This window comes from Mastigoproctus giganteus, chromosome 13 (genome assembly GCF_048544385.1).
Source record: "Mastigoproctus giganteus isolate SK-2022 chromosome 13, ASM4854438v1, whole genome shotgun sequence".
Taxonomy (NCBI): domain Eukaryota; kingdom Metazoa; phylum Arthropoda; class Arachnida; order Uropygi; family Thelyphonidae; genus Mastigoproctus; species Mastigoproctus giganteus.
The window spans coordinates 118,772,144-118,887,617 of NC_143587.1; the positions used below are offsets into that span (position 1 = coordinate 118,772,144).

At 35.2% G+C, this 115,474-nt stretch overlaps 2 protein-coding genes and 1 pseudogene across 2 annotated transcripts; 2 read left to right on the forward strand and 1 right to left on the reverse strand.

Annotated features, from left to right (window-relative positions):
- Positions 1-46,359: 46,359 nt before the first annotated feature.
- On the reverse strand, positions 46,360-81,443 carry LOC150076395 (phospholipase A2 Scol/Pla-like). Its single transcript, XM_090387349.1, has 4 exons — positions 81,401-81,443; positions 59,210-59,357; positions 52,024-52,139; positions 46,360-46,490 (listed from the first exon to the last, which is right to left on the reverse strand). Exons 1-4 carry the CDS (start codon positions 81,441-81,443, stop codon positions 46,360-46,362), a joined length of 438 nt encoding a protein of 145 aa, XP_090243475.1.
- A 9,443-nt stretch (positions 81,444-90,886) lies between these two features.
- On the forward strand, positions 90,887-91,302 carry LOC150076396 (large ribosomal subunit protein eL30 pseudogene; annotated as a pseudogene).
- Positions 91,303-97,285: 5,983 nt separating this feature from the next.
- On the forward strand, positions 97,286-113,470 carry LOC150076397 (uncharacterized). The gene is made up of 6 exons (XM_090387350.1): positions 97,286-97,741; positions 98,471-98,623; positions 106,009-106,173; positions 110,329-110,464; positions 112,342-112,445; positions 113,345-113,470. The coding sequence occupies exons 1-6, from the start codon at positions 97,286-97,288 to the stop codon at positions 113,468-113,470; spliced, it is 1,140 nt and encodes a 379-aa protein (XP_090243476.1).
- The last annotated feature ends 2,004 nt before the right edge of the window (positions 113,471-115,474 follow it).

Genomic DNA, 115,474 nt, shown 5'->3' on the forward strand with positions numbered 1-115,474 from the left:
GTGTCCGTATGAAAATACTTTGTTATCCTGTAGGTTTTTTTCAGATTTTATGATTATTAGTTATTTTTATTTTAGAGGCTGAGAGTCTAACAACATACTGTGAGTGGCCAATTCTAACTTTGAATAAAGTGGTAAAGTCTTATCTTAATATAATTAATGTATTTGCACTCCCTATCACAGTCTATTTTACATTCCATCTGTCATTATTTTGTAACAATTCAAATACCATCCCTCTTCACACTTTTTATGTAACTTCCTTTATGCCTTCCTTCACAATTAAAAGGGTGGCTCCAAAACATTCCTAATACTTTTTTTTTTTCTTTTTTTTTTTGTATCTTTGCTTTTAAGTAAACCCAGGAGCTTACTTGTATTTAAAATTTCTCACATATTTGAAATTCTAAAATGTGATATTTAAGCAATCACTGGTTTACACAGTTATTTTCTTCCCTATTAACTTTAGATATGCCTTCTGAAAATTATAAGGCATATCTGTAGTTAATCTTGTAATATATCTTCCATCATATGATATAAAATAATGGCATATATTGCAATAAACTTCATAATGTGTTTACACTTATTAACATATTATAAACTGTTTATTTACATAATTTACAATTATTGAAACCACTTTTTTGAATGTAATTAAACAATATTTTGTGAGTTCTCTACTTTTCTATCACAGTAAAGTGCAAATACTCATACTTGAACTTATTTAAAATAGTCTTGATTGTGATTTAATCAGCTTTATATATGAGAATTATCAGTTTCCTTCTGCTTTTCATGTAATTTGCTGTAAGTATCAATTGATTAAACTTAAAACTATACAAGTCCACTATCTATGCAGGAAATTATAAAACACTTATATAAATTATTTTTTTACAGCTAGCAATAACTTTCAGTTACTTTCTTTATTGTTTTTACTATACATTGATAAAATTCATTTCCAGCTTTGCTGATACCCTGATGCCATACTATATCATTCCTAATTCTTGTAATTAATTTATATTGATGATTAATTTCAGAAAAATATAGCACTTTACTTGGCAACACTAAATCATAATCTTATCTTTGAATGTACTAAGTATTATTTCACAATGACAGTGCATTCAAATACTTTGGAAAGTGTCACAGTACAATTCTCTTCTTGGATAAATCTTTGATTCAGCAGAAGTAACAAATAGCCAAATGTTTATTTTAGCATTCTTTGCTATGGCACACTCCTACAATATTTTGTTAAAATTAAATTGGTGGTGGTGGTGAATGGGAGGGGGAACTCTACTGATAGTTCTCAGTGTGATATCAGTTTTCCATTCATATGCTATTTGAACATCTAAACTCAGATTCGTTATGAGATACATAAATTGAAACTAATGTCATAATTAAAAAAGATTAATGCAACATTATATGAAACTCTCTTGAATGCATTGAAAAACCTTATATCATTATTAATGCAACATTATATGAAACTCTCTTGAATGAATTTGGAAAACCTTGTATCATTCAAGACTAACATGTTGTCACTCTGTTCAGAAATGTAAAAATATTAACAACAGTATTTCTGTTACATGAAAATTTAGTATATAGGCAGAATGAGTTTGCAAAGTTTTCGTTTCTCATAGTCTTAGCTGCTGCATCCAAATTATTAATAGTCTGTTATTTCAATTATAAACCTTGTATATAAGTACAATGCAAAGTATACACTTATATACAATAGAATTCTGAGTGAATAGTATGTCTTAGAACTACTCTTCAACCACATTTTCTACCCAAATGCAAATTAAAACACTTTTCAAGGAAAGTGTGATTTGTTACTGTATTTTAAATTCTGTATATTAGAAATTACAGTTGAAGTAGCAGATCAGTATTTAGGAACCTAATGAAACTTTTTGAGAATCAAGTCTTTTTTTCCATTTTTTTTCTATTCAGAATTGGTTCATGGTTTTGGAAAAAGATGTTTGCATTTGAAGTCTTTTTCTGGGTCCTAAAAAAAAAAATTTTTTTTTATTGCAGTTCTATAGGGTGTAAAGAATTTCAGTTCCATATATATATTTGATATTTATATAAGTCATTTTATGATAATAGGCACCAAATTAATCATAAGCAAGAACAAAAAATTAGGTTTTATATCATACTACATTTTTAAAATGAATTTTATTTATTTACTGAATAAATAATATTATAACAAATTTTTTGAAAACAGCACATAATTTCAGGATCTTTCGGTCATCTACATTTGACCATAAAAAAATTCAGTGAGAATTGTTTATTTGTGGCTGCATTAATAAGCTTTTAAAGTTGGGATGAAAAATGACTCCTTAGGCTATGAAAATTTTTTTAAGTAAATTCTATCATGTTGAATAAATGTAGTTCGTTTTTACATTGCTTAGAGTGACCAAGAAAAAACTAATGGGAAATATTCTTGTGGTTTCATTAGTGAATTTTTAATGATAGTTACGATGTAAAATATGCATATCTATATATAGATTAAATCGGGTAAATTTTATTTATTTTTTTATGTTTTTAGTTATGTATTGTGTACCTGAACTTTACAATAAGTTATCCTTGTTTCTGTCATATATCTTCCTTTTTTATTTTCTTTCATAGAACATTACAATAATCTATAATAATCTACAAATAGTGAAATGTCCTGCAATTCAGTGGTTACATTTTATAGATATATATATATATATATATATAATGTTTTAATATATATGTGTTTTTGTTTCTAAGATCAAAAACACATACATAAAAAAAGTTAAACATAGGAATCTCAAAAGCACTGACCAAACTGATATAAAGATTAAAACTGTGTTTACAATAAAATAAAAATGTATATGTAAAGGATAAATAAACGTATAATATACAGTGAGTGGATAGTTTATTGAGTACTCTAACCTAATAGTGGCTAACCACTCCTTTATCCCTCAGATTGTCGGGGCATGAATTCCATGAGGTTCCAAAAATGGGGTTCCACAGGGATGCTAGCCCACTCAACCTCAATCTCATTTCTTTAGTCTCAAATTAGATAACAGCAAATCCCTGTTGCAAATAGCTCATTTTGTCTCATCTAATAGATGTTCAGTTGGATCGAGGTCCACTTACTGAGCAGGTCATTGAAGTATATTAAAGTCACCTTTGTGTTCCTGGAACCTTTCCTGAATGATCAATAGCTTTTGACATTGTGCTTTATCTTGCTGGAAATAACCATAATCAGATGTGAACCGAAAGCATGAAGGGTTTCACCTAATGAGTAACAATGTTCAAGTAGGCTGTGGCATTCTGACATTGGTTCACATATCAAAGGACCTAACATATGCCAAGAAAGCACTACTGGCCTGCAGTGTTGACACCTGGCATGATGGGTCCAATGATTTCTGCTGTTAGTAATGACTAAATGGTAAATCAGTGTTTAAAACAATTTTTTTTTTTTTTAGAATAAAGTGTCTTTATATAGTTTTTTTCCTATTCAAAATTGTTTGATGTTGTATTTGAAGTCTTTTTATGAGTCCTGTGAGAATTTACTTTTTTATTATTATTATTATTATTATTATTGCAGCTGTATAGGGTATGAGGAGTTTCAGTCCCAGTGAGTTTCAGTGAGGAATTGTATATGTGTGAACACATGTTCACACATACACAATTCCTCAATATCTACTACCTGTTTTATATAGCCTGGTATGTACATATGGCACTGTGTCTGACAGTGCCATGTGTACAAACCAGGTCAATTCCTTTCACAGGGGTTGTACCTAATAAACTTGCCATTCAATATACATGTAAAGCATCAAAATATAAAATTTAAAATATAGGGTTGTTGGAATAAAAATATGTACAACTGAAATCTGTGAATGAATAGACTAAAAGTGCACACAGACATTTTTTCTAGCAGCTAAGAGAGAGATAGATGCCTTTTTTTTTTTTCCTTTTTTTTTTTTTCAAATTTAGATTATTATTTTAATGGTACCAGAGCTTGTTGTCCCTCTGTATCATCTATTTATTTGTAGAAGTGTGTGTTGCCTAATTTGCATTTTCCTGGAATAACCCATAGGAGGAATCAAACTCCCTTCACCTGCTAACTATGGCTTCAACTGATGTTGACTTCAGCAATTCTTCCATTCATCAATGGGAATCAAACCCAGACCTCTCCAAATCAGTGGCAGGCAGTGATGTATTATGCAATCTAAACTGCGGCAGAGGCATAAGCACAGGAACATTCATCTGAAGTGTGCTCACCACAGTCTCGGCTGAATACAGCGGTGAGCACACTCTCAGTCAAGTCTGTATTTAGCTAATAACCTCCATGAGTTATTCCAGGGCAATGCAAATTTGACCATGAACACATGCTCCTACGAATAATGTGATACAGAGGGGCAAGCTACAGTTCCATTAAAATAATAAACTGAATATGAAAAAAAAATAGCATCTCACTCTCTCAGAAATCATGTGACTTTTTTGTCTCATAGGAATGGCTTTAATGTTATAAAGAGGTGGGTGGCCCTATCAGAGATTCATGGTTGAGAACAATGGCATGTAGCCTTTGAAAGCTACCAGTAGATTTTATGTTCATATGCACTTTTTCTCTACTTTATATGTATGTAATTATGTATTTTTATTATTTACACGCACGCACACACGGGCACACACACACACACACACAGTTTAAAATTTTATATAAATAAAAAAAGGTGTGTTTTTTTATGTAAAAAAAATAAAACAGTGCTTTTTTATTTTATTATAAATAAAACTTTAGTCATCATTTCAGTTTTCTCAGTGCAGTTGAAATTTCTTTGTGTTTTTGATTTCCAGTTTGAGGACTTTTCTCATAAAAAATAATTAAAGATAGGCAACTAGTAGACAAAGCAAATACTATGGAAATACTGCAGTAGAAATAAAGGGATGTAATCATTTCCATTCTAAACAAAAAATTTAATGGTCTTATTTCTATCACACTGAGTGTTGAGAGTAAAAATTGTACATATTTAAAATGTAATATTAATAGTTTATCAAAGTAAATTAATGAAACCCAAATTTAAAATGGAATAATTTTATTGAACTGTTACCTTAAAACGTTTTCTGCTTTTCATTTATTTCAATTTTTTAATTATTTAAAAAAAATTATGCTATGGTTATAACTTGATATTATTTTATGTATTAAACAATTTTTGTTTTGTTCTTTGAACTGACACAGACAGGTTTAATGATACTACTAGTTGTGAACAGTACACAGTAGGGCTTACAATACCGGGATCGTGGTAATTTTTTTTTTGGTATTGATACAAAAAATACCAGTTTTTCAGTATTGATACAAAAAATACTGGTTTTTCAGTACTAATTTTAAAAAAATAATTGCTTATAATTTCATTGCATAAAGGTTATAAAATCACCTTTATGTGATTATGATGTCGTTATCTCTACTAGCAAATGTTCGATAAATCATCGATAGGACACCATGCAACATTGCAACCTGTCCACAATTTTCAGACAACTTCATGCTGACCGTATCATAACTCCCAAGTCCCGTTCCTCCATTACTGACTTTAGTTCAACTCCACCAAGTGTATAAGTTATTTTGGGGTTGCTGGTCCCCAGGTATAAGACCTTGCATTTTGCTGAATTAAAGCATATAGCTGCCACTTTTCTGACCATCCCAGAAGTCTATCTAGGTCACTCTGAAGAAGCTCTGCTTGGCGGTGATCATTAACTACTCTACTGATCTTTACATCATCTGCAAGTTTAGACCTCACGCCCTCCATCCCTTCATAGATGTCATTTACGATGATCAAAAACAACAGTGGTCCCAATACTGATCCTTGGGGAACCCCACTTCTTATATTAACCCAATCTGAGGAATAACCATTTATCACAACTCTCTGCCTGGTGCTCTCAAGCTATTGTGCTATCCATCTAAGGATTTTCCCTATGCTTCCAGCCTGCTCCAACTTATAAAGTAACAACTCATGAGTCAAATGCTTTGCTAAAATCCAAATAAACAATGTCGAAATTATTCCCAAAGTCCAGCTCTTGTGTGACCTGTCAAAATAGCTAACCAGATTAATTAAACATGATTTCCCCTTTACAAAACCATGTTATGTATCCGACCATGCTACAGAATTCCATTTTCATCTAAATGATCCTGAATTCCACCCTTGATCATTGCCTCCATGGTTTTCCCTACTACTGAAGTTAGACTGGCTGGTCTGTAATTTCCTGTTACACTCCTAGAACCACCTTTATGTTCCAATTTACACAAATCCAACGGAATCTCTCCTGATGCTCTCATAACTAGCATTAATGGTTCAATGCACTCACTTTCCGCCGCCTTTAAGATTATAGGGTATATGCCATCAACCACAAGAGCCTTACTTGCCTGTAGGCATGAAAGTGCTCATTAAATAATCATTTGAATATTTCAACATCATTAATTACATTTTTTTCAACTTCACTTTCATAATATCTCATTGACACAAAGGGGTTTTTTTTATGTAAATATCGATGCAAAGTAACTGTTAAGTTCATCTGCAACTTCAGCTGTGGTATCTAATAGTGTTCCATGTCCATTACATAAGGGTCCAATCTGATTTGTCCTGTTCTTTGCATTTATATATGAGAAGAATTCCTTAACTGCACTCTTTGCTCTCTTCTTTATTCCTTATCCCCAGTCTTTGCTCTCTCCTAGACTCTAAGATACTATAGTGAAAATTATACTTCGCTTAATAAAACGTCTTTCTCCTTCAGAAAATGATGAACATAATTCAACCATGGAAGACCAACATGGAACAGAACATCGGTGTTCCGCAAATTATTTCCAAAATAAGAAATTGCCTGACTCCAATGAGATTTTAAAAGATGAACTTGAGTCGGAAATTAACGAAATACTTTTAACTATTTTTGCTAAAAAAGTTCCAAGCCTAGAAAATATGAACTGAGATCGTCTACGATTGTACAATAGTACCAGAATAGAATCCGAAAGGGCGTTTTCTACCGCTAATCAAATATGTACCAAAATTAGATCCATTTTAAATGATCATACTATTGATTGCTTATGTTTCTTAAGAGCTCACTTTATTCAGACAGATAGTGTGGATGCTTAAACATAACTAAACTTTGCAGTAACAATATGTATTTTTTTGTTTTTAGAATAACTGTATTTTTAATGATTTTTTTCAGAATATTTATTATTGCTTTTGTTTCAACAAGTATACATTGTTCCTAGTCTAATCTAATCTAGTATGTATCTAATCTAATATATGTATATTTTCCTATTATTAAACTTGTTACAATCTATTTTTGTATCCGTTTCACTCTGAGCAACAGTAATTTAATATTAATTTATTATTGCAATAAAAGTTTATTTAAAACATGAATTCAAGTATTTACAGTACTTGGTTTTTTCCTTACTTTATTGCACCTAATTGTCATCAAAATTTATTGAGAAAAACGTTTGTTTTTGGAATACCAGTATCCTGGTTTCATAAATTAAAAATACTGAAATACCAGTATTAAGATTTTTAACGGTATTGTAAGCCCTAGTACACAGGTACTAAAAAATTGATCCAATATTGTACAGGACTGTAATTTTTTTTTTTTTTTATTGATAAAAATGTTTCTGCAGGAGAAGAATAATATAGGTCCAAATAGCATAAAAATATATGCTACTTTTTTTAGACATTTTTTGTTGAATTAATCACTTTAAATTAGGAAATAATCTTTATTTCATAATTTCATAATTTGGAAAATAGTATTTCATAATTTTAAATTATGAAATACTATTTTCCAAAAACTTTTTTTTTTTCGTCTTCTTTTAACGTTTTCGTGCCATTGTAATATGTCAAAATAAAGAGAAAGTTTGTGTCAAAATTATCCTGCAACCATTTAGGTTACAAAGTCGTCATTTTTTTTTTTTTAATAAACACTTCCATTATGAATATGATACTTTAGTTTTAAATTGGAGTTTATAATATTACTATCCAGTGTTTATAATATTACTAATCAGGAAAAAAAATATTCAGAAATATTCATAAAATGTCTGAAACTATTAAAATTCTAATTATCATATAACAATTATTATAGTATAGAAATGAAACATTCTAAAGAAATCAGTGAAAATTTAGTTAGATAACTTTCATGACACCACCATTAGTGCTCCTGCCTTTTTCAGCTCCTAGGTGTTTTACGAGGAGGCCAAACTGTCACTGATATGATAAATTCAGAGAATAAACTGTTCAAATAAGAACACTTCTTGGCATTCTTAGCTTAAACTTTAATTTTGGAAATAGACATCTATGTCAATTACCTGAAATTAATTTACACTTTAAATTAAATACAGAGCCTATTTTATTAGGATGTTCTTCCAACCCTTCCTTAGTGGCTCACAATTAATTAAATATCGCAAATTTCCATGCTAAGCACAAGAAGCATACTATACTTCCACTCCCCTTGGAAAAATTTTACTTCCACATTAGCAACATAGATGCAAACATTAACTTTATTCTTGAATTAGAGAACAGCCACGCCATCTGTTCCTTGATATGCTTACAGGCATTTGAGGAAATATCTTTATTACCTCAGCATACAAAAAAGCCAAGGACATTAGGTCTGTCTGGGTTATCAGATATCCCATTTTATAGCTAACCACTATCAGAAGGATTACGCACCATAAAGCAGATTCTGCAAAAACAGCTACCCCTTAGGAAAGGATTTTATCCAATGGCATTGCCATGTTCTGCATTCCCCCCTCCTCATCCTCCTCTTCGAGAAGAAGGGCTGAGGTAGAATGGAGCCAGATTAGCATCTGATCCATCATTTACCAAAAAACAAGAAAAAAAAAAGTTTAATAGTGACAGGTCTCCAAGAGGTATGCACATCATGAGTACTACTACACCGTTGAAGTAGATAGCATATGTACCAATCAGGAACCCTCCCCCTCCCCACAGCCTTTGGTATTCTCCAGAAAAGCTTGCAACAAAATGGTTAGGACTTTGAGGGGGGTCTCCACTCCATTATGTGCTTATTTTCAGTTAAATATCTGTATCATTAGTTTTTTTATATAAATTCTTGTTATTTGGTTAATTATGAGCCACTAAAGGTTGGTTGGTTGGCTGTATATTTATTTTTATTGGTCAGTATGGTTGGCTATATATTTATTCTTAAGTTTATTTTTAAATCATTGATGATAGTTATTTATTTTCAGAATTAAACAAGTTTATGCCAAGAACAAAGAAGTGTCCTTATTTGAATACTCAGTTTATGTAATTTTATTTCAGTTATACACATTGTTAGCCATAACTATTTATTTTTATGGATATTTTACTTAGATATTTAATTGTATGTTTTATTATGATTAGGTAAAAGAGGTTAGTGATTACAATTATAAGTTGAGTGCATACACACTAATTGAAGAAAAAAAGTAATTTGAAGTAATTATTCCTAATGTTCAAATGTATCTTAAAGTTACATGGTTATGTTTGTTTAGAATTCAAAGTAAATTTTTTTTTATTTTACATTTTATAATCTAATAAGAAATTGAAACAGTACCTGACACATTTTACCTTAAAAAAAAAAAGTTACTTATTTTCAGTTCATTATCTCACAAAAGTTACAACAGTTTGAAATTGCATTTTTTTTATTTGTCTTCAATAAGCAGCTTAAGTTTTCTTAAATTTGTTATTTGAAATGATAGAAAACTGAAACTTTCGTGAAATATTTTTGTATGTAACAAAATATCTTGATGGTTTAAATATTTTAAGGTTTTAAAATATTTAAAATGCATGCCTATATATATATATATAATTACAGTACATATTCTAGATGCATATATAACCCACATATAGATAAGTGTGCCCTATAATGTATATAGGGTGATTCACTACCAGTGCGAAAAACTTGCAGGAGGTGTAATGGCACAAAGATGAATCGGAATCACATAGCATTGCAGGGTCCGAAATGCCTTCGTCATGCAGTAGAGGACGTTGAACGGGAAGTCGCGTGAACAGCGATCCCGCTAGAAATCAGCATTTGCGAACCGGTTCCCAAGGCAGTAGGATGGACTAGTATTCAAACATTGAACTGGCCGACATGCACCTCGCGTATGGAGCTGCGGACTGTAACGGGCGCACCGCTCTGCGCTTGTACCAGGAATGTTTCCCGCACAGGCGTGCTCCTCATCACATGATTTTTGCACGTGTGCACAGAAGGTTACGTGAGACTGGTTGTTTCACGAGAGGTACCATGAATCGAGAGCGAACGACGAGGACACCAGACAACGAGGAGAATGTCCTACGTCTTGCAGAAGGCAATCTGAGTACGAGTACTCGAGTGATAGGCCAACGATTGGGTATTTCCCAATCCACTGTATGGAGGATACTGTCAACAAACCAAATGAATTCATACCATCTGCAACACGTCCAATCATTGGAGCCTGCGGATTATCCACTCCGGAGGATCGCTGTTCACGCGACCTCCCATTCAACGTCCTCTACCGCATGACGAAGGCATTTCGGACCCTGCAATGCTATGTGATTCCGATTCGTCTTCATGCCCCCTACATCTCCTGCAAGTTTGTCGCACTGGTAGTGAATCACCCTGTATATTTGCTTCTATAGGAGAGGTTGGTTATTTGACAGAATACTGAAAAATGAAAGAGGGAAAAGTTATTGCAAATCAATGGATTTTCAGCATGAAGTGTTGGAATTTTTTTTTATCTAGGATAAGCAATTTACAGTACTATGCTCTTAGCATATCAGTAGCAAAAAGTACCAAGATTTTTCCATTTTGTCATGATAGCAAAAGAGGGATGCATTTCTAGAGTTGGGAGACCATCATGTTTTAATGAACTTTTGCAGAACTGTTTCATTGCAGCTAACAATAGTGTACAGCACTATACAAACCTGTGTGATTTCCATTTTCATGTAAAAAATAAGTATCGTTTTATTAATTTTCAACACTTTTTAGCTGTTGGCCTTGCTGAACCGCTTTTTACTATAGTTAATCACCAAGAGGATAATGACTCATCCTAGATGGAAAAAAAAAAAAAAATCCCATCAGTTCAAATCGAAAATGTGTGATTTTCAACTTTTCCCTCTTTCACTTTTCTGTATTTTGTCAATTAACTGACTGCTCCTATGGAACTGGACTTATGAAGCACACTGTGTTTGTGTGTGCGCGTGTAGATATATTAGTCACATAAAAATCACAACTAGGTTGTCAACTTCTTGTAATTTGGAATTTAATTTAAAATTTTATAATATAAAAAAGCTACAATTAATAATTTAAGCATTTTATAGATGAAAAGAAAGCTGAAAATCTGCATTTTTTTTTTAAAAGGTAAATTAGCAAGAACAAGTGAAAGCTTGTTCAATTAAGGCAATACTAATACATGACCTAGCACATCCCCAAAGAAGTATAATGGGTACCATCTCACCTCTCGGAGCAATATGGCCTTAGTTGCTAATGCTCCTAAAAACCAAATAACAAACAAACAACAAACATCTCACCTCTATGTGGGAGGCAGGCATCATCAGTATAGTATACCTAGCAACCTAGTTGTGATTTAACTCAATTATGAGACATGCCAAAATTTTGTTACATCTGCTACAATTGTGAGTTAAATCACAACTAAGTTATCAGGTTTGTTCTTGGAAATTTTGTTTGAGCACACTGATTATTACTCATACACTGAAAATCTAGAAGGCAGTACATTATATTCCTCTTTGGTTACGTTCTATTACTTATTTGTAGTGTAACCACAAGGCAACTCACGGCGAGAGCCTCACATTCTAAGAGATCAATACCTTTTGCTTGTTATTGCTTATATATATGTATATATATCTTTGTAGCAAGCACATGTAAATGCAACATTTCTACTCTGCATTTTGTTTTCAGAGATAGACATTGAGAATGTAGGGCTTATGCTCTAAATTTAACTCACAACTAGATTGTTAGGCGTTGCACTAATGGTGCCTGCTTCCTATGATGAGATGCTAATAAATACAAAACAGCCTGTCCTGGGGCAGGGGATATCATAATATTACACTTGGGTAACATTTTACTTCTCTTTAGGGAACTGTTATTTATTTCTAGTGTTAACACTGAAGCAACTCATTGTAATAGTCAGATAATATGAGAGATTAATGCCATGTATTAAGACTTCTCTTATTCAACAAGCATTTGCTTGTTTCTTTACTTGCCTAACTAAAATAATAATAAAAAAAGGCATTCAGACTAAATTTATAATAAGGCTACTTAGTACTTCATGCAAAATAATAATTACTTTATGTAAATCTTAAATTAATTCCACTTTTATGATTATTTACATTTCAAATAGGAATGAGTCTTTTTTTTTTTTTTTTTATCATGTATATAATTTTTGGGCAGGAGGAAGTAATCCACACATGATAAATTTTTGTTTTGTGTATAGTTTCAAGCCTCCTCAATGCCAATAAATTTTGAGAAAAACATATTTCAACATTTTATTATGTATCCAAGGATATCCTTGGATTTCTTCCTAACAGTAATAATCTAAGTATTAGGTTATATGTCAAATTTATATTCACAGTATGCACATTTTGGTCACTCTGTATTTCTTTCTTTCTTATTTCTCTGTTTTTCTGTTTTGCACATTTATAGCTACTATATAAATATTTCATTTCATTTTTATATCAGCTGGACAGGAATTTTCCTTCAAAACCATGAAAACCAGTTAATCATTTTCAGTAATTATATTTTATATAAACAGTAAAATTTATGTTTTTGATTATTTTGTGACTTCTGTTTTCTAATTTAAAGGGTTATTTTTACGTATTATTTTTTTATTTTATTTATTCATTTGAATATGTAAAATATTCTAGAAGAGAAAATTCCATTTTTCATTTCCCTATGATAAAATCTTAATGCAGTTATGAAAGAGAGAAAATTGTCTCTCTTAAATATTTTATTGGAGTATACATTGGAAAAACAGAGCTATGTATTTTCCTTTGCATATGCCATCAGATTATAAGTATACTATATGTATACTCATCTTTATTTCAGATATTTAAGTTTTTCATTTGTGGAGCATTGTAACTTTGTGTATTCAGTTATTATTCTTAATTTCATTGGGTTTGTACATGTTTTATTCTTATATTTTGCTCTTTCTACTTTTCTAGAAAGGAAGGGTATTATTTCACTGAAAAAAAAAAAAAATTATTGTTGAAAACCACATTTAAAATAAAATCATGAACCAGATATAATATATATTTAGAAAACAAATTGCAATTTATATAATAAATGATTCCTAGACCTGTAAAATATTAAAATCTTTTCTCATTGAGAATCTCAAATCTTGCTTTAAATAAGAAATAAATTCATTAAGAAATAAATTGAACATTCTGTAATTTAATTCATTTCAGAATCTAGAATCCATATTGGTTACTTTTAATGGTCACCTCCATAGACTATTTTAAATACAGTGCTGTATGTATTATTTTGTAGTGGTTTAAAGCACTGCTTTATGAACTTTCATTTATCCATTTAAACTCTGTTATTAGCATATATTCTTGTCATTGGCAGAGTTTTTCTTTCTGACTTTTATTAATTTTGTTGGCTGCATTGCCACTGTAGAGGCAAAAAATTCTTCTCTTGTCAGAAAGTGCCATGATGATCCAGGCAACACTCCAAAACCCAGGTTTTTTTTTAATTAATTGAAATTCACAGCTAATATTCAACACTGGTTGGAATGATACTATTTTTTCTTTTCTGTATTTATTTTGTGTTACTGAAAAAATGTTTTACTTTCCTCGTATTCTAATAATTTGAAAGAGGCTATGGTGGTCGAGTGTCTTTATCTAGTGATATAGAATACAGTCAGTTAGTTATACAAATATTAAACTCACTGTTTGAAATAAACAGTTTCTTTTTAATTTATATATTTGCTCTATTTCTTATATGAAGAAGTATGACTTGTTTTAAAGTAACACAAAAATGAAAGTTACTTATTTTATTTGCAGAGATTGCTTTAATACTTTCGTTTTTTATTGTCTTGAGGTATTTATAACCTTTGTCAGTAATTCTGTAAGTACCTTGAGAATTCATCACACATATAAATTAACTGTAAAGGGTTATCAGCAAAATTTACATCATTTTCAAAAGATACAACAAGGTTATTAGGTTTTGTAAATCAAGACTCTGAAATGAGAGCCAACCGATAAAAGAAAACCCCAAAGAAATCTATATGATTATGATATCACATTAAATTATCAGTAATGTGAAAATCAGTTATCTTCTTTCTATCAGTCAAAATTACTCATCTAAGAGGAACATGCAGCATTTTCACAGATTGGGTCATATTTAGGAAATCTTAAATTTTATCTGTCTTAAGACCATAAGAGCATGCTGCACACATACGCATACAAATAATAAGGAAATTTGTTTCTCTTGTGTTAAACTACAAAAACCTAGTTATTTCAAACACTTAAGTATTAACAGTATTTTAAGTATTATTTTAAACAGTTTTAAGTATATCATTTTAATGATATGCATAAAACTGGTTTGTCTACCTTAACTGTTGCATTTTTTTTAAATGAAGTTTTCACAACTGAAGCTTCATATCAAGTACATTGATAATACATATACAAAAAAAAACTGATTGTTATCCAAATATACAGAATGCCACAAAATCATGTTGAAGGCTGCTTGACTGCATATGCCTTTTTCAGAGATTGCAGTAAGTATGCTTTGTATGAGTCTCTAGTCTTGAATGGATTCTAAAATATAATTTTCTTTACCTTGAAAAATGAAAGATACTTATATTTAAATAAATATAAATTTAATTTGAGGGTGTAGGATTTATCGACACATCAGCACCACAGGCTATAAAATCTATCATGAACATTTGTGAGTGCTATAGTTATAACATACCAAAAAAAAAACTGTGCCAATGATTATAGAATAACTATTAAAAATAAGTCTTCATCATATAGATGGTAAATAAGCATTATTCTTTTCATTAAATTTTGGGGTTTGGAGACAACACATTTCTTCTTGAATTTAGAAAAAATTGGAGGATGATTTTTCCAGTAGTTCATTGCCATACTAATAATGATGACTGGAACTGAACGGTTGTACATAGATTTCTTTCTCTAACCTTTGCCACAAGTGAACTATGGAAATTTCTCTAATCTTTTCTTGTTTTTGATTTTAAATTTTCCTTTTCATTTACTAAGGTGATTTCTGTGAAAATGTTGTAAAATTTCATAATAGTATTTCATTACTTCTCTATTAATGGCCTAGGACCAACTAACCCAGTAATGTCTTTTTTTGCTTTTTTCCTTATATTCATGTTTTAATAAAATATAACCAGATAATATTTTAATAAATGTCTCAATGCCTTAAAATAGTTTATTTTAATATAGCTAAAAGAAATTTTCTGAATAGTGCTTTATTTATGCATTAGTAATTGTAAAATTTCTTTTTCAGTTTTTTATTACTATTCATTTATCCAAATACTTGGTCAAGGTGTATAGCCTAATGCACAGTTTGTGTTCTTTCTGTTGAGTGGTTTTTTTTTTTTTTTTTTTTTTTTTTTTTTGACTGATTTTCAATTATTGAAACATAACTATTTTTAATAAATATAAATATAGCTACACATGTTTTCTATTGTGTAATGAGCAATGCCTTAAACTTCAGGAATACTTAATGAAAGAACCTAAATACTGAACACAAATCATTTAACATTTGAATGATGAGAACAGAAGTACCATAATCAACTTGTTTGGCTATTAAGGCAAAAAAACTGTAGTTGTTATGATACTTCTTTAAACTATTATACTTGAAGATTGATATTATCCGTAATGAAAAATGTATAGCATTATTTTTTTTTTTCTGCTGTTGATAGTCATACTACATTACCATGCATAATAAACTAGTAAGAGTCTTGAAATTGACATTATTATGGTACTTTTATTTTTTGCATGCACATATAAAATTGACACACACACACGCATATGCACTTTTATTTTTTTTTGTTAGTTGTTGGTGCATCAGCTTCTGTGGCCATATTGCACCTCCCAAGGTTTTTGCATTTTCTACTCTGATCCAAGCCCGAGGCGGGATTCGAACCCATGACCTTTGAGTTGCCAGGCAGGCACTTTACCCACCTGGCTAGCCCGGTCGGCATGCACATGCACACACGCATGCAAATAAACATAATTTGCATATATATATGGAATGTTTTAAGGATATATAATCATACAATGAAATGTCACTATAACACAAATTCATGCAGGCAAACACAATATTCACTGCAATGAAATTTTCGTTATGGTGAAATGTGGTAAACAAAAAAGTCAGAACTATAAGTTACATATTACAAAATAATTACGACAAAACTTACTTATTAAAAAGCAATTTTATATTTTTTAGTAAAATATTCAATACATTAAAAATTTTGGATATTTATACTTGTAATTTTCAGTAAAATTAATGATTTGTTAATTCTGCCTGTGAAAAAAACATTATAAACTTGAAACTATTGTCTCTTCCATTTTCAAATTTATAAAACCATAATAAGAACAACTTTAAGATGATATAATGTAAACAAAACAACTGTACTTCTTCACACAAAACTGTAAACAAACAATTTTAACACTGGCACCTCACCTACCAGAATGGTTCACTAAATATGTAATTCTACATAAACAACCCCTGTCACTTCCAAGTAAGACTTTAGGAAGGTAGAAAGATCAAAAGCCGGTAATCTTGACAGACAATTTACTGCCCAGTTAGTAAATCACTACAGCATTGCCAGATGCTAAAGGCCAAAGATCAAAAGGTGTATGTCATATCAGGGGCGTATTCAGGGGTGGGCAGAGGGGGAATGTGCTCCCCCCAACCAAAAATTTGAAATTAAAGAGAAAGAATGGAGGAGGCATTCTAAAAAAAAAACTCAAAAGCCTGGTCATTGAGTCCCACCCCTACAATGATACCTGGACCTTTGCCATGCCCTCCCTTACGAAGAAACCTGGATACGCCACTGTGTCATATTGCTCAAGGATTTTCTTTCTACAAAATTTCTTAATCATTCTAACAATTTAATCCTTATAGTGATTTTCTTAGCAGTATGAATTTTTCTTGCTAAACTGATATATTCATCAAAATAAAACATTTTTACATAAAGATATCTAGTAAACTGTCAGGAGATGGGAAGTAATTTTGTTGTTCTGGTGTTAATTATACTAACATTTTACTGTAATAGAATTTTAATGATTTCCCTGCATGTTTTACTTTTATATATTCTTGTTTTAGTTTAAAAAAAAATACAAGTTATTAGCATTTGCTTGATAATATTGATTATGTATGTTTGTTATGAAAGATCAAATGAAAAATTTTAAATCATTTTTATCTTTTTTGAAATTTTTTTAACAAATAATGTGATAGCTTATCTTTCTTTGTAACATGGAGTTATATAGTAACTTTTAAAGGGTTGTAAGCCCTATATGAAGCATAAACATATCAAACGTGAGGCTGAAATGTATTATTAAATCAGGACAGAGAGTAAATGATAAATTAAGCACATTAAAACCAGTGGTAACTATAGCACTGCACAATCTTGTAATGCTTGTGGGGGGGATTCAACTAGTGAAAGGAAGATTCAAAGGTACATTTTAATTTTATATACATTTTAAAATGTTATTCATCTAATTTGTACTGATCTTAACTGATTAGTACAAATCAAATGAATTAGAAGAATATGAATAATATTATTAATATGAATTAGAAGAATAAAGATTAGAAAATGTGTTAAAAAATTGAAAACATTACTCAAGAAATCAAAAAAGAAACGATAAATAAGAGCTGTTTACATATATCAGATCCAGTACTTTACATGTGGAAAATGGGAAATTCACAAACTGTATAGGCTTTGCATAGGAATGTTTTCAAGGAAATATATTTTGGCTAAACTAGTATTAAGATTTGCATTTGGTAATTGCCATGGTAAGATGAAAACTTTGCATACCATTGCAGATGGCAGGGGGGACTTTAGTCATAAAATTACAGTATTAGTGTTCAAAATCATAATATCAGTTTATTAGTATTATCTTAAAGGCATATATTCCCTTTCTTATGCTAACATGGTAATAGTTATGTTTCTTTACCCATTAGTTTTATATGAAATTCAATTGGGCACCAAATTAATATAATCAAATGATTTTTCAAATTTTGAACTTTTGTTATTGTTTGTTTTTATATTTACATGAGCACAAAAATCCATATGTTTATTCATTATTGTACATTAATTAAATATATATCAAATACATTTCTGCTGTACTAAACTGTAAATAAATATAAAATCATATTTTAATTAAAACTTTGCTTTTGCTTCCTTGTATTCTTACTGAAGCTAAAATGATTAGTTCAGTTAGGAATATTAGAATAATAAATATAAGTTGCCAATTTTGAATAATGTGGAGCAAATTATATATATAATGAAATATTTTTCTGTATTTTGTTGATTTGTTTTGTGATATTGTAATACAAAATCATTCCTGTTCCTCTCACTCTGTATCATAAAGGTGAGAGAAAATGATTAATTTTGTAAGTTGTTAATTCCTAGTCAATACAGAATTTTCATTCATTTATCATAGATAAATTGACTATAACATAGACTTTCATAAATAAGAATGTGTGTATGAATATTCGTGTTTATTTATTTTATTCCTAAAACAATATTCATTTTGAAATGTTACATATGGATTTGATTTTCTTCATGTGGTTTATTGAAAATTATTACCACAAGAAAATATATTATGCAGTTCTAGTGATATAGATAGCATTGTAAATGTACAAAGAATTGTTCATGTAATTTTAATTTTTACATTTAGTTTCTGTTAAGAATTTTTCTTTAGAATATAAATGGATATTTTAATATAAAATGAAAGCAATATATCTTGATTTAGTGATTAGAAAAGGTTGTTAACATTTAAAAAGTGTAAATATATTTTTTTTCAGTTATATAAGCATATCACATGTCAGATCATTGCATGTTATATTTTATCTTGTAAAAATATGTTGAAAAAAAAAATTATTTATGTGTGCTTCACAGGAAGAGACCACTGCTTGTATATGCATAACTTACCCTTATATTTTTTTAATTGCATTGTCAAAGTATCCCATAAACATGCTTTTATATATATAAAATGTAAATGTTTTTTACAAGATGTATTTAAATGTCTTATTCATAATAATTGCACAATCCTACACCAACCATTATTAAATAAAATAAATAGTGTTGTGTTGTATTAAAATAATAATGATACAAATAAATGAAATAAATAGAATGATATAATTACACTGGATAAAACTGATAAAAAGGTAACTGTCTGTACAATAAAATATGAAATTTTAAACTGCAATGAATAAATTACAATAAACAATGTAGATAAAACACATGATAATAAAACTGATAAAAGCACTAAAACACCATAGCTTTCAGAGGCATCCGCCTCCTTTTCAACAGTGAGGTTTATTGTACAGCACGTGTTTCTACAGGAGCATGAGCAGTATTCTCCCCATGTGCACTGGAACCGGAAATGGCTCGGAAGCATGGCAGGTGGAACCACTCATCCCATCCAAGAACCACAGCCTCGAAGAGGGGATGAATGCAGATTCTCCTGTCTCTATTAATGGTATTGCTCTCAGAGGAGCAAATCCACAAGCTCTCGAGCCATTTGTGGTCCCAAAATCTATGTGCCTGGTCGACGATAACAGCTTCGTCTGGGGAGATTTGATGCTGCTCCTCCCAAAAATGTTCTGCTGTGGCAGAACATTTTTGGGGACCGCAAATGGCTCCAGAGCTTGTGGATTTGCTCCTCTGAGAGCAATACCAATGATAGAGACAGGGGAATCTGCGTTCATCCCCTCTTCAAGACAGTGGTTCTTGGACAGGATGAGTGGTTCCGCCTGGCATGCTCCCAAGCCATTTCCAGTTTCAGTGCACATGAGGAGAATACTGCCCATGCTCCTGTAGAAACATGTGCTGTGAACTGTGAGCCTGCTGATATTTAAGGATGTGCCATACGATCAACCTCACTGTTGATAAAGGAGGCAGATGCCTCTGAAAGCTACAGTGTTTTAGCGCTTTTATTATCCTGTGTTTTATCTACATTGTTTATTTTAATTTATTCATTGCAGTTTAAAATTTCATATTTAATTGTACAGACAGTTACCGTTTTATCCGGTGTAATTATATCATTCTATTTATTTCATTTATTTGTATCATTATTATTTTAATATAACACAATGCTATTTATTTATTTTATTTAATAACGGTTAGTGTAGGATTGTACAGTTATTATGAATATGAATATTCCCAACCCCAGAGGGCTATTTGAAGATTTAAATATGTCTTCACAAAAGCAATATTTTGTGTAATATGATGCAATACCAGCAATATTTAGTGTCTGGACAAAAGTACTTGTACACAGCTTATGTGTAACATAATGCCAATCAAAGGGAATGTAAAATTGGACTAAGTGTTACCATTTAGATTGTACGATTTCTAAATTTAAATCTTGTCTAATCAGTTTTTTTTTTTTTTGTTTTTTTTTTTGTTTTTTTTCCTCAATGGAAAAGCTGTTTGCCATCCTCAGTTGTCTAAAAATTGTCTTTGTTATACTTCTGAAATGAGTGCAAACTTGACTTAATTTGAAGGAAAAAAAACAAAACAACACAACAATTTTATGTAATGTTAACTCTTCAGCGCACGTGTATAGCTGGCTGTTTATGGGCAATTTATATTGCATCTACTCACTTTGTAATAGGCGCCTCTGTAGCCAGGTGGGAAGGAGCAGTAGTGCGTAGCACACGCTTCTTGATTAAACCGGGGTTCGAGCCCGTCACCACCAAATATGGAGGATGCGGAAAGGTCAGGGAATGACCACCGCATATCCCCGGAGCAATATGGCCTTAGTTGCTAATGCTCCTAAAAACCAAATAACAAACATAACAAACAAACTCACTTTGTAGTTGCTGTTTTTTTTTTGTTTTTTTTTAATTTTTGTTCAAATAAAATTGGTTTAGTTAGTTTCAGAAAGTACATCAATAGTGTGTTTAAACTAAACTGAAGGTAAGGAACAGCTTTCCCATTTAGAAATAAGCAGTTAATTAGGCAAAATTTAAATTTAGAAATTATAAAATCTAAATGGTAATACTTAGTCCAATTTTAACATAAATCTGAAACTTCAACCCAAATATGACAAAAAAAAAAAAATCCAGATGATAAATAGCATAAACTCAAAAGCAAGATAGACCCTAGTGCCTTTTAATTCACATACTGTGTGTCTTTTTTGTTTTGTCTTTCTCTCCCAAATTACCCATAGTACTGTTAATTAACTAATAAAGTATTTTTATCTTTAAAAAGAGTATACATACATATACATATATATATGTATCTTCTCTGAATGAAAAAAGTGTATGTTCAGCAACTATATTTCAGATGATCCTGAAATTGTGTTTTGTTATGCAGTGATAGTCATCATTATTAGAATCGGGCAGTGTTCTCATAACTTATCATGCTATCTGAAAGTAAATGGGATTCATCTTTAGGTCACTTCTATTTCTGGTATTTTTTTTATGCTTAATTCATTGATATTAATGTACTATAGTAGTAAGAGTGTGATATGGTGGTTAGTTTATTTTTGTTTTTTCATTTTGGTTAGTAAGTTGTTTAGTTTTGGGTTGGTAATTTTTGATTAGTTCATTGATATTATTATTTGGTGGTAGTACAAGTGTAATTTTTGGTTGGTTTCCTAGAGTCTGCTTTATACAGTAATGGCAAACACACATGCGTGCACACACAGCTTTAATTTATGCATATGCATCATATCCACCAGTGAAAAATGTACAATAGAACATTACTGGCAGAAGTGTGCCAAGGTATTTTTGAAAAATATAAATTTGGCCATCAGCTACACTTATAATACAGCCACTGTAACATTTGCTCACATTGCCTATGCTTTTGTCCACCCTTGCTTACTGGAATATATTTAAGTGCTCCGGCATTTGTCTGCATTGTCTGGTTTAAAATAATTAAACAGGGAAGAGAAATTATCACTTCAGTTGCTTTTATCCTAAATTTTAGATAGCAGACTATTTTTAATTCAGAAAAATGTAAATTTAAAAAAATTCAAAAAGTATTGACTGATTAAAGTTTTTGTTTTAATAAGTTTTAAAATAAATACTTGCTATCAGCATAACTAGTGTACATCTGCTTTTTTCCAGGCACTGAATATGATTCTGAGATGCAAAAAATTTGTGTTTTCCTTCTTAGTGGCATATTTAAAATTTAGACTCCTTAGAAAAATGTACTGAACAATTTGCTTTAAACATTCCAAATCAGGAGGAAATTCTGGTATGGATTTACCTACAAGTAGTTTCCTCTAAAATAATCCTGAGATACTGAAGGACTATATGTGTGTACAATATTCTGCTTTCATAGTCTGTTTTTTTCCCCAACTCGTTTTCATTAGAAAAGATATCAGATATCAGTTAATAGTGCCAGGAAAGCATAAATATGTAAACCTTCATATAATTTTTATGATAATACTATTTATTTGCTAGAAGAATTGCCACACACAGTCAAAAAGTGCCAAAGAAGGCAATAATAAAGTGATTAATTTGAATGAATTGTTAATAATTGATATTCTTATTGCATTATTCATGTAAAATCTTTTGTCACATTTTCTGAAAGTGGGCATCTGCTAAGGTGCTCTAACCATTGCATCCAATAATAGTACATGACTTGCTGCTGAAAAAAAGCAGCAAGTCATGTACTATTAACAAACACCACACAAGGTGTGGTGTTTGTTAATGTTGTTTGGTGCTTAACAAACATCACACGAGCAAAAGAATTTCTTTCTTGTACTCAACTCTCATGGTGTCTGTGTGATGTTGGTAAGAGTTGTCTAATTACCAGAAAGCTTTGGTTTCACCAGCTAAACATAAAGTGTCAATTTGGTGGATGAATGACTGAAAATTCTAAGAAATATGATAAAATAATTTATTATTATTGGTTTTTATTTTTGTTCCATATTTTGTAATTAATTTTAGAAAACCATAATTAATGAAATACCATTTTCAATTCAGTAAAAAAGCTAAAAATTCATTTTTAATAATTAAAACAAAAATGCTGTCCCACAGATGCCATGCATGCATATTTGTACAATTTAGAAAGATGAGTGGTGGAGGGTTAAATTTGGAAGGTAAGAGAATAAACACAGTGGCTATGAGGAAAAGGGTGCTATTGCAGAAAAGGGTGGCTTTGTACAGTGCCCTCTAGCTTCTCAGTTTAGTACAAAGAAACTTAGAGATACCTTTTCTAATTTTTATAGTTTTATTTGTTCAATTTCAAATTTAAATATTAAAGAGAAATTAACAGAAGAGATTTGAATGCATTTGGTGCAAAGATAGTTCAGTAACTAGTATTATATTTTGATTTCTCAATTAAAGTGCTGTACCCTGAATAGTTATTCAGGGTACAGCACTTTATTTGAATAGTTTAAGTAATATTTCAAATATAATGAAATATTCATGAATGATTTGCATTGCTGAAATACTCAAGAATAATTTGCATTGCTTTTGAGTCAGTTGAGTTATTAAACAAATTAAGCTGTAGTTTAGAGAACTGTACAGATTCATCCTTTTCTGCCTGCCTAATAACAACAGACAAAAGAAAAATAAAGTGTAACTAAAATGTGTGGGGAGAAGAGGAAAGTTGAAGGTAGTTGGTTTGTTGCCAGTTATGTTGACATAAATTTCCAGTGTCAGATGTATTAAACAAAAAACACAAAAGATAGTCTCCTCCCTCCATCAATCAGGTTGGCTTCTCCCATTTAGAATTTCTCTGTATCAAAATAAAAATTGAAATGCTTTTTGCAGAAAGAAATAAATTACTCTCACTTTATCTCCAAATTGGCAAATATATAAGACTGTGTGCTGCAATAAAAGAAAATTGTGTAGATCAAAAAAATGATTTTCACATCCATAAAATTTTCTCATGAAAGTTTTATCTTTCACTCTGCTCTATTTTGGATCTGTTACTGGATATTTGATATCTTAATGATGGAATATAAGGTTGACCCTTTGAGGGATAAAAATTTTGGTGATTATTTTTTTGCCAAGGTGGATAAATCCATTCCACCTGGTCAGAATAACCACATGTAGTGGATATTCAGAATTCTAAATTAAAGTTTTTAACATATTTTTGAAGCAAAATTTTCATTATAATTGGTAATATAGAAATTATATATTCATTTTTAAAAAGTGCACTTTATTGTAAATCTTTCCAGAAATAATCCCCTAATTATTAGTCATTTTCAAATTGGATAATACAAAAATACTTTAATATTTGTACAAATATACGGTAATAAACATAATTGATCTCTCACTGGATAGGAAATTTGTGATAATCAAGACTATTTTACTGTGGTTGTGAATATTTTATTATAGAATGGAAGATAAGATTGCCAATATTTTGCATCATTAGTTTACTATCTTGTTATATAATGTGTTAGCTAATTTAGAATGTTTATTGATGTTGATGGTTTTATTTCGTTATTCAAGAAGCAAACGGCAGGGCTGTGTTGTTGAAATGTTATGGTATAGAGGAGGCACTAATGTAAATGGTGAATATATATTCTTGAGAACTTACTGCATAATGCAGTTAATTTTCTTTACTCAAGAGTCTCAGCTTTATGTATTTATATATACAGTCTATTATGTATGTACATATGCATGTACTAAAAGTTAGCATTAATGCTTGTAAAAAATGAGGTTATGATTGTATATTAGAAAATAGTAACCATGTTTCTGTGGTTACTTATAATCCCACACACACACACACACATACAAGCTGCCAAATAAATATGCCTTTTTTAAACAAACAACTGCTGTTGGTCTTTCTTATCTATTATTAAAAACTCAATAACTACAATTCAGCTTAAAAAATGAAGATAAACTTAAATTTTAGCAGTTTGGATGTGTTCTTTTTCTCTTTCCACACTTGTCAGAAATATTTATGCAAAGTGTGATTTTATTTAAATTCTGTCAATCCTAAATGTAACTGCACTGTTGTAAAGAATATAAACCTATGATATTAATCAGGTGATAATTACAAATATAAGTTTTCTCAACACTTTTCAAGGAATTCAGTCTCCTCAGATTTTTGTAACCTTGCTAGATGCCCTTACTGCAGGCTAGTACATTGCCACACCAACATCAAATTTGTGTTGCAGTTTGGCAGTTAAGTATTAGAAGTGCAGTTCTCAATTCTTTCTCTGCATTCTTTGTATTTTTTTTTTTTTATCTCACTAGACATTAAGCCAATTAAAGAAGATGTGGGACTTGAACTCCCCACAGAAATTTCTGAAGGCTTTGTTTAAAAATTCTACAGGTGGAAAGGATAATGTTCACTCTAGACTGGACAACCTACCTTCACCAAAAACACACTTTCAAAATGTATTACAGGGTAAAGTACCTATATTAAGTATTAGCAAAAATTTGGGGCATTGGGAAACATTATTCAAAAATAGCATGTTTAAACCTCCGCTGCTAATATGGCATGTGATAGACCACTTTTTTATAATTTGCTGTTCCTCCCCCCCCTTTGGAAATGACATCAGATTCTGCTGTGTACCTTCCCCATCAGTATTCTCTAAATGATTATACAGTATCAGTATTTTCTATTTTGATATATATGCATTACAAGAAATAGATTTTTTTTTGTTTGGTGTTTAACAGGCACTAGGCAAACAAAAGCATCTTTATTTCTTGTACTCAACTCCCATTCCTCAGAGATGAGTGAATCACAAATCTATCCTTCCTAACAGCACTCATCTGTAGAAACGCCAATAGATGAGTGCTATTTGGAAGGATAACACTCGTCTATAAGAATGCTAATACCTTCATCATCCCAGGAAACGAGAGGATCACAAAGCTATTCTGCATAACAGCATTTATCTACAGGAACATCAATACCTTCATCCCGGGAAGTGAGTGGACTATGAAGCTACCACTGCACTGTCTCCTCTTCTGGCGCAGTAACAACAGATAAGTGGAATGAGGTAAAAAACACCAATGATTCCAACTCTGGTGGTAACATAATCCTTCAAGCTTTTTTAAATTCATAGTTCTACTAATGTGTTTTTATTTTTTTTTTAATTTACTGTTTCTTAATAGTATATCAATAAATACTTACTTAAATATTATTATACTTAAAAATACAAGGAGCGGTAAAAAATTAATGCCTCCTATTTTTTCCTCAGAAAATTTAATTCCTATAAATATGCCTTTTATATCAATTAATCCTCAATCATTAATAAACACTTATTTTTTCATAAAGTTACTATCATTTTCTATGCGCTTCGCTATCTTTGTGTCAGATGCTGTATTCCAATCCTGTAAAAGTCCTTACTCTTGCTCCAGAGGGCCTCGCAAACAATGTGCTTGAGCTAGTCGTTGTCCACAGAGTGTATCCTTCAGCGGTCGGAAGAGATGATAGTCAGAAGGTGCAAGATCTGGGCTATGAGAAGGGTGAGAAAGAAAACTGCACCCCAGTTTTGCAATGGCTTCCATCATGCACAGACTGTGTGTCAGGTTGTGCATGGAGAAGAAGCTCATTAAAATTTTTGTCCGGTCAAACTCTATGGATGCAGGCTTTCAACTTTTTCAATATTTCCATATATCGATCTGAGTGGATTTTGCCATGCTCCAAGAAGTCCAAAAGAAAGACCCCATCTTTGTCCCAAAACACTGTCGCCATGACTTTACCAACAAAAGGCTGTCTTTTGAACTTCTTGCGCAGTGAATTTTGATGGTGTCACTCCATCGACTGTCTCTTTGTTTCAGGGTTACAATGGTGAACCCTGGTTTTGCCACCTGTGACTATGCATGAAAGAAGAACTCTCCTTCACTCTCAAGTGCTGGAGAAGTTCTGTACAGATGACTTTCCGGGCTTCTTTGTGCACCATGTATCAGCATTTTTGGGACCCACTGGGCACAAACCTTGTTGTAGCCTAGTTCCTTTATGTTATCACAGCAGGCTTCTCCATCACACAATTCATGCATTGTGATGCATGAACTGTGCGATCAGAGGACCACAATTCGTTGTCCTCTGATCACTGCATCAATCCAGTTCTTGTCTGTTGTCACTGATCGGCTGCTTCGAAGCTTGCCAACAATGTCACTTTCCTCATTCATAAAGTGCCTTACCCAATGTCTAATTGTACTCACATCTACAGTATTGTCACCATAAACATTTTTGAGATGCATATGGATTTTGACAGGCATTACTTCTTCCTTGGTAAGAAATTCAATCACTGTTCTTTTCTTGATACTTATATCTGTAACATCCACCACTTTGAAGTATCCGCCACTTGGTAAGGTGAAACTAGAGACCTCTTGTGAAATGATCTACAGTGCCACATTTGAAAGCAAAAGTTTAGGAAGCATTACTTTCGTATTGGTCCTTGTACTAACATTTAATAATTTACTATTGTATTTTACATTTAATTGCACATTATTATTATTAATTTATTTTACATACCTTTACTTCCTGTTCAAGTATTTCAGCCAGGGCATCACATATTTTCAGTATGATGAGAGAAATAGCTTGTTTTGATATACAGTATTAAATAAGTAAATCATGGAGTGGTAGGAATCCCCTGTAGCCAAGAACATTAATGTGATCAGCAAGCACTGATTGGCAGATATAGCATGTCTCCAGTTTGTATCTTGAGATAATTGGCTAAATTTGGTTTAGCAATGTTTCCAAATTGGAGCTTGACATTTGGAGGAAGTTTTTCAAGTGGCCACCAACTGCTAATTGATCATTAAATTTCGAATTGGTCATGAGCTGCGTCTCTCCTTGATGAATCCTTATTTTTTAAGGAAGGTCATACATACCCTGCAGTTCCGCTTCTTCCTTTTGTTGCCTTTACTAATAACAACAAAAGGCCGCAGTAGCTATTATTACTTCCTTTTTGCACTACATGTTCACTAAATGCACTGTCCAGATGTCAACTAATCAGCAGATGCACAAATTTTTGTTATGGACACCAGTTTTGAGAAATATGGGGCAGCTAGTTGCTGGATGCTGCTTTGTGCCAGCAACATGTTTCTCCTGTGTGGACACATTTCCTTTTGTTGCTACATGTTTCATGTTTATGAAAACTTCTTTCGACATAGGTCAACATAAATGGTGACACCTGTTGCCTCTGTGTGGCTTAAGATCAAACATGAAGTGACATATCAAGAAGTGAAAAAACAAATTTTACTAGTCACATCAAAGAAAATATAGAAAATATGTGCAGTTGCCACTAAAACACATCAATTGGTAGCAAGTCAAACAGATGCTTCAATCTTGCTGAACATATCTCTAGCTGACTGGGCCTGATCTCAAATCTGACACAAGAACAAAATTCAGCTGACCAAATTAATAATGCCCTTGTTTCCATTCCCTAGTGCAGCATTTCCCAAACTGTGTTCTGTGGAACACTAGTGTTCCATGAGATGTGAACAAGTGTTCCATGAAAAATCATAATTAATAATTAAAAAAATAAAATAAATAGATTTTGCATATTTGTAGCATTACCACTTTTGTATCATTATAATTCTTAACTTTGTTTTATTTTATTTTTTCGGTTATTAATAACACTACCCAACATGATTTTTACCTCCAGCAAATCAGTGGTTGTTTCTGGTCAAGTTTTATGTATAGAATTTAAAATCAATCATAGCAATTTCCTATCATGTCTCAGTTTTAAGATATAGATAGATAACTGGATTCTGTACAAAGATATCATTACTGTTTGAAATACAATTTTTAAACTCTGTTCTTGCAATATAGTATATTTTGATTTTGATGCAATTTTCCAGACAAGTCAGTATTTTTATTAATTTTATTACACCATTCAACTGTTCAATATATAGTGTATGATAAACTAAGCTACAAGAATTCACCTTCTGTTCAAATTTACCAATTGCTTTTACTGTTTTTAGGTTAGTGCATTCTTAAAGTGGAGAAGGCAAAGAACAGAACTTGCATCAATCACCCAGACAACTTCTGCTATGTTTGTGGACACTTAACCCCAAAAACTCAGTGGAAGAAAAATATACAATGTCACAAAAGTTGCATATTCATTGTACTTCAGCTGCAAGATCAGTGACCAAGAAAAAAATTGGGCTCCACATAACTGTTGTATTACTTGTACAACAAACTTAAGACTGTGGTTATATGGCAAGATGAGAGCATTGCCTTTTTCCGTCCCTACGGTGTGGCACAAACCCAAGAATCTTTTCGAAGACCGCGATTTCCGCATGACAAAAATAAAAGGTATTTCCAAAAAGAGCAAGCGCTGCATCAAATATCCAAATATCCCATCAGCAATTAGCCTAGTAACACACGGTAAAGAACTGCCAGTACCTGTGCCACCAAAATCTTGGGGTATTGGAAGTAGTATGAAGGTAAGTAAAAAATTCAGAGCTACAGGGCTCTGAATTTTTTAGAGATTATCTCAAAAAAATTGAGGTAATCTCTTACTTTTTAAAGTACAGAAAAAATCGTTTTACCAGATGTCGCAGAACCATGTACTTCACTTGATTTGGACTACAAGCCAAAAAAAGAAAAGGCCCCACACTACATCGAACAAGAAGAATTAAACAACTTGATCAGAGACTAAGGCTTACACAAAGAGAAGGCTGAATTACTCGAATCCAGACTACAACAGTGGAACTTACTCGCCAAAGGTACAAACATTACAATATGTCGTAAGCGAAATGAAGCATTTTCAAGATATTTTGCAATGGAAAACAACATGTGTGTCTGCAAAGACATCATTGATCACAATACCTCTGAATGGCGTTTGTTCATTGATACATCAAAGCTAAGTTTGAAAGCAGTATTGCTTCATAATGGAAATACTTTACCATCAATTCCTCTTGTTCATGCTGTTGGCCTGAAAAAAACTTACAAGATAGCATGTCCCAGATTCTTGCTGTTATACGTTACAATGACTATGATTGGAATATCTGTGGTGATCTCAAAGTGATTGGACTGCTTGTTGGGTTGCAAGGTGGTTTCACTAAATACTGTTGTTTCCTGTGTTTGTGGGTTAGTCATGCAACAGCCAAACACTACGTCATACAACACTGGGACAAGAGAGATGAATATATTCCCGGCAAAAGCAATGTAAAGTGTTCCATTGATCCACAAAAGGTTTTTCTTCCCCTTTACACATCAAGCTTGGACTGATTAAGAATTTTACTAATGCACCGGATAAAGGAAGCAGTGGATTCGCATATTTACTGAAAATGTTTCCAAATTTATCTTGTGCAAAGCTGAAAGAATGAATTTTCATAGGTCCTCAAATAAGAAAGCTCCTAAAAGATGAAGAATTTTAAAGAAACCTGAATGATGTTGAACTGGCTGCATGGAGATCTTTCAATGCTGTGGTACATGGATTCCTTGGAAAGAGAAAAGAAGAGAACTATGAGCAACTGGTGACAAAAGGCTCAAACTAATGGAAGTGATGTGGCTCAGGGGAGAACTGAGTGGGGGGGGCGGCTGTCCTCTGAATCACAGTCTGTTGAAATGCACTGCTTGTTTGATGTTTGTGGAGCAATCAGGAATGGGACATGATATTGCCAAGGGGAATGTCTTTGTGCGTGTGCGATGTAAGGAGTGTGAGGAAATCAGATGCCAACTCAGCATTGTTATGGGCTTATATGAGAGCTTGAAGGACAGTTTGGATTCTCTTGAAGGATTTAAATTGAGGGCCCATCAAACTCTCAACTGCCCACATCAATTCCAGAGCTTTCACTTGAAATCACATAACACAGCAGCAACCGCCAAGGCAGAATGCTCTGGTCCAAAAGGAACTAGTTGTTGTAGGTGACTCTATTGTCAGGGGAACAGGAAACATATTGTGCAAAAAGGATAGATGGAACAGGACCAAGTTATGTCTGCCAGGGGCAAAGGTTGATGATGTAGAGCAGATATCATCTTTTAAGGGCACAAAGGGTGTGTTGTACAATTGGTACTAATGATATTAAGAGTAGGAGACTGGCAGAATTACAAGTACAAGCACAATGCTGAAAAAAAAGCCATGAGTTAGGTTAAATTTGAAAGTGTCTGCAATTCTGCCCAGACACGATAGGAGGGAGTATATGATGAGAGCCTTGTCGATCAATTCGGCCCTGGAAAGACTGTGCAAGGCTCAAGGGATAGAATTTTTCTCAGCCTGATCTGTACTTGTTAACAGGAGAGACTGCTTCTACAGGGATGGGATACACTTAATTAGAAAGGGTGCAAGAATATTTGCTGATGCTATCGAGGCAGAGTTAGGTGGGTCAGAAAACTGCTAGCTTGGGGTGGATACACGGACTAATAGATTAACAGTAGCCACTGGCAGAGGTGAATTCTTGCGCTGCTTCTATTGAAATGCAATTGAGCAGCAGCCTGGAAATCAAGGCAATGGGGATTTCCAGGGCTGCTGGGAGTCATAGTAGAACAAGTAAATACATGGGCTTTTAGGGTAACTAAGACTAGAAACAGGTGCATGTATACTTGCATGTACACCAATGCTAGGAGTATAGTTAATAAATTCGATGAGCTTGAAGTGCTAGTCAAGATATCAAAGGCAGATATTGTTGGGATATCAGAGACGTGGTGTCATACAGACATAAGCAGGCAGAATTGGAATTTGAGGAGTAGATAGGGAAGATAGAAGGGGTGGTGTAGTCAAGCTTCTTATCAAAAGCAGCTGAGTGTGAAAAAAAGCTTTTGCTGAGTCAGAAGTTACCTCTGCCAGCATTGAATCTATGTGGTGTGAGTTAGTTGGAAGCAAAGGTATAGTGGGAGTAATCTATAGACCAGAAGATTGTTGAAGTGTATGACGAGAGTCTGTACATGCAGATGGAATGGACAAGCTAGTGTGAATGTCTTATTATGGGCTACTTCAATCTGCCACTAATTAATTGGAATAAGTGGGAGGGAAACTTTCCACAGGGGACAGAATTTTTAAATAAACTGGATATTGTTATTTGTGCCAGCATGCTAGAGTAAGTATTCTTACTAGGAGTAAGAATATTCTGGATCTCATAATTACTCATGGTGCCTCCATAGCCAGGTGGGCAGGAGCAGCAGTGTGTAGCACACTGCTGCTCCTGCCCACCTTTCTTGATTAGACTGCGGTTCAAGCCCGTGACCACCAAATATGGAGGATGCAGAAAGGTCAGGGAATGACCACCACATATCCCCGGAGCAATATGGCCTTAGTTGCTAATGCTCCTAACAACAACAACTCTCTCTGATAATTACTCATGAATTGGTTGACTTCATAATATCTGGGTCTAATCAGAAGAATCAGATGAGACCCTTGTGCACTGGGTGTGGGAAAGACGTAGATATCCCCAACTGATGTTGCTGATGAATTGAATAGTATTTTGCATTGGTTTTTACTGAAAAAACATCATTCATGATGAAGAGAGACTATGCAAGTGAGGCTGAGCCATATGAAATTAGTGATTTCAAAATTGGAGATCACTGTTTATTTGAAAAACTTTTGGGTCTAAAGGTAAGTAAGGCTCCTGGAGTTGATGGTATATATACCCAGTAAATTTGAGGGGAGCTACCAGTGTATTGAACCACTGAGGTTAATTATGCGAGCATCTTTAGACTCGGAAGAGATTCCTTTGGATTGGAGAAGTGCTAATGTATTACCTATACATAAAGGCAGTTCTAAAAGTGAAGTCACGGGTCACTTCAGGGTAACTAATGGATAACTTCAGACCAGTTAGTATGACTTCAGTGGTAGGGAAAATCTTAAAGGCAGTGATCAATAGGGCAATCCAGAGATGTTTAGATATGAATGGCATTCTGAAGGAACATGGTTTTGTTAAGCAGAAAGCATATTTAATCTGGGAAGATTTTTTGACAGCTACTCATGAGCTAGATGTAGGAAACAATTTCAACATAATTTATTTGGATTTAGCAGTACATTTGACTCAGTCCCTCATGAGAGTTTATTGTATAAGCTGGAGCATTAATAATAGCAAATGATGCAAGAAAGAAAGCTTATATAGCATCAACAAAAAAAAAACAGAAACTTTCCATTTCACCTCTTCATTCTCTCCAGTAGTTTGTCTAATTATTTCTTCCTTGACTTTATTTAAGCTATCAACTTCCACAATAACAGATTGAAGTTCGTTCCAGCAATCAACCACCCACTGGCTAAAGGCAAACTTCTGCAAGTCTTTCCTCGGTTTGAATTTGTGCCCCCTTCGTGTGTAGTCTGAGCAAGAATCCATTCAAAATTCAAAGCCTTAAACACCTTCAATCATATCACTTCGCAGGTGCATAGTCTAAAGATGCTGCAATTTTCAGAACTGGAGTCTTTCTTGGTAAAGGCACCCCTTTGTTCTCCTCACCAATCTCGTTCCCCTTCTCTGTACTCATTCTACATCCTTCCTAAAATGAGGCCTACAGACCTGCTGTATGCAGGAGTCAAGATTATGGCCTGACCATTGCTCTATAGAGTGGGATAATCTCTTCCTTATTCCCGCTACCAAAATTCCTGTATATCATTGACAAAACACCATGAACTTTCCTGGCAGCCTTGCTCAAAGAACTTCATATCTGACTACACAACTACTCCCAAGTCTTTTTTCATCTTTCACTACCCTGAGTGTATTACCACACAATTGGTACGTTACTCTGGGATTGCTGTTACCCATATTAGCATTAGCAAAGACATAAAAAAAAAAAAGGTAAACTGCAGGATGGAAGCCTCCTCGGTGTTTTGTATTGACAGAAATGGACCACGCTGGTCCAGTGCGGGTTGGCAGATCGACCATATTTAGCAGTCAGGAACTTGAACCCTGGTCTACTCAAAGAGTGTGTGCTACTGCACTCCCGCTCCTGACCACTCGGCTCTCCATAGGCCCTACGGAGCAGAGGCATATGATGCAACAAAGCAAGCTTATACAGCATCAGCCAAAAAAAAAAAAAAAAAAAAAAAGCAACAACAACTTCCCATTTCACCCATCCATTCGCTTCAAAACTTTGTCCACTTCTTCCTTGAATTTATACCATCAACTTCCACAACAGCAGTTGGAAATTTGTTCCGACAATCAACCACCTGCTGGCTAAAAGCAAATTTCCATACATCTGTTCTACAACTGTCTTTCCTAAACTTGAATCTGTGCCCCTTTAGGTTGCACAATCTGAGCATAAGGAAGAATCCCATCAGCATTGTGCATACTCAAGCCATTCAAGGCCTTATACACCTCAATCAGATCACCCTGCAGGGGCCTAGTCTCCAGACATTGCATTGCAAAACTTCCATCATTCTTCATAAGAGCAACCTTTTGTTCCCCTCACCAATCTCATTGCTCTTTTCTGTACTTGTTCCTTCATCCTTCCTAAAATAAGTACTCCACACCTTGAGTACTGCATATAGGTCTACAGACCAATATTCAGTACTCAAGGTGTGGCCAGACTATTGCTTATACAAGGGGATAATCACCTCCTTATCCCTGCTAGCAAAATTCCTGTATATCAATGACAAGCAGTGCATCTTGAGCAGTTCAGACAGACTGCTCTGGCAGCCTGCCTGCACTGCTCAAAAACTTCCTCTCTGACTGCACAATTACCCCCAAATCCTTTTCATTCTCCACTACCTTGAATGTAGTACCACACAGTTGGTAGGTTACTGCTACCCATATGCAGTACTTAGCATTTATCAATGTCAACTTCAGTTGCCACCTCTCAGCCCAACTTTTCTAGATCCTGTTGCAGTAGTGCTGTCATTACTGTCCATTAACAACCCTGCCAACCTTCGTGTCATCTTTGTATTGTAAACTTGGACATTAAGCCTGATACACCTTCTTCAATATCATTGATAAATACAGAAAACAAAAATGGGTCCGACACCAAACCCTGGGTGGGCTCCACTAATAATATTAGTCCACAAAAAGCAGTGTCCACTGAATTACCACTTCTCAACCATCCTTTTATCCATTGCAGCAACTTGCCCATGCTATGCTCCAATTTGTACAGTAGTCTTTCATGTGCAACAGTATCAAAAGCTTTCCTGAAATCCAAGTATATGATAACCAAATTATTTTTTGCATAGTTCCTTTGTGATCACATTATAGTATCCAATCAAATTGGTTAGACAAGCAAACAAACCTTAACAAACCCATGCTGTGTCTGAATTATTACTGCAGCCTTGTCTAGATGATCCTGCAATGATTCTTTAACCAGTGACTCTCCGGAACAGAAGTTAAAAACTAACAGGTCTGTAATTACTCGTGTCACCCTATTAACCCTCTTTGTGAATAGGGATACATTTGCACATCTCCAGTCTATAGGATTGCCCCTGAATCCAAGGATGCTCTCATAATTATGGCTAAGGGTTTTTTATTTATTTTTTTTACTACCTCCTTTAATATAACTGGATAGATCCCATTCACCCCAGGTGCCTTTCTTACATTTAACTTCATCAATTCTCCTCCACTTTGCTCTAAGTTATTACAAAATCCTTTAGCTCCCTGCTAATTTGATAAACTTTTAACATTCCCCTCCTTGCATCTACATGTGTGAAGGTAGATGCAAAATACTCATTCAATTTGTCTGCTACCTGAGAAGGATCACCATTGATATCAAGTGGACCAACCTGATTCATCCCCTTCCTTCTAGTTTATTACAAACACATGGCATTCTCCACAAATGCCTACTATTACATGAACCAGTACATAGGTATATATGGAACACCTAAAACTGAGATCTAATTTTTTACAGACATCTTAAATTCCAACAAGGTTTTTGCTGTTTTTCTTTGCATCATTTGCCAGATATTTCTCGTAATCTGCCTTCACTTGCCTAACCTTTGTGAGTTGATTACAGACTAGTTTATATATACCATAAGCTTCTGGGTCAGTCACCTGATACTTTATGCATCCCATGCATTTTTCTTCTCTGCCACAAGTCTTGTTAATTCATACATCCATTTAAGCCTAAACCTTGAACAGTATTTCTTAGTTGGTATGAATAGCCTAGTAGCTTTGAAGATTAATTCCTTGAATGCTTACCATTTAGAATTTGTTGGTAATATCATCAGTTGGTCCCAATATATAGAATTTAAAAACTGTCTGAGACCACTGTAGTCACTTTTACAAAAGCAAAAACCCTTCCCTTCCCTTGACCCCTGATAGTAGTTACATCTTTAAGTAAATCCCACATCAGTACACTGTGATCACTGCTGATAATCAGATCAAAAGTATTACTCCCTCTAGTTGCCTCTCGAACATGCTGCTATATAAAACAATTATCCAATAAATCCACAAAAGGCTTGCTAGTGTGCGAGTGACCAACCCACAAGTTCCAGTCAGTATCTGGGAAGTTAAAATCCCTCATTATAAGATATTGTGATTTACTGGCCCACTCTATTTCTCTGTACAGTTGTTCACTGTACTCATCAGAGTCATTAGGCCTGTAACAACACTCTTACTGTTATTTTATCTTTCTCAGGGCTTATGTCACACCAAACTGACAACATTGCACTGGCCACCCATGTCAGTTGGATGCACTGCCTTAGATTTTATGCTAATTAACTAAGAGCATAATCCCTCCTATTCTGTCTATCTTTTCTATATACATTGTACTCCCCGTGTTCAAATTTTGCATCACTTATATCTGAGTGACACCATGTCTGAAATACCAACAATTTCTGCATCTGATGTCTTGCCCAGCACTTCAAATTCATCAAATTAATTTATTATACTCCCTAGTATTGGTGTACATGCAAGTATACATGCACCTGTTCTTACTTTTAGTTACCCTAATACAGCCCGTGTATTTACTTGTTTTATGATGACTCACAGAAGTTTTTGAAATCCCCAGCTCCTTCTGGGGATCACATCCCCAGTCTGTGAATTTCCCCAAGTTAGCAGTGTTCCAACCCACCAAACACTGCCCTTGATAGATGCTTATCTTTCTTCCTGGTGCCATTCTTTCATTATTGCCTTACCAAAGCCAAGCAAAGGCAATTCCTCTCTTAAAAATTATAGACCAATATCTGTTACAAGCTGCATGGGTAATTTTTGAAAGGTTGGTTCATGCGCTCATGGATCCTAGACTCACAGAATCTTTTGACAGATCATCATTATAGCTTTTGGAAGAACAGATCGATCATGGAGGTATGCATCAAAGCTGAATCTCATATCCGCAATGCCTTTGTCATGAAACAACATCTATTCATGGTCAACTTAGTGAAAAGGCATTTGACACTACTTGGCCTCATGGTATTATTATGGATCTTTACTATCTAGGGCTAAAGTGTCATTTACCCAAAATAATTCAAAATTTCTTGTCTGTGTTCTTTTGAGGTCCGATATCAAAACATACTGTCTACATCTCATATTCAAGGAGTACCACAGGGATCTATACTTAGTGCAACTTTTTTGCTCGATGATAATAAAGCACTCAAAACACATGTTGGTATTATGTTTATTCGGTCACAAGAACAAGTTCTTGTGACCGAATAAACATAGGTTCAAGATCACTTCGGTCACAAGAACTTGTTCTTGTGACCGAAGTGATCTTCTGTTACTGTGATATTGCAAAGACATCTGTCACTGAAGAAGTGATAAGAAAATACAACGAAATGTTTGACCTCAATATGTACATATTTCCAATTCAGAAATAAATGTAGGAATACTAATGTAGGTTTTGAGTGCTTTATCTTCAAACAGTTTACCTATGCATCATGCTGATCAAGGAATACCTTAGTGTAACTTTATTTGCAATTCGAGTTAGCAACATGACACGAGATATTCCCAAAACTGTTGATGCCTACATGTATGCAGATGGCCTTACCATTGCCTGTCAGTCTCAAAGTAAGAACACTATCAAATGGCAACTGCAACTTGCCATAACCAAAATAAAATCTTGGACCTCATGCAGTAGGTATCGATTAGCAGAAAAAAAAATCATTGCCACACACTTTTGCAAGCAATGGATTCCCCACTCTGATCCTGAACTACGAATAAACAATACTCCAATCCCACTTGTTAATACCATAAGATTTCTTGCACTGATATTAGACAGCAAGCCAAATTTCCAAGCACACATTTATGCTTCTGCTTCTTACAATATACACTTTCAGCAGTGAGGGAAGGATGTTATAGCTCCTTGCAATATCAGATAATTGCACTCAGCTCACACTACTCTGAAGTGCCATGCTTGTAAAATACTGATGGATCAAAAACTGACAGTATGGTAGCTGCTGTGGTAGTATTTCCTTCATTTTCAGTTACAGCCTCATTACTGGTAGCATACAGTGTCTTCAACGCTGAACTATATGCCATCAAGCTCAGCACTTTTTTATGGCAGGTGAGATGGAAAGATTATTGATCTTTCTATCTCACCTGCCATAATTTACACAGACTCTCTCTCAGTGCAGTCTCTGCCATAAGGAAGGATTATGCATTGTACATTGAAATGCATTTATTCTCAGTTACTCTCCTGAGCAGGTTCAATCAGTCAATAACATTTTTCTGGATCCCAGGCCATTCTGGAATTCTAGGAAATGAAAGTGCTGACCCTGCTGCTAAACATTGTCAACCCAATCTCTCACAACACCCTCAAGTTCCTTACACTGACTATAAGCTTATCATTCACAAAGCCTGTTATGATAACTGGTCAGATGTGGAAAAATAATACCAACAATAAACTTTACCAGATAAAGCAAGATCTGAAGCTGTGACCCTCTGGCCTCCGAGGAAACAGATGAGAGGAAGTAGTATTGGCAAGGCTGAGAATTGGGCACACCTGTCATATACATCTCTTCCTATTATTGGGAGAAAGCACTCCCCAGTGCTCATTCTGTCATACTCAACTTAAGGTCCGTCATTTACTGGTTGATTGTCCCCTATATTCAACCATCCACTCAAACACATTTTTCAGTCATTCTCCAGGTTGAACATTGCACAGAATTTATCCCATTTTCTAGGAAGTGATGCAAATATAGAATTTTTACTCTATTTGAAATATATTGACCTGTATGAAAGCATATAATTCAACATCTATAATGACATGCTGCCTGGAAATAAATTATGAACAGACACAATTTGACCTCAGTACCCTTAAATCCAATACCAACAACTTGGTTCAGTCCGAATTTCATTGTGAGCCATGTTACTACATGCTGTATATTTCTGAGATAAAATGCCTGGGCAGTCCTGCGTATATGTGTAACCACATGCATGCTGGACTACCTTGGCACTTCATATCAAAAATTCAAGGAATTTCTAAGATAAAATTGTGCATGTGCACACACACAGAAATATACACACACAAGCAGCAGATTGGTTCAATTTCAAAGTTCTACTTGGGGTAGACAGAAAATTTTCCAATTTCGGGAGTTTTAGAGTATTTCCACACCTTATCTCTGGCGAGTATTCATGCATCGACCTATATTATGATAGTCTTTCTATATTTATCATAAAGTTTTGGACACACACACATAATATAATACAATAAAATGCTGTGTAATAAACTTCTCAGGTGTGCATGGATCATTTCATTTACTGATATTTCATTCTGATGAACCTTGCTGAAAATTATTTAAAAAAAAAAAAAAAAAAAAAAAAAAACATTATTTGTACAATTATATTCTGCTACTCATTTCTAGTATATAAAATTAGAAATCTATGCTTTTTTATTTAAATATTGACTTTAAAATCAATAATAAATAAAATGTAATTTTATTTATTTATTTTAAAGATTGACTGAAATTGATTTTTAATGATTAATAAATAGGTACTACAAAAGTAAAAATATTTGTACAGTGATTACTATTTTGAAAGAAGATTTCATTTTTAAGAAATACTCTTATCATATAAAAATTAATATAAGGCACACATTCCAAAATATGTGATTTTTTTTATGTTTTTTTTTTCTTTTTTACATGTTAATATGAATATGTAAACTTTGGTGCAATCAAAACTGTATGAGTTTGGGTTGCATTAAGTTGAATTAGATTATTACTAATTTTAATGCTTCTTTTTTTTTTCTCTCTAAAAAAGTGAATTGCTTACAGAAATTTTCTTAGAGAAAATATCGAAAAAATGGAAATCTCATTTGTTATGGTCCTATATCTACTTTTCATATGCTTTCAGAGGGTAAAAAAAAAAAGGAACTACTGGTATGCAAATTCGTTACACATGATCCATTTCTTTATGATAAAAGTGTGTTTCTACATTGTATCATTTGTGCAGTACAGGAAAATGATGAATTTGAGCATGATTGTTTGCTGCATCCTTTTTTTTTTTCCTTATTTGCAGATATAGGATTAGAATTTTTTTTTTTATAATCCTATATCTGCATTTTACAGTATGAGGTACACTGTGTCAATTTTCAGTTTTCAATGAATTTTATGCACAGGTGGATTTTTAAAATAACTGTAATGAATTTTTTGCAAAACTATTTCATTCCAACAAGACTTACAAAGCACTACTAATAAGGAAAGTTGTCTGGGATCTGGAAATATTTTTAGAATATCAAAATTTAAGATACTGTTGTGCTATAGGAGTTGAAATGCAAATCTTTCACATGACACTGGAAGGTGTGAAAGAAAGAAAGAACACTACCCTGTGTTGAATTTCAAAAAAAAATTTATTGAATGGCAAGTACTACTCTTTAAAGTAAAACAAGTGAATAGTAGCATGAAACTATATACATATGTAGGATAATGCAAGGAGATAAGCAAATTGAACTGAAATAAAGTAAACAAGAAAATAAGTGAGGGGAAGATTACTGTATATTACATTTCAGCCAGTGCTACAGTCTTAAAAAGTGGATTTTAAGTTTTAGAGGTGAGGAAGGACTACATAGAATGTAGGCTTTCTGTGAGTGATTAGGTCCAATGGCTCTACTACTTTGTTTATTGTCACTATCAACCAAATCAAGTCATTCACAGATGAATGTCCCATGTGATCCTTCCTCAGATATTAACTGAAAAATACACAGTAACGTTAATGATGACATGAAGGCTGTAACAGTTTGGTTTTAATGTACAGTAATAGATTAAGCAGATTAAACAATAATTACAATTAATATTTTTATAGATTAATGCCATGTAAATTTTTCAATATACTACACGGCAAATTGATTTCATTACAAAATGAAATTGTGATTTCTTTGTTACATAATTTTAACAAAATAATCAGGTAAAAGTAAAACCATAAATCGGTTTATTTTAACAATAAAAACAAATTTAACTTGCACAAATTTTATGAGAATGTGGGAGATTTTCTGTTATTTATCATACTAATAAATAACAGAAACTGCAGTCAATACTTTTTTCAGTTATTAAAAAAAATATATATATATATATATATTCATTACCAATCTGTAAAGAACATCCTAAAGCATACCACTTTGTAAAACCCCAGCTAACTTTGATATTAAGTCAATACATTTAAAATTTTCAAAATTCCCAGATTACTACAAAGAGTTCCACCAAACCTTTTCTCTGAATCTTTCTGTAAATTCTGAAGCTTTCTGCTCCATAAATAAGCACTTATTTACTTGCATCTGATACTGCTCTTCCAAAGAAACACTCAATAATAGCCCTTCAGTACTGGGCCTTTAATCCACTCCTATTTCTAATCAGTTGAACATTACATGAAGTGAGTGCAATTTTTGAAAATTCTTTAATTTTAATGGAATCATCAATGAGATTCACAGTATTTTTGTTAAAAGCAAATGAATCTCTGCAACAACAATACATTTGCCAGCTTTAAAATATCAAATGAATTATCACTTAATTTCATTTCAAAGTTATTGTTCTTTTTTTTATCCAGGAGTTTCAGAAGGAGAGGCATTATTTGGTCAACTCTAGGAAACCGATATCGAAGACAAAGCGAGGGGAAAAATTGTGCAACAACACAAAAATTTGGTCAACCAGAATAACATGGAATCTGATTACCATGACTGATACCACTCATTATGTTGAAGTAATGTAATAACATTGAAAAATATTTCCAACTGAAATGACATAACTTTGAAACAATAGTGATGTTAATCAAGGCTTGAATATAATTTCTAAATGATGTCGCTTCAAACTGACATTAACTGAGGTCTCCATACACGAGTGATATCCATGTGTATGGAAACCTCACCTTTTACACATGAATGATACTCGTGTGTAAAAGTTAAGGAAGTTACATGCTTTCCAGTTTCAAACAAAATGTAAAAGTGGAGAAATGTATGTCATATATAAATTTTCATATGAGCGTTCAGAAAATTTAAATAATTTTCAGAAGAATAAAAGTGCAGAATACCATTTAAACATGCAAATTTCACACTTCCTTCTAGAAATAGGTTTAAATGATATTTTTCACTTTTATTTCTGCTTGGCAAAAGAATGAATCTGATCAGTTTTTTTTTACAGTACTATACAACATGACAAGGAAATACCATCTGTATTATTGTCAGCAATGGGAAGTCACTTGAAGAATGGAGATAGCCCAGCCATACATGGACAATAAGTTTCTTCAACGTATCTAAAAGTGTAATCTCAAAAGTGTGGAAACAATTCTAAGGAGATAAAAACATGTAACTGAAGGAAAGATGAAGGCTGTCCATGGGCAACAACACTGAAAGATGACCAATACCTGGCCTTAAAAGCCAAATGCAATGGAGAAATATTTGCAAATCAGTTTGCACTGGAGCTTTCATCAGCTACAAGTCATACTGTATGAAGTATATATAGTATTTTGTAGACTTAAATAAAGGGAGATTCAAGAAACTCCCTTTGTACACTAGGAAACTTGCAATTTATATTCCTTTAACCCTAACCCAACTTTACAAGATGACTCATTTATCATGGAACACAGAGCATCGTGGTTGGGACACTGAACAATGAGTCATTTTTCTCTTATAAGCTGAGAAAAACCCTGAATACCTGAATAGCACTGTTAAAAGTGTTATGTCTGGATTAAATGTGGTGCATGATATGAGTTCTCCAACATGGGAAAAGAACAATTTTGATGATTGGAAGTAGTGGGGTGGGGGTAGGTTTCACTGACACATCCATACTGATACTCAATTCCTTTTTATAGATGATGTGAATTTGTGGGAAAAAAAAAATATCCAAAAAAATATAACAAGGATAATGGAGTGACCTGCCAGACCACCATGACCAAACTAGGTAAATATTTGGGATGCTTTGGGGAGACAAACTGAGTCACCATTCCCAAAAAGTCCTACATTAGCTAAAACCTGACCTCAAAGAGGAATGGGATTTATTTATTACTGCCTACTGACTTCCAGAATTAATCCTCTTTATTATTGGCAGCATAAAGGCTTGATGTCAAAGTTGTATATTGGCAAGAGGTAATCATATCTATTAATCCGCTTACAACATAATTTATCATTAATCTCTTTAATCAAAGTATGAACGTTTTATGATGTTCCACAGTTGATTATTCTTTCATGACATGCATATTCATTATGTTTCTGTTGGGTTTTATAAGTATTATAATATCAATTTATATATGTTTATACAAAATTTTATTGAAATCTCAGTAGGTAGTACTGAGATATTTATATTTAAAAATGTGTAACTTCCTTAATTTTGCACATAATACAAATAGTTAAATGGTAATACATAAAAATGGAAAACCAGTAAAATAAAATACAAATGAATAATTATTTATTGCATTAGTAATAGCATGAAGAGCTTCACAATGTCTTGTGTGAAGAAAGGTTTGTGCAATAGTAACACGGATGTAAAAAGTTGATCTGGTATTTTAGGGCTCAGTGCAGGTGAAACTGTTGCATTGGCTCAGCTAATCATAAAGCCTTTATTCAGGAGTGCAAGTTGTCACAGAAGAAATATGACCAATGGCCCAAAAGGATATCCAGAATTTAAGGCAAAAGTTAAAAGGTTTCTTAAAATTCCTTCATGCGATTAACTTTTATTCCTTTATGTTGATCAAAATTTGGCATATTGTCAGCAAGGAGAATAAAACTGGCTCTCCTTGTTGATGGAGGTAATTCTTAATCTGTGACAATCTGTGCATGAACATCAGCTAGATTTCATCAGCTCTAGGATTAATCAAGAGCCAAGTAGAAGACATTCCACATTTAGAAATTAAATAAATAAATATATATATATATATATATATATATATTAAGCTTTTTCATAAGTTTCAAATAAATGCATGGCATGCATTAATAATTTATATTTGTGACATATATTTCTTTACATATGAAATTATTTGATGGCAAGGAAGTGTAAATAACAAGTCACCAGATATAATGAACACTTAATGAGAAACACAGTTCCCACTGTTAGTTATGGCATTATATTTTCCAATTTTACTTTTTAACCATTACTGAAGTCCTTAGAACCCTATAAAGAGAATTATCATGAAGGAGTAAAGCGACAATTAAAGAGTTTTTTTTAAAGATCAAAAACCACATAAAGAATTTTAATCTGAGTATGATACTACTGAAACTTCAGGCTCAATTAATACATGCATTTCAGGATCAGCTTTTCATCTATGCTCAGTATTTCTAAAAATGTATATACAAATTGATATCAACCATAAACCTTCTTCGCTTAAATGTATTGCAAAGAAAAGTACTAAGTAACCATAACACACATTGGTATATGAAATGTAACATATAATTCTGGATTCTTAAATGGGCCTTTCAGCTACTGTATGTCACATTAGGTGGCAGTGGGAGTTAGTGAAAGCAGAATTCCGACTAGTTACTAGCTGATGTGGCTGACAAAAGTTTTAAAACTACTAATTTAGTGAGGATATAGCAATCTAGTTAAAAGTGAATTTTTAAACAAATTTAATAATGCAGTTAGGTAAGAAGGGTATTGAATTTTTAAGATTTTGCAGTGTATGTTTCAATACTGCTATCTAGAGAAGTGATGTTTACTTATACTTGTATAAATAATATATTTTTGGCAAAATCATACTGACCTTGACTGAAATCTTAATCAAAATTAAAATCACCACTTCATGCATATTTCATAAGTAATGTGTTGAATAAAACATTATTTGAAATTTATACACCTCAAACTTTTTGCGACTATATTCTCTTATTTGGAATATAAAAGAGAAGAGTAACTATGCGTTCTGTCTTAATTTTAAGCAGCCCTGATCTTACATTCAGATGGTTTATTTATTTTCAGAAAAGGTTCCCATCAGTGGTGGTACTGGTACCTTTTCTAAAAGGAACCTCAGCAAAATAACTATAGTGTGTTAATCACTATTTTGAGATAGTAGCTACTGCTCTGTCTATCTTTCCAAATACAGTCTTGATATATATATATATTTTTTTTTTTTTTTTTTATTAATATATTTTAAATATACAAAGCGGAAATATGTGCACATGCATAATGCTGAATTTTTGTGCACTCATGGTTTTATAAACTCAAAAATAGAAGAGAGATAAAACTGTTTAATGTTTATTTTTTATGTTTATAGCTTTTATTTCAGCAAAATTAATAAAACCTGTTTAATTAAAAGTAAAAAACAACATTTTTTTTTTAATGAAAAATTTAAAAAATTGCATTTAATAAGTATTACAATCTATTATCAAAAGTCAGAGATTAGTACAATGCAAGCAGAATATAAAAAAAAAAAATTTAAGAAAAAAAAAAGAAAAGTTGGTGTCTATCAGACAGGCACTACATGTGTTTCAAAATCCAAAGTGCCCCATTAGTAGGTTAAAAGTTAAGTTTTTAGGTGTAACATGTATAGCTTTCTCTAATAACCATAACTTAGAATTTGTGAGAAAATTAATAGTAGGATTAATTTTCTCACAAATTAATCCTATTTTTTGCTCTTCTACCTTAATTTTTAATTACTGGATATGATGCTTTACTAATTACAGCTTAAAAAATTAAGAACCACTTGCTGCTCTGTAATTGTGTTAATATTCTAACTAAATAAATAGTAAAAAACCCTTTCTTCTAATTATATCTCTTCAGTTAAAGTTTGTGATAACTCCAACATGAATATAAATAAATCCTCAAAATCCTTCTCCTTTTGGAGTTCAAATTATTGCATTTAGGATATATATACTGTAGATAAGAAATAAAGTATTATTACTTTGGGGTTTTGCAATGTATCATATTTGGAATTCACTGTCTTTTGTTTTGGTGATTATCAACAATCTGACAGACATAAAAGGTCCAAAATCACACTCCATATAACATAAATACCATATGAAGGGAATATTAATTTGAAGGCACAAGTCCAAATTCTGAATTGTAAATTCAATCTTCTTGGATCTAACATGAACTATTTACCTCGGATCCGCCTGACAAATGCAACATGTTTTGAATTATAGGATTCAATATTTGCTGACAAACATTTCACTACCCCACTGTCACACTCACATACATTAGATGCACAATCACTGTTGTTGGAACCTATAAAGAAAAAAAAAAAAAAAAAAAAAAAACTACTAATGAATTCATTTCAACATAATTTAAATATACTGCTATACTGTCATTTAAAAACACAGAACTTTTGTACTTAGATGACCTGTTAAAATGTTTTATACAGGTTAAGGTTATATTGGCTTGAAGGTTTTATTTTAATGTATAATTTGAAATTTTGACACCCTATCAAGTATTAAAAATATTAAAGTTTATTGTTGTCCTGGGCGTCCCTATGTTTGCAGTGCTTGAGTACACTGAGGGCTCAAGCACTACAAACATAGGGCTTGAGCACACGCCCGGAGCCAGTCCTGTCTTGTATGCTTTAGAATGATATTACAATATGCAATATACTCATAAGTCTTAGTATTTATAGAGTTCATTCCAAAATTAATGAACCTGCAAACATACATAACAGTCAAAGAATAATTAATGCAGAAAGTAATAATTGTTGGTTACAAGCCCCTCCTCAACAGAATAACTTGTTACTCGTTTTTAGAGGTCCAGATTTGAATCCCATTGGAGGCTGCAACAATTCTAAAATACACATTTGCTTGATATAATATATAACAAACTGTAGCAATTAAACTACCACTGAAATGGAACACAATGGCTAGAGTAGATACATGCCAAAAATTCCTAAGAAAAAGGAGAACAAGGTAAATTGCATTTTACAATTTTGAAAAAAAATAAATAAATAGCACAAACAAAAGGTTATTCTATGCCCACTGAGACTATTTTGAGTCTTCTGAACATTCACAAACAGTTGGAGAGTGCAAATTTGAAATAGCCAATCAACCTGCTGAAACTTTTATCCCTTTTGTCAATTATGTTAGAAACACTCAGCACATGCTAAGTTCAATATTAAATGCTGATCCTGAAAACTAAATGCAAACCATAAAATACATTAAAGTAACAGAATTCTGTCTGCTGCCACTACATCTCATCAGGGTGCCACAAGGCCTCAGCAAACAAACAAAAAAGCATTATGTATGAAGACAAATTTTTGAAGATAGTAATTTCCTCAAAAGTTTGTATAATTATGCAGATATAGTCTAACATAAAAGCTTCTCAATTCAGGCCAATGGTAAGGTTTTAGGAGTTACAAATACCATATCCTTTTTTATTTGCAGAGAAAATAAAAATCCTGATGAAACAGAGCCCCAGTGAGAGATATTTTGTTATTTTAGCATATTTATGTTTGGTTTGCATTTAGGTATTTAGTTAAGTGTTACACATAATCAAGTATTTCTGAAGTAAATGTCAAAGGACAAAGGAATCTTCAAAGAAAAGCAGGTTTACTGGCTATTTCATTAGTATTTTTTCGACTTATTTCACAAATTTTGTATTTTCCAACTGTTCATAAGTTAGCAGATGATACAAGATAGTTTCAGCAGATATATATAATGAATTTTTGTTAGTACTTCTAATATCCTTTTAAAATTGCAAAACAGTGTAGTGCTATAACAATAAGAGTAGTCAATTTAGCTATATTTCATTACCACAGAGTTTCTTAAATAGCATGTTTTGATTGGTATGATATTTTAGCCATCTCAATGACTAGGAGAATTGGATCAGTAAAATGGCACTATCAAATGCTGGTTTTTCTTTGTTGTGTTGCAGTGTTCAAATTAAATTAATGTACTGGCAAGAAAAATATGAGAACTGTACTACAGACATAAAATCCTAAAATTATTTTATTTTTACCACATAACATACTGACAGTATCTGATGTCTGAATTATACTGTACATTTATAGAATGAAGAAAGCATAAGAATAATCCTGGTAATGTCAGAGCCTGCCTGATTATGAACACTGATTACAGCAAAGATGATCCATTCTCTTGTGGAGTGATGAATCATACTACACACTCCAGCTATCATCTAGGTGTGGCATATGCTTAAAGAATGATTTTTTTTACAAGAGCTTGTAACTTACATTTTTATTTTTGAAACTTTCTAGTTTTGAAAACCATTAGCTATAATTGTTATCATAGGTACTGTTTTTAAATTTAAAACTAAACTTTATTCATAAAGCTGCTATAATCACATAATTCTGCACTTGTTTTGTCCATGCAAAGACAAAACAAAATGCAATGTCTATAACAAAGTATTCATTGAACTAATAAGTTGCAGATAGCTTGCCTGGGTTGCAAAACTATGTGGCTTTGATGATATTGTATTCTTGTATTGCTAAACATATATGGAAAGACCAGTGAATGTAGGTCTCCAAGCCCAGTTTGCAACACCAACAATGTAAGCTCAGAAAATTACATTATTGCATACACATATCAGTGTGTTTTACAGGATAGAAATAAATAGTATTTCTTTTGATGAGTTAATTTTATAAAATGCGTTAAAAGTATATACTAACTTCATTTAATAAAAAAAAAAGAAAAAAAAAAAAAAAAAACTGGTGGTTATGCAAACCTTCAACCTGGCCATGAGCTACCAGTGGTTTCATTCAGATTTTATTGCACCAACAATGAAGTTCAGGGGCAGTACAAGGTTTAGACTTGGTCACTGGTGGTCATCAACGAAACCATGAACACAGCTATCCATTGTGGCACTCTGCACAATTCTTCCTTAACGGCACTGCAGAAATTCTTCAGGATGATGAAATTCTGTGTCAAAAAACACAATCAGTACAAGAGTGGTATTGAGGAAAATAAAATGTGTTGAATCTGCTATTTCCAACCCAGATCTAAATCCAATAGCCTTGGGTTGTTTTGGAACAGATGACAGCCAAAACAAGGTGGCCTAATTCAAGCAAAGAACTAGCTGCAGCCTTATAGAGAGGAGTAGAACAAGATTCCAGTCTTCCCATACTTATAAAAAGTGTCCCCTCCTTACCCCCTGCAAAGAATGTCAGTTGTGCCATTAAAGCCCATGGAGAATCATACTTAATATAAAAAATTTATTTTTTCTAAACAAATGTTAGTTTCATTTAGTGTTCCAGTACACACTGGAGGAGTCCAAATGTCAAGCAATTTCTAGTAACCAAATTAGTTACTAGAAATTCCATCAAATGATTACAATGCAATACATATTAAGCTTCTATATCAATCCAGATGGGAATTATAATCTCTCTCTCTGTGTGTGTGTGTGTGTGTGTGTAATAGCCTGAAGGAAACATAATCAAAGGCTTAGAAAGAAACCACACTTTTTTTAATTTTTATTCTGTATTTTTTTTTGGCTGATTTTATATAAGCTTGCTTCCTTGCATCATTTGCCACTACTAAAACTAACCACTAACTCATTAACTTCCTGCTGCTTATTCATTTAAGTGGCCTTGCTCCTGCCTCGTCATGATCTCATCACTGTACTTCCAGGCATATCCTCAACAAATCCACCACATTTCTTTTAGATACAGACTGCTTTGAAAAATGGGGAAATAATGCTCTCCTGAGTCAAAACACTGTACAGTTACATGCAGCTCATTCAGCTGAATTCTTTTATTACAGCCAAATGTATAATGATGGTTCAAAGACAGACACTAAAGTGGGTGCAGCAGTTGATCCATTTAATTCCATCATTTCACAACTTCCACTGGACTGCAGAGTTATATGTTATTCTCTCAATTTTGGAACATATTGAGCCTTCATTATTTCCACAAAACTCAATTTATACTGATTCTCTAAGTGCTCTTCAATATAAACTTCCAACACACTCAATCATAAAAAACACACTTTACTTTAATACAACAGTTAGATTTTACACATCATTGTTAGGATCTCGGGCAAGAACAAGTAAATAATAAATTCTCCATATAAAACCAGTTCTAAGCAATGGGCATTCTGTCTACACAAAAACAGAAAGAAACTGTTCATGCCATAACAGCCACACTCACTTAACACATGCCTATATCTGCTCCCCAAAGATGACTTCCCCCTATGCACTAGTTGCCAATACCAGCTTACAGTAGAACACTTAATCATGAACTGTCCAATATACTCTAAAGAATGACAAACAGTATTTCTCTAACTTGCACACACCTATATGAAGTCTCATCCTAGAAGATAGGAAGGCGCCTCCGTGGGCAGGAGCAGCAGTGCGTAGCACATGCTTCTTGATTAGACCGGGGTTCGAGCCCATGCCCACCAAATACAGAGGATGCAGAAAGGTCAGGGAATGACCACTGCATATTCCCAGAGCAATATGGCCTTAGTTGCTAATGTTCTAAAAACCAAACAACAAACAGAAAATAGGAAAAGCATTGAAGAATGCTTAAATTAAAGCCACCTTTCTTAAATTAATATTTAAGTAATAGAAAACAGGCCTCGAGTGTCTGGCTGCATATCACTATATAATTTCTAGTAATGATTGACAGAGTGCTGGCGGTAATCACATAAATAGTCAACAGTTTGAAACCATCGACTATTCACATGATTACCACCGGCACTCCACACTAAGTTGTAACCGTACTATAAATTGTAATAGGGGAGTTCACATATACCCAGTGCTGTAGTCGTAAAATTAGCAGAAGGTAAACCCTATGAATTTTAAGAAAAGCAAAGAGTATACTGTGCACATCAGGCTTATTAATTGAATTCCAGAGGGTATACCCATGTATATATACGGCATATTTACTTACTTGCATATATATTAAAAATAAAACTATAAGTATTGCCTAAGAATCAAATTCTAATAAATTTAATTTTTTTAAATTTCCAATAAATATTTTAATAATATCTGTTTTTTTTTTCAAGTCTTTCAAAAACCAAAAGGTATACACTATTCACCTAAAAAAAATCCAGAGGGTATATGGTGTATACCCTCCACCACAGCCCTGCATATACACCATTATGGAGTCTACTATACTACAGTGCGATGAGTGCTACTGTTCCTTACGCATGCATAATACTGCGTTACCAGAGTTGTGATCCTGCCCAGTCGTCCTCTGTTATTTTACCCAATATATATATATATACACACACACACACACACACACACACACACACACTGTACACTGACTAGCTGATGAAGGGACACATCGCCTGAAAGCTTTCATGTGTATATCTGTTAATTTTAATAAAGTTTAACTTAAACCAGTCTGTTGGTTGTTACTAGAAATTATATAGTAATATTTAAGTATGACTGCATTTAGGTCTACTGATCTCAAAAATAAAAAAAATCTTACTTGAATGATTTTTGATGTAACGTGTTTTATTTTTGAAGTCTGTATGGCCTCATAGCTTTTGCATCATTAACTCAACAACAACTTGTTGGAAGACAGTATTTATACATAAATGTAATGAATATTTTCAACAGTTGAGTAATAACAATATTGTTATTACTCAACTACTAGCTTCAGACTATAAAGATTTTTTCATCCAGAGAAGTATATAGAATTATAAGAATATCCATATGCAGCAAAAATTAAGTTTTCTGGGATTTTCCCACCTCTCTTTGAGAAGTATCAGTTACTAAACTACTAAATAAAGATAATATGAATTACTGTTATAAAGAAAACTGACCAGCACTGGAGGAAAGTTAACAACAAATAACATAGTCTAATACTTACCACATATTATTTCTCCGTCTTGATACTTCCAGCTGTAGCGAACTATATGTGGTCTCTTGCCTCGACAAGTGTTTTCTTTTGCTTCATCAAAACACTTGTCGTGAAGCATACAGCATCTAACAATATCAAATAAGAAATTAAAACTTTATTTTAATTTTGAAATTAAAACTTTAGATCTGTCAGTGAGCAAAGTGCAAATTTTAAACTGCATGCTTCAATGAACATATACAATTAGATGCCAGCCTGTCAGTAACAAGGGCACTCACTGCATGAAATTTGAAGCATGCATGTCAACATTTTGATTCCAGATGATGCATTACTGTTAAAAAGTCAGAGAGCATTACCAACTGGAGGAAAGCACATGGCAGTAAAGCCAGCATGCTATCAATAACTGTACATGAGAGATGCCAATCAACATGTGCATATAATTAGGTTTAACATAATGGCATAAGATGTGTGAATTTTTTTAATTGTGCAATAATTAACAGAGGTTTCTGGAATGTTCAATAGAGAAATCAACGAAAACATTCAAAAACTCATGAGTTTGGCTATGTGGACAGAGTAAGTGAAGCATGAATATATTGTTTGGGGGTCTCATTGACCCTGTGCACCTGACTCAGGGTTAAACGAGAGTCATTTGAAAAGTTCATGGCCTGAGTATGAAGCGGTTTATTTGAGGAGTTTGGTAACATGGTCCTTTTCGATAGTGTATTGACTCCCTTTGGAGTCAATACACTATTTCCACTGATTCTGCAATGCTGTGAGGGGGCATTCCTTGGGCCTCCAGGAATGCATCCACTACAGCAATGATGTTATCGTTGGTGGCAAATGGATGTCAACCATATTTTTTCAAATTAGGAAACAGGTGAATGTCTGATAGTGCTGGATCTGGTGAATATGAGGAATTGTCCAAGATTTCAAAGCTGTGCTCATGCAATGCAACCATCAAAATGACAGACTCATGAGCAGGTGTATTGTCCTGGTGGAACAAGGCCCCTTTGCTGAGTTTTCCTTGGCATCTTTCTTTGATATTTTTATGCAAACATCTCACAAGGTCTAGGTTACTACCTGTCAAGTTTTCTGCAGCTGTGGCGAATGCTAAATTTTCAATTTATATTTAGTCTTTTTATTGACTTAATTGTTATACTAAATTATTTTCTATAAGTAGCTTTATAGTTCTAGTCAAGCCCCATGGTTTATTTGGAATTTAGATAGCAATTTTGAAAGTTAATACTTAGTGTCCATGGCGCCTCCGTAGCCAGGTGGAAAGGAGCAGCAGTGCGTAGCACACCTTCTTGATTAGACCGGGGTTCGAGCCCGTCACCTCCAAATACGGAGGATGCGGAAAGGTCAGGGAATGACCACCGCATATCCCGGAGCAATATGGCCTTAGTTGCTAATGCTCCTAAAAACCAAATAACAAACTAACAAACTTAGTGTCCATAGATTTTATGTTCGTAACTTACTGCCATTGTTATATGATACGGAATACTGTTAAGGTTTAATATAAAACTAGATAGCGAAATACGTAGCAGTGTATTAGAAATCTGTTAAATTAGTATAGTATTATCAATAAAATTTATTAATCTTATTAAATTTCATTGTTAATTAAATTATACTTAAACAGAATCATGACCAGACTAGAACAGCATTCACAGAATAGCCAGTGCTGTGGATTGCAGGAAAACCAAAGGGGACGATTCTCCCACGCATCACGGTCTAAAACAATGTGCAAAATGTGAAATTTGCAGACCTGTCTAGAACAGGATATGATCTAGCCAAGGAGGATGCTAGGTGCAGAGACTGAAGAAATTAAGTGCCAACTCAGTGTTCTGATGGGCGTCTATGAGAGTTTGAGATATAGAGTAAATGCCCTCGAAGAAATTAATGAGGGGCCTATCAAGCTCTCAGCTGCCCAACTCGATGCCAGAGCTCACTCCTATGCATCAGGCAACACAGAGGCAATCTCAAAGGCAGAATGCGCTGTTCCTACGGGAACTAGTTATTGTCGGTGACTCTATTGTCAGGGAAACAGGGAATATAGTATGCAAAAATGATAAGTGGAACAGTTGTTGTTGTTATTTGGTTTTTAGGAGCATTAGCAACTAAGGCCATATTGCTCCAGGATATGCGGTGGTCATTCCCTGACCTTTCCGCATTTGGTGGTGACGGGCTCAAACCCTGGTCTAATCAAGAAGCACGTGCTACGCACTGCTGCTCCTTCCCACCTGGCTACGGAGGTGCCTTAAGTGGAACAGGACCAGGGTATGTCTGCCAGGGGCAAACGTTGATGATATTGTAGAGCAGATATCATCTTTTAAGGGCACAAAAGGTAAGATTGTTGTACACGATGGCACTAATAACCTTACGATTAAGAGATCTGCAAATTTACTTAACAAGTACAGGTCAATGCTGAAAAAAAGTTGCGAGTTAGGGTTAAATTTGTCTGCAATTCTGCCCAGACGTGATTGGAGGGAATACATGATGAGAGCCTTGTCAATCGATTCGACCCTGGAGAGATTATGTAAGGCTCATGGGGTAGAATTTTTTTTCAGCGTGGTCTGTGCTGGCTAACAGGAGAGACTGCTTCTACAGGAATGGGATACACTTAAATAGAAAGGGCGCAAGAATATTTGCCGATGCTATCGAGGCAGTGTTAAGCGGGTCGGAAAACTGCTAGTTTGGGGGGATTCACAGACTAAAAGATTAATGGTAGCCACAGGCAGAAGCTTGCACTGCTTCTACTGTAATGAGCAGCGGTCTAGAGAGCAAGTTGCTGGGGATTTCAAGAGCTGCTGGGAGTCATCATGGAACAAGTAAATACATGGGCTGTGTTAGGGTAACTAAGAGTAAGAACAAGTGCATGTATACTTGCATGTACACTAATTCTAGAACTATATAATATCGCTGTAGATACACCATAGTTTACCCATAAATTTAAACTATGTATGTAGAATAAAAGGCATCATTTTAATTGTATCTCATATTGTGGGTGCCTTCACAACAAGATAGCTGGTATTGCACTACTTCAAATAAATAACGCTTCTCTAGTAGAGAAGACTACTATTATTTATTTTCAGTGGATACCACCACACAGATGATCGTTTCGAAGCTAGTTGGCTTCGTCATCAGTGGGTGGGTGGGCAGGTACCCTGGTACTGCAACATGCCATCACAGTTGCGAAGTTATTTCCACAATATGAGAGATGCCAAATGGTGTATAAATAATAATAATGTATTAGAAGACGAAATGCACAAGGCATAATAATTTCTTATGGGTTTAGGTAATTAACTCTATAATATCTGTGTAGATACACCATAGTTTCCCATAAATTTGAACTACAAATGTAGTATAAAAGGAGAAGCGTTATTTATTTGGAGTAGTGCAATACCAGCTACCTCATTGTGAAGGCACCCATAATATGAGATACAATTAAAACGATGCCTTTTATATTACATACGTAGTTATGTAATATGCTAGAAGTATAGTAAATAAAATTGATGAATTTGAAGTGCTGATCATGACATTAAAGACACATATTGTTGGGATATCACAGACATATACAGATATAAGCAGTGCAGAAATGGAATTTGGGGAGTACAATGTGTACAGAAAGGACAGACAGAGTAGGAAGGGAGGAGGGGTTATGTTAGTTAAGAAACAAATTTTTTAGTTTCTTAACTAAGAGTTAGTTAAGAAACACAAAATCTAAGGAAGTGCATCCAGTTGACATGGGTGGACGGTGCAATGTTGAGTCTGTTTGGTGTGATACAAACACTGGGAAAGGGAAAATGAGAGTAGGAGTATGTTATAGGCCTAATGACGCTGATGAGTAAAATAAACAGTTGTGCAGAGAAACAGAATAGGCCAGTAAATCAGAATGTCTTGTAATGGGGGATTTTAACTTTCCAGATATCGACTGGAACTTGTGGGTTGGTCACTTGCACACTAGCAAGACTTTTGTGGATTTATTGGAGGATTGTTTTCTACAGCAACATGTTCGAGGAGCAACCAGAGGGAGTTATACCTTTGATCTGATTATCAGCAGTGGTGATGCATGCATTAGAAATTTGCAGATAAAGGAACCACTAGGTGACAGTGATCACAGTGTACTGATGTGGGATTTACTTAAAGATGTAACTATGATCAAGGATAAAGGGTAGGGTTTTTGTTTTCGTAAAGGTGACTACAGAGGTCTCAGACGGTTTTTAAATTCTATAGAGTGGATCAACTGATGATATTACCAATGGTGAATTCTAAATGGGAAGCCTTTCGGGACTTAGGCTTTTCATACCAACTAAGAAATACTGTTCAAGGTTCAGGCCTAAATGGATGTCAGATGAATTAATAAGACTCATGGCAGAGAAAAAAAATGCATGGGATGCATATAAATTATCAGGCGACACAGAAGTCTATGACAGATATAAGCTAGTCTGTAATCAAGTCACAAAGAAGGCTAGGCAGGCAAAGGCAGATTATGAGAAATCTTTGGCAAAGGATGCAAACAAAACCAACAAACAGTTCTTTACTTATGTAAAGTCTAGAAGGAAAGGGATGAATCAGATTGGACCATAGATGGTTTGACTATTGATGATCCTGATCAAGTAGCTGATAAACTGAATGAGTATTTTGCAGCTACATTCACACATAAGGAGTTATTCAAGGAGGGAAATGCCAGAAGTTTATTAAAATCTAACTGTGAGCTATTGTTGAAGTTAAACATAAAAAAGGCACCCGGAGCAACTGGAATCTGTCCAGTTATAACAAAGGAGGCAGCAAGGGAAGTAAGCAAACCCATAGCAATAATTATGAGAGCATCCTTAGAGTCAGGGGAGGTTCCAGGGAAAATAATGGAGTCACTGGTTAAAGAGGTGATACAGGATCACCTAGACAAGACAGCAGCAATAGTTCAGACACAGCATGGGTTTGTTAAGGGGAAGTCTTGTCTGACCAATTTGATTGGATACTACAATGTGGTCATAAAGGAACTGGATGCTAAAAATAATTTTGATATCATATACAGCACTTGGATTTCAGGAAACCTTTTGATACTGTTGCACATGGAAGAATGCTGTACAAATTTGAGCGGTATGGCATTAAGGGCAAGTTACTGCAATGGATAAAGGGATGGTTGAGTGGGAGATGGCAGAGAGTGGTAAAAAATGGACACTGCTCTATGTGGACAAATGTTATTAGCGGAGTCCCCCAGGGTTCGGTGGGCCCATTGTTGTTTTGTGTATTTATCAATGATATTGATAAAGTTATATCAGGCTTAATGTCCAAGTTTGCAGATGAGACAAAGGTTGGCAGAGTTGTTAATGACACTAAAGGCAGTATGCTACTACAACAGGATCTAGAAAAATTAGGCACATGGGCTGAGAAGTGGCAACTGAAGTTTAACATTGACAAATGCAAAGTGCTGCATATGGGTAGCAGTAACCCAAGAGAAACATACCAACTCTGTGGTAGTACACTCAGGGAGGTGGAGAATGAAAAAGACCTGGGGAGGGGGATAATTGTGCAGTCAGATATGAAGTTCTGAGCATTGCAGATGGGCTGCCAGTGCAGGTCATGGAGATATGGCAATGATATATAGGAATTTTGCTAGCAGAGACAAGGAGGTGATTATACTTTTGTATAAGGCAATGGTCAGGCCACACTTTGAGTACTGCATACAGATCTGGAGGCCTCATTTTAGGAAGGATGTAGAATTGCTAGAACGAGTACAGAGAAGGGCAACATGATTGGTGAGAGAAACAAAGTGGTGTGCTTATGAAGAAAGGCCTAAGTTCTGCAAGTTGCAGCATGTGGAGACTAGGCATCTGCTAGGTGATCTGATTGAGGTGTATAAGGTCTTGAATGGTTTGAGCATGCCCAATGTTGACAGGATACTTCTGCTTGCTCAGACTAAGAACCTGAGAGGGCATAGATTCAAATTGAGGAAAGACAGTTGTAGAATAGATGTGTGGAAGTTGACCTTTAGCCCTCAGGTAGTTGATTGCTGGAACAGACATCCATCAGTTGTGGAAGTTGATAGCTTAAATAAATTTAAGGCTGAACTAGACAAACATTTGGAGTGACCGGATGGGTGAAATGTGAAGGTTTTTTTTTTTTTTTTTTTTTGGCTGATGCTGTATAAGCTTGTTTTCTTGCATCATATGCCTCAACTAATGCTATGTCCCTGTGACCTTTCTAAAGTAATCCACTAGCAAAACTCCATCAGAATCCCAAAAAAACCAGTGCCATCACCTTGCCAGCAGAAGGAACTGACTTGGCTTTCTTTGGAGAGGAGAGGAGAGGAGAGGAGCTGTGTTTCACTGTTTATGCTCCTTTTGTCTCTTTGGCTGAAAGTGATGGACCCACATCTCATTCATGGTCACAAACCTTGAAAGGAAATTTTCCAGATACGCTTGAAAATTATTTAAATGTTCACTTTACTTGACAACACTTTACTTGAGTGTTTTTGCTCTGATATCAACAAATTTGGGACCCATTGAGTTGACTCCTTTTTCATAATGAGAACCTCTGTTATTATATGGTAAACACAGTCAGATGAGATGCCCAAGACTTGCAATGTACCAAACTGTCACTCGTCAATCACTCATCACTAGATTGTGCACACTGTCAACAACTTCTGCACTGATGGATGTTGCAGGTCTTCCACAGTATGGGTCATCTTCCAGGCTCTCCCTGACTCGTTTAAATTCTGCTGCCCATTTCTTAACCATGGAATAGTAAGAGCATCCTCTCGAAATGTTGTAACCATATCCTCATGGGTTGCCTTTGGCATTAGTCCTTTTTTTTTTTTTTTTTTTTTTTTCAAAAATGTTTAATGACCATATTGTGACTGACTTTATCCAGCTTTCCTCATTCACACAACTTTGTTGACTTCAGGACCTGTAATTAAAAAAAGTCATTATTGAAACTGCATGAAACTTGGCGAGTTACTATTTGAAGTGTTACACATTAAGTACAGAAATGTTTAACACTGTACCACTACTATTTTATTTCATACTCATACTTTTCATTCCTTTCATACTCAGTCCACAAACTTTTCAGACACCCCTCATATTGTTGATATTATAAATGTTCGTCTTACTTTACCCAATAATTTAAAACTTCAAACTGTGTCTATAAGTCTCAAAATTAATATAGAGATTACATATAAAATCTTTGTCCTACGTACCTGTCAATCTCATCCACAAAAGAACCATTTCCTCCTAGACCACACCAATTTCCATAGTCTACAAAATCCATTGGGTTTTTCCCAGTAGTATATTTCAACATTGCTGCTAAGTCAATTAAATGTCTTGCTCTCCTTGAAAGAGGATTTCCTAAATAAAGAAGAGGGGAAAAACTTCATGAAAAATCTTATTAGAAATGGTTATACAAAACCATCACCTCTTATCCTGTTCAAGAGTAAACTTGTAATTTCATTTGAGTACAGAAATAATGCTGTTTGTTAAGCAGTCTGAACACATTTAAATAAAATATTCAAAAATAACTGATATACTCTCAGATAACAGGTACACGATAAAATCCACTTTTTTTTTTTAAATAATCTAGGCATTCATAGATTATTTGTATTAACTAATACAATATTTGTATTAACTGGACAGGTATTTGAAATGAATGGAGGGGTGAAATGGGAGCAGGTTTTTTTTTTTTTTTTTTGCCTATGCTGCATAAGCTTGCTTTCTTGCATCATATGCCTCTACTAATGCTAATGGTTTTTCTCTGACATGGTTTAGATCTCTCATACAACACTTTCTCTACCTTAATTCCCTCACAGATAGAATACTGGTTATTACTGCCATTCTTACACACTACATAGATAATGGCCTTAATTTGATTCCTGTTGAGACAGGAAGAATTCTGCCTTTCATCAAGTAATCCAAAATTCCACTGCATTTATAATCAAGGGAGAATAATCTGAAGGTAATTCCTTCAGGTCACTGTACAGTATTTCGATTGTAGCAAAAAAATACATATATAGTAAATAGCTATTCATGTACTACAAAAATGTCTTTATACTGTTCTGGAAATTGTTTCCATTGTTTGAAATACAAATACCACTTTTCCGAGGTTATTTTTTTTCTTCCAGCCCAATGAATTTCTTGAAAATTGCCTTAATGTTTTTGACTATAGTCATCTAAACAAAAATGAAAGTGTTGTTGATATCAATTTCTTTTCTGTATATGTGTGCATGCATGAGAGAGAGAGAGAGAGAGAGAGAGAGAGAGAGAGAGAGAGAGAGAGAGAGAGAGAGAAAGACAAATTGGGCCATTCAGTGGTCCCGAAAGTAGTAGTGGCCAGTGGTGATTTCAATGGTTGTACCACAATAAGATATATATACATATAGTGGGTTTGATGTGCTTATGCTGTGCCTGTACTGCCATCTATAGTATTTTATTTATTTGTCTATATAAGCTGGTTAAGCTTACATTGTCAGTGGTGTGGCTCTGTGCTGGAGTGCTAGTCTGTTCTGTATTTTTATTTTTCACTGCATAAGGACCACCGCTATTCAAATCCTCTGCATTGACGGTTCGATTGGGGCATCGGGTAACATCTGATCCTTCGATCGGTTTGCCTTTGTGACAATTGTCTAGCAACTGAAATGAAGCAATTCCCTGACCATTATTGGCCTTGTGGTCCTCTGTTGATATGGGGCATAATGGTCAATCTATTTTTATTTTGGTTTTATTTTATTTTATTGTAGTTAGTTTAGTCTCTATTTGTGAAATTTCACGTAATCCAGAACTGGCACCTTACGAGGGGGGGTGCCGCTAAACTCTTATGTAATTGGCTCTAAATTTTAAAATTGATTTATTATTTTGAATTCAATTTTCTAAATTTATTTGGAGATTTTTCAGCTACAATTTTTTAGTCTTACCTTTTCTTCTCCATCCCTGTTGATTAATTATGTTTAATTTATTATTTTTCAAGGAGGGAAACGCTCAACAGTTTTGCCACGCTACTGGCATTAATAATTTTGATTTATATTTAATATCAGTTATACATTGGGCATCATGTGGAGGAATGTGCATTTTTCTGCCTCTAATGATAGCTTTATATTTATTTTCGTAATGTTTTGTACCATTTTTTATTTTTTTAACTACTTCATTATGCTAATATATATAATATTAAGGATAATATAAAGAACCATTGGAATAAGTAAATCAATCCAATAATAATACCATCAGGGATCTAAGAAAACGCAAAAAAAAAAAATAAATAAATATATATATATTTTTTATCGCATTTTACCGACAATCTAGATGACTTCAACTGGGGCCAACCACCCAGAATGAAGGCAATGAACGACAAGAAATTCTCTGTTTCTGTGATGATCAGTATATGCTAAGTAATTTAAATTTAACCAAATATAAACCAGTATAGGCCGGATGTAAATCGAATATAAATAAATCGAAAGAAGATAATAAAAGTTAAAAAAAAAAAATTTTGAAATATTAGAATCAAAGACTTATATTTCTTACCTTTTGATTCTAATATTTCAAAATTTTTTTAACTTTTATTATCTTCTTTCGATTTATTTATATTCGATTTACATCCGGCCTATACTGGTTTATATTTGGTTAAATTTAAATTACTTAGCATATACTGATCATCACAGAAACAGAGAATCTCTTGTCGTTTATTGCCTTCATTCTGGGTGGTTGGCCCCAGTTGAAGTCATCTAGATTGTCAGTAAAATGCGATAATATATATTTTTTTTTTTTTTTTTTGCGTTTTCTTAGATCCCTGATGGTATTATTATTGGATTGATTTACTTATTCCAATGGTTCTTTATATTATCCTTAATATTATAGACATTATGGGTGTATTGCCCTTAATATTATAGACATTATGGGTGTATTGCATGATTGCTTGCAACCATTGACTCATAAATATTATTTACATATTAGTTACAGTTATTGTCGTTTTAACTTTCTTTCTTTATTTTTTATCAATAATTATAAATAGATATATATATATATATATATATGGACTAAGAGAGTTGGTTGGAAAAGAAGCATCCTATATCAAAAATAAAAAAGGTAATCCCTGTTGTTTTCATAACATATATACACAGGATGTTTCAAAAATGATGGTCAATAATTTAAAGGTAAAAAGTACAAACTAAAATAAGCAAAAAAGTCCCAGTGAACATGGGGCTGTAAATGAACCGTTTTTGAGATAATGCATATTTTCTGTTAAGATCAGCCACTGACTATGGGAGCACTAATTTAGCAAAAAGCTGTGAATGCTTTGCTAAGGGTGGTTTTATTAAACATAAGATAATACATTTTTGGTTTCAACACCACAAGATTTTACAGATGTTACAAAAGGAGTTCAAAATGCTGTCCTTGCATCCGTATGCAGCTTTGTAGCCTTCTCTGCATTGAGTTGCGAATCCTCTCAGGCATTTCTGGGTCATTTCTGATTTGCTGAAATGCTCCTTCAACCCGACACTGCAATTCCTCGACTGTGTTAATGTCAGAAGTGTACACCAAGCTTTTTACGTGACCTCAGATACAAAAATCCATAGGATTTAAGTCTGGTGATCTGGGAGGCCACATTACAGGCCCATCTCTACCTATCCACTGTTGACCATACCTTCTAGTTAGATACCAAGTCACAACTCAAGCAAAATATGCCAGTGCACCATCATGCATATAAACCACATGTTCTAGCATTGCTGAAGTGGAACATTATCATCATCAAGGTATGAAAGAACATTCATTCTGCAGGAACTGAAGGTACAGCTCTCCTGTTAGCCTGTTTGACAGAAAGTGTGGTCCAATTAGACAGTCTCCTAGTAGTCCTGCCCAGACATTCAACAAGAAACATTGCTGATGCGTGACTCGTGAATTGCATTAGGATTTTTGTTGGACCAAACGTGAAAGTTATTTTTTTTTATTGTTGTTATTTTGGTTTTTAGGAGCATTAGCAACTAAGGCCATATTGCTCTGGGAATATGCGGTGGTCATTCCCTGACCTTTCCGCATCCTCCGTATTTGGTGGTGACGGGCTCGAACCCCGGTCTAATCAAGAAGCATGTGCTACGCACTGCTGCTCCTTCCCACCTGGCTACGGAGATGCCTGTGAAAGTTATGAAAATTAAAAATACTATCATGAGTAAACCCAGCTTCGTCAGTGAACAAAATGTTGTTTAAAAATTGGAGGTTCGGGACACACTGTTGTTATGACTGACAGAAGTTCACTCTGGGAGGGTAATCTATTGCTGAAACCGTGTACATGCTGGATATGGTAGGGGTACAGCAATTGGCGATGTAAAATTCACTGCTATGACTCAGTATGCACTCTTGCAGAGCAACCCTCCTTGCCGAAATTCCTGGATTTTGTTGTATTCTTTCTAACACCCTTTCCTCAACATGCGGTGTTATGCTTCTGGGTCTACCTGCTTGTACTCCATGTGCAAAGTGCCCATATTCTCTAAGGTGTTGATGTACCCTGATGAATGTGCACCTGTTGGGCTGCCTTCAGCGGGGAAATGCTTCTTGGTACAAAAATAGAGCCTCTAATGCACTGCTGTTGGCTTTACCATGCATGAAGTGCATGTCTGCATACTCTTCATTGCTGTAACTTCTTTCCATGTTGACTATCCTTTGACAAGTATTACTATGCTTGCTATGTCTCAGAGCATTGAGAGAGGGGAAAGGGAGAGAATGAGCATAACCTAACCTAAACAAACAAGTCAGTGGTGGATCCCAACTAGAAATGTGCAATAACTCGAAAACGATTCACTTAAGGACCCATGTTTACTCGGCTTTTTTTGCATATTGTAGTCTGTACAGCTCACCTTTAAATTAAATTATTTTAATTTTAAACAAATTATTGATCAAGAGCTGACTGAATCTCCAGTCAGCTCTTGATCTGGTCTCAAAAAAGGATCTGTTGATACTCATGGGCGATTTTAATGCAAAAGTAGGCAAGACAGTTTCTTCTACTCTGAAATGTGGTAGGTTTGGTCTTGGCACTAGAAATGAGCAGGGTGAAAGTTTAATTGAATTTTTTCATCTGAACAGTCTTGTCATATGTAACACCTGCTTTCAGTGGCACCCAAGAAGGCTCTACACATGGAAATCTCCTAATCATAAAACGATTATTTCCTTATGCAGCAAAGGTGGTGTTCTAGTGTAATCACAGCAAAAACACTTCCGGGAGCAGACTGTGGCAGTGATCAACAGCTACTCCACATCGTTCTCAAGCTGAAGCAGATCACGAATAAGGTTTTCCCTAGACGACTGGGTGTAAAAAATATTCCAAATGATTATATGCTTGAAACAGGCAATCGTTTTCAAGCTCTATTAGAACTAGATGACGATATGCTGCCTGAGGAAATGTGGGAATACAAAAAGCATTATTACGGATTCAGCAAATAGACACATTAGAAAAGGGTCAAAGATCAGGAAGCCTTGATTACAGAAGTCACTTTTAAATTTATTGAACGGAGAACTGCAAAAGCCCAGGGTTTACAAGGAAATGAAGAGTATCAGGAACTATGCAAAGTCATCAAGTGTTGTTTAAGCCAGGACAAAGGATTACATATCAATTGAAAGTGTAAAGAAGTTGAATACCACAATAAACAAAACAACACTAAAAAGATGTATGATGTAATTAAGTCCTTAAGACAAAAGTTCCAACCAAATCTTAATGTGATTAAGGACTCCAAAGGGGAAATTTTTAACAGAGGAGAACACAATCAAAGGAAGGTTTGATTGTGTTGCGGAAGTGACGTTACCTTCAGTTTCTGCCAGAAGCGAATTATTGTAACTTGTACGATGGCAACAATAATTTATCTACTGGATCAAATTTAATGAAATTGCACGGAGCTTCATCTTATCTCTATAGTGGAAAATATGAACATGTGATCAAGGAAATTTTCTCACGTAATAAACGGGACAATGTGGACGTATAGCATATCGTTGGGAAGCTAAGGGATTTAGAAACAGAAATATTAAGGTTTTAAGATACAAAAAAAAAAAAAAAAAAACTTTCGGAAACTGGGAAATGCGTTAATTCGAAAACTCGCCTGGTTTCAAGTCACCTGGTATTTTCAGATTGAATGTAATTTTTTTTTTTTCTTTACAATTAAACTCTGAGGCTAGAAAAAGAGTTCTGCACGTTTATGAAAACCCTCTTCCACTTGGACATGTCATCAGATCTTTCGATAAATATTATTCATATCTGAAAATTAAAACGTTTTTAACACCCGAAGGGTTTCTGAAAAGTAAGGTAACACATTTTTTTTTTTTTTTTCATGAAAGGAAATGAGATGAAACTCGGTGGACAGATAGACCCGTTAATAACGTTCAAAAAGACCGCCAGTGCAGTGTTGCGGTACTCTCGCCTCACAGCAGATTCCAGTTGCAAAATGGCGGCTACCGTGTGAGTGTGGTCCAAAACAGGTGTTCGTGAAGCTATTCGCTTTTTGCAAGCAAAAAGGGTCTTCACCAAGTGACATTGACCGTGAACTGGTTGTTGTGTATGGCGAAAAGGTGATGACAAAGAAGCAGGTGTGTTTTTGGTGCAAGGAATTTAAAGCGGGCCGTGTTGACATTGAAGATCGACATCATGACCACAGTGTTCTGGGACCGCCAAGGCGTTCTGTTGGTGGATTTCTTGCCCAAGGGAGGAACAGTCAATGCACAGCTTTACTGTGCAACATTGGTAAAACTGAACGCCAACATTCGACGCAAATGACCAGGACTCCTGACAAGCGGTGTGATTTTATTACACCACAACGCAACTCCATACACACTGCCCACACCATTAGTGAGTGGTTGCGCCATAATCGTTGGGAAATTCTGTCACATACCCCCTACAGGCCAGACTTAGCGCCTTCAGACTTCCATTTGTTCGGCCCTCTGAAAAAACACCTTTCAGGAAAGCATTTCACCACGGATGAGGAAGTTTATCAGGCGGTTTGGGCATGGACTTCTCCAGTACTGGTATTGATAAACTGATCCATCGTTGGGACAAGTGCATCAATAAAACTGGAGACTTTGTGGAGAAGTAGTGTATGTTTACTTAATTATTGGTGTGTAATTTCAACTTCGTATTATTAAACATCATCGAGAGAAAAAATGTGTTACCTTACTTTCCGGAAACCCCTCTTAAAACACGTTAAATATGCTAGCGGCATATTATGTACCTGCTACAGAATTTTTTATTATTTAGTTACGACGTGTTTGATACTTCAATATTATCATTCTTTTTCTTGGTGATTCCCTTCTCTCTCTCTCTCTCTCTCTCTCTCTTGTGGAGTTCAGAAAATTTTTTTTTTTTTTTTGGCTGGTGCAGCATAAGCATCAGGCTTCCTTGCACCATATGGCTAATAATAATAATGCAACTGCACAATAAAGAATACGCTTAAGCTCGACTTTTTGCCACATTTTTTTTTTTTTTTTTTTTTACTACGGTTCTAAGTACGATGCTCATCATTTTAGCACTTTATATGAGCACACAATAAATAATAAAACACTTTAACTACCAGTACCATAAACCTTGACACGTGATAGTGCGTGCAGTTGCGATTCTCAGAGAAAGAACACTACACTGTAAATGCAATGCAAGCGTCAATTGGTAGTCTGAAAGAGAATACCGAAAAATATGTCCCATTTTCTTGTTGTTATTATTATAATAAGATTATTAAAGTAGGTAAATACTCGAGATCTTGGGTACAAGTCCATATATTAACTAACGGTCAGAAACAAAGCAGTGATTGACAGGCGCCACACACTGCTTTCCCCGTCCACTGTCTTCCTAGGTTGATGTGCCTAGGGTATTTATCCTCCTCCCCCACTTGACGCTGTTTTTAAATCGTAAACTGGTTTACCGATTTTAAAACAGCGGGATGGGGGAAACGCCCTACCTCAGCTAAGCACCCCCCTCCTCAACGAAACAAAACAAAGAAAGAAAACGCCTATTATCCGGGGATATATAAAATACTAGTCTTCTTTCTTTTTTTTTTTTTTAGGTCCTAGCCACTGAAATCTTAGGAAACTAGGTGGCAGGACCTGCCAGAGTAAACAAAGTACTGGGTGTTCCTGGTCTGCCTCCACAGGGCGAAAGTGGGGAAACGTTCGGCCTCAGCAGGGGTTCAGCGGCTAAATGATCAGATGAACAAAACAAAAAAAAAAAAAAAAAAAAAAAAAAATTATGATATTAAGGTCCCCTGTAAAATGATCACATCCACCCCTATATTTATTTTGTCTGTAAATTGCGTGTGTTCTCTGGTCCAACCAGAACAACGATACACAAAACTTATACCATACCTACACACTTCTAAATCTCTGGCATTCCCAGTGAACTGGCACACCTACAATGTAAGCATCGCGGAGATGGGAGAAATCCTTGGTGTCGCAACACATTAACCCACTTTATCCGGGAATATTTTTATGCTGTTAATTACAGTATAATAATAATTAGAAAATGAGATATTTTTTCCTGTTATCTGTGAAAGAAGGGTACATTGTACAAGCGTCAATTGGTATTTTTTATGCTACTCCAACAGAAATTGAATGGGGACAAACTTTAGAATAAACACACTAAGGATGAGCCTAACCTAAAGAAATCGGACAAAATTACCATAAACACCTGTTCACTAGAATTTGTTTATTTTATGTAAACTTGGAAAGCCGGATAACTGCTGACCGAAGGAGGACGTCTGTTCAGAAGCTGGATTTGTGGCAACCAATAATGTTGCACAAAATATATTGGGGAGAATAAAAATTGATCTATTAAAAATGCCAAAATAATACACATAGTAATAGGCAAAATCGAATAATTTAATCGAAAGATTTCAAATAATCAAACGATTTTCCATAATCGAATGAATCATTCAAATGATATGAGTAAAATATAATCGATTATGACCTCTATTATGCCCCTCACTAAATAACTGTTTTCGTCCATAATTTTGGTGGCGATCTTTCTTAATTAAAAACCCGTAGTGTTATTCTCACTTCTGGAAAGTTTCATAACTAGCATGTGGGTCGCAGAGTAATACTGTAATACTCTGTGGGTCAGGTCATACTTTCAGGATAGATTCAGAACCCGTAAAGAATGCAAAAAAAAAGTTCAAATACATGTATCCCATTGTGAACAGTTACAGATTTATGGCTGTTTGAATTACTAAAAATAGCCATAAAGTTTTCAATGGCAAAAAAATAATATATAAATAAGAATAAGCAAACATAAATAAATAAATAAATAAATAAATAAATAAATAAATAAATCTGTATTGTGAAGTACAGAGAAACAGCACAATACATCGCGGCGGCGAGCGCCAGGGGTTCACATGTAGTAGAGATTGAGAAAAACAGAATGTACGGCATACAAATACAAGACTATGAATAAGCATTTTATGTAAACATTTAATCTACTATGAATAAGCATTTTATGTGTACTACCACTGAAAACTCTGGTCATTTTTCAAAATTCAAACAGCCATATCCCCATCACTGTTCAGAATCGGGCACGTGTTTCTATAACCTTTTTCCATTGTTTCCAGGTGCTGAAAGTACGGTCCACAAATAATGAAATGATATTTGTGGACACTGTACTTTCAGGTTACTGTATCGAACGTTGCTATCTCAAAGACCTACGTAATTTTGGCCCAAGCGGTTACATTCCCCAAATGATGCAGTTCTTCCTTAATCTCAGGACTTTTAAGGTTCGCTACCAGGCTATGTTATCCTTCATACATTGAAGAAGAGGATGTATACGGGAGGGGGGGGGGGGTTTCGTTATCCGAGTCCCCGCAGTTACGAGGATTTGAAAATTAAAGAATTAAAGCTTTTCCCTTGAAAAAAATTGACCAAGCGCTTAAATATTTTTTTTTTGTGAGAATGATCTTTTATAATAAAAAATGTCTAATAAAATAATTTTTCAGTTCCTTTATCCATTTTTTACTATGTACAAGTACACAGTAACCATTACTATATAATATCGGTGTAGACACACCATATCTACTTATCCTTCACAACGAGCTGCCCATGTATTGCACTACCTCGAATAAGAAACGCTTCACTTGCGATACCAGGGTACCTGCCCACTCGCCGATGAAAAGCCAACTAGCTTTGAACCGGTGCCATCTGGGTGTTGGCGCCCACCGAGAATAAGTAACAGTAGTGTTCTCTATTAGTGAAGCGTTACTTATTCGAGGTAATGCAATACATGGACAACTCGTTGTGAAGGATGAGCACAATATGAGACACAGATGAAATGATGCTTTTTACACTTACTATCATAATTTTTCTTTAAGAGTTGTCTATGGTGTATTTACACCGATATTATATAGAATCTTAAAATATTAAGCCTAGTTGTATTTAGTTTTATTTAAATAATAAAGTTACGAAAATTGGTAACCAATCTATGTGACCTTCATGGAGTGTCTTCTCTGCCCATCTTTCTAGCTTCGTTTGTACCTCCTGGTTGGGGGGCCCTCCTCGCTTAGGTTGAGTGGGGTATACCGCTTTCTATCTTCCTTATGGCCTGGTGGAGTGCTGCTGTGTTTCTGGAAGTAATCCTTCAGGTTAACTATCGCTGTCTTCTGTTGCTCAATGAGGTCTATCAGGCCCTTCTTCCCGGGCAATTGTCAGTATCTCCACGGCAGATTTCGGGTGGTGTTGGCGGCTCTTGGTTAGTCTGGGACTGTTAGATTGGACTTCGGGGTCATAGATTGGACTAACCTTGTAGTTATTATTAGTCATATGATGCAAGGAAGCCTTAGGCTTATGCTGCACCAGCCAAAAAAAAAAAAATTTCTGACTTACCCCGAGAGAGAGAGAGAGAGAGAGAGAGAGAGAGAGAGAGAGAGAGAGAGAGAGAGAGAGAGAGAGAAGTAGAAGGGAATCACCAAGAAAGAGAAAGGTGATGATATTCAGCTCAGGACCCTGGGTGTGCCAAACCCATACTCACCAGATGTGAGCCCCTGGGGTTATTAATACCTAATGTTACAGTATTAATAGAAGAACTGCTCGAGAATAAGAATTCATTTGACAATTGTTCAGGGGCAGCTCGTTGGAAGTCACTGCGGAACTGCAGCACCCCAAGCTTTTTAAATCAAAATATACAGGCACGGAGTTATATGAAATTTTGTGAAGAATAATGCAACGCAATGAATATTTTTATGAACAGGTCCCGTATATAGTATACTCATCCTCTATTTTAAAATATCATTTCAATAATAAACGAATAAAAACCCGAAATCGTTTTCAGCTTTGAAGTTTAACCATAGGTGGAACTGTGCGCTACTAAGTTTCACATTTTGGCCCCAACTAGGCAATGAGTCAATGCCTAGTTGGCAGGTTGCCAATATGCATTTTTTACAGGTGATAAAACAAGTCAAAGGAACTGTAGAGTGAGCAGTGCCGATTTGCATCAAACTTGGATGTAATTTATTTTCAAAAAATAAAAACCGAAGAATGGATTTTATTTTTAAATAAAATTTCGAGATTACCCAAGTTTGTTAATGGTAAGTAAGTATCCAGTTACTGTTTTGTAGTATTTTTAACTTACTTATTATTACGTCTATGTCTACATGTCTTATAACCAAGACAAAGTAACTTGAAGCAGCACCCCCATACATCAGAGTCGCCAGCCGCCTCTGCAATTGTCTCTGTTATGCGAATTCTGAGAAATAATGTCATTTAAAATTATTTGTACTACTCATAACTTGAATAGGTTCACTTAGGGCTAATTAACAAATGATTACTCCATGTACTGAATGAATGTGATTACTGAGAAATCCCAAGTATTAAGTTTTCCTTTTTGTCAGATGCAGGGCTGCAGCGACCCTTGTGCCGCCAGTAAGCGAAATCAAATTTTGCAGCCCCAAAATATTTCGATTAAAAAAAATAAAATAAGGCGTAAACAATTATTAATTTATTGAAAAAGAAAAGAATTACGACATCTCATATAATATAATGAAACAACAAATAAAAAATAACAAAATCATTCTGGAAATAAACATTAAATTCTAAATCAAAGTAATCCTATTCTATCACAATAATAAAATAAAAGGAAAATTATAATGTTAAAAATATTATGCAAATATATGTTTCCTTGCTTTAAGAAATGCGAATTTATTAATTATTTGTTCAAAATGATCATTTTCTGTTGAAATTATTGCCAAATAATTTTGAGACATTATTGAGACATTGTCGATCGTAAATAATTTTTGATTAATTTTAATTTTGAAAAACTCCGTTCACCTGAGGCAACTGAAACTGGTAAAGTCAGAAACATTGGTATTAGTAGTGGCATATGAGGCAAGAAAGAAAGCTTATACAGCATCAGCCAAAAAGAAAAGGGGGGAAAACCCATTTCCCATTCACCTCTCCAAAAGTTTGTCCAGTTCTTCCTTGAATTTATTTAACTATCATCTTCCACAACGACAGATAGAAGTTTGTTCCAGCATTCAACCACTCGCTGGCTAAATGCAAAATTTCCGAACATCTATTCTGCAACTTCTTTCCTCAATTTGTATTTATGCTCTCTCAAGTGCGTAATCTGGGCAAGAGGAAGAATCTCATCAGCATTGAGCCTGCTCAACCCATTCAAGGCCTTATACACCTCAATCAGATCACCTCGCAGGCGTCTAGTCTCCAGATGCTGCAATTTGCAGAAATTAAACCTTTCTTGGTAAAAGCACCCCTTTGTTCCCCTCATTTGCATAAATTCTTAATGCAACTGCTACATTTGGAAAAGTATCTTTAAAATTGTTTTTGGAAAATATATTGTAACACTTCAGATGGAGTAATATTGTCTATAATATCAATTTTAAATGCTCTAAAGTTCTTCAAATAAAGCTAAACCATCAGTTTTTTTTCGGATATACAGATTATCTGAAGAGACTGAAAAAAGTAAGCAGGAATAGCGGATTTTGTTTCCAGCGAAACAACGGGGAACGAACAGGGCCCTTCTTGGCCTCGCGTATAGTGAACAGTCACATAAGTTACATTTATGACGTTTTTTTTTTTTTGAAGATTTTGTTCTTATTTTAAATTTTTATGCATTTTTCTATGATAATTTTAACCGTGAAGTCTGTCTAATTTATCAGATAAACCTTACATGAGATATATAGAGCCTAAACATTTTGTTTATATAATAAATTTTCTGTTTATACTCCGGGACGGCCACGCGGTCAGAGGAGTTTACATGATAGAGTGAATGCAAGAAACAGCACCGTATTTAGCAGTCACGGGCTTGGACCCCGATCACTCATGGCACGTGCACTAATGCGCTGACCACTCGGCTACGACGTCCTTATGCGTCTTTAATGATTTAAAGTAACAATATAAAAATGTAATAATTAATTATATGCTTTTTTTTAATTTTTCCGCCTCGCCTCTCTGGATAGTATATTTGCCCATGGGCTCATAAAAATTGCGTCTCTGTGGATGGGATAATTTTGTACTCTTGTCAAAGCTTGAAAATATACTGCATGAAGTAATAATTCCTAAGATCGGAATAGTCAACAAAACCTATTTCATATAATATACAACATAATTTGCCAAATCAATGTATTTGATAGCTTATAAAACAGCCACAAAATAAAATGGAATTCTCATCAAAGCTTTGCTATTATAATAGTTGCAAAACACGCGTTCCGAGGTTCCGATTTAAGGAGGTAAATCACACACACACACACACACACACATATATATATATATATATATATAGATTTTTTTTTTTTTTAAGGAACCAGCCAAGCAGAAGCATTTCACTTCAAAAAATTAATAAAGCTATTTCTAGTGAGTTAATAACGTTTTCTCCTACTCTATGAGATGATATCCGAAATCCTGTTCGGGACTTACCTAATTGCAACAGGAAGAAAACTAAGAATACCGTTACTGTGTGTTCCATGACTACCATCCTGAGATCAATGCATTACCATTACGCACGATGGAAGACACTCACGAGTTGATAGAAAGTGAAATACTTTTCTGGGCGACACTCGAAGTCCCTTTAAACAGAACGCGACGTTAACCTCAACAGGTGGCCTATTTTTCGTCGACCCGACAGGATATGATGTGACTACAGCACTTTTCCGTTCTTCTGCCCCCCCCCCCATTCCTCGTGCTCTTTTCTTGTATAATGTCTTTCCTTGTCCTCCCACTTACCTTGAGGGTAGAACACCGAAAGTGATACTCATCCGCGAACTGCATACAGAAAGCGAGATTGAAAAAAAAAAAAAAAAAAACTGCTTTTAAACGAAATCAGGTTTACTGCTCCGGTTGCTATTTTCTCCTATGAATAAGTGAGGTTTACTGCCACTAATAAACTTTCCAACCTTCCGACCTTAAAAGAAATTGATTATCCGTTTTCCTTCCCTTTTTGTATATACGGAAATACTGAACAGTGCAAAAATTTGATTTGTTATGTAAACGGCTTTTCTAAACAAAGGTGACAAATTTGGTTCGTTCTCTTTCAAAAACAAAAGAAATATTTTTTTTCTGAATTTTCAATGCCAAAAAAGCATCGGTAATATGACTATTTTCCCTTAAAATGAATATTAAGGGAATCTTTTTCACGGGTATGTGTATGTGTGAGAGAGAATCTAAGCCAAATTTAAATAAAATGAATTAAGACAAACTTTTCTTTAAAAGGTGGTAAAATATGACAACACGAGTGAACTTGTGAACTTCAGTGTTGGCTTTGCTGTTCCACTTTTTTGATGGTAGTATCGACGATTTCACCATGATTAATGCAATACACGGAGGGTGGTATCTTTGTGAATGGACGTACTGCTTTTCTGTCCAGGAAATAAGCGATATTCATGAAGCGGAAGAATGAACAGATCTCCCAAAATTATCCATAGCTCTCTTTGGTTAGGCGGAAGTGGGACGATGAAAGGGAACGATGTCAACCGCTTTGAATTTATTATGATGTAAACAAGAGAAAGCAATGAAATATATTCAAATAATAAAATTTTCAAATATTTCTTAAAATTTCGGAGCATTTACCTCACAGTAGTATAACTAATGAAGTGTCGAGTTATTAGTACAGCTCACTTACTGGGCTGCTAATCTGTAACATTTTATTGTTAGCAATCCAGATTCGTAGATCTCGAACTGTGGGTCATGTGGAGGGGGGGATTTGCAATGATCGCTACTGAATAAAAAAGCAATTTAGCATTAAGCAAAATGAAAGTACGTTAGTAGAGCTGGGGGAAGAGAATGCAGCGGATGCAATGCACTCGGGGATACCGAGTGCAATATGGCCAAATCCCAACAAAGGGGCTTCCAGTCCCAGGTTGAGAACCTGAGGTACATTTTTCAAATACAGTATTTACTGTATAATGGTGCAGTAAGGAAACTAAAAATTCTGTAACCCTCCAGGGGCCCCATGAGTTCACGGACGGACAATCCTCTGCTCTTTAACAACCATGCTAAACCAGCCGCTTGGGTCCCCGATCTTTCAGAACTTTGAGGCGGCAAACCTGGGGATATGAGAGTTTAACCACCGAGACGGTGTTAAACTGAGGAAAATTTCCCTTGTTCACGGCTTAACACGAGCTGGCCGACTTTATAGTTATTAATAGGTTAAATATATTATATTCGTATATAATTCTAGAATTTTATCAACTAATTTGTGTGAATAGTAAATAACTACTTTTCATATTATATAACGTCGAGTGCAGTGGTTTTCAACTGGGGTGCCGCAACAACATTCCAGGGGTGCCACGTAATTTGGATTTAAGTTACTTAAACTTATGTTGTTGTTTTTTTAATTTGTATGTTTATTTCATTATAAAAAGGTGTACGCTATCTTTTTAGTTTTGTGGTGATCTATAATGGATGTTTATTTAACACCTCTATATAAAGAATAAAATGATTCTATATAAATATTTTTTTTTGTATTATGAATTGTAATTTTGTTTATAGTTATGTTATTGTAATAAATATCACATAACACATTTTTTTAATATTTTATATATATATATACACACAGAGAGGAAGATTCGGTTTTAATCGGAAGCAAATTGAGTAGGGGTGCCGTTATTAAAAAAAAAAGGCCGAAAACCACTCTCATCCTTTTCCATTTTACAAATGGCAAAGCCGACCGGGCTAGCCGAGTGGGTAAAGTACCTGCCCGCCAACCCAAAGGTCGTGGGTTCGATTCCCGCCTCGGGTTTGGATCAAAGTACTGCAAAAACCTTGGGAGGTGCAATACAGTTGTTGGCGCATCGGCCACAGAAGCCGATGCGCCAACAACTACCAAAAAAAAAAAAAAAAAAAAATGGCAAACATGCAGTAGTCCGATAATGCTCACAAGCATTAGCTTTTATCTAATTATGTGGTGATTGGAAAAGAATTCATTCGATGGGAAATATTCATATATGCCAGCTCTATAAATTTTTGATTCCTAGAATCTACCAGACTTCTGAGAGAACGATAACTGTATAACGAATATAACGAACATATCGCTAATCCAAGATTTTTTTTTTTTTTAATAATATGATTACACTATATTTCTTAAGCGACGTACTATACTCACCTTCTTTGTGTATGATCAAACCAACTGGGCCCATTAATGAAATATGATAGAAAGGGTTCATCGCGGTAATTCCTTAGACAGTGAATTTTTAATTACAGGAATCATAAAATTGTCTTGCTATTGATAAGCAAGGTCTAATCACTGATAATTAATTGAAAGAGTTTCCCATTTGACATTCCTCGTATGCCAAATAACTTAAAATTAGAGTCGAGCGTTTTTAAACAATATTAATGCTGGACCTTTCATCCAGCTGTATGAAATTTGAGGATTGTATTCCCTCCACCCCTTATGTGTTTTTGCAACCAGTAGGATTTAAGCTGCCTCCCACAGTAGAACAACCTTTGCCTTCAAAACGAATTGCCCTAATATTATACTACTTTCAAATTGCATCGCAATAGGCTAATCCGGTAGTTATTTAAAAAAGACCACCTTCTGTCTGTTAATGGACCAGTAAGTGCCCATATAGGCTGTCATCAGTGTCTCATTTTTAATGAGAGGCTAGCCTCTGACGATGCAATTTGTTTGAAATTAGCACAAGATCAGGGCAATGCAATTCTTGTGAAGGCAATGCTTATTCTTCTGCAGCAATAAGACCATTGCACTACAAATTAGGCAGTTTAAATCCTGCTGGCCGCAAGAACACATGAAAAGACAATCCTCATAACTTTGTACAATTTCAATAAGGCCAAAATAGCACTATTTTTTTAAATCGTGAAGTCCATACATCGTATAGTGGCGCATTATGGCCTAAGTAGCCATTGCACTGAAAACTCCATCAACAACTTCGTATAGTTAATTCGAAAAACAGTTTATATATTTAAATTACTTTATTGCATAAAATAACTAGATAAAATATAAATAATATATATAAAAACACACACCAAGTATTTTTTTTTTTTTTTTTTCTATTTGGTTCAGATGCTGGTTCACCCATTTGTTTATAATGCCGATCACTTGTGCTTAATTATGTGTGTACACATAATAACACACAGGACAGTGACATAGCTATTTCACTGTAACGTCATCATCAGCCATTTTCAATCCACTGCAGGATGAAGGCCTCTCCAGCAATTTTCCAGTTCCTTCTGTTTTCAGCACTGGCCATCCATTTACTACCCAAAAACTCATGAATTTCATTCATGAACACTCATGAATAACGTGATACTACTAAACAAATGGATATCCCTAGCATGTTTCAAATGAGGTACCACAGAGAAGTGTGAGGTACTATCTTTGGTAGGTGGACTATATTTGACCAGATAAAGAATTTACCAATCAGCATTTTCCTATGTAAATATTCTTTGTTATCGTCTTATATGACAATAAAATCCCTGTTTAGTCTCTCCCGCTTCAAATATCTTTTTTTTTTTTTTTTTTGTTGCCTCAAAGGCAAAACTACAAGTTCTGAGCCCACCGCGAGATTCTGGAATTTGCCCTCCTCCCCCCTTTCCTCCCGCGACCTAGAGGCAAGTTAGTTCCCCACTGTCTTGCTTTCTTTGTTTTCCCTAGTTCCCACGGCTGACTTTTATTACATCCCTTTATCTTACCGCTTGACCCAAATGTCACCTTAATTGTATGCTACCATTTCTCTTTTACGCTGTAAATTTCCGAAAGTGTTTCCGAAAGTGATTTCCGAAAATACTAAATTTTATTATGTTTTATTGTCTTTCTTTAGTTTGCCTATTTTCAGCGGCTGCTTTTATATTTATAAGATATACGATTTTTGCCCTTTCTCTAATTCTCTGAACTATAGCATTTATCTAATTAATAATATATTAAATAAAATATTAAATAAAAAATTTTAAAATATAATTTTTTGAGATTTTATAGTTTGTCTTCAGATTGATGTGAATCAAGTGGAAGGTACTTCAGTGTGTCAGGGAAGCCTCTGTTCGGTGCATGTTGATTTTATCGCATATGAGTTTCCAAACTTTTTCGATGCCAACACACCATGCATGTGCCAAAAATAATTAGAAATCCCACCCAGAAGTTTGTAATTATTGGACACTCCGCTCATTTGTTCTTCATTTTAAGTTGATGGTAGTTGCAATGGTATTCAACTTTCTTTGTTTCTAGCTAAAAGGAAGTGAAGTGCTAAACGAACAAATTTAACCACGGTCGTCTGAGATCGACTACAGTAGTTATTCGTTTTCAAAGAGAAAGAACATGTCGAGGCCGCAAGAAATTAAGAATATCCACTTGAAGATATAAATGTCATAATGTTTTAATGTATGACATAATAACCGTATTTTACTCAATCGATTATATCAATATATGAAGTGAAAGGAAATCATAGTGAAAACAATGTTGATATAATGCCAAAATTTGGCGACACTCTTTGGGATTTGATGCAGAACTCACTTTGTAAAGCTCCGAGTTAGTGTTTTGGATTTGAACAGAGCCGTGCATAAAAGTATCTGTTAGTTCTAGCTGGTAATACCATGAGAAGTATGGCATCACACTTGGATCTTTATATCGTTCAGCGACGTTCAAGCCGACCGGGCTAGCCGAGTGGGTAAAAGTACCTGCCCGGCAACCCAAAGGTCGCGGGTTCGATTCCCGCCTCGGGCTTGGATCAAAGTACTGCAAAAACCTTGGGAGGTGCAATATGGCCACAGAAGCCGATGCGCCAACAACTACCAAATCAAAAAAAAAAAAAAAAAAAAAAAAAAAGCGACGTTCAAAATTTAAGTGATTCTAGTGACGTAATGCAGAATTGCAGGATTAATGGTGACACCGATTTAGTATGTACATTTGTACTAACAAGCGATAAAAAATGGCAAGCAAATCTAGCAAATGATCTCCTGTCGTGATTAAGGGATTTAAACAAATTATTATTATTATTATTATTATTAGCCATGGCCCATATGGTGCAAGGAAGCCTGGGGCTTTTGCTGCACCAGGCAAAAAAAAAAAAAAAAAATTCTGAATTACTCTGAGAGAGAGAGTCAGAAATAGAAGGGAATCACCAAGGAAGAGAAAAATGATGATATCCAGCTCAAGACCCTGGGTGTGTCAAGCCCATACTCATCACATGTGAGTCCCCTTATAAGTTCTCATGTTACAAGCAAAGGTTTTTAATGAAACTTTAACAAGCAACAAGTGCATGATTGTATGTACTTAGCTCATTTATTCTATGAAAGAAGATATCGTATGTTCTTTTTTGTTGTTTGCTATTTGACACACCTGGTAGCACGTCAGAAATAGCTACAAAAACAGAGAAAATTGGACGTATTCCTAATGATCATGAATTGGTCATTAAAATATCACACACTTCTATTTCAGTGGCAAGAACTATTAAACTGACTCTTCAACTGAATGAAACAGTTGATATTTCATTTCAGTTGACAAATAACAAAGAGAGGAAAAACACTCGCCTTAATAGATTTCGGAAATAATAGACAGCCTCCACCGAACAAGACTTTTCGTCCATAATGAAGCAATTGCATCGCCTCACTCGATGATGCGGCCTCCATGAGAGTATAGTGGTTTCCCACTTTCATTTTAACACACACGTACAGACAAGTCGCTGATGCCCTTAAAACTCAACAACAAGAAAAATGTGCACTTGTTGAAATTATATCAAATCTTTTAATGGAAGGTATAATTATAAACGGACGTCACTAGGTCTTTTGCCATCCAAATTGGAGTTTATATGGAAACAAAGTTTTAGAAACATTAATAGAAAAATATGAAAAAAATCTTATAAATTATTGAAAACAAAATATAAATATTTCTTGCAGTATAGGGGAAAAATAAAGATTATTGAGATAATGTTACAAAAGTTTGATTGATTGATTATCTTCGAAGGAAAAATTTTATTTCTACACATGAGGGAACTTCCTTATTCTAAAACAAATAATAATACAGTAGTAATAAACAATAATACATATAGGTAAGGCTTCTGTAGCATGGTCTCTGAAAATAAAAACTCGGAGATAAAGATTGCTACCACAAATCCTCTGCTGGATGGTTGTTTGTGTTTCACTTTCACACAAGCAAAACAGAAGACTGTATCATTCCTTATTAAAGAGAGAGAGATCAATAATTCCTTTCAAGCCACTCACTGAAATTTCCGAAGGACGTAGGCGACACAACGAGTTGACACGAGACCAACGATTGACGAGAGAGAGAGAGAGATTAATGATGCTGTATGGATTGGTTCAACGGTTATTGAAGTAGAAAAAATTACCTGTTACAACCTAACAGTTTGTTTGTTTGGTAACAGGGTAGAGTATCTGCTTTTGACAACTAATAATAATTGTTCTGTTTATACATCAGCACGACCACTAGGTCAGAAAAGTTTATAGCTAATCATTTTGACAATGAATACAATTGTTAACCGTATTTAGTAGTCACGTAGGCTTGAGCCACGGTAAATTCGAACGCGTGTACTACTGCATCCTTGTGTTGTTTGCGTGACTGAGGAAAACCAAGAGAAGTTTCTTTCAACTAAATCTTAATAATTTTCTCGGCGTTCAATCTAAATCACTCTCAGGTCGTCCATCCATTTCCCATTAGCTCTCCGCTGCAATTTATGGCATTACATACTTCTGACTCTCGGGATGTGCAGTTTTTTTACCTCTGCATAGTTCTTCTGCCTTTGCCATTTGTAGAACTCTTTCATTACTAATTTAATGGATTTGAATTAAAAACAGTGGAGGAACGGGATCTGGGAGTTACAATATGGGCAGATATGAAATTTTCTGAACAGTGTAAACAGGCAGCCAGGAGAGTCCATGGTGTCCTCGAATGTTATTCTGTAGAGGGAGGTCATAATACTACTGTATAAGGCAATTGTAAGACCACATTCGGAATACTGCGTTCAGGTATGGAGACCTCATCTGAAAAAAGACATTGAGCTTCATGAAAGGGTCCAAAGACGGAAGGCCGACCGTTTGAGGAAATACTCTGACTATGTGAGTTAGGCGGGCACATTATTGTATCTGTATCTTTACTGTACAATAAAGATTTCTTCTTCTTCTTCTACAGAACTTGGCAATCAGCCACCTTAGAGGTGACCTGATTGAGGTTTACAAGGTTCTGAGAGGGGTTAGTAAAATGAATGAAGCTGGAATTCTCACTATTATAAAAATATTCCAGAAATAAGGGTCATAAATTGAAATTAGAGGGGTTGAGGTTTAAATTAGATTGTAGGAAGTTTTCTTTAGCCAGCAAGTCGTTGTTGATTGCTGGAACAGGTTGCCCTCGCAGGTAGTTGAGGCCGACAGTTGAATAAATTCAAAAGTCAACTGGATAGTTACCTGCGTGAGGAAGGAAGCATATAATTTGCATTTTTCTAATCTTTTTTTTTTTTTTTTTTTCCAGTGCAGCAAAAGCCTGTGGCTTCCTTGCATTTTTGGCGAATCCTATTACTAATTTACTTGTTCAATTTATAAATGAATAAATATAAAAGCTGAGAAAGTAAAAAAGAAAATGTAAATATAGAACAAGCTTTTCTTCAATAATTATTGCTTTCTATAATTTAGTGAAGAAATTGCGATTGGAAAACATGGTGTTGCAAAATAATTTAAGTTATTTTCTATGCAATTGATACAAGGTCAATTATGGATTTGCTAAGCGTCACAGGAAGTGGTAGACAGCCATTTCCTTTTTGCTTTATCAGTGTGACATGACGCTAAAATTTACGTCTTTGAAGATTATAATCTTCTCTTTTGCTGTCTCTTTTACCCACGCGCTGAATGAGTGAGAGAGATTTAAACCTGCACCGCGTGTCGCGTTTAAAACTAATCAGGTAAATGGATTAGTGCCATCAGCTTGTTTGTCATTAATAATACATTAGCAACGAACTAGCACATTATTAATGAATATTACTCATACATACCTCTGTTGTGCCCATGTTCCTTATGCTCTGGAATATTGTTCATTATGGTTTCCATAGCAATAAATTTATTGGTATATGGTGCCCCCCCCCCAAAAAAAACAAACACCTACTGGCCAAATTTTTTTTGTTTGTTTCTTAAAAGCAATGATTGAAGGGTAGGCATTGAAGGTATTAACATGGTTACGTTACTTTTGTTTGTAACAGACGCGAATGGTTACTTGGGAATGATGCGATGCACTTTTTTAATAACAGCAAGCATTCCTGTTGCTCGGAGCACTTTCAACAAACATTGTGGGGGTTTCGCACTGTTCTAGAGTCCCCGAATAACCTGTGTATTCTCTTCTTCAGATTATACAAGAAGTATGGTGATTGCTATGACACCTGTTTTCTCTGTGGTTTCTTTCTTACAGTGGACACAATTTCGGTAAGATAATTCTGAATTTATAATTTATTCCAAACAAGAAAATAATGCTTTTCTTGTTTGGAATCCATTCTTTGATCGTCACTCATCACAAAACGATTCTCAGAAGCAAGCAAATTACAGTTGTATCTTCCCATAAGGTGAACCGTTTATCCAATTTCAAATATACAAGTTAAAAAGTGAGAATGTTCTGAAGAAAGTTTTTTCTTTTCATCCACCATAAGATGATGCCTGTTTCGTTAAATTTTGTTTCCTTGTTTGGGGGTGAGGTAAACATTGATTTGTAGTCTTCCTCAACTGTGCATCATTTTGTTTTCATATCATGGTATTGGCAATTTTGCCAGTGGTGTAGCCAGGTTTTTTTGTCAGGTACATTCACAAAAAAAAAAGAAAGTATTGTTTTCTGAAAAAGCGCCACAATAGCAGATTTCGGCGTCCGGGGGGGATGCAATGTACCTGTTGACCCTACCTGACTAATGTACATGGCTACACCACTGAACGTCGCCTTTACTGACTTCACGGTTGCTTGTTTTTTTTAGTTGTAAAACGCCCATACATTTGGCCAGATTTTATCTAATTACTCGTATTTGAATAGTGATATAGGACGTTCGGTCGTCGGGCCGGGTCAGGTTAAACAAATGATGTGCCTGAAGCATATACGCTGCTGAGCTGCTTTTCGTCTGGAGGCAACATTGAACAAATACTCGATGAGTGGATCGTAGCTCTTTTTTATTTTGAAGATATTCAATTATTTTATTTTTGTGGACGTGACATTAATTTCACTTTTGAAAAATACTTTTTTGATGTCTGCGTTTTAAACTGGCTCAACGGATGAAATATTGTCTCCTAGTCATAAGTTAAACTCAATGCAACATGCCATCATAGGTTTAAGAGTATAAATAATCTATATAATAAAGGGTACCTGCCCACCAACCGATGAAAGGCCAACAAGCCTTGAAACGGTGCCGTCTGGGTGGTTGTGCCCACTGAGAATAAGTAACAATAGTCTTCTCTTTTAGTGAAGCGTTGCTTATTCGAGGTAGTGCAATACATGGCAACTCGTTGTGAAGGAGGAGCACAATATGAGATACAGATAAAATGATGCCATTTTATACTATAAACGTATTTTTTTGCCTTTAAGAGTTATCTATGGTGTATTCACACCAATGTCTCCTAGTCAATACTTTAATACGGTATAATGTTCTTGTATTCTATTTTATGAATTCCTCTGAGCTTATGTGGTCGTCCCGGAGAATAAACAGAAAATTTATTTTATTTAAAAAAAAAACTTTTGTTTATTATTTAAAAAAAATCATAATAAGTGTTCTACGAATCGGATTATAGGCAAAACTCTTATTCGCTTACCGTAGCCTAGTGGTCAGGCGCGCGGGTGCATAAGTACACGTGCCTTGAGTGACCGGGGTTCAAGCCCGTGACTGCTGAATACGGTACTGTTTCTTGTATTCTGTCTATCTTGTGAACTCCTCTGACCGTTTGGTCGTCCCGGAGTATAAACAGAAAATTTATTTATTTATTATTGTTAACAGCTACAAAACAGCAATCAAACATGCCTGAGGGCGCAGCTACAAAGCATTATTACACAGCTTCAAAGCAGAAGCATTTCCCAAAGTAAAGAGAGAAGTAAATGTACATAAGAAGACTAGTGAATTGAAATGTCCAAATAAAATAAAACTAAATAAATAAAAGTAGGACTCATCCGTCCTATTTAAGTGAACAGGTAGGGGTAAGGCAAAGCACTGTTATTTCTTCACACACATTACACAATCAGAGTCTTAGAACTTGCAAGAAGAATCCATTTTAAGTCAGGTAACGGTTGAGGTTAGCAATTTCAGTTGCCTTTTGAAGTGTCGGGGGTGTCAAATATCTCCACATTTGCTTTGTTCGTTGATCTTGCAGTCCTGTTGTAGTATCCATAATTTGTTCTCGCATAGGATGGTTTCAGCAGTGGATGGTTTCTTAACGCTCTTGTCGGTGCGTTGAAATTTATTTGTGAGACGAGATGAGGGCAATTCAGGGTACCATAACATAGCAGGTACCATAGAAGGTACATGGTACATAGCGGGTACCATAACATAGGAGCCACCGCCCAGTTGGAGAAAAATTCCTTCAATGTTAGCCAAGACTTTGATTTTTGCGATAGGAATCTCTTTTTGGCAGACGATCATGAGCCTGCCGCCTCTCTTATCCACGAATAAAAACCCTGTGGGACCAATTCACTGTCCTTAACATCCTGAGTGAGCCATGTTTCCACAAAAAAGTAGATGTCGTAGTCTTCTTGTAATATAAGAGGATAGGTGTTTTTATAGTTGGTATTGTTTACACATTGCACATTTTGATAGTAACATAGCAAATGATCTTGTTATCTTGATATGCGCGTGCGCATACGAAAATTCAAATGCACACGCGCACACGAAAATGAACATGCAATGTCTTCTAATGGGGGATTTTAACTTCCCAGATATTGACTGGAACTTGTGGGTTGGTCACTCACACACTAGTCAGACTTTTGTGGATTTATTGGATGATTGTTTTCTGCAGCAGCATGTTCGAGAGGCAACCAGAGAAAGTAATACTCTTGATCTGGTTATCAGCAGTGATCATTCGTGTATTAAGAATTTGCAGATAAAGGAACCACTAGGTGGCAGTGATCACAGTGTGCTGAAGTGGGATTTACTCAAAGAGGTAACTACCGTCAGGGGTAAAGGAAAGGGTTTTTGCTTCCGTAAAGGGGAGTACAGTGGTCTCAGACAGTTTTTAAATTCTGTACAGTGGGATCAACTGACGATGTTACAAACAGTAAATTCTAAGTGGGAAGCATTCAAGGAATTAATCGTGGAAGCTCCTAGACTTTTCATACCGATGAAGAAATATTGTTCAAGGTTTAGGCCTAAATGGTTATCAAATGAACTAATGAGACTCGTGACAGAGAAGAAAAATGCATGGGATGCATATAAATTATCAGGCGACGCAGAAGCCTGTAGCAGATATAAGCTAGTCTGTAATCAGGTCACAAAGGAGGTTCGGCAGGCAAAGGCGGATTACGAGAAATCTTTGGCAAAAGATGCTAAGAAAAACAGCAAGGATTTCTTTACTTATATAAACTCTAAAAGGAAGGGGATGAATATGATTGGTCCACTTGACATCCATGGTTCGACTGTTGATGATCCTGCTAAGATAGCAAACAAACTGAATGAGTATTTTGCATCTACATTCACACAAAGTTATTGGCCGCAACTTTTGCCCATCTCTGCTTCCACCTCTGTCCAAACCAGATGGTTCTGTTGTCACTTCAGCCAAGGATAAAGCTGACCTGCTAGCATCCCATTTTTCTGGAAGAAAAATGGGATGCTAGCAGGTCATTGAACACGCTCCATTCAATGCCTCCTGTGGTCTTCCGTCAAAAGGATATCAGAAGGATTTTGATGAATCTTGATGCTAAGAAAGCTCCAGGTCCTGATGGTATTTCTCCACTTGTTCTCAAAACTTGTGCTCCTGAACTTACTCCTATTCTTTGCCGCCTTTTTTCACTTTCTTATTCCAAAGGAGTTTTTCCTTCTGCTTGGAAATTTGCTCATATCCAGCCAGTTCCTAAAAAGGGTGATAAATCCCTCCCATCCAATTATCGTCCCATTGCAATTACTTCCACTCTTTCTAAAGTAATGGAGAAATCAATCAACCGCCAACTCTTAAACTACCTAGAAACCTTCCGTCTGATCAACGATCGCCAGTATGGATTCCGTCAGTGTCGATCCACTGGTGATATTCTGGCTTATGTTACCCATTTATGGACTAATTCAATGGAAAGGTTCGGTGAAACACAAGTAGTTGCTCTTGACATCTCAAAGGCTTTTGATCGTGTTTGGCATAAAGGTCTTCTAAACAAGCTTCCATCTTATGGTTTGCCAACTGTTTTTAGTAATTGGTTATCCAGTTTTCTCTCTGATCGCTCACTGAGGGTGATGGTAGATGGCTATCTGTCTTCTAACTTCTCCACTAATGCCGGTGTCCCCCAAGGTTCAGTTCTTTCCCCCACTCTTTTCCTTTTGTATATCAATGACCTTCTTCCATTGACTGGAAATCCTATCCATAGTTTTGCCGATGATAGCACATTGCATTCAACTTTCCATTTTGAGAAACCTTGTCCTGCTCAATCAGCTTCAAGTTCTCGAAAATCTGCTGCCAATTCCTTAAATGCCGATCTTCAGGTAATTCTCCAGTGGGGCAAAGACAACTTAGTTGATTTCAACCCTTCTAAAACTCAGTCTTGTCTTATATCTCGCAAAAAGGATTCTTCTGCTCCTATGCTTATCTTTAGTGACACTCCGATTTCTAGGCAAAATGATATATCTCTTTTGGGGATTACCCTGACTTCTAATCTCTCTTGGCACAAGCACATTAAAAATATTGCTTCCTCTGCATCTAAAAAACTTGGTTTTCTCTTTCGCTCTCGGCGTTACTTTTCTTCCAAACAGCTGCTCACTCTGTATAAATCGCAAATCCGCCCTGCCATGGAATATTGTTCCCACATCTGGGGTGGTGCCCCCAAAACCTCTCTCAGGCTTCTTGATTCCATTCAGAAAAGGGCAGTTAGGTTAATTAATGATTCATCTCTAACAGAGTCTCTCCACTCGCTTTCTCATAGACGTACTGTTTCTGCTGCATGCCTCTTCTACAGATACTTCCATGGGCACTGTTCTTCTGAATTGGCTTCTATAATTCCCGCTCTCTCTTTCAAAACAGTCCGAACACGTGCCGCCACCAGCCAACATCCATTTACTGTCCAACTTCAAACCACAGAACCAACTTTTCATCTTCCTCATTTGTTCATTCAACTGCCGTTCCTTCATACGTATTTCCTGAAAATACAATCTACAGAAGTTCAAGTCCAGTGTCAACAGATATCTTCTTTCGTCTTCTCAACCTCCAACCAAAGCACGGTACTAAGTACTATAGGTTCTAATACCTCTCGTGTTTTTTGGTTCTCATAAAAAAAAAAAAAAAAATCTTGTTATAAATAAAATAAAATAAAATACGAAAATAGATATGCGCGTGCGCAAAAAAAAAAGGCATGCGCATGCGCATACGAAAATGAACATGCGCATGCGCATACGAAAATAGATATGCGCATACGAAACTAGAGATGCGCGCATACGAAAATTCACATGCGCGTGCGCATACGAAAATGCATATGCGTGCGCATATGCATTTTCGAAAATGAATGTGTGCACCCATACCAAATTGGGTGCTCATGCAATGGGTGTGAAATGAACATACAAAAATGGATATGCGCACGCATACGACAATGAACATGCGCACGCGCACACGAAAATGAATATGCGCACGCGCATACGAAAATAAATATGCGCACGCGCATACGAAAATGAACATGCGCACGCGCATACGAAAATTCACATGCGCGTGCGCATACGAAAATTCACATGCGCGTGCGCATACGAAAATTCACATGCGCGTGCGCATACGAAAATGCATATGCGTGCGCATATGCATTTTCGAAAATGAATGTGTGCACCCATACCAAATTGGGTGCTCATGCAATGGGTGTGAAATGAACATATGAAAATGGATATGCACACGCATACGACAATGAACGCATACGAAATGAACGCATATGCGCACGCGCACACGAAAATAAATATGCGCACGCGCACACGAAAATAGATATGCGCACGCGCACACGAAAATAAATATGCGCACGCGCATACGAAAATAGATATGCGCACGCGCATACGAAAATGAACATGCGCACGCGCATACGAAAATAGGCATGCGCATCCGCATACGAAAATTCACATGCGCGTGCGCAAACGAAAATGAACATGCGCACGCGCATACGAAACTAGATATGCGCACGCGCATACGAAAATAGGCATGCGCATGCGCATACGAAAATGAACATGCGCACGCGCATACGAAAATAGATATGCGCATGCGCATACGAAAATTCACATGCGCGTGCGCATACGAAAATGCATATGCGTGCGCATATGCATTTTCGAAAATCAATGTGTGCACCCATACCAAATTGGGTGCTCATGCAATGGGTGTGAAATGAACATACGAAAATGGATATGCGCACGCATACGACAATGAACGCATACGAAAATAGATATGCGCACGCGCACACGAAAATAAATATGCGCACGCGCATACGAAAATGAACATGCGCACGCGCATACGAAATTAGATATGCGCATGCGCATACGAAAATAGATATGCGCATGCGCATACGAAAATGAACATGCGCACGCGCATACGAAAATAGATATGCGCATGCGCATACGAAACTGAACATGCGCACGCGCACACGAAAATAGATATGCGCATGCGCATACGAAAATTCACATGCGCGTGCGCATACGAAAATGCATATGCGTGCGCATATGCATTTTCGAAAATGAATGTGTGCACCCATACCAAATTGGGTGCTCATGAGGTGCTCATGCAATATGCATGAGCACCCATTGTGCACCCATTGGGTGCACAGAACATACGAAAATGGATTGGCATGCAAGAAATTTCCATCAGCTAATATTCTTTGCACCCAGAAATTATATAACAGCATGCAGGTACTGGCATACACAATGAACGCATACGAAAATTTCGTGTGCGCACGCGCATACGAAAATGAACATGCCTACGAAAATACTTCCATCACATGTGCAGGGGTCAGCTGGGTTTGACAGTAGTACCCACCAGAACACTGTCCAATGTCAATTTGGTGTCTGCAAACTATTAGAGCAGCTAAAGGGGAACACACTCTGTGACACACTCCAGACTCTGCATTTAATAGCCTTGTTGTTGGGCTCTCTGACCCTACTCCACAATGACAGAATGATTGTTTTGCCACTGATCAATACTATTCAAGTGAGTAGCGATGAGTTCAATATGGAACTGACATGTCTCTAGATACTTTTTGTATAGTTTAATGTATTTTCCTAGTTCACTTTGAGGTTTATTAAAATTAATAGCCATTACTATCAAATCACTCAAAAATAAATTTTAATATTTTCATTCTAATAGAATGAAAGGCCTGCTAATAACATTTCATGTAAACATCTGGATTCCAGAAAATGGTGCTTAAATAAGAAGATGACAATGCATCGAATCATGAAGACAGAACTGAAGTGTGGAATGGTATACTCATCGACAGTACATATTTTATTTACCCTTAACATCTCTAGGACTTTAAATATAGTTTAATGTTCTTAAAATGTTAGAAATTTTATATACCTCTTAGAAGAAGAATATTACATGTTGAAATACACAAGTTGAAAGTGCCTTGTGAAAATAGTAAATGGAAAAAATCAGATTATATCATTCAGTAAATCTTCTCGATACAGCATGGTACTTAAAATATTATATGAACTCTAAAATTGTAAAGTAAAATATTCATTTCTATTGATTTAATTTTAATGCTGTATATAGAACCTGTTTAGTGCATGATATTCAATAATGATGTCACATCTCCCATGTCTCTTAACAAAGCAGATAACAGTGTCAGTTCACCAGGTGATGCAATTCAGTGTGTATGTGTGTGCAGAACATCAAAAATTGGTATTTGGATTCCACTAGTAGCCAGTACCTGCATGCTGTTATATAATTTCTGGGTGCAAAGAACTATTAGCTGATGGAAATTTCTTGTAGGCAGTGCATGCCAATTCTTGAAAAGAAACTGTTGCATTTCTGCAAGAGTTGACAATCTGCCAATCCTTGCAGAAATGTAATGTAGATAGTGAGTGTTTGCTGTTCATTAAATAAGGGCAGCACAGCTGAACATGGTTTGTAGTATGTTCAGCTGTGCTAGGTTCTGAAATCACATTTATGCTATGTAAAATGCAATAAAAAATGTTAGCTAATATACCTTACATTTCTGCACTCTCTCTCTCTCTCTCGGTCTACAATTTCCATAATTTTATGCCTGTCAAAACAGCACTAAAGGGATGTCAGTTATAGTTGGATTCTGAAGCACAACAGGCTGTCTGTGATTGGTTTCATCAACAAATAAAAGAATTATGAGAGATGGGAATCCTGTATATGGTGAAATAATGGAATGCATGTTTTATCATAAAAGATGACAGTATGAATGAATATACGTAAAAGATCACTAGTAAATGCCCTTAAATTGGTTTCTGTTAAATCTACCCCATATACAAATGCATAATGCCAATTTCACTCAAATAATTGCTAAACAGAGAAAAGTGATTTGTTAAGCTTATGTGGATAGAAAAAAGTGGATAATCACTTTTTTCTCCATAATGTGAACAAATGGTTTAAAATAAGAATACAAAATTTGAAAATAAAGGTTTCCATTATTTTTTTCCCCTTTTACAGTGGTATAATTAACTGCAGTTACACAAACTAAAATAATTTCATTTTTAACTTAAAAGTATTAAATGTATTTTCCACTATTTCTGTGAAAAATAAATGAATAAAAAAATAATAATTTTGAAGACTTTCAGTTTATGCCACCTCCACTGCCAAAATGGTAAATCATTTTACTTTTCAATCAAAAGAAAAAAATATGATGAAAGCTTATATTCCTTAATATGCTGATAATATTTTTCTGTTACTGTTCATTTTAAAGAAAATAAGAATAATAATAAAATAAAGGAAAATATCCTCATAAATAAATATACACTTGTCAGTTTTGTTTTATAACAAAACCCTGCATTACAAATTATTATACTCTTATCTGGGAACAGTTTTATAGTTGTAACGAAGACCAAGGAAATGTTCTGAGGGCCCTTTACTCTTTTCTTTTTTTTTTACTATAGATATCTCTCATCAAACACAAGAGTTAGGAATCAATGAACCCTTGAATCAGTAAAACTGTAAATAGCAAATACTTGAAACTAATGGGAAAAGGGAAATTATATTCCAGGTGATGGAAAATACAGGAATACAATATTTAAACAAGAAAAACAGGAAAAATTAGTATGCCAGTATGCAACAATTCTGTTTATATTTTTCTAATCTATACCAATTTTTCCTGTTTCTCTTGTTTAAAAAATTTCATACGGGGATCTTTCATTTTCGGACAGCGTGTTAACGTGGTCTTTTTCTTTTCAAAGAAAATATGGCGACTCAGAAGAAGCAGAAAAAGGCTGTGGAGAGTATCAACTCTCGACTTGCTTTGGTAATGAAATCAGGCAAATTTGTATTAGGATATAAGCAAACATTGAAGACACTAAGGCAAGGAAAAGCAAAATTAGTGATCATTGCTAACAATACTCCACAGCTGAGAAAAAGTGAAATTGAGTATTATGCCATGCTTGCAAAAACTGGGGTCCATCACTATTTGGGAAACAACGTAGAATTGGGAACAGCTTGTGGCAAATACTTCAGGGTGTGTGCACTCAGCATTACAGATCCAGGAGACTCTGACATCATACGAAGCATGCCTACTGACCAGCAGTCAAGATTTCAATTTGAATTGTAATAAAATTGTTAAATAAAAGCTGCCGACCTAATTTGTACTTCACTATCTACATGAACGTAACTACATAGATGCTCAAAAGCTAAGGAACTCAAAACATTTTGTTTTAATGTATCTTAATGCACGACTGGACACAAAGTTTGATCTGTGAAATTAATCATGCAAATGTCTAGCATATTCTTAAAACTGCCAATGAATTTGTAGTGATGTACTTGCATGTACAAAGCTGAATTGTGGGGAACATGGCCAAGCGGTCCAGTGAATGTGCATTTCACTGAATGTTGGTTCAAGCCCAAATAGCTGTTAAATACACTTAACGATTGTATTCGTTTCAGAAGTGATTAAACTCCTCTGGCTCTGTTAGAAAAAATATTGTTTCTGTATTTTCCATTAATTTCCACCATTAAATTTTTTTACCTTTCTTCTAACAAATATCTTTAAAAATCACCGAGAATCCAGAACATGTCAGCAAATTCTTCCTGCAACAATACATCACAGCTTCTTTGCTCCATAATGCTCCGATGACATCCATGGATATTAGATCTTTCTAGAAATCCTGAACAGTTACAGAAGGATCAACTTCAACTGCTTTCAAGATATAGCTGAAATAGGGACTCCCCTAAGTGTAACAAAATTTGAAAATGGTTATTATTCTTTTCTGATATAAAGGTTGAATCATTGTTGTATTAGGTGGCAGGAACATCCATCACTTTGACACTTGGATGATTAATAACTAATAATAACTGCATTCTAAACAGGTGACCAACTTTTTCTGAAATTTATGGATTTTTTTTTTAGCATTATAATTTTTATTTTAAGATATTTTTCTATATTAGGCAAAAAAAGTATAATAATCAATCTCCAAATAAAACATCGGTCATCCATGCCTTCAATTTCCAAAATATGGGTTAATTTTAGTTTTCAGAACAGTGATTCTATGTGATTATATTGTGATTATATGTGATTATATTAGTCATCATTTGAATCAAGTGAACTGTTACACCAAAGAAAAATTGCTTCATTCTTGAACCTTAAATCCTGAGGTGACATTCTCATCTTTTGAAATATACAAACTATTTGATATCGTCTTCCAAAAAATAAAGTCCTAACAGTCTGGTGGCTTGTACCTCTTTTTATTAATGTGGTCAACAAGTTTAATAGGATAAATAAATAAATAAATTTTCTGTTTATACTCCGGGACGACCAAACGGTCAGAGGAGTTTTACAAGATACACAGAATACAAGAGCCAGCACCGTATTCAGCAGTCACTGGCTTGAACCCCGGTCACTCAAGGCACATGTACTTATGCACCCGCGCACCTGACCACTAGGCTAGGGCGGCTTGTAGCTGTACTGTAATCTGCATATTTACCGGTTTACTTCATATTATATATAAAGGAGTGTTTTAGAAGTATCCCTTAGTTACTTGGAAAAAGATTTCGTCAGCATTACTATTAAGTCTAATCTCACCTTGAAACTGTGGTGTGTACCAACAGAACTAACAGATGCATTTCTGCAAGTCTGATTTTTGATCCAGAATTGAACATGTCTCCATTTCTTCTAGTTTAGCATTCCACCTTTTCACATATGTAACTTGAATGCTAGGAACTGTAGAAAAACAAATATTTGCACTAATATTATGATTATCTTTCCTGATATAATGAACAGCTAATTTGTTGATACCATTAATTAAATTATTGTATCTGCTTTCTCACGAACCACACTCATATTTTAAAAGAACAATTTTTGGGAAAAATATTTTATTGCATTATTCCTTTTTTTTTTCTTTTTTTTTTTTGTATATTTCAAATAAATTCACACACAAAGTTATCATTTGCTTAGATGGCAAAGAACCAAAATGCCTTTCGGCTGTCCCATTTCCATGTTCTTTGGCATAATTTAACATATTCAATATTTGAAACCAGTAGTATAACCCCAGGGGCTCACAACTGGTGAGTATGGGGCTTAGCACACCCAGGATTCTGAGCTGGATATCATCATCCTTCTCTTTCTTGGTGATTCCCTTCTACTTCTGACTCTTGTTCTCTCTCAGTGTAATTCAGAAATTTTATTTTTTTGGCTGGTGCAGCATAAGCCCCAGGCACCATATGGCTGATAATAATAATAATATACGAAAACCTCTTTTGCCTTATACTACATATTTATAATAAATTAAAACTACAGCACTGCATGAAACAAGTTACTAAAGAGATGTTTTTCTCTCTTCCCACTGGCGACACTGATTTATAGAATGGATTACTGATTTTCAAAGGTCACAGATAAGGTCAATCAAAATGATTAACTGCTACCAGTAATTTTAACTGTCCTGGTGGGAAGGGAGGGTCAGCATCTCATATATCAAAGGTAAGGCAGGCAGAGCTACATGGCAATTCCTGTAATCCTTTTCAGAAAATGGTTTCTAAAAAGAGGAGTAGGTGTTTTTTTTTTTTTTTTGTTTTTTTTCATGGAATAAAAAAAAATAAAAGACTAGTTCTAATGAGATGTACAAGACCTCACTCAAATATGCTAACGTAATGGTTAGTGTAATAGCATCATTGTTATATGTAAGTGAATCACCAAAATGGTGAAAATGGCATTATTTATATCCTATCTCATATTGTGAATACTTTCATGAGTTGCCTCACATTGCACAACGTCGAATAAGCAATGTTTAGTAACAACAGTCTTCACCAGTGAAGACTGTTGTTACTAATTCTTAGTGGATACCACCACCCAGATGGCTATAAGGTGTTTGGCCTCTCATTTGTGGATGGGTAGGTACCCTGGTGTTGCAATAAGAGACAACCCAATTATGAAGTATAACTTCACAATATGAGAGATGCCAGATAGTATATAACAGTATAGACTGAAATAATTTGGAAGCGCTATGGCCTCAACCTACAGGAAATTCACTTGATGTAATGGTTAGTGTAACAGCATCATTGTTATATGTAAGTGAATCACTAAAATAGTGAAAATGGCATCATTTTTATTATATCTCATGTTGTGAATACCTACCTTCGTGAGTTGCCTGATATTGCACTACCTCAAATGAGTAATGCTTCACCAGTGGAGAAGCCTGTTGTTACTTATTCTCAGTGGATACCACTATACAGACAACAGTTTCAAGGCTGTTTGGCCTCTCATTGGCAGGTGGGTGTTGCAATAATTCTTTCAGTCTATACTGTTGTATATCATCTGGTGACTCTATTGTGCTATTATACTTTATAACAGGGTTGTCTCTTATTGCAACACTAGGGTACCTACCCACCGACCGATAAGAGGCCACACAGCCTTGAAACGGCCGTCTGGGTGGTGGTATCCACTGAGAATAACAAAGGTCTTCTCCACTGGTGAAACATTGCTCATTCGCGATAATGCAGTATCGGGCAACTCGTGAAGGTATTCACAACATGAGATATGATAAAAATTATGCCAATACAATGATGCTATTACACTAAACATCATGTCAAGTAAATTCCTTGTAGGTTGAGGCCATAGCCTTTCCAAATTCTTTTAGTCAAATATGCTAATTAATAACCAGGGATGGCCAACTTTTCCTGAAGTTTATGGGTATGCCACATGCCATCTAGGGCTACCAGAATCAATAACCCTCCCCACTACTGATCTGCCACCATAAAATTTTGTTAACTCTGCAAAATAATTACTGTATTACACCATATGAAGGAATGCCGTCCCTCTATGTAACCAGGCAATGATCACTTATAATAAAGAAATTAAACAATTTTACATTTATAAAATAAATTTAATATATACAGGTTAACAAATAAATGTTTGTCCTTACAGATTCAATGTCACAAATGACTCACGTGTGTTAAATTAATACAAAAAAGCATTAAATAAGAATTGTGGTTTTCCAATCACATCGAAATCTGGATTATTATATCACAGCACATAAGGACTCCTTAAAATATCAAGAGTTGATATCATAATATAATTATAATTTAATTATTTTGATGAAAACAAAGGTGCATTTCTGATATTTGATCATGGGTGTCAAAAAAGCCTAGTTACGCTTCTAAATACCCTGATGCTTCATATCCTTAAATCCAATTTTCGCGCTAAAATAAAAAAAATAAAAAACATGCAGTTTATAGACACAGTATACTGTCTTACGGCTTTAGATGTCTTGGCAGAAATAGTTTAAAAATGTAAATTATTATTAATAATTTTTTTTAATAATATCTCTCTCTCTGATTGGGGGTTCCACCTCGTGACGGGTATTGCTACTAAGTACACATGGTGGTTGTTATGGCTGCTGTTACTGTTGGTCGAGGACTCTCTGACTATCCTACAGGTGTTGAGGATTGCGACTTTCTGGAGTTCCTTGTAGGTGTTCGCTGGGAGACCTATTGCTGCTAGGCAGTTATGTAGGGTCCTTGGCACCATACCTGTGGTTGACACGATGACTGCGATGGTCGTAACTTGTTGCATATACCACATCTCTTTGATCTCCTGTCTTAGGTTCATTATTATTATTATTGATGAAAATAAATTGTATTGTATTATTATTATTATTATTATTATTATTATTATTAGTTGTATGGTGAAAGGTAGCCTTGAGGCTTATGCTGCACCAGCCAAAAAAAAAATTGTGAATTACCCTGAGAGAGAGAGTGTCAGAAGTAGAAGGGAATCACCAAGAAAGAGAAGAATGATGATATCCAGCTCAGGACCTTCTGTGTAAAAAATCTGTAAAAATAAACCCTTTCAGACAACAACACGAGGTACAGTAATAATCTAAATGCATATTCCATACTCTAAGATACTTCCATCAATCATATGCTTAAAATTTTTATTAGGCGTATTTACTATCGTGAGCAGTAATGTTTTAATATATTTGGGGAAAAAGGTTACGTGCCGATTTTCCATACAATTATAATTTTAGTGATGACCACTCTAAAACAAGTGAATATTAAGGTAATTTATTCAGTTAATAACTAAATTCCTATACATTAAGGTGACATTTCGGGAACCTTGCCGAAGTCCATCATCAGACCATATTGGCTGTTGTCGACCACCTACTGACCTTTTGAATTCGTTTTGAATTACTTTTGAACATCAGATGTTTGCCGCTCTAAGCGCCTGCCCTTGAAATGTGCACTCTCTGGGTCCCCTAATCTCAGGTATAATTATTTAAGATTAGGAGGTCACAACCCCGGGGGCTCACATCTGGTGAGTATGGGCTTGGCACACCCAGGGTCCTGAGCTGGATATCATCATTCTTCTCTTTCTTGGTGATTCCCTTCTACTTTTGACTCTCTCTCTCTCTCTCTCACAGCGTTACTCGGGAACTTTTTTTTTTCTTGGTGCAGCATAAGCCTCAGGCTTCCTGGCATCATATGGATAATAATAATAATAATAATAATAATATGCACATAAATGTGACCCTACTGAGTATACATTCTCACAAAGGGTTGTATTCAGTCGTCTTAAAATTTTTCAAAGTAGTTCCAGAAGATTCTACACTTAATCCTAGTTGTCCCACTTTAAAAGTTCAGATGCACTATTTTGTCTTTGCTGGTTGTTTACCACCACAGAAATTTAATCCTACCAATATCATGATAACAGGTATATGCATATGTGACAATAATTTATATTTTTGCCATTTCCCTCCCTCCCTCTCTTATATATAACTAGATATCTTACAATACAGTACTTTAATTTGACATTTTATCTGTTTTTAATAAGATAATAATTTGGTATTAAATACAACAAAATATTCATTAATTAATATTATAATATAACTACAATTTAATAATTTTATGCAAATGACTAGGAAAATTCAATCTACTCTTATTATATTTGCTGTTATAATTTCAGGCCTCCTTTCGTAGTGTGCGAACTCATTCCGGATTCTTGGATGCTTTTATCAATTTTTCTATTGTGAATGGCCGAAATCGTTCCTGTTGAAGTGTAAATGCAAATTGAGAAAATATAGATGAATTAGGGAAAACGGTAAAACATGGGTCTGAATGTTTCGAAGGATCTCAATCCAAATGCAGAGAGAGGTTATCTGCTGCAACTTCTCAGAAGACATAAAGGAGGAATTAATTGCATGAGTATGAGCCAAGATCGTAGCATATTAGCAACTGGTGGAGAAGATAGAACCATAAAACTATGGAGAAGCAGTCGGAAACCCATCACCATTATAAATGTTTTGGAGGGCCATACAGCTTATGTTTCTTGTTTGAGTATTTATGAGGTCTACCTCATTTCCGGTTCTGCTGATAGAACAATACGAAAATGGCTCATATCAAATGGACAGTGTTTATATATCTACCAAGGTCATAAAGATCGTGTAAGTCGTCTGGTATGTGCAGGAAATTTTATATTTTCAACTTCCCATGATTATACAGCTCGTGTTTGGGATATCGAGGTAAAGGAAAGCGAGAGTTCATCATGTATCCGAACATTTCAGGTAAGTGGAAAACTTCACCAACCCCTTTCTCATACCCCCCCCCCCAGTGTGATTCAGTACTAACACGTTCCAGTCCAGAGCTCTGGAGTGTGTTAGGGATCACAACAAATAAAGTTTTCCTTTGAACATGGGTTCGAAAATGTTTCTTTCCAAAATTGAAACTACTATTCAGCTAGGTCCACCACCGTAGGAAGTCCACCCATTGGATATGGCATGGTAAGTCCTTTTATTCCATTCCTGTATTTTTCTGTCAAAAACACACACTAGGCTCCTTGATGGGGGTTGCCCCATTCCCAAAGCATAAAGTAAATGCAACAGATACCGTGTGTTTTGTGACATTAATTGAATTACTCTCAATCACATGTCTCATCATTGTTATATCACCCCCCCCCCCTCCCAAAGAACACTTTAGATGCTACCCTGACAGACTCAGAAAGCTTCTTTTGCTGAGTGGCCTTACTTAGGAAGTTGAGGCCTAAGCATATATAAGTTTACACCTCGACCCTAAAATAAAGTATCTGACGAAACACCGGATGCCGAAAATTTCTATAAATTTCTTTCAGAAAAAACAAATTTGACTTGCGCAGTAAGAAGCGATTCTTTGTTAACTTTTTCAGTTTCTCAATCGCCTGCCAATTAGTCACTCAAAGAACATCACTACTGTTATTATTTCCTATTGTTGGTTATTTTTTTTGAATGATTCTTTTGCCGATAATCGTTTCTTTCCAGGGCCACGTAAAAGCTGTTTTTCCTTTGGCTTTCATACCTGCTGAAGATAATCCATTAGATGGGAAGGCTATTTATTCCGGTGATGTTCTCATTACTGGTTCTTGTGATAATACTGCGAGGTCTTGGTCAGTAGAAACAGGAAAGTGTCTTAAGGTAAATGATTTGATTGCATCCTGATGATATAATTATCTATAGAACGATGTTGTATGTACATGCATGCAGACAGATAGACCAGACTGATATCCATATACAGGATTTTCAGAAATAGGTGAAAGCTTTATTTACTTTCTATAAAGATAGATCCAATTCTCAGTAACATCAGTGTAGCCGGTTACGACAGCTTTAGATTGAAAGGACAGTATCCACTAGCCTTTCCAGCCCTGTCCATGTATCTTCCATCCAGCTAAATGAAGGTTTACAAATACGAGGTACGGTCAAGTTATAAGGGCTTTCAATTTATCCAATATAAATTATACATGACAGAAAATATAATTTCTTAGCATAGTCTCCGAGAAATTCCACATATCTGTTTCATCTTTTTATTTTTTTCCAAACATTGGTTATGTGTTTAGCCTACTGATAAATGACAATAAATACTGATAATAAGCTTGGAAATATCCCAATGAGCATGAAAGGTACTGGCGAGCTCGGATTTGTTTTCTTTAAAAAATTCTCGGACTTTGAACAAAATGATTGAAGTGGAGGAAACTACCGTGATGGAAGCAACGATTATTTATGAAATGTGAGCATTTTTGCTGAAAATCTGAGAGGAGTTATTTATTCATAACCTCTAGACAGGTGTTTCTTGTAAGCGTAGTGTCCTTAGAAAGCAGTATGCGATAATGATAACAGCGGCACCCCAGAAAATTGCTATAATCATTTTCTCCACACTTGCAACAATGCAAAATTTCTTTAGCAGCTGCGATGAATCCCCATATTTCCATTGGGCGTTTGCACTGGTGCCTTACCATTGGATTGAATAGTGAGGTCCGCATCTCATCCATATTGACAATTTTCAAATAGTGACAATCAGATATAACGAGTTATTTAAATGATTTAATGTTGTTTCTTGTATAAGCACTCAGAGGCGGACCGTTAACTTTGGGGGCTCTGGACTAACACTATTTGGGGGCCTACCCAATTAACCCAAATTTGGGTTAGTTGTGGCGACTCATTCGCCATTTTGTCGAAAAACTTTTTTTACGCTTTTTTAAATAGGAAAAATTATATGCAACAGACATTGAAGAACTTTTTTATTTTATTTGATGCACTTGGATATACAAACTTTTATATAAATTTTAATGAAAAAAGGTTTTGTATACATAACAAACATAAATAAAACGTGTTAGATATTACTTTTAGTAACAAACAAAAACCGAAACAACAAATTCTCAGGTCAAGAATAAAGACTAAGAAAAAAAACAAAAACAAAAATAATACTTTTTCTTAAAAATAAAATAAATAAAACATTCTAGGAGTTATATAATGTAAGTATTTTTAATACATTAAAGACATTTAAAGAGTAACTTTTCTGCATTTTTTCGCTGCAAATTCGTTTATTTGATCATCACATTGTAATTCTTTGGTTTGGTTAAATCATTTTTTTCTTTGGTTAAATCACAGTTTATGAAAAGAACTGATAAATAATTTAATCTTTCATTCGTCATTGTTGTCCTATATTTGTTTTCTATATAGGACATCTTGGAGAAGGATCGCTCCGCCTCACAGCTGGTGATTGGCAACGCCAAAATTTTTTTTAAGATTGTATAGCAATTCGGAAAAACATCGACAAGTTTCTTTTCATAAATTAGCTTGAATATATCACCGCATGAGTCGTATGAGTATGAGTCTGGCTTAGTCTGTAAGTAGGATTTTAACTGAATGCATTCATTGACTAAATGTTCGTCTATGTCATCCGAATAATAATCAACAACATTACATGCACTTTCCAAGTCAATATTTTCGATATTAATGTCTTGTAAATCCATTAAAAATTTGAATCTTTTGCTAAATTCCCCTTAGACATGGCCTCTTCTGTATAAATCCATAATCAACTTATCTAATGCAACGTTTAGCGTATCCCGTTTAAATTTTTCTGCTCCATTTAGCGAAACTTTGTCTGTAGATTTATCCGAAAATTTTGAAGTAATACGTCTCTTTTTTAAATCACTGTATTCTTTTTCCGCACTAGTACTTAATTTTTTTGCTGTCTCTTCGTATTCGTTTAGTTTCTGATCTGATTGTTCTCGTATGTTGCTCACGAACGCTTCTAATGACGTAATTAATTTCTCACCTTCACATATGTCTAAGCTTGGGGTCTGCACTTTTTTGTTAACTAAATTGAATCTCTCTAAAATTTCTTCCCCAAAAAAAAAAAAAGCAGTTAAAAAAATGCGATTTCAAGTTTTGCCAAATTATTATATAAATTCTGTGCCTCTCTTCGAAAATCAAGTTTCTCATCCATATTGTCACTAAACGTTTTTAATATGTTCATGATATCGCCGTAACTATTTTTTAAAGCTCTAACAGCATCATAGTGACAAGACCATCTAGTCTGGCTTAAACTTTTTATCGAAAATTTTAGTTTTGTTTCACGATTTAGAAGCTCCCACCTACAGGTAGTTGCAGAAAAGAAAACATATATTTGTTGCACTACTCCAAAAAAGTTCACAATTTCAGTTGCAACTTTAACCGCTTCCCCACCAACTAGATTTAGGGAATGCGCAGCACACGGCACATAATCAGCGCATTTATTTTTTTGTTTGAGATGTGCTTGCAAGCCATTGTATATATCGGCTGAACATATTTGCAGCGTTGTCAAAAGACTGTCCTCTACAATTATCCAGTGGCAGTCCATTTTTTTCTAGAAATTCTTGTAAGGAATTGAATAAAGATAAGCCACTGTGACTACTAATTTTGATGAAAGATACACACCTTTCATACACTTTTTCAATGCAATATCGTACTATAATAGCAAGTTGGTCACTGTGGGACAAATCTGGTGTCGAGTCCATCACAATTGAGTAGTACTTTGCATCGTCGCTTTTTATTTCAGCTATAATTCTTTTTATTACTTGTTTTCCCATAATCTCTATTATTTGTTCAGAAACTGTTTTTGATAAGTACGAAGTGAAAGGCTTTGGTCGCAGTTCTCGTTGTTGGATATGTTCGCGCATGAATGGATCGAACTCTGCTAGCAATTCCAGAGCCCCCATAAAATTACCATTGTGCGGAGAGCCAAATATTTTCTCGTGACCTCTGAATACTAAGCCCCTTACACTTAAATATTTCACCACTGCAATAACACGTTTTAGGACATTGTGGTAATATCCCGTATCTTTTCTTAGTTGCTCCTGCAACTGCTTGTCAATAACAGATTTGTTTTCTTTACATGTTAACCATACTACTAACAACGATTTCTTATGTTCATTAGAATTTTTGTGATTTTCTAAACAAGGTCCTATATGTTTCCAGTCAGAGAATCCGATTGTGTATTGAGAAGGGATTTTAGAGAAAAGTTTGCAGACTAGACAAAAAACACTTCCCCTACTGGTAGAATACCACAACCAAGATCTTTCCAGTAATTGACCATTTTTAATTTTTTTCGTAAAGTACTTATTTGAAAATTATCTGTTTTGTTCTTTGTAATTCCTTATTGAAACTGGATATATATTTTTTGTATCTTTATTTTGGAAATAAGTCATTTCATGTGAGAGACAGTGATTAATAAAATTATCATTTAACTGTGTAGGCCACAAACCTACGTCAACATATTTAGGAAGCAACTCTGCATTTTCTAAAGCCTCTTCTGCCTCTTCATCACTATCTTCTTGCAAAACAGCAACAGAGACTTCAGAGAACCGGTCGTCGTCTAGGTCTTGTATATTTTTGTCTGGTACTGAATGTCCGTCAACGTCAACATTGTTTTTAAAGGTTCTCGGTTGTAATTCTTCGTTATTATTATACACGGTGTCTCAAAATATTGGTACAAACGTTTAGGGTAGTTGGTAACATCTAAAGGAATGTGAATCGCATAGGAACCCATAACCGGAATCGTCACGGGAAGGTAGTAGCAGAGGCACAAGAAGCAGAAATGACACAAGACAGTAATTAGTGGCAAACATTTATTTGACATAATATTAACAATAGAGTACGAGATGGATGCATTTCACGATGTTACAACAGATGCTCGAAGGTTCCACCATGAGACGCGATGCATGCGTGACACCGACGCAGCATGCATTGGCGGACACGGTCGAACACCTGGAGTTTCTTTGACAGTAGCAGCAGCGCAGACGAGTCTAGCCACGAGATCCATTTCAGTCTCCACAGGCGATTCATACACGATAGATTTGAAGGCCCCCACAGAAAGAAATCAAGGCTCGATAAATCAGGCGAGTGTGGGGGCCAGGCAACGGATCCACGGCCAATCCATCAACGCCCAAAACGCCTGTTCAAATGGTTATTTATGGAACACACCTTCCATAATGGGCAGGCGCCCCGTCATGTTGAAACCAAATGTTGCGTCTCACATTTGCTGGAACATCATCAAGTAACCCTGGTAGAACTTGTTCAAGAAAGATCCGATATTTAGCGGAGTTCATGCGGGATGGTAACAGGTATGGGCCGACTAAGCAGTTACCGACCATACCTGCCCATACATTTATTGCGAAGCGATGTTGTGCCGCATGGGGGCGCACACCGTGTGGGTTGTCGTGAGCCCACACATGAGCATTGTGCTGATTGAATAAGTCTTCCCGAGTGAAATAAGCCTCATCCGTGAACAAAACATAGGCTGGAAAATTCAAGTCTTGAACACTTTCTTGGAGAAACCACTGTGAAAAAGACACACGTGCAGGATGATCTTGGGGGAGCAGTAACTGAACCCTTTGGGGATGAAAGGGGTGTAAGGAATCGTCGTGCCAGACAGGCTGTACATTCAACGAGACATTCCTAAGGCAGAGGCAACAGCACGTGTGCTGGTAGCAGGATTATTCTGGACGACATTCAACACACTTTCTTCCATGGCGGGAGTTCGCGTCGAAAGTGGTCTGCCCGCACTACTCCTCTTACCTCTAAATGACCCATAATCGCACAAATTTTGATGCACATGTGCAAACAAACGGTGGTCCGGTACATGTCTGGGAAGCGTTCTCCATAAATTCGTTGAGCGGCTCGTCCATTGCCCTCTGCTAATCCATACGTTAGGTGCATGTCTGCCTTTTACCTGGTCTTGGCGCATTATAGCCTTAGATGCTAATGCGCCAATAAAATCTAAACAAACAAACAAACAAACAAGCATGTCTGCCAGCTCACAGTTCGTATATCGATGCATGCTCTTCATGCGGCGACTACCGTGCCGTCTACCGACGTACGGTGACATTTCCGGTTATGGGTTCCTATGCGATTCACATTCCTTTAGATGTTACCTACCTCCCCTAAACGTTTGTACCAATATTTTTGAGACACCCTGTATACAATTTGTTATTTTTTCTGTTTCTCTTCGGTTAAGTTATTCTCTCTTTCGCTTATTACTGCACCTATATCGTTTAGATTCTCATTTTTATTTTCCAATACAAAAAAAATTGAAAATTTGGCACATTTACTTCTTTCTTTTTCTCTATTTAATTGTAATTTTCGTTTTTCACCTCCACTTTTATATTTTCTACCAGACCTTTTTTTTAGGTATTTATTTAATCTGAAAAAAATAAATAAAAAAAAAAAACAATCCACCACCATATTGGGTTAGTTGTCATTGTCAAGTAGGCTTACGCCGTTTACTAGTGCCTACCGCTTACTTCAAATAAACGGTGTCCAGTTATTTTTATTATGGCTCATTTCGAGGAAATGCAAAAAAAACGATTGAATTTACGTGCCGACAAAAGATTTCCGGAAAGTGATTTAACTTATATTTATTTAATATTTAGTAAACTTTGTCGATACTTACCAGTGAAGAAACGAAGCGCCTGAACAGTTACACTTCACCGAACGAATGACTATTTAATATTCAACTATACTGTACTATACATAACCTCAAATGTCAAACGGTGAGAGTTACGCTAAGCTAACACGCTTTAGAGGGGCTAGACTTGCACTCCCATTCTGACGTTACCACATTATTTGCATAATTTACAAATGACAAAGTATATTTTGATTTTACCGACGGAAGCCATAGAAGGGAGAGCCGTATTTACTATTTACTGTCATTTAAAACATTGATATTTGATATTTTATTCAAATCCAATAGTGTTGCAAACCAACGATTTAAACTTTATCTAGGTACGAAAAAAATTTGTATAATTAATTTTTTCTTAAATTTTTAATTTAAATTATTTTTATTTTTTTTTGACCGCGAAGGGGGCCCTTTGATTGAACGGGGCCCTGGGCTGCAGCCCATAAAGACCATGCCTAAATCCGCCCCTGTAAGCACTGCTTGGCACATGCTGAAACAACAGTCTTTCTGTTTCTAGGTATCCCTCCGGCTGGAACTTCATTCATTTTGAGATCTTCGTGCAAAATTGTATGCACAGAGCCCAAAGATATGTGGTCTTGGAATGGAGGTCCGAATGATGTTCCGGTTCGTCATATGCATGGGTAGTGTCGTGTTTGTGTGTTAAATGTTTTCTGCACGTATTATTCTGACACTTGTTCCGTTTCGTAAGATTCTCCAATTTTCCAATCCTTGGTTGTGTGCTTCACTCTCATATACTCGCGTCATCCATGGAAATTACGCATGAAACTTCTTATATTTTTCAAATTCACGAGTCCTTCAGATATACTTCCGACATTTGTTTTACGGCAAATATCAGTCGAACTGTTTCATTCTCAGCCGCAAAAAATCTAATGATAACAGGCCACTTTCGACATAAAGTAACCGCATTTTCACTATACCACATATGTTCCCACTTGGAATGTGCTAACAACTATAAGCTGTGAACAGTGCTGACATCTAATGGGAGTCACCTGAAATAACCAATCATATTGTTATAAGTCAGGAGTGAGCAATCTTTATAAATGGGTGTCCAAATAAAATGTGAGGTACACGCGGGAAATTGTTTTTTTTTTTTTTTTTTCTTTCCAAGATTTTTAAGATTATTAAAATGGTGTATAATTAAAAATTTTCATAAACAGTTTTATATTATTTATTGTAATACACGTACATATAATTAATTTTATTAATAAGAAAAACGAAATATAAATTCAAGATAAAATTTACATAAAAGTACAATTATAGTAATAAAATATAAATACAATTCCAGTTACAACAAACATTGCAATATTTTATTTTTATAATATTTAATGAGAGATTTGATACTGTTTATTTTTTATCTGTGAATCGATATTTGTCGTAGCAATGCACAGAGTATTTTCTAAATTTACCTCAGAAATTCTATTAATTCAACAATATAGTATTTCACGAACAAAAGAATATTTGGTTCTATTTATACTTAAAAAAATGTATTTACGTTTTTTTCCTTAGCTTTTGATCACTAGTGTGGCTATAAGTAACCAATATAAACTTTAATTTGTATACGCAGATATTCAAGAGGCACCGAGCTCCAGTAAATGCTATAGTCATACATCCTGAGGGGAAAATTCTGTTTACTGGTGGAGCAGATTGCATGATATTCGCTTGGAATATTCAGAGGGGGGACTGCGTAAATCAGCTGAAAGGACATAAAGACGCTATTATCACACTATTGGTAAGTTTTGTTATTAGAGGGACTTTCACTGCGAAATCCCTGAGATCGCATTGGTTGTAATACAGATGGTTGGGTCTAACACTCTCAGGAAATAAGCTCTGTGAAGGACTTCTGGCATGGTAACAGTAAAGTCCGTGAATTAGAAAAAACTTTCACCTACTTTATATATATGAAAGATATTTTTTTCATCTACTTTTGAAGTATATATAAAAGACTTTTATCGAGCATTAGGGAATATAAAAACGTGACGCAGTTACTTTTAACATCGAAACAACCACCTTATAATTTTAGAAACGTTTAAATAGAGCATAAGTATTTATATCTGCATTTAAAAACATCAGTTACCTAGATTTTAAATTGTTGGTAAACTGAGAGGATTATTTATATTTAAACAGTTATTTTTTTTTCTTTAAAAACTCAGAAACAAATCTTCATAAATGACACAACGAATGGTTACCGACTTGTTTACATTAGGCCATTTTAATGTATTTCTTGAATAGAGAACCTGCGAGAGGAGTGGCACCAGGATGGATTGGATGGTAGTACATTAAACTAGATTAATACTTTTGTGAATATTAGACCTCTTCCGGATGTCTTTAGGGAAGCCCATTCCTAGACAGATTCCCAGAGAGTCTGTCTCACCATGACAGACTTCTTAAATCAGCATTAATAAACGCTTGATTTGTTGTGTGTCGCCACCTTCACTGTGAATCTCTCGGCCCACCGGATCGCGGTTTAACAGTTGTGCCACCTTTGCTCTTCTATTTTTTCACAACATTGACTAATGACTTCGGAATACTCAAACGGTCTACTGCGGTCTTGTGTCAAGTAGATGAACTGCTGACATGGCAAACAACTATTATCTTTAGTTTTATAAACTGGCTCATATTGGCTCCCACCGATATTTCTGGTGTTTTCTGCACACTGATACTTCTTATTCTTATCCTGCTCGCATTGTTTGCTACCTTCTGATGAGTGTCCAAATATTTTGAGATTCTGGTGCTTATAATCAAGTTACTAACAGAGCTGGAGACGGCTGACTCCGGGCGCCATGATCACAACGGCTTAAGTGCTCGAAGAAGCTGAAAAAAAAAAAAAAAAAAAAATAGCAGTGGAACGGAGCGTTCAAAGTAGTCTTTTATCCCGGGTGGCGCAATTTTACCTTGAACTGGAGCTGAATAGGGTTACTGGAAAACTTGGTTCCTTAAAAGGCATATTTTGAAAATTTGACGGTGTCATGCTTATGAGAGAACTTATTTCACTTATTTATGTCATGTATTAACGTATGCGTCTCAGGTAGGGTTTCCACCACATATTAGTAAGTACAGATAATCAACTTCCACAAAGTCTTTGCAGCACCTTGCTTGACAACTTGGCAAAATGCTAATTTCTTTTTTTGTGTATACTTAAATCATACATTTTGTGAGTATGAATAAATTATATCAAGTATTATCAAAAGATGGGAGTGATGTTTCTGGAATAGCTGGCCGATTGATGTGGTGGAAGTGAAAGATTGGCTAAGTGTAAGAATAGTGACATAGTGTTTTTTGACAAGCGGCACCGGTGCTTTCGCACAAATCCGCATTTGGATCTCTTGGGAAGTAAGACAGTACTGTCAAGGCCAGATAGCATATGTTAGTGTATGTTCATGTTTGCTTAGTGTGGTTATGTTGTTCATCTGGCCGCTTAGCCTAGAGTCTGTGGAGCACCACAGACCACTAGTTACCGTTACTGGCACTGGGAGCCGAACCAGGTAAGTGGGAAGAGAACTCTGGCTGGCCAACCCTGGGGTTTGCCTGAGCTTCCCAGGGAGGTAAAAAAAAAAAAAAAAAAAAAAATTCTTTTTTGAAATAGGAGAAGGCGTGAGAGATTGAGGAGAAAAAAGAAGGCCCACCCTACCTCAGGAAAAAGAGAAAAGATTGTGAGGTCAACTGATCCACAAAGTCAGGCTACCTAATGGCATGACCCTGCATTTGACAAGTCAAATGCCAGTCCCATTCCCAGAGGAGTATTTATGTGAGTTCCTACTCAAGTAGGAAAATCAGATATTGTCCTACACCTCTTCTCGAAGAGAAGAGGTGCCATCAAGTGAGTGGGTCCCACATTGGGTAAGGGCCCAGCGTCAGCAATTAAAATCTTCTTCAGCCAAGGGTGACTTGTAGGCAATGAACAGTGTCCCACGCTGGGTAGTGGATTTGGATCATCTTCTCTTAGGGGATGAGAGGAGGCACATGGATTCATGAAGCTCAAGGATTGCTTGGAGTTTTGTGTCTATTGTAGAAAAGTCCTTTTGGGTTGGTGGGTTTGTAAGATAGTTTCCTTTGTGAACGTCGAGAGATTCCTGTTATGTCAGGATAAAAATCAATATCCTGTTGGTGTTTTCTTTGATTCCATTCAGGATATGTTCTGTGAATTGAGTTTTGGGTTCATTATAAGATGGGGCTGCGCTGAACAGTTTGCTGTAGGTGAATTTGACGCATTTCAAATACAGTGTGGGCAAAAGTAGTGAAGGCTTTGTAGTTGATTTCGTCAATTATGTAGAGATGTTCCTGCCCACTGGGTATATTTCCAGTTCTGGTAATTAGGAGACTTCTGGGTAAATCATAAAGAGAGCAATTATACATGAGGTGAATCCAGTCTTCGTTGTCACCGAATGTGCAGAGAGGAGAGGAGAATCGGTGAGATCCAGGGCATGCAGCTTGGCCCAAAACGATCCATGACCAGTGAAGAAGAACGAGATGTGAAGGCCGGGTGAATACCACGGATGAGATTTTGGTGCAGTTATCATAAATTGTGGAAGAAATCTTTTAGTTGTTTTACCTTTGGCTGTTTGCTCCCAAGATCTTTGCCAATGCTGGAAGAGCTTAGAGTAAATCTGTTTCATTTCGTTTTTTGGATCATTAGCTAGATCGAGTGTTATATCCAGAATGGTGGGGGGGGGGGGGAATTCCTCTCTTTATGCGGTATGCAAGGCCGCGACGAATAACCTCCAGGTCCAGAGGAAGAGTACCTGCTAAGACCTGCAGGGCAGGATTACTGACTGTGCGGCAAGCTCTGGTCACTGTGAGTAGGATATTGCGTTGAATTGTATGTAACTTTGCTTTATTACGCGTAATGATGGCACGAGGGAACCATATGTCTGCACCATAGCACACAGCTGATAAGAAGATGGTTTTGTAAAGTAGCATGAGAGTCCTCCTCTTCAAACCCCAGTCTGCTCTGCTCATTATTACGATCATGGCAATATAACGACGTATTTTGTTGGAGAGGTAATTAAGATGAGGTAAGAATGTTAACTGGGAGCCAAAGGTTACTCCTAGATATTTGAGTTCTGTTTTTAGTTGAAATGTCTGCCCAGAGATTTTAATTTTGGGCAGTTTTCTTATGTCCAAGGATCCTTTGAGGAGGATAGTCTTCATTTTTTTCCCCCAGAGATGACTAACTTGTGGTTGTTTGCCCAATTTTGGAGGATCGTTAAGGCAGGGGAGGCAATTTTCTCAAGCTGAGTTCTAGAATCAGCTTTGATAAGGAGGATGAGGTTATCTGCATAGACCATGCAGTCCACAGGACCTAGATCCATAAGAAGAAATTCATCTAGTATTAAGTTCCAAAAGTAGGGCCCAAGAACTGAGCCCTGTGGACAACCTCTAAAAACTGGTCGGGAAGTTTAGGAAAAACAAACTGCTTCGCGGCAGTCTGTAGCTAACTGACAATGCATTCACCCTGTAGCCACGCTGAGGCAATGTCTGTGGCACGCTGCGGTGGCTACAGTACTTAGCCGAAAGATTTCCTATAACAACCTATTTACCTAGGTGGCGGTGCTGAGATCATTTTAGTACTACCACCATCGTCTATGGGAGTTGACCAGCTATATTAATCTTGGGTTTCAACCTGCAAAATATCTATTGTAGTAGAAGCTGCTGAAACCATTCATAAAAAATATTTATTTTTCTGATTGCACATTGATTATTTTTCTTATGTTATAATTATTGGTGCTATCATTTTAATTTACAAATATGTTTTACAGGATAAAAAGCCAGTTTCAAGATGGGAGTTGGAGGAAATTTCTTTAGCAACACACTAAATAGAAAATACCTGAGTAATTTACAAAATTTTATTATGCATTATTATATATTTTTCTTTTTTTATTTCCAGGGACACAACAAGATGTTATATTCAGGTAGCGTTGACTGTACCGCTAGAGCGTGGATCATGGAAAGTGGAGAATGCATAAAAGTCTATCACAGTCATACCCACACAGTTTCATTTCTGGGATATCATGAAGGTTATTGTAAGTTTACCTGTTAAATCTATTTGAGTAATGTACAGCACCGGTTCGAAGTACACTGTGCGGTTTCTCAGGATGTCATGATCGAAAGGCGTCAAGTGCTCTGAAAAAAAGAAGGAAAATCAACAATAGTATGGGGCGCTGAAAATAGACTTCGCCGTTTTATCTCGAACCGGCGCTGGTAATTGTGATAATATTTTGCTATAACTATTTGTGTGAATATCTGGTTCCGATTTATAAATAGGAAAGAAGGCTGGTCTTAGGGTAGGGCAACCCTGGTGGTTCCCTCGGACGTTGGGATTGAGGGAGTACCAAATCCCAAGCGAGGCCGCCATGCAGGGCCGGCTTTAGGATAAAGCCAAGTAGGCACTGGCTTAGGGACGCAAGGTTTAGGGGGAGCCTACTCCGCCCCCCTCCTCCAAAAAACAGTTATCTGTGCTGAAAAATTTTGTGTATTTCATGTGTTAACATGTTAAAAATAAACAATATTAAATTAAAACTTAGGAATTAGTTTTACATATTTTTTAAACAATATTTCAAAACGGCCTTCTACCATTTTAATTTGCGACTGTTATATTTATTTACGAGACTGAAAAATTCAAAGAAATTTATCTGCGGATCTTTGTTTTCTTATGTGTTTATTGTTGCACTTTCATATTCTAAAAAATGAAAATCTTCGCATTGGCAGGAGAAGAGGGCGCCATCAGTCAATGTGGCCTAGGGGCGTCATATACCCTTGAGCCGGCTCTGCGACTCAAGGGTATATGGCGAGAGTACTGTACTGCATGAGGTGGCCACCAGTAACTTATTAGTTATTAAAGCGAAATTCCAATTACAGAGAGACTGGAATCAGGAATGCTTCTCTTCCGCGTTGCTATTTAATCAATCACTGGCCCTGATAAGCAGCATAGATTATGTTGTATTCTATGAAGCTCTCTAAACATTTAAGGCGCCTTGTAAGTAAACAAGAAAACACTCTAAGAAACTATTGAAGATAACTAATTCTTCCAGTTACAGAAGCATAGTGTATATTTTGACAAATTAACCTTTACAGCAGTAAGATTTCGTTCCCTTGTCAAAGAAGACGATTAGCTTAAAATTGAAGAGATGAAATATGGTGTAAAGGGGAGGTTGATTACAAATTTGTTTGAAAGCCGTGGTTATAGGACATGTATTATTTGCGTGTTAAGCGCAAAAACAACTTCAAGGCTTCTTGTATCACTGATAGGATTCGAACTCTGGCCTTTTCTCCCCGATTTGGGAGGACGGTAATGATGACCACCGTCTTACCTGCGGGAGCCTAATTTGTTTGTCTTTATTAGATATGATTTCAACGGTGAAATGCATCAATTTCCTAGTCTTTAGCCACTCTTACAACAGCGAAAGCTATTTTTAATAATTTAATTTAAAAAAAGTGGATTTGAGTGGTCAAAATGTGTTGAATATGCATCGAAGATGCACATCCTTAAATAAATCAAAACAAATAATACTCGCAGTGTAAAATTTATTTGATGTTTGCAGGTTAACATTTTACAATGTCTACCTGTTAATTACTATAAATAAAATTACTGATTACGGCGTTACTTACTATGAAAATTTTGGAACCATTTCTGCATTGACTTCGAAGGAATAGACTCGCATAATGGAATGGCAGTGGTGTTGCGGTGCTCCAGAAAAAAAAAAAAAAAAAAAAAAAATTAAGATTCTCTAAAGTTTTCAACCAACTTTTAGAAAAAAATTTTTCATCATCTTATTTCTGGGATCATTTTCATCAAAATTATTTTTACAATCTTGAATTTCATGTAATTTCTCAGTTTCATTCACGAATATTTTCGTTCAGGAGTTATATCTGTTACAGTCTTTTCTTTTTAAATTTTCAGTGTATACTGGCTGTTCCGACAAAAATGCCCGTATGTTTAAAGTCAAGACTGGTGAATGCAAACGAACGTTCAAAGGACATGAAAATGGAATAACTGATCTACGAGTAAGTAGCCTACAAAATCTTCACGTTTCACCTCCCACAGAGGGGTTCCATATATTTATTTTTATCTCAAAACTACTTTAAAGTTAATATATGACGATAAGACATAGAGTTCCAGAATTAAATAAAAATAAAATTTATTGTAAATCTACTAAATATGTTTTTTCAGTGACTTTAAATAAAATAATAATGTCCTCAATCACTACATGCTTCAACACCGAAAGACAATTCAGTTTGTCATGATCCTTGACCCCTGCCACCTGGAGGGGAAAAATAATCAATCTGTTCTATACTGCCCGACTGCATATTACATGTGCATCGGCTCGGAATGGAATAACTAATAGAAAAAGGCTTTCCTGCTCACATACATTGGTAGTGCCATGCGTATTCTTGATTATTAAAAATAAGATATATTAACGACCATTCTTTCGTAAAATTTTCTAACTGTACCCCTGATGCGCATCGTTTCCGATTATTCGAAAAGCAAATGAGTTCTGCATTTAATTAAAATGCTTTAATGCATTATCTAAAAAACGATTTTTCCATAATTAAACACTGGGATTGCAATAGAAACTAAGAGTTTCCATTGCAGTCCCAACCTTTTAGAAACGATTTTTCATATATTTAGATGGTAGGAGTGATTGGCCTATCACTAGTCAAAATAAAAAAAAAATTAAAGAGGGAAAAACCTCCTGCACGACCTCCTTGGTCAGAGGAGTTTACAAATCATTTTGACAAGATACAATCAGTACATTTCAACCGCTGTTGAAACATAATTGTTAAATTGAAACATAATGAGGCTTGAACTACGGTCAACTCAAACACGTGTGCTATTGTACCTCCGAGCTTACCATGCGGCTGTTATTTACTAATAGGTGATACTTTCTTCTCTTCTCTTTCAGGTAGTGGCCGACAGATTGTTCACATCTTCCACTGATGGCACCTTAAGGATATGGGATACCACAGGCATTCTAGATGAAGAAATTACCGGAGACAAATTAGAAAGAATGGAAAGTTTTGAAGATTAGCTTCTGGTTGATTAGAACGCACTGTATTTTGTATTTGAAGTTAGTGTTGGTCATGCTAGTTTTCTAATGCCATTTGATTATGTGGTAATGAGCAAGACGCGAGCAGGAAATTTGCATCATAAACTGCGCTCACAGTTAGTTGAGTTGTAACTTCTCACACCTTTTTTCGGAACCACAGTATGAATTAAATGGTCACTGCATTTAGTGCTTACACAAGTGTGATGTCTGGTCATGAATCGGTAATGGCAATAAATCCATCTTCCCCTAAAAGAAAAAACCAAAACAAAAAAAAAAAAAAGTCGTATGAGTATTGCAAACAGGGCTTGCAATACCGGTCAAAATCTTAATACCGGTATTTCGGTATTTTTAATTTATGAAACCAGGATACTCCAAAAACAAACGTTTTTCTCAATAAATTTTGCTGACAATTAGGTGCAATAAAGTAAGGAAAAAAAACAAGTACTGTAATTACTTGAATTCATATTTTAAATAAACTTTTATTGCAATAATAAATATTCTAAAAAAATCATTAAAAATACAGTTATTCTAAAAAAAAAAAATACATATTTTTACTGCAAAGTTTAGTTATGTTTAAGCATCCACACTACCTGTCCGAATAAAGTGAGCTCTTAAGAAACATAAGCAATCAATAGTATGATCGTTTAAAATGGATCTAATTTTGGTACATATAGTATTTGATTAGCGGCAGAAAACGCCCTTTCGGATTCTATTCTGGTACTGAGATAATCGTAGACGATCTCAGTAAATATTTTCTAGGCTTGGAACTTTTTTCAGCAAAAATAATTAAAAGAATTTCATTAATTTCCGACTCGAGTTCATCTTTTAAAATCTCATTGGAGTCAGGCAATTTCTTATTTTGGAAAGAATTTGTGGAACACTGATGTTCTGTTCCACGTTGGTCTTCCATGGTTAAATTATGTTCATCATTTTCTGAAGGAGAAAGACGTTTTATTAAGCGAAGTATAATTTTCACTATAGTATCTTTACTGAGTCTGGGAGAGAGCAAAGAGTGGGGATAAGGAATAAAGAGAGAAAAGAATGCAGTTAAGGAATTCTTCAGATATATAAATGCAAAGAAGAGGACAAAAGAGATCGGACGCATATATAATTGCGTGGGACAGTATTAGATACCCCAACTGATGTTGCAGATAAACTCGACAGTTACTTTGCATCAATATTTACAGAAGAAAAACCCTTCAGGTCAATGAGAAATTGTGGAAGTGAAGTTGAAAAAAATGTAATTAATGATGTTGAAATATTCAAATGATTATTTAATGAGAACTTTCGCGCCTACAGGCGAGTAAGGCTCCTGTGGTTGATAACATATACCCTATAATCATAAAGGAGGCGGCAAGTGAGTGCATTGAACCATTAAGACTAGATCTAGAACCATTAACATCTGGTCAGTGAGAGCATCACTGGACAGGAGAGATTCCATTGGATTGGGGTAAATTGGAACATAAAGGCGGTTCTAGGAGTGTAACGGGAAATTACCGACCGGCCAGTGTAACTTCAGTAGTAGGGAAAATCATGGAGGCAATGATCAAGGGTGGAATTCAGGATCATTTAGATGAAAATGGAATTCTGTGGGATACACAACATGGTTTTGTAAAGGGAAAATCATGTTTAACGAATCTGGTTGGCCATTTTGACAGGTCACTCGTGAGCTGTATTTAGGGAATAATTTCGACATTGTTTATTTGGATTTCAGCAAGGCATTTGACTCATGGGTTGTTACTTTATAAGTTGGAGCAGGCTGGAATCATAGGGATAATCCTTAGATGGATAGCACGATGGCTTGAGGGCACCATGCAGAGGGTTGCGATAAATGGTTATTCCTCAGATTGGATTAATGTAAGTAGTGAGGTTCCGCAAGGATCAGTATTGGAACCACTGTTGTTTTTGATTATCTTAAAATACATCTATGAAGGGATGGAGGGCGTGAGGTCTAAACTTGCAGATGATGTAAAGATCAGTAGAGTT

Bases quoted from the DNA above. Each gene is read 5' to 3' on its own strand.
- LOC150076397 (XM_090387350.1), top strand. From the start codon at position 97,286: ATGGGTCTGAATGTTTCGAAGGATCTCAATCCAAATGCAGAGAGAGGT. The intron at 110,465-112,341 runs GTAAGTTTACCT...TTAAATTTTCAG, and splicing joins GGGATATCATGAAGGTTATT to TGTATACTGGCTGTTCCGAC. The intron at 112,446-113,344 runs GTAAGTAGCCTA...CTTCTCTTTCAG, and splicing joins ATGGAATAACTGATCTACGA to GTAGTGGCCGACAGATTGTT.
- LOC150076395 (XM_090387349.1), bottom strand. From the start codon at position 81,443: ATGAACAATATTCCAGAGCATAAGGAACATGGGCACAACAGAG. The intron at 59,358-81,400 runs GTATGTATGAGT...TTCTTTATTTAG, and splicing joins GGAACATGGGCACAACAGAG to GAAATCCTCTTTCAAGGAGA. The intron at 46,491-52,023 runs GTAAGTATTAGA...TTTTCTTTATAG, and splicing joins AGACGGAGAAATAATATGTG to GTTCCAACAACAGTGATTGT.